Source organism: Colias croceus, chromosome Z, assembly GCF_905220415.1.
Source record: "Colias croceus chromosome Z, ilColCroc2.1".
In the NCBI taxonomy this organism is placed as follows: domain Eukaryota; kingdom Metazoa; phylum Arthropoda; class Insecta; order Lepidoptera; family Pieridae; genus Colias; species Colias croceus.
Window position 1 is genome coordinate 6,777,742 of NC_059568.1, and position 126,121 is coordinate 6,903,862.

A 126,121-nucleotide genomic window follows, 5' to 3' on the forward strand; every position below is an offset into this window, starting at 1 on the left:
TCCTACGTACTCTTGAACAATTTGTCATGTTTACCATTGGCATTTTTGAAGTGAAACTTCTTAATCGGGGTTGGAAACAAAATTTAGTGTAACATTTTTTCGTTACGCGTGACATTTTTCCATTACGCGCCATCTTTTTCTTATCCCTATCACGCGTAATTCGACGTATTTCTATAACGTTGCATAAAGTAAATTATTTATTGAAAAATAAGGTCATAAAGAAGTTTCACTTTTTACGTGTGTACACGCACACATTTTTTTTTTATATTTATCTTTAAACTTTCAAGATTCTGTATAAACCTAGTATTTTAAAGGCGGTGTAGATCTACAAGTGTAGGTATTTTCTACGAAAAACTTTTTGTAAAGAAGAAATAAGAACTGTAGGCCGCAGGCTAAATACAAGAGAGGTACGCGTAACATTGAGTTTCAAGCTTATTTCAAGCTGCATGCGACAACTTATTAAAAATTTTATTTGTTTATAAAAACAATCTTCATCACTAATTCACTAGGTACATAATATAAAACAAAGTCGCTTCCCTGTCCCTATGTCCCTTTGTATACTTAGATCTTTAGAACTACGCAACGGATTTTGATGCGGTTTTTTTTAAAAGATAGAGTGATTCAAGAGGAAGTATTTAGTATAAAATTATTAGGTTTTAGACAAAGCGGGCGAAGCCGCGGGCGGTAAGCTAGTTTATTATAAAATTATACCTAGCATCCGTCCAAATATTTCATTGTAATAATTTAAAATATCAACTAGATACCTAGTTAAGCAATTTATCTTAGAATACATACTATAAACATACTACAAACTCAGTAAAATCCGTGTCTTTTTACTGTTTAGTTGGCCTAACGATTCATGAAATGTCTCATGTCACCACAGATCACAGAATGCATGTCACCATTTGCCTAAGTAAAGATACGTACATCATACATGTCTACATACTAAGATATATTAAATACTAGCTTTCCACCCGCAGCTTCGCCCGCGCAGTCAAAGAAAAACCCGCATAGTTCCCGTTCCCGTGGGATTTCTGGGATAAAACCTATCCTATTTCCCGGGGTAAAAAGTAGCCTATGTCCTTTCTCGGGTATCAAAATATCTCTATACCAAATTTCATGAAAATTGGTTCAGTAGTTAAGGCGTGATTGAGTAACAGACAGACAGACAGAGAGAGTTACTTTCGCATTTATAATATTAGTATGGATATTGCCGACCGTGGGTGTAATAAAAAAGCGATCTGATTGGCAAATTTCAGTAGATCTCATGTAGGCAGTAAAGGTGCGATTCGTGGGGCGCTTCCTTCGTTACGTACTTCTTACGGTAAAGGTTTTGTAGATGCGGGGGCAAAGTGATTGAAGTTTGTCCGTGAGACCCAACGCGGCATGGTAGCAGGCACGATTCATAAACTCCGGCGTGTTTGTTCTATCTAATTATTTCCGATGCGCATCCACAATTGATTAGGATTATTTTGAGTCTTCATTATAACTTCTTTGGTAATTTTATTTTTGACCGTTTCAATTGTTTTTGCTCACAAACTCATAATATGAGGGACCCTTTAATTGTTTTGTATTTTATTTAGTATCTAATCTTTGTTGAATGTAACGTGATCTAAGTACATAGACACATAGTATAAAACCGATAACACAAAAATTTATACGGTCTACGTTGTAGGTACATACACTGTATATTAAAACATTATTATTTATTTTATAAAGGCTCATAATATAAATTAATGTCTGATCAATAAACAGATATTATAACGAATAAGATAGGTACTTCCGCTTTGAAAGTTACCCTATAGGTAAGTTGTAAACTCAGAATATAAACTATAAAGCTTTATTTTATCATTTTTAATTTATTAATTATTATAATTGACTAAGATAATTTAAATCATTTCTTCAAGATTAAATTAATTTGTTGAATTAAGTGTTCAAATATAGAATTAAAGCTCTATAAAGGTTATTTTGTCAATACCTTAATCCTATGACTTGCGAAGAGAACTAAATGGTGCTTTATCCAGGCTGCCGAGCCATTTGATCCATTTCATAAATTTGTTTCATAAACTTTTCTCTCTGCCTCTTATTTACTGAATATGTTACGTTAAAATATTGTTTTAAATGCTGCTTCTTATTAGGTACATCGTGTTTAAGTTAAAGCTCTTACAGCGATGGCATTAAGAGTGTTTCTGAATAATAACTAATAAGTACAGACAATATCGTAAATGGTACCTACATATTATACATAATATTATCCTATTACAAACTTTCATTTTGTATGAATTTTAAAGATAAATTCTCTATATAAATTCAAGTTATAACCGCGACCAAAGCAATTTTAATTGATTTTCGATGTTTGCTACTGCCCACTATATCATGGCAGGAAAATTTTCACGCTTTATTTACCATGGTTACGTGGTCTCTTTACAGGTATTAAACGTACCACGCATTATGTAGGTATTAGATTTATACACAATCAATATTAATTTTGTTCATGGTACAGACGCAAACATTTCTAAATAGGTATGTAATAGGTATATGAGTTGCAAAATTAAAACGACGAATGCATCATTTTTAAGGTTTATTTCATAGAGATCTTCTGTGATCTGTGGTTTATTTGGATGAAATTCTAAATAGTTAGCTCGGTCTGCAATATCTAAAGCAGGCAGGTTACAGCAACTCTCGAAACATACCTATTGTATAATTACGACTAGCTTCCGCCCGCGACTCCGTCCGCGCGGAAAAAATTAAGAAAAATTAAGATTTATTTTTGTTCTACGTATTTTTCCGGGATAAAAAGTATCCTATTTTACGCCCAGGATAATAAGGTATAATTATACCAAGTTTCATCGAAATCGAACCGTTAGTTTTCACGTGATGCCTGAACATACAGACAGACAGACAGACAGACAGACAGACAGACAGACAGACAGACAAAAATTGTTTTAATCACATATTTGGGCTTGGTATCGATCCAGTAACACCCCCTGCTATTTATTTTTTCAATATTTTCAATGTACAGAATTGACCCTTCTACAGATTTATTATATTTATATGTATAGATAATAATTGTTTTTAATTATGTATGCCATATTATGTTTGTTTGCAAATACCTATAGCACGAGTATGGAACGTGTTATAAAATTTATAAATTGTTTATGTAAAATAATACTATTGAATCGTCACGTACTCAGATTATCCACATCCAGTAGTGCATTAACATTGTGCCGCACCTACAATCAACTTCAACGCATCAATACAATTAGATTCAGTTGTAACCAAAGTGTAGTATAATATCTACTCCGCTAAACGCAACATTAGTTTCATTTTGATAACAAAATAATAAATAAATAAACGCGATGGATAATTTCGCTTTCGTGATGGACGAATTGGATGTGATCCGACACCAGAGCTATGCAGTGTATGAAATGAACTTTGAAAATAATCCTGGATATGAAATGTAAGTAAATAATTATAATATAATATAAAAAAAAACAAAACCTTTCCTTCTACCTTAGTTAGGCAAGCTCACTGCTGTCTACTATACCTCTTGCACTGGATTAACACTACTAGTCAGGTACTAACCTAACCTAAATATGTATCGATTCTAATAATTGATTCTAATATTATAAAGTTGAAGACTTTGTTTGTTTTTTTTGAAATCGCACTAATCTCAGGAACTACTGGTCCGATTTGAAAAGTTTCGGTGTCAGATTTCGGTGTCAGATAGATCATTCAATGAGGAAGGCTATATATAGGCTATAATAATTATATCATCATGCCAAGACCGACGCGACAGAACCTGAGCCACGCGGGTGAAACCGCGGAGCGCAGCTAGTTATACATATAGGTACCTTTTATTATATATGGTATTATACATATAAGTATTAAGCTATAGAAATGGTGTATTTAATAATTAGTTTAAAAATACACCGGCCAAATTGATAATCTTCTCCTTTTTTTTAAGTCGGTTGGTACTACCTAGGTAGGTACAACTGTTTCATTCTTAATTTAATAAAAAAAAAATATTTTTCCTAGGGTCATTGCGCCTGTTCGCGTCCACCTGCCTATTCGCGTCCATTTTGCGGATATCTTTTAGAAAATTCACGAAAATAAGTATAGTATGGTTCTCAAATATTTATTACGCAATTTGTAGGACAATATGTCTGTTGGATTATATAAACATTAACTAAGTGAAAACAAAAAAATCAGCTTGTTAGTAATCATTTATGATGACCTCGTTATCGATACACTTTGGAAAGGGGGACTCTTTGAACCAACCATAGATTTTGTAGGACAAATATTTTATCGAATAATTTAGGTAATTATCTTGAGATTGAACAAAAAAAAATTCAGTTAGTAATAAATATTTGAGAACCATCAAATCAAAAATTTTTATCCTTGTTATCTCTGTTAGCTACCACAATCGAGACTTTCGTACACGAAATTATTGGGCGTCTCATCAAAATAAAGCTACAAACGGAAAATTAGCTTGATAGTAGTCACTTGCAAAAATGGGCGATGTATCCTGAACTATACTTTATGTAAAATTGTAATAAGAAAAATTTCCGATAATACCTCAATGTATAAGAGACATGCACACTTATTCAAAATATGCCTGCGCACTGCCTATCCTATTTAAAAAAAATATTTAATTTTGGCTATTAAACGAGAGAGCTAAAACGCGCGGGATTTTGAAAAAAAAAATAGTGCGCAGCGTCGCGTTTGACGGTAAGTATCTTATTGTTATATGTGAATTTTTGAATATGTAACTGTTTCTTTACTTTGCTAACAAAACATGGAATAGTATGGATTATAAATCAGCTTATTTCTTTTACAATTAATAGCTAAGTAAAATAAGGTGGACGCGAATTACTACACCGAATTTGTACAACTTCCATTTTGCGTCCAAGGTGGGCGCAAACTATACCTATAGTGCATAACAATAGAACATATTGCGTCCACATTGTTTTTCATTACGTAGCAATGAATTGTTTGTTAAAATATGTAATTTATAATAGATTGTAAATTTTTTACTAAGACCACAAGATGATAATTTAAATTTTCATTCAAATTAGCAAATTTGTATGATATTTTTTCATTTTAAAATGGGTATTCCAAGAATGAGACTAGTATCTTTGAGAATGAGAGTCAATAAGTTTGTGGTTAAGAAAATAATATAAACAAAAAAGAAATTTAATTCATTAGAAACTAAAAAATAGGGTAGAGGTGTAGGTGTAATCTTAATAGAACTGATTATTATTTATTTACATAACGTAACGTTGTTTTTTGTTAATTTTTAGTTCTATTTATGATGAAAAGATAAATATAAATAAGTTTTTCAGTTTCCTTACAGTGAATTATATTAATAATAATGTTGATTTTAGGGTTCCGAACCTCAAAAGGAAAAACCGGAATCCTTGTAGGATCACTTTGATATCCGTCCGTCTGTATGTCCGTCTGCCGGTCTGTCTTTCTGTCAAGACGCTTTTTCTCAGTAACGCGTTCAGGTATAAAGCTGAAATTTATATTGAATACTCAAGTCAACGGTCCCTTGAAGCAGTGAAAAAATCAAACTTATAAGCCAAAGAATTCAAAAGATACAGCCGTTTATGCTGCAAATTTTCGCAAATTTCGACATTCGCAAGGGAATCAAAACCTACAGGGTACTTTACGTGAACACAGACACTTGAAGTTTGGTACGAAGCAACGTCTTATAGCACGAATAAGGGAGATATTGAAAAAATAATCATTTACAGTTAAAACATATGAAAAAAAAACAGGTTAATACGGAACCCTCGTTGTGCGAGTTCCACTCGAATTTGGCCGGTTTTTATTAAATAACTATATTCGTATTCGTAAATAAATAATTTATTAAAATCTAATTTTTATTTGCATTTATCTGATAAAATATCACCCAATACACTCTTAATTCTTTTTCTAAGCTGGTGGACGCGAACTGGTCCACGGGTGGACGCAAACTGGAATTTTTGGATGCGAACTGGGTAAAACGCCTAATTCTGCTATTTATCTAGATAAATAAAAACCACATGATATTTCCAACACAATTGAAAGTAAATCTTATAATAGACTATGTAATGAACACGTTTCATAAATTTTGCGTTGAAATTTGTTCTGGAACATTTTTATTTTCTCCTTCAAACTTTCCAACTGCACTAAGTGGACGCGAACTGGCGCAATGACCCTATATTTTAATACCTAGTTAATTAATTATTATTAACTGTAAATAAATAGCTTCCTGTTTCGATGTATCATTTAGTTTAACCACCTAATTCTACCATTAAAATTTAATTTGGTTTTAAATATTCGACGTTATTATAGTATAACGATACCGTGTTCAAATTGAAATAATAATTTATTATAATAATATGGTCCCGAGGAGTTATTTATAAAAAAAAACCGCCTGTTTTTACGTTAAAGTTGAACATACAGACAAAAATATTTGTTTTGTCGTATATTAATTAATTTATTAGTATGAAGTCAACTAAACAAATAGGTACCTATAACCTAATATTCTTCTCTTTATTTTTTTACCCGACTACGGCGAAGCAAAAGGAGGAGAAGACATACACTCCTGTTCTTCCTGTTTAACAAAATATCTTTCAGCGGAAACTATTTTCTTGTTTCGTATTTTTATAGTGTGATGGGTAAAACTTTATTTTTATAATAGAATTTACAGAAATGAACTCTGCTATAGGTTTTTTTTATAATATTATGTAAGGTACCTTACAAAATATGGAACCTGTTATCCTGAGACGTGTATCAAGTAATATTTTGCTTCACGACATCTGTTGGTATTTTGGAAAAATAATTTATGGTCACTTGCATTGGCCTTAGTACTTGCAAGTATTCAGAGATGTCGCTTGTATAGAGTCCTATTGAAAAAGATTCGCGCCACGAAAGAAGTCTCTTAGAATATTTCCAGTATTACTCTATTCAAATACCCCTATGGCAAAGGCACAACAGGGCATAGGCAATAAAGTGGTTCTGTGGCAATAAATTTCAGACACGTCATGTAGGTATGAGAAAAAGCCAAGGAAAAAGCCATACCAAAAGATTTAAAAAAAACGTGTTTGCGTACCAACCAAGAAGCTTATATATATTCCTTTATCCCTTTCACACCAACTCGCCAAGTTAGGTGTGAAAGGGACAAAAAACAACCAGGCGTCATTCAAGGTCATACCTTCCCGTGACAAGTCAACGTTCATAGTGCAATCTCCAGTGTATTAGATATAAGCTGGAAATAAAATATTATTTATTATTATTTAAACTTGATATTATTTTAAATAAATTTGATAAAAATTAATAAACCTATCGTATTTTATAACTCTAAACTGTCTTCTACAATCATACTATCGTGTTTTGATTAAACGTGTAGCAAGTATGTATAAGCAACGTTCAACAACATCTAACAACGTTTATGGGTAAAAAATAACTGGCAATCTAGCAACATTTTAAAAACTAGCAACTGTGTAAATCTAGCAGTTGGCAGCACTGAAATTTTCTTTTTTCTGAGCCACTCCACTCGCTTTGGAGCACTAGTGACTAGAAGGGGTGTGTTGGTCGCTGCACCGGTACCTACTTTATGTAAATATTCATTTTCAAGTTTTATTAAATTGTGCATTAAAAAACATAATTAACATCTTTGTTTGGGTGAGTAAATATTTAAATATAAAATTTATTTTACTGATTAATGAGCTCGTTGCGGTCAGTTTAAATACGTTAAATTTGTGCATCCAAACTTTTTGAAAACTTTTTTACCACCCGCATTTTTTTAATTATTTGCTGTGTTAAAATTTTACGAGATATTTAAATAACGGAACATTTTTAAGATTACATTATTAAATAAAATGCATCTGAATCTATTTCTTTTTATTTTTAGAAAAACGGTGAAGCAAGATTTTAACTACCAAAATGTATACTTGTAAGGATGAGTTTATCGCAGACTGGTAAGTTTTATTAGTTTTTTAGATTTAAAAATAATAGAACATTTAATAATTAATTTACAAAAACGAATAACGATTTGTTCGGAATAAATAAAACAAATTTATCAAAATACTGAAGGTAAATAATTCATATTTGCACGTGCGGACCGCGTGGTCATTGCAAGTTTCGGTTGCAATTCGATTTGTTTGTAATATTAATTATAAATTATTATTATAAATTTTTCAATGTGTACCCCAAAAAAAGGAAGAAAGCTTACCTTCACTCGTCAAAAAAATCTGTGATACAGTTGGGTTTCAAATTCAAGAAAATAATATTTACTCGGTCAGAAGAGTGGCCAAACTTAATCCGACTTCACCGCGTCCTAGAAGTATAATCTTGACTTTACAGAGTGAGCGCGACCGAGATATGCTGTTGTCTGCTTATAAAAGGTTCAATAAAGGAAAGAACATATGTGATACTCTTAATTCAAACCATCTAATGATCCCAGGAGAGAAGCATCGTATCTACTTGTCTGAGCACTCATCTCCAACGTGTAAAATGTTGCATGCGGAGGCCAGAAAGCTCTCAAAACAATTTAAATATAAATATGTCTGGGTTCGTAATGATAAAGTTTATATGAGGAAGGATGACAATGCAATAGCGATATACATTAAAGACACGAGCAGTTTTGATAAGCTAAATAAGACGACAACTTAATTTAATAGAAAACGGTACATACTTAACACATAGGTAAATTTACACTCTAAATTATGGATATCTTCTACCAAAATGTTAATAGAATTCGGTCAAAAACTAATGAAATATATATGAACATACTTAACTCTAATTTTGATATAATATGTCTCACTGAAACCAATTTAAATGATAGCGTTTTTGATAGTGAACTCGTAGACAGTAGATACAGTATATACCGAAGGGATCGTCAATCCTCTTGCTCGGTTAAAAGGGATGGGGGGGGAGTACTTGTTGCTATTAATAAAAATATTAACGTCAATAGACTTTACTCATGGGAAACAAAGTTTGAGGACATTTGGCTTAAAATTGAATATAATAAAACATCAAAATTAAAATTCTATTTATGTGTCTGTTACCTTCCCCCACACCTTACTTGTGAGGACTTGAGTGCGTTTTACGACCATATTCAATTAATAACGCTAAATAAAATAAATAACGATCACGTTTTGGTTGTAGGAGACTTCAATACTCCCAGTCTTACCTGGTCCCACTCACCTAGTCGATCCCACATCTTAACACCTTCTTTGCCTACTGACCTGAAATCGAAATTGCTAACTGAACATATCTCTCTCTGCAATATGAACCAGTTCAATCATGTTCTTAATAAATCAGATAGACTGCTTGATCTAGTACTAGGAACATTCGACGCCGTAAGTGTTACAGAAACTAACCCCATATCTCGTCTGGATCTATACCATCCATCCTTATGCATAAAATTAAATGTTGACCATCAATGTTCTAAAAGACTCAAGCGATCAATAACCAAGCGACTGAACTATAATAAATGTGACTACCAGAAAATAAAATCGCACCTTCACCAAATAGACTGGGTTGCAGAATTATCAAAATCTGTGAATGTTGATGTAGCAGTGGAAAAATTTTACAACACTTTGCTTGAGGTAATTAAAAAGTATACCCCCCTTACTTCTATCTCTAAAAGTAATCATCCCGTATGGTTTTCTCCTGCTCTCATAAATTGCCTTAGAGAAAAGTATAAGTACCATAAGCTATTTAAAAAATACGCCAATCCGCGCGATTACGATACTTTTGCCTTACTGCGGACGAGAGCTAAATCTCTAATGAAAATTTGCTACACTGCCTTTGTTACATCCATAGAGAACGAGATAGGTTCTAACATAAAAGCCTTCTGGAGGTTTGTGAATTCAAAGAAGGATACTACTACGTACCCTAACATTATGAAATTCCAGGATCTGATGGCATCTGGCAGTCAAGAAATATGTGATCTTCTGGCCAAGTATTTTAGCTCTGTGTACGAGGAGTCGGAGACAAATATCGACACAAATTTAGGTACCAGTGTTACTACAGATTGTCTTCAGGAGATCACACTGACAGATAACGAAGTCAGATTAAAATTGAAACAGTTAGATCCTAACAAAGGCATGGGCCCAGATGGTATTCCTGCAAAACTATTTAAAACGTGTGCAGTGGAACTTTGTAAACCTCTCCGAATAATATACAACATGTCATTGAAGACTGGAATTTTCCCTAATGAATGGAAAAAAGCGCATGTGGTTCCTATACATAAGTCGGGTGATCGCTCTGACTGTGCAAATTACCGACCTATCAGTCTTTTATCGACAACAGCCAAGGTGTTTGAATCACTTGTCTACGACCAAATCTATAGTCATATAAAATCTCTAATTTCCGATAATCAACACGGATTTGTTAGGGGGAGATCGACCATCAGTAATCTCCTTATTTTCAAAAACTACATTTGCTCCTCATTTGCTAAACGCGGTCAAGTCGACTGCATCTATACCGACTTTAAAAAGGCATTTGATAAGGTCCATCACGAAGTTCTTTGCAACAAAATATCTTCATTTGGCATACACGGAAACCTTTTTCGCTGGATAAAGTCGTACTTAACGAAACGAAGTCAGATAGTTGTGATTGGTGGTCATAAATCCTCACCTTTTTTTGCCTATTCTGGAGTACCGCAAGGTTCTCATTTAGGTCCCTTATTTTTCATAATGTTTATTAACGACCTTGCTCAAACCCTCAACTGTCCTTGCTTACTTTATGCTGATGACCTAAAGATTTTTAACACTATTGTATCTACAGATGACTGTCATAAACTACAAACGGACCTCAATACTTTACTGCAATGGTGCAAGAACAATAGAATGTTTCTCAACCTTGATAAATGTTTTAGTATATCTTTCACCAATAAAAGTAAAAATATTATGAATTTTCAATACAAATTAAATGATCATGTTTTACAAAATAAATGCGTTGCTAAAGATTTAGGTATACTTTTTGACCAAAAACTGTCATTCCGTGACCACTATGATCAGATGATTGGAAAAGCGCTCCGTATATTGGGTTTTATTTCTAGATTTTCAAAGGAATTTCTCAGACCATCTACATTTATTTACCTTTATAATACTCTGGTACGCACGAATCTGGAATATGGGTCAATCATTTGGTCACCTTACTACCACATTCATAATGACCGTATCGAGAGAGTACAGAAAAAAGCACTTCGATTGGTAAACTACAGATTTAACGCAGGAGACAAAATATCCTATGAAGATAAATTGGAGATGTTTAAGGTCACGAAACTTTCAACGCGCCGACAGTACCAGGATCTTATATTTCTTCATCATATTATACACTTTCATATTGACTGTCCAACTCTGCTCTCACTTCTTAATTTTAACATAAAACCTAATCCCAGACACCCTTCTCTCTTCTGCATAAATGTTTTAAAAAATAATACTTCTTTCTATAATCCCATGGTCCGTATGTGTCGCCTGTATAATGATTTGACTTCGCGTAAGCCTAACACAGAACTTGACGTATTTGATCCAAAACTGGGTAAATTTAAAAATCAAGTCAAAACCGTGCTCAAGTTCTATGATAATTTAAAATTTAAAATTTAACTTTCATAGTTCTGTTTATTAGACATAATTTATTGTTATTTAACTACTGTGATGAAATGTAATGAACTTTATGTGATTGTACTATGTAATGTAGGTATTTATTGACTTAACTGTATTTTATATTTTATGTGACTGAATGTAATGTAGGTATTTATTGAATTAACTGTATTTTATGTGATTGAATGTAATGTAGGTACTTATTGACTTAACTATATTTTATGTGATTGTATGTAATGTAGGTATTTATTGACTTAACTGTATTTTATGTGATTGAATGTAACGTAGGTATTTGAAATGAAATGAAATGAAATGAATCTATGAATTGTGCTAAATAATATAATTTTTAATATATTTTTTTTTTTAACCTCAATTGTGCTGTGTACACACAATTTGGCTGGCATTTTACCGCAACATGATTGTGATTAAACTTGTGTATAATTAGTCAAAATTGTCAGCTGTGATGTGTACCTATTTAAATAAATAAATAAATAAATAAATAAATATAAATATATTTTTAATATTTCATATTATATTGATGTATCGCAAGATCCGGAGCGTCATAAATCGGTAAATGTGATTGACTCAATATTATGACGTACATTTATTTTTGTATTAGGTACCTATAGTAGAGCCATTTTAATAGGCAACATTTGACAGTTCAACAAAATTCAACAACGTAACCTAGTAACGACGACATAGAATAACATGATAATTCGTTTTGTTAGAACTGCACATTTGCTTATCTTTTTTCAATTACGATTACATATTATTTATAATAATAATGACCAATACAAGTAATTTTAAGATTTCATTTTACTGATAAACCATTCTAAACATAATTAACAATTTCTGAATTGAAGAACTGACGTCGCTACAATTTTGTGTCAATAAACCTTTTTTCTTTTTAAATACCAGAGATGTTACTCTAAAAATCGAAATCTGACATCTAGAATCGAATGCATTGATTACTTGTGAATAAAAATCATCACAAATTAATAAATTCGATTGACAAATGTTTCAAATCCGTATCGATTAATTCACATTAATCGATGTTTTTATACAAGTTACATCTCTTCGAAGATAAAATTGATAGACGTCAAATGTTGCCTATTAAATTGGCTCGACTATAGTTAGTATCTTATTTTCAAATAATTAACACTTATTTACTTTATAAAACTTTTAAAAATTTTGTTATCCTCACAAGGGTACGCTGTAGAATTTTATATTCTTACTTTTAAATTTTAGCCGGTTGACAAACCACGTGCTTGGTTATAGCCTAAAATTTATAGTAATTTTATTATTATTCTACAAATGTGTAAGTGTGTCCCCTGATCCTTAATTTGCGTTATACGATCGTGTTTACAAATTACGCGTTTTCTATTATTAAATAATTAATCTTATAGGTACAATAATTGGGCACAGGCCACAGTTCTCATATTATAGGTAGGTAGGTAATCGAAGTTGATTCTTTTTTTACGAATTTCGTTATTTCGATCAAAGGGCTATAGGTAGGCATAACAATTATGTGGCAATATCATTCTCAAAGAAACTCTTGATGAAAGTTTGGAATACTGAGCTGTGTAGGTAATATCATTGCCGACGCGGCACAAAAATAGTTTCATGCGTACCTATGCCTAGATCCTAGACAGCAAAAGGACCCCGTTTGTCTGCTCTGATAGTATTTTACAGCTTTATTCTCTGGGAAGGCATGCCTTTATAGCTTTTGTAATATTCATAAGTACAACCTACTAGTTTGTCTTTTCACGGTAAAGCGTTGCAATGCACAGCAGTAGTCGATTTATTAGCTCAGTTTATACATGTAAAAATATAAATTATTGTTAAAACGAGAAGAATACTTTTGGGTATTAAATACATTTATTCAAAGATACTAACCATTATCTTTAATTGTAAAATTATACAATGTAATGAGTATACTACTTAGCCCCTTGACATAAAATTAAAAATAGCGGGTGACTCCTCACTCCAGTGTTCTACAGTGAATGGAGATTTATTCGCAAGTCGCAACTAGACGAGCGCCCCAGCTGCTCCTCCCGGGTACTGGTTACTGGTTAGGCCTGTTATTTATCGTAACAAAATATGTAGTAGGTAACTTACCTTTCAATTTAGATAAAACTGCACTTTAAACACAGTTTAACTAATTAGGTATATATAATATTTTTTTTTGTATAATTATAATTATTAAAGGAAGTTAAAACTATTTTAACGCTATAGGTAACTAACGTGTTTATTAGTTCCTTGCAATACTAATTGAAATTTTCGTTTGTTTAGAAATGTTTGATTATTAAATAAATATTATTTCGGTTCTACTTTTAGCTGTTATGTTTGAGCTGTTTGTTATAAGTTTGTCCAATACAACGTTTGTAGGTTATTTTTCTTTAATTAAAATATATTCTTGGTTCTTATTTACATATTTAACTGTTGTCCAAAGATTTCATCTTCATTAATTTATAACGATACTAGCGGTCCGCCCCGGCTTCGCCCGTGGTACATATTTCGCAATTAAAAGTAGCCTATGTCCTTTCTCGGGTATCGAAATATCTCTATACCAAATTTCATGCAAATTGGTTTAGTAGTTTAGGCGTGATTGAGTAACAGACAGACAGACAGAGTTACTTTCGCATAAAAATTTATAATATAAGTATAAGTTTTTTCATTTTACGTTGTAGGTATTTTATTTAGTTTTTTTTGTACATAATTTAGGCGTGTGTTCGTGTGTCTGTGTTTATGTTACGGGCAATTTGATAAGTCCGGGCACTATTAATAAAGGCCGGTCTGCATTCATAATGCTTGTCAGTACCTACCTACATTTATTTAAATCAAAATATTGAACATTACATGGAGCAAGTGCCTTAGAGCATTCCTAATTATGGCCGATTAAAGTGATAAATTAATTACATTGCCCTTGCCTCTCGAGCATTATTAATACTGGCCAGTGGCCGGTCTACTTGTATATACTATTTCCTAATACGGTAATTTTTACACACATTTGTGGATCTAGAAAATTCCAATTAATCTTGTCCATACTAAAAACACGAACATGATACGGAATTATAAACGCTGCATAACATTACCATGTTCGTTTTTGCTAGCGCGTTATGATTGTTATATTGATCTATAACGAAACTGTTGCCAAGTATAATGTTACTTTTCCAACTTTAGATAGAAGAGTTTGTTTGTTTGTTTGAACGCGCTAATCTCAGAAACTACTGGTCTGATTTGAAAAATTCGTTTGGTGATAGATATACCATTTATCGAGGAAGGCTATTATAGTAAGGTAAAATTGAAATGTCTGTAAATTCAAAGTACCTAGTAATTGTTTTCTCGAGTGTTTGTTTTTGAGTGAAACTTCTATATGCGCGTTGACAGTAAAATTTCAAGGTCGCGTCATGCCAATACCGTCACGTCATGGAGTAAGTTTCACTTTTGACACATGTGCTCGGCACACTATTTTACATACTATCATGATATATGAACAAACTTTTGAACACATTCATTTATCTTACTGTACTAGTTCAGGATACATCGCCCATTTTTGCAAGTGACTACTATCAAGCTAATTATCAAGATTGAACAAAAAAAATATCAGTTAGTAATAAATATTTGAGAACCATCAAATCAAAAATTTTTATCCTTGTTATCTCTGTTAGCTACCACAATCGAGAGTTTCGTACACGAAATTATTCGGTGTCTCATCAAAATAAAGCTACAAACGGAAAATCAGCTTGATAGTAGTCACTTGCAAAAATGGGCGATGTATCCTGAACTATACTTACAGATTAGATTATTAAGGCGACTACACCACCGAAACTAGCGCCCCCCCAACATTTTATTTTTTTACTCCTAAACCAGATCAAATTTAAAAAATCTAGCTCGGTACTTTGCTAGTATATTACTTGTAGTATTTTTGGTATTACTTTTCATTATTTTGCATTCGGTAAATTAGGAGAACTTTTGATTACCGCCAAAAGTGGCCACTTTTAATCAAAAGTTCTCTAGAATAATGAACAGTTAGAATAGAGAAAAGTAATACCAAAAATACTACAAGTAATATAGTAGCAAAGTACCGAGCTAGATTTTTTAAATTTGATCTGGTTAAGGAGTAAAAAAATAAAATGTTCGGTGGCGCTAGTTTCGGTGGTGTAGGCCTCTTAAAGCATCTTCATAACTTATTACATTTCTGTATTTATGTCTGTCTGTTTCGTAATCAGGCTTGTTCCACAGAATGGTATGGATGTATATTGTGGCACTGAAAATATCTGATTCTTTATTTTCAAATCATAATATGTAACCTTTGTACCATTTATCGAAATTATTTGTCAAACCCAACCCACGTTCTTCGATGAAATCTAAACTTTAAATTATTTTCGTTTCATAGTATTGGCATAATAATATGACATAAGTAGATACATGTACCGAGAAGTAGGTTTCCCTTGAATTTTTCCCAGAATATTAGATTTCATTTTCTTTTGTATTATTAAGAAGAATATTCCATTATATAATAAATAATAATGCATCTTGCATATGAATGGTTTTGCAAGGTAGATTAGATTAAAGAAACATATTAATATCTACATATAATAATTTGAAATTAAGTGGTTTATATTTTATAAATTCTAGCTTCATTTCTCTGGACTTTACAAAGGTGGCATAGTTGACATTGGGTGCGATGATATTGTTTTGAAATAGTTTGTGGGATGTTAGAACAATAAAGACAAGAATAAATATGGTAAATGAATAATTTTAGTTTAAAGATATCTAAGAATGCATTGCTACATATCGAAAAACCTATTTTTTTTTAAACTGTACCACCCTGAGATATCGCGTAAGGTTCAATCAAAGCTTTGAAAAAAATGTTCAAAGGTTCAGACTAAATAGAATTGTTTGAGATGCATTGTACAATTAGGGGTATTTAAAAGTGCATTATCGTGCGTGCCCTGCTCGCTTCTGCTCGCTCGTTCGCAAATTGGAGGTACTTCGCTTGCTCACGTCCTGGCCTTTTGCCAAGAAACCCGGTCGATGCGAACCGAACGTAAAGCGGGCCACCAGACTGACACTACTCTTTGCTACATACCCTCAATGTTCTATATATTATATACGCTTAGTTACACGTCGGCAATACAAAAATCTTTAAACTTCTGATTTTTAGGCTTCCGTACCGAAGTGGTAAACTGAAGCTTATTACTTCTTAGTAATCCTCATTGTCTGTCTGTCCGTCCGTCTGTCAACAAACTGTATCCGATGTATCGTGATTGTTAGACTTTTGAAATTTTCAGAAATTATGTATCAAATACAAAAAAATAAGAATCCCACCAAAAACATTTTCATGTAAAATGTTGCCAAGACGAGCCCATATGACTCGCACTGTCAAAAAGTTATCAGATCTCATGTAGAGCCAAGCTTCTAACACTACACGCCCTAACTCTACAAGGCCTAACTTCACAAACTCTACACCTTAGTCAAAATATGTGGCTTGGCCGTTCGTTACTACAAGAACTATTGTATAACACACTGCACTCAACAGCAGTGTTAGCGTTCCTTATAAATACGCTCAAATTAGTTGCGTATCATTTGAATCTATCTTTTGTTATTCCATAGGAAATAACATTACGTTTCTGTTAACAGGCGAGACATCCCTAAAATTCGTCGCTTCTGCTACCGTCCGTGTTTTGAGTTCCGGATAAACACTAATTTTGGAAGAATTCTTGTTGCTATCCAAGGAAACACACAAAAACCCGCAATCGTTACCTACCACGATATTGGCTTTAACTGTAAGTATAAATATCATATCTTATAACATGCTTTCGAAAGTTATATTTCAAGGTATCTTGTTAATATATACGGAATAAAAGCTTCAAAGGTGGAACTTTGATTATCTTTCCAACTAAATTTGCCAACAGAGCTGTAGCTTTGAACAAGTTTGTTTTTAATATTGTAAGATTGCAGTAACAGTTTATTATTGGATCCAATATGAATCAAACGGCCAGTATTCAATAAAATGTACTGTACTTATCCGTATCGTTTATAACATTTTTTTATGCTCGTTAGTAAGTATTCACATACCTATTGTATAAATCTTTGGTATCGTGATAAACGCGCGTTTTATCGCGTAGAACCCTATTTACATGATGCCATTTTGTTGTACTAGGTAATGACTTATGACTGAATGCAATACTTTAAAACGCATCTTCTTCACGGCGCATTTTCTGGTCTATTACATATATTATTAAAGAAATAAACGACTTGCGTAGTCTAATGTTACAATATAAATTTGTACAAGTTTTGATTTGAAGCTTTTCTCAGTGCAACAAGCACAAGCTATAATGGTACATGCACATACAAGCTGGTGTAGACAAGTCGAAAGTTCTTTAAATTATATGTATTATTATTGCATTGGGGTAAAATCAAAGGCACATTTGCAATTATTTTATGTCAAGACTTGCATACAATAACTGTTTTTTTTTTTCGCCTATTATGTGCAATTAAATTTATCAGGCAGGATCACAAGTGGCCGAGAGGCTAGGCGTCACCCCGAAATGACAGAAAGACGCGGGTTCGAATCCCGACACCGTGATCAATTTCTTTATATTCTTAAAAAAATCGCAATACAAATTTGTCCAAGAATCTACATCGTGTGGTAACATCGTGGCTCTGTGATTGACGCCCTAATTGCATTCAACGCGCGTTATGTTAGAATGCAGAGGCCGAGACGCAATTCACCAATTTCTTTAGTGCTTAAATCTCACCTCAATCCTCATATTATGTTTGCTATAAACATTAATGATCCTTTACAGAAAAATAGGTCACTTAGTTGCGAAATAAATTGCACGTATGTATACAGAGTGCACTTAGGTCAAGTGACATACAATTTGAAACGACGCAGAGATATAAAGAAAATGTAACAAGAAATACACATTCAAAGATGCTTCTATAAACTAGTTATTCCTTGAATATCGTGCGAGTGAATATTTGAGGTGCATGCAGCATGTTAAGCTCATGGTTCATTTCTCTAACGAACGTCAGCTTTGATATGGCTTTGATTAATAAATATATTAGCCTTAGGTATATTCTTAAAATTGCTTTTGACTTTTGAGCTTTCGTTTAGATATCTATAGGTAGCTAATATCCTTTCATTCATTTTCTGATAATATCTTTTGGTCGCCTCTTACGATACCTATGGTAGGAGTGGAGAAGGTACTATTATTTACCCGAAAGTTGGAACCCTCTCCGTATTTAGTATAGTTGGTCTTTAAATATTGTAGTTTATTCATTATATTATAACTACATTTTTTAGAATTTTATTTGAAATTAATTTAAATTCATCAAATAAAGTAACTATAAAGTATTTGAATATATTAATTTAATTAATGATATGCATTTTAATGACATTTTTATGTATCACAGTTTTTAATTACTTAAGGCGCTACATCAGCTTGTATAGTAGGTAAGGGAGTTTTGTCGCCTACGCAATTCAAGCAATGTATTCTATTTCGGGATACATTTTCCATTTGTGTAAAATTGTGACTTAACTTTTCATACGGTGGTATTTGTAAATGAAACGTTTAAGCAATTTTTAAACTTTAACTAGAAACATTTATTTGTTCAACGTATTTATAACTACTCGTGGCTGTTATTTAGAAAAGAATAGTGAATAAGTACTTACCTTGTCCCTTTTTTCTTTTATTTTTCTTTAAAAGTACAAAATAAAAAAAATTGAGGGCGCGCTTAGTAAATACTAAATAGTAAGCCGTGCACGTGAATATTACCTGTACTCGCCGAAATCGGTACCAACTACCATATCACATTACATATTTGGTATGTTCTTATAAAATGCTTGAAAGTAAGAATACTATTATTTATTACTAGGTTTACATTAGTTACTAGGTTTCCGCCCGTGGCTTCGCCCGCGCAGTCAAAGAAAAACCCGCATAGTTCTCGTTCCCGTCGGATTTCCGGAATAACGTCATTTTCCTGGGATAAAAAATAGCCTATGTCCTTTCTCGGGTATCAAAATATCTCCATACCCAATTTATGAAAATTGGTTCAGTAGTTTAGGCGTGATTGAGTAACAGACAGACAGACAGAGTTACTTTCTCATTTATAATATTAGTATGGATTATTCTGTGATATCACTGACAATAATTACAACTGACAAATGAACATTGACCAATATGTTTGTTTGTTTGTATGTTTGAGCGCACTAATCTCGGGAACGACTGGTCCGATTTGAAAAATTCTTTCGATCTTAGATAGCCCATTTATCTAGGAAGGTTTTAGGCTATATCATCACGCTAAGACCAACAGGAGCGGAACCACGCCAATGAAACCGCGCGGCACAGCTAGTAAGAAATAAGTACGCTAATGGGCAATTATCAACTTTTTTTTTTTTTTTTTTTTTTTTTTTTTATAATCGATAGGCAGACGTTTGACCACTATCCCACCTGATGGAAAGCGGCGATGTGGTCTACTTGGGTGCACGTCTGCCTAGGAGGAGCCTATTCACCCTAGCTTTGAAGAGGTCCAGGTTGTATTGCTCAGGAAAAATAGTGGTAGGGAGTGAATTCCATTGCTTGGCTGTTTTAATTATGAAAGAAGACTCGAAGCGGCGAGTTCGAATGTTAGGAATATCCACAACGAAAGGATGAAACCCCTCAGCACGCCTCGAAGTACGATTGAGGAATGGAGATGAAGGAATTAAGTTGTGTAAACCTAGCGCACACTCGCCGAAGTGCAACCTGTAGAACACCGAAAGACATGCCACCTCACGACGGTGCTCAAGACTCAAGAGTCGAGCATCAACTAAGGGGGAGTTGTTAATAATACGTTTGGCACGTCTTTCTATTGAATCCAAAGCCCCAAGGTGGCATCTAGCCGCGCCTGCCCACAAGTGACTACAATACTCCACACACGAACGGACTTGAGCTTGGTAAAGATTAAGAAGCTGTCCCGGTGTGAAGTATTGCTTGACCTTGTTCAGAATACCGAGCTTTTTGGCGGCCAGATGGGCCTTGGATTCAATAAACTGACCGAAGTTGAGTGTAGAAGATAAAGTGACACCAAGCAACTCTAGACAGTCGGCTATTGCTAGAGGCACATCTCGGAAGATCGGAGTGGATGTTATAGAACTCCGTTTTGCGGAAAACAGACACGCTTGAGTTTTGGATGCGTTAAACCCTACAAGATTGGCATCGCCCCAATCGGACACAGCCTGAAGAGTGAGGTTCAAGCGAACAACCATGTCCTCCCGAAGAGATTCGGTCTCAACCTTTGAAGTGCGGGCACTGGACTTGTATCTTTCGACAATAGTGCTGTCATCTGCATAACTAAACATATTCGGAGCAATCATGTCGTCTATGTGCAGAAGAAACAGTGTTGCCGAAAGAACGGACCCCTGCGGAACGCCGGCATTGATCGGCATTGGCTCTGACGAGCAACCATCGACAACAACTCGTATGGACCTGTCCCGCAGAAAGTCAGCAATCCAAGTGCAAAGGTCTCTTGGAATTCCATAAGATGGGAGCTTGTTTAGAAGACTATCGTGCCAGACCCTATCGAAAGCCTTTGAGATATCCAAAGAGACTGCAAGGGCCTCTCCGAATTCCTCAACGGCTTCTCCTACAAGATGTGTCACATGCACTAAGAGGTCGCCAGTAGATCTATTACGCCTAAAACCGTACTGGTGGTCATTCAAAAGGTCGTTGGCTTCTAGGTGCATGAGGAGCCGATTGTTCAATATACGCTCCATAGTCTTACAGAGTATGGAGGTTATTGAAATCGGACGATAGTTAGTAGGGTCTGACCGACTGCCCTTCTTTGGAACGGGTTGAACGTTGGCAAGCTTCCAACTTTTAGGGACAACTCCAGTCTTCAACGAGAGGCGAAACAAACGTGTTAGGATAGGGGAAAGTTCAGGAGCACAAGTTTTCAAGACAACAGCAGGTATTCCATCCGGTCCATTGGCTTTATTCTCGTCGAGGTTGCGAAGTGTTTTAAGGACTTCCTTGTTCGTAATGCGGATGTTAGGCATATGAACGCCACGGTGTTGAATAGTGGGTGGAGCAATATTTTTAGGAGGATCCAGACGAGAATTATTGGCAAACAGTAGGGCAAATATATCTGCCTTATCCCTCGCACTATGGGCCAGTGAACCATCGGGTCTCAGCAACGGTGGTAGAGTGGGACGGCAAAAGTTGGACTCGACCGCTTTGGCTAAGGACCAAAAAGCTTTGCTTCCTGCGGGGTAGGAAGCAAGCTTACTTCCGATACTCCGCACATGGGCAAAACGAGCTCTCCTTTGAATTTTCTTGCAGGTTTTGGAAGCTTTGTTGAAGGCTTTCTTTTTCTCGCGAATATCATGAGCTTTACGGATTCGAGCGTCGACCCAGGCTTGGAAAGCAGCTTGCTTATTAGCCAATGCAGCTTTACATTGTACATTGAACCAAGGTCTAGCTTTGTCGTTGATGCGAATGTCAGAAAAAGGTATAAAATATTCCATAGCCTGTTGAATCACACCAACAACTTTATCCGCACAGCTCGATGGGTCTGCGGTAGAGAAGCACAATTCCCGCCAAGGATAGGATGCAAAAAAGTGCCGCATTTCGTCCCAGTCCGCGGTTTTGTATCGCCATACTCTCCTTGTTCCCTTCAACGAAGGATCTGGAGGGGTGTATGATGACACAGACTTCACCAGACAGTGATCAGATGTCCCAAGTGGAGCGGAAACTGAGACCACGTGACGGTCTGGCTCAGAGGTCATCATAAGGTCGAGACAGTTGGCAGTATGGCCGTCAATGTCTGGAACACGAGTTGCAACGTCTACCAGCTGAGAAAGGTTTAAAGAAGTCGCTAAATTAAAGGCCTCTTTCCCAGCATGGTCCGTCTTTTGGAACGGGAATAACCATTCTGCATGACAGGCATTAAAATCCCCCAGAAAGACAAGTTCAGCGCTCGGATATCTAGCTTGTACCACATCAGCCACTTCACTGAGATAATTAAATAGCCTTGTAGTCTCCTGATCACCTTTGTGCGAACGGTATACACAAGCATAAACTATTTTGTCAAAACCTGTATCAGCCATGATCCACAACACAGAGAAACTGGGCTCTTCAAGGTCACGGAGTCGCAGAGTGCAGATGTCATCACGAATATATACACAGGTACCAGCTTTCGGCTGGAAATTGTGTTCAAGCATGTAACCAGGGTACCCGAGATATGACGTGTCATCAGGACATCGGATTTGCGTCTCTGTAAGGAATAATAGGTGCGGCTTTTCGGTCTCAAGATGATGGTGGACCGGTGTGAGATTAGAGTGCAAGCCTCGGATATTGGAGAGGTGCACTTGAAGAGAGAGGAAGTGCAGCCGCTGTGAATACCGTATTCCTTTGTGCAACTTTTTCATATTTGTTTTTTGTTTGGAGAGTGATTAGACGGGGAGCAAAATAGAAGTTGAACGAGGCAATGCATATGAAACCACCTATCGCCTGCATGCCAACGCCCAAAAATAATAATCCTAGCCTGGAGACTGCGGGGACGCCCGAAACCCCCTGTATTTCGCCAACGGGTCCTCTCATCCGATCGCCAATCGGCACGTTGGAGCCAATCCAGGATTATGCACAGGCGGCGGGGCAGCCTTTCACGAGTGGCTAATTCGTTACTTGGGCCCCCTACAACCTGCGGTCGGCCAGCGGTGAACCGTTTCTTCGGATCCCGCTACCCTCCAAGACTAGGAAATTCAGGACAATAACACCCAGGCGGCAGATTCGGTTCTCTAATGCAAAGCAACTGTACATACCTATTTTGCTCGTTCAAATGGGCTTCATCTGCCATCATCCCGGAACACGACGAGCGTTTGGCGGCATGGCTTTGACAGATGGGTGGTGACTAGCCGGGACAAATTGTCTCCCACCAGAATAATTCGGTTACTCATTTGGCACTACCCGGGGAGCACGTGTAGGGTCTCTAGAGTTAAAGCCTACGGACGCGAGTAACGTTGCCCCCCAAAAACTAACTACAAACTACCATCGGATAGGGTTCTAGGGCTCATAGTATCTACAACAATGTTGCAAGGCTCCTTAAATATCATAAGCTTTTAGCATGGCAGTTTTTAATGAAATAGGGAAACATTGTATTGCTTGAAATACTGAGTTATGTTATTCACTGCTAATCATATCTACAATGCATGCAATTTTGTTTTATGATAAATAATAATAAATTCATAAGATATTTGTGTATGTTAGTTATGTTCACTGATAATAATCATGCAAATAGTTACGTTAAGCATTTTAGCCTAATTTAGTACATTTCATGGATAACAATGGAATTGTAATTAAAGGCATAGCAGCGTGCTCTATAACCAACCCTGTTTAAAATTCATAAATGCTCGCTTGGCATTCAATGAAATTTCAGTACAAACACGATAAATCAATGCTAGGATTCCACACGAGCACCTAAAATCTAGTCCAAATGGATCTGTTTCTGCATTTATGCGTACCGCTGCGCCGCGTCAAAATTTTAGAAATAAAAAAAAAATTATCTTATTCTTTGGTTATCGACTTAAGTAATAAATGTATTTTTAATACCTACTGGCTATAACGATACCTAATGTACAAAATATCATTTAAAGACACCTATATTAACTTATTTTTATAGGTACTCTGTCTGTAACGCCGGCATGGAAATAAAATATAGAACAATTGTTCCAAATGTAATATTGAACTAGTAACATTTTCCTAAAATCGGATAAATAATTTAAGTGCCACTTGTATACGTAGTATATTATTATTAGTCTGTGGTGACACACACGCAAAACCACGCGCACATTTTAACAAACATGCAAACAGTCAAATCTTTCATCTTTATAATTCGAGTCGACGAGTGTACGTTCGAAAATGAAATTGGAGGTTAAAAATAAGTCTAATTAGTATTCATTAACGTAACAGCGTCTGAATAAAACTCGAATGTTACGTAAATTCAGTTTTTCATTCAGTAATTTGCAGTTGTAGGTACGTCGCTACGAATTTAGTACGCTGCCCCTTTCCCGTCGCGTTTAGTTTTCATGAAAATCCAAGACGTAGATAGTTATGTAACATTCCAGTGACCTTTGTTGCCCATTAAAATTATTAACTTTTTATATGATAGATAGTAGATACCTAGCATGGTAGCATTAAATTCTTTCAAACATAACTGCGTGAGTATTTTATGCTTTTTTACACTCGACCACGCACTATTGGTTTAATTTGTCAGGAACACGAATAGATTAAGTTTATTATATAGGCAAAAAACTTATTTAGATTTAATTTGCAATTTATATTGCACGAAAAATATTGAAGTCTTGAACGTTGTATATGAAACGGACAATGTTGTTGTATTTACTTTTAATTTGGATGAAAAATGGGTTTTACGTTATTATCTTTTTTCATCTTGAATTGTGATGATTTTGTCATTACTGACAGGTTGGAAGGCAATTGTGTACATATTAACGTTTTTTAATTTGATGTCAGTCGTAATTGGCAATAGTAGTACCTAGATAAACACCTGTGATAAACACAGACCGTGCTGCTTCGCGCTGCAATTGCTTGGAATCGCCATATTTGATTTTTATAAATTAAGGTTTCTTTATTTTTTCCCAATCCGTTTCTCATGGTCAATTTGTCTATCTTTACTTGGGAGGAGAGAAGGAAAGACATTAAGTAGTGATTAAAAAATTGAAGTTATCATAACTTCAATTTTTGTGAATTCCATGTTAAAAGAAAAAAGAAAATACGTACGCGACGTTCCCATTCACAGCGGACCTACATGACAACATTGAACATGAAATTTCATACTACATTTCACGATGTTGTGGCGCGGAAAAGTAACAGGCATCCTTATAAATATGAGACACCAAGCTTGTTTAAAACAGTAAACAGACTGGGTCGATGATATATTATTAAGAATGCCTGTGTCCTCAGGGGCAGAAAATGATGTGCCTTTTGGAATGCGTCTTCATTTTCTATAATAAAGATTCCGTGGTTCAAGATAATATTATGGCAGAAAGATCTGCAATATTAATATCACAATCTGCAATATGAGTTATCTAACATTTTAACCTGAACGATTGGCAATTGTGAAGATGTTTAATCCAAATGAATAAAGCTCTAACATGGTGTAATATTAATAGCATTTAAACCGCATGGAATACTTCGATTTTATTTATTTATGAAGAATGCAATTAATACCAATAATCTAGAAGTCTATAGCGACGTTGTAATGTTAGCGTCTGCCGTCTTCTCATTCAAACATTAATGGAACAGAAAGTATATAAGAATGCTTGCAGTCTGCGCGATCTTTTATTGTTCGTTGCAATGGACTTTAGCGATCCAAAGGGGTTTTAAGCTGTTTTTACAATCTAGATTTTACAACAATGCTGACCCATTTTCACATGTTTCATATGCATTCATTATGCAAAATCTATCGATTTTCAGCCTTCCGACGTTAACGTTAGCCTGTTTTATATCAACAATCTAATTCATTTTCATTTCTTGACCTTTTTAGACAAGAGATTATTTTTAGTTGTTAATATTTTTCTTTATTTATCTGATATTGACAAAAATAATCCCACCAAAAACATTTTCATGTTAAATGTTGCCAGACTCGCTCTGTCAAAAAGTTATCAGATCTCATGTAGAGCCAAGCTTCTAACACTACACGCCCCTAACTCTACAAGGCCTAACTTCACAAACTCTACACCTTAGTCAAAATATGTGGCTTGGCCATTTCGCTACATTCACATCGGCGTAAGATGAAAAATTAATTCACTGTTCATTACTTTTGTGTTATACAATAGTTCTTGTAGTAACGAACGGTTTGTCTGATTTATATACATTTTACAGAAATTAAAAAACTGCGGTTTTGCCCTCATAAATAATATGCACACGACTATTTTAGTATAATTTTCTTCGAGATACGGAACCGATACCCTATACAAGCAAAATTTTGATTAAGTTTACCAGCTTGTTAGCATATTATTATATTTGTTTTTGTATTTTTCGAGAGGCTGTTTCGAGACACCTGAAACTTAGCGGTATTCGAACATGTTCACCAAAAATTGCATCACATAATGTGTTGTTGTGTTCCAAATAAACAATTTTGATTTTTGATTTGATAATTTCTAACACCCATTTGAATACGGAATTCTATTAACTTTCCGATATTTTCCTTTATATATTTTTAAATCGCATTGAACTCAAACTGAAATATCATAATATATATAATATTTAATTTAATTTATTATAAACAACCAAATTGCAGAATGAATGCTCCTTTAAAAAGATTTTGGGTCACACGGGCAAATTTTATTATCACGGTGAACGTTGAGATTTGTTTTAATTGGAATGGAAGACTCTTGTTCTAGAAGAGCGTCCTCTTTATAAAAGTGAAGTTAGATAATTGCACTGTCTACACATTTACGGTGACACAGTTTAAAAAGCATAATATTGAACTTATTTTGTAGACTGTCATTCATCGTGAAACCGTGATGAAACTCAAATATCTTGCAAAGGAAAAGTTGTTTACGTTGTATATTGTTAATATATTATGTAGGTATGTAAGAATCTATACATATAATAAATCTGTAGAAGGGTCAATTCTGTACATTGAAAATATTGAAAAAATAAATAGCAGGGGGTGTTACTGGATCGATACCAAACCCAAATATGTGATTAAAAAATTTTTTGTCTGTCTGTCTGTCTGTCTGTCTGTCTGTCTGTCTGTCTGTATGTGAAGGCATCACGTGAAAACTAGCGGTTCGATTTCGATGAAACTTGGTATAATTATACCTTATTATCCTGGGCGTAAAATAGGATACTTTTTATCCTGGAAAAATACGTAGAAAAAAATTAATCTTAATTTTTCAGTTTTATCCATAGACGTTGTTCCGTAGAACCGCGAACACACGTTGCGTATTATTATAGGCCTAGCCGTATTTGGGAATTGGGTCCAATAGATATTTATAAGATTTTATTGTCAGAGGTACCTACTCAAAATGGAGAAATAAACCATCCACGCGAAGACCGACATCCGCGCGGACGGAGTCGCGGGCGGAAGCTAGTAAAAAAATAATTATAAATAAATAATGTACCTATAGGTAATTTGAATTCTCATAATTTTACGGATTCTATACTTATCATGATCAATTTTCCAATGAATATCGATCAATTTAAAGCCTTATTATGAACAAGCTACTTTTTTCCGCTTTCCGTTATTTCAAATGAGGGGAGGGTCCCTATTTACTTTCATCCCTTTGTATGTGTAACCTTTGATGGTGTCCTATTCGCTTTGTATGAAGTAATATTTTTCTTTTAAATGTCATACTTTTTATGTGAATGAAACAAATAATGTTTAGATACATATACATAAAATGTTTTTTCACATGATGCTTGGAATAATTTATTTTGTATGTCTTTCTCGGCGGGTCACCCAATTTTCATAGACATGCTTCTATTATCATCGCATTTATAAGCAATTTCTTAAAAACCGCGCCCCATAGGGAACTTCGACCAGTGTAATCGATATTGTTTCGATTAAACGTATTAGCGTCAGACCCGCAGTCTCGTTTGAAGATACCTACACTTTTATTCAACTCGATTTTAATATAACAAAATAAAAATTATAACAGCGGACATCATAGAAGTAGCTCGCGTTTTAAACTGATACTAATTGGATATTTTTATTACTATTTTTATAGTATTTTTGGTATTTTATAGTAATTGTCGATATTGGAATTTTAGGGGATACGGGAATAATGTTCTTATCTATACGAATATAAAGCTGAGGAGTTTGTTTGTTTGTTTGAACGCGCTAATCTCGGGAACTATAGGTCCGATTTGAAAAATTATTTCGGTGTTAGATAGCCCATTCCATTTTTGCAGAAAGGGACTATAGGCTATAATCATCACGCTAAGACCAACAGGAGTGGAACACTACGGGTAAAACCGCAGGGCACAGCTAGTTATAAAAATAAAATGACAAACGCAAATTTTTGTCTGTCGTCTAGTCATAATAAAATAGAAATTTTCATTGAATGACTACACAAACTAAATGTATTACAAAAATTGCTTTCTGAACGTAATCAACCTCAAACGAGCTGTGTCAATTCAATTACTTAATCCACTTTTCCACAAACAACATCTGTCTATATTTTTTAAACAAATTAAACATTTTATAAAGCGAACGAAGTTATTAATACATCAGCTAAACCATTGAGTATTATTTATAAGGTAAAAGTCAACGGAAAAGCGTTATATAGTTATTTTTATTTTATACATATAAATCACACCTTTAAAATACTATCACGTAGGGACATAAATGTGAAATGAAGTACTTTGGAAACAAACATTAAAAAATATAGATAATAATAAATGTAGTATGGTTTTTAATTTTAGAGCGAGATAGTTTAAATAACTAATTATTTCAAACAAATATGGGTTGTAACTTGTAAATGATAAAACGTTGACTACAGGGTGACTGGAAATTCGACGTGATCCTTCAAAGGGGTTATACTAGAAATCATTTGCAACAAATTAAGTCCAGTTAACCAGGGGTCAAAAATGGATGGTTATTGAGCTAAAACCTGAACGTTAAAAAGAAAAGGTGATGCAAGTTTTGAAGGATCACGTCGAATTTCCAGTCACCCTGTATATTGTGAAGATTATACCTACCTACGTTTATAAGATTGGAAATAAGAAATTGTTATAGCCTACAACTATTACCTCATATTCATTTAACATGTTTTGCAATCCGAATTGAAAAATAACACAAACTAAAATCAAATTGTTATATAAACATATTATACTACGCGAATTCTAATATAAAATTGAAAAGTATTCTGCGAACTTGTATGTTTGCTTAGCAAATGCATCTTCAGATTGGAATCTGGTTTTCAAAGAGACATGCTTTGCGAAATATGAAAATATTATTGTGATTTGCACTTACCATAATATGAGGTGTGCTTTGCGAAATTGTTCAGTGCATCGTGATAAATTAAATTTGTCATCGTTATTCAGTGAAATAATAGGATGCAACGCAGCGTAATATGAGAGTTGTTATTATGTTTACAAATTCCGAGATATATATACATTATAAAATGGAATCATTTCGAAATGAAATAATTTTAATGTTTTATTACGCGACTATTTGTTAATTGAAAATTTTTTATCAGTCATTAGTAGGTTGATATAAATATGAATATTTGTTCACAGATTTGAGTTTCGAAGGTTTTTTCAACAATAGCCGCATGCAAGATGTTCTGGACAATTTCTGCGTGTACCACATGAACGCGCTCGGCCAGGAGGAAGGCGCCGCTGCTTTGCCGCAATTGTAAGTCATTTTCTTTATATTCCATTAAACAAACACAGTAACTAGGTAGATTTCAATCAGTTTTGATTCTATTATATTCTTACATATCTAGGATTGATTGAAGAAACTGATCACAATTCATATATTATAATATTATATATTACATACTAGCCACCCGCCCCGGCTTCGCACGGGTGCAATGGCGGCGGTATTCATTTAACTACTGTATTGGTTAAAATCGCTTCGAAAATTAGCCATTATTTGTCGTAAAAGTAAATGACAAAAAAAAGTTATTGTGGGTTATCCATAAGTGATAAGAGATAGACGTATACCATCACGGACTTTTCTGTAGACCTTTTCAATGTGTACAATACTTAGTACATTATTTTGATAAAACTCGTAGGGTTCAGCCTGCGTTTGCAATGTAAGCGGAAAAAATGTAATTATTTACGACATCACATTAGAAACCTCAAAAATAACAGTACTTCTCCACTATTTAATGGATGTTATTATACATATAAACCTTCCTCTTGAATCACTCTATCTATTAAAAAAAACCGCACCACAATCCGTTGCGTAGTTTCAAAGATTTAAGCATACAAAGGGACATAGGGACAGAGAAAGCGACATTTGGTTTATACTATGACGTAGTGATGAGTAATGCAGTAGCATTGTATGTATGGAGACAAACATCTACAGAAAGACCTAGAAAATTATATAATTCAAAAGCGACGTAGGTTCTAAGTTTTCCTATACAACAATCCTTTACAAAAGTATACGTATAAAGTCAATAAGTTGTCAAAGCGTCGAGTTATACTGTAGAAATTCTATTCATGCAACTAATTCCCAGCACTTGGTATTTCAATAATATGAAAGAGTGATATGCATGGAGTGTAGATAGAATGTGCATTGATATTAAAAACGCGGAAGTAACATGTTCTGTCTGCGAACTTTGCCGGAAATTCGGTGAACCGCTTTAAATAGCATTTGGTATGGAGATGAATTGGTCCTGGAGCCGAACGGGACCCTGTGTTTCAAATATGAACTATACGCGGGCGATTCGTTGTGAAATTGGCAGCTTTTTCAATTTATGAGTTTAAATGAAAATGGTACATGTAGGTATGTTTTTTACGATGTGTACGTACATATGTCACAGTCGGATTGCACAAAGCGTCGTTTACAGCCACAAAGCACGTTACGGCTAGCATTTTCCAAAAATACGTTTTTTTCCGTTGTGTATCATTGACTATTCCAAATCACAATTTTTTGTTTGGCGAGGTTGGTACTTTCGCATTAATATTAGTAGGGATTTTCAACCTGTTATGACTTCCTTGTTACTATTGTAATTTGTAGGTACTTATGTCTCGTATATGTACCTAAAGGGATACACGATTACGATGTTTGAGTGAGAGTTTGCTCGAGCAAATGTATTCTTTGATCTTTGACACAGAAATATGTTCTGTGATCTTTGATCTATTTACACAATTTGTGAGAGTTTATATTAAAATAAACCGAATATAAAATTGTGAAAGTCGTTTTTCTTAACAAATACGTTTATGAACCCTGGCATATTTCAGTATAATTAATTACATTGTACCTATATGCAGTTTAATTTATACTTACTTATAATTACTTATCGCGAATAAGGTATTTCTCTTAACAATAAAACTGAATTGAAATCATGTTTCGCTTCCAGTCGATTAGTCATAACAGCTCATAAGTTCATTTTAAAGTCGGTTGAAAAGAGATTTCAGATCTCAAATATCATAGACATCGCAATGGATAATGATGCACAGCGCTGAAATAGATCATAAGATTAAGCTCCATTTTCAATGTACCTTCAAGTTTAAAGCTACTTCTTTTTCCACTTTAATAACTTTCCAGATTAATATCAGACTTCTAACCATTTATCGAATATTAATACCGTCCGTACCGTAAGATTAGCGAGACTAAGAACACGCTCTTACTAATAAAGAAAAAGTTCATCCCGCCCTTCTCTTTTGTTTGCTTTCAACGATAATAGCTTCTATAAGAAAATTTCTTAATTAAAATTGTATTGCCTTCCTTTTTATAATTATGTTAAATATTCAGGTTGAAATTTCAAACGATTCTAGTTCAATATAAGGATTATGTTTTATATCCATGACCATATTGTGATGTCAAGAAAAGGTCGAGATGATATCTTTACCTAATACGAAACGTACTGTGAGAAACATCTGTGAATAATAAAGAAATTTTGATTGGAAAAAGAAATCTTAAAGGAAAATATTTGTGATCGCAGGAAATTGTTCGATAAAGGGTGCGGATATCAATACATACATGATAATATAATCGTCTACAATATTACGATTGTGACGTAGGCACGACGCTACGCGTTTGAATTTTTAATATTTTCACTCATATTGTTCACTGTGCCACTTTATAATTCTTTTGTTGACGTAGAACGTTTCAACGGCGATGCAATCTACATATAGGCCAAAGGAAATGGGGCTTTTGTGCTTTGTATTGTGCAACGAGGAAATATCACAATATTTTCTATTTAATAATATGCAAAGAGAAAAGTGTTTAGATGAGGTACAATTATTCGTAATAGGTAATTACCTATACATGTATTTATTTACATATATATACCTACAATCGTAATATTTAAAATGACGTGACAGTATTGCCATGACGCGACCTTGAAATTTTATTCTCAACGTACCTACAAAAGTTTCATTTCAAAAATTATGTGTTCCACATAAATGTAATAATTGATATTAAAATGTGGTATCATATGCAAGTTAACTCCGCTCGGTGTAAAGTTATTACCTAATGCAGGCTAAGATTTATGTTGTGGCTAAGATTTATCTTTGAATAAGCATCGCATCAATGAGATGCAATCGCCCGAGGGAAAAGCTCCATCGTCGGTAGCCGGCCTGTTTATCTGTATTGAAAGCTATATAATTAATCTAAGCAGTGTACGGCGTACCTACTTTCCTCCGACGATATTTATTTTCAATGGTTTTATTGAGATGTTTTACTTTTTATTCCCTTAATCTGCTTCTTACATAAAAACGTATAATTCATATTGTTGGCATACCAACAATATGAAGACAGTCTTTGATTGTTTGAATTGCACACAATAGACAAATAAATCCAAATCAACAATTTATACCAACTAAACAAAGGTTCAAAAGATTTCGGAACTAGTAAGTTGTAATAGAATGCAACTAACTTTTTATTTTATTAACTTTTTTAGTTATTTTAATTGTTCATATATGTTATTAAGTTATTGTTCAAATATGTGTTATGATTGGATATAAAAAGATCAATTAAATTTCATTTCTTCGCATTAAAATATTAAGAAGTAAGACACATTTTGACACAGTCATATTTACTTCTATTGAACAACACATCGATAAACGGTTAATCCAGGTACCTACGTAGCAATACAATAAAATCTCTTTGTCGTTTCATCGTTCTTTTTTATAATTATCCGCCGGACGACATGTTTGCACTCTGTACACAAATCGGCAATGTTGTTGAGTATTTCATATTATATTTAGTGCACATAAAAAATAATAAATAAGAGCCTTTATTTCTCAATTCACCATGGTCTTACATGTAAAATTGTATAGATAAATTAACTTAATTGTTATTATATAACTAAACTTATAAACTTTAGTGCACATAGTTCTAATCTCTTTATTATTTATTTAACTCATGAAATAGGTATGAACTGGAAAATTGTAAATTGTTTTTACCTTGTTGGATTGTTTTCATCTGGATTAGGATAATAAGTCTTTAAATTTTGGAAATAGTCCTATGGGATTGGAGCTGGGGCGAGTAGTTTTCCGTTAGTTTTCGTTTATGAATTTTTGATGTCATGTCAAACTTGCGTACATATTTCACCGCGTAACTATTTTGAGAAAATAATATTTAATGGCCGTTAAGTCAATTATTTTAACCGCTTAAAGTTCGCGGTATTACTTTCATAAATCATTTTCCTGGAACTGTTTCGGTTCGTCGCTTCACTGAGCATTTTCGTATACAGTGCGCGTTAAACGTAAGCTCGTAGATGGCTCGTAGGCTGCCTACCGGACAGCACGTGTTGGAAATAAAAACTATTACCGTCGGAAGTTTTGGGTTAACAAAATGATATTATACGGTACGGATTTTTTGGGGCAACGTAATTCCTATCCGCTTATCGAGTGTAGAATGTTATCCCGGGTGTTGTGAGATGCTATTCCCGGATATTGCTGTAACACTACGACTTCTTAGGGGCTCTAGTAGACTTGACTCTTTTACATCTAATTGTTATTAATTAATTTATTTGGGTATAGGCAACTGCTTCGAAAATAAGAACCGTTTATTGAAGAATTTACCTACTATTATCAATTTTCTTATCTATCTTATATAATCATATTTCATGTAATGACTGAAAGGGAATTAATGCCTATAATATCACTTAAGATCTCAATCAATCTTAAATATTAAACACACGAGAAGCACTCCTCTTAATTGTTTATTAAAGCAAAGCTCAGTCTTAGTTCAAGTGGGCGGTTGGATGAGATACTTGAATACACGAATACTTGCAAGATATTAATATGTAGTTTTCTCTTTTTCATTAAGTTATAGTCTAAGTTAAATGTGACTTGCAAAACAGTATCTGTTTATTGATATTCATTTTTCAGTTATTCTATTATAGAAACATTAAAAACTTTTTTTTGGTTAGGTAATATGAAACTACCATAATATTTTGTTGTTTTTTTTTGTCTAGTCCATACGTTTAATAAAACAGTAATTGAGTTATACAATATGTATATTGTATAATGTTTTATATTAAACAAAATGCTTAATCTGTTCTTGTAATTGAGGGCTAAAAAGCGTGACTATTTATTAAAATTGAAATATTTTTTTTATTTCTTGCATCTAATTAAAAATGTATACCTACATTATAACTCAAAGGTCTTTCAAAGAAGCAAAAGCACAGGCTGCGTCTGCTATTCCTGTCTAAAACAGCGCTGTTTTCAGACGCCCTTTATAATAAGGTACAACTTAATATTATATTTATTAAATGAGCCTTTTGAAAATGAAATTCAATTAATCATGTTTTACTAATAAATATTTGACGACGTATATAAAATCTTAAGTTGTAAAAAATGTTTTTCTTCTTCTTCAAATCAAAGTTTCGTAATCCACGCAAATGAATCGCGGGCCGAAAGCTAGTTCTTAATAAGTATTTGTTATTATTATTATGTTGGCCTTCGGGCACATGAAATCAAGGCTTGCAACAAGCTAAAAATATTTTATCATAAATAAAGAGAATATCAATCTCTCCACAAAATAATGTATCTTCTTTTTGAGCGCTTACTTGAAAACAGACAAATGAATTCCTAGTTCAGTCGTTAATTTACACGACAAAATTATTATGCAAAAGCCTTTTGCATTATTTCTCAGGACATTTCTCTCCAATACATTTTAAATTCAAATCTTTGTTTACGTCACTATACTACACTATAGTCGAGCCAATTTAATAGGCAACATTTGACGTCTATCAATTTTATCTTCGAAGAGATGTAACTTGTATAAAAACATCGATTAAAGTGAATTAATCGATACGGATTTGTAACATTTGTCAATCGAATTTATTAATTTATGATGATTTTTATTCACAAGTAATCGATTGCATTCGATTCTAGATGTCAGATTTCGATTTTTAGAGTAACATCTCTGGTATTTAAAAAGAAAAAAGGTTTATTGACACAAAATTGTAGCGACGTCAGTTCTTCAATTCAGAAATTGTTTATTATGTTTAGGATGGTTTATCAGTAAAATGAAATATTAAAATTACTTGTATTGGTCATTATTATTATAAATATGTAATCTAATTGAAAAAAGTTAAGCAAATGTGCAGTTCTAACAAAACGAATTATCATGTTATTCTATGTCGTCTTTACTAGGTTACGTTGTTGAATTTTGTTGAACTGTCAAATGTTGCCTATTAAAATGGCTCTACTATAAGACTACACTATACTATTTGAATGTTATCTGTAGGTGTATACTGTAAATGTAAAAATACGTACGTACTACCCATACTTTTGCTAATAATAATGTTTCAGGCATTTTACCTTCAGACAACGTTCGTTCTTTCTATCTACAGCGTACGAATATGTACAGAAAATTCATTCTGAATCTCTTGAATTATGCAGGGACTTTCCTCATGTTTTGTAAAATTTCAAGAACGCTAGCAAAATGAACGCCACCGATGCAACTTGCAGAATTCCTAAAATGTGTGTAATATATGAAAGTTTAATACGTGCAATCCTTGAAAATTGTGAGGATGTTTGAATCGAATTGCGATATGCTTACCTACTGAAAAAAGCATTTGATTGTTTGCGTCGTCGGTCTCTTATGCCTACTAAGAGGTAGTCGCTGTTGATGTCCAAACCCTTCCCTGCGGACCCTGCGGACGTTTGCAGAAAGCAAACATTCCACGGCTAGTGTCTTCGGCTTTGCAGGGGCCATTTTGGTATAATCTCCCTGCGTCTGATTGGATCGCGTTATACCGTTACATTTTCCAATAATCGCTTTAATGAAACAGTTACCTAGGTATCGGAATGAAAATCGATGTCTGCAACTGTGGGGAATAGTTAATGAATTGGTACGGTTCTTGAAATGGCTTATTTGATTTGTAAAACGAGTTTTATTAAATTACAAAAATAAAAAATAAAATTCAAGTGCAATCTCGGTAAAACCGACATTTAGTACTTTGTAAAGCACTTCCGGAAATATTTTAACGACAAATTGTCATCTGTCAAATGAAAATGTTACTTAATAAACGAAACTTTTTGAAACGACAGAAATTTGCGATGGGATTATCAACACTTTCTTGTGTGTCAGATTCGTCGTATATTGTGATTTGTGACTACGATAGGTACGTGCCGAGGCTCAAATATCAGCACATTTCAATATTTTAGAATATCGAAGCATAGCATGGGCCCATATTATTATATTAGATCCCATATTATAATACTTTTCTTCTGCGAACGAATTGAATAATTTTGTGAATATTACAACGAGTAATCATTTGTGTTGTTTTTAATGTCTTCACAAAAACTATAAGACTGATCAGAATTATTCTTTCATCAGCAGGTAGACTACATTTTCCTGAGACACGCGTATCAACAAAAAAATATGCATTATGTATACTTTATTGAACCGGTATTTGCTAGCTTAAAATATATTTCCTCCATTTTGCGAGGGTTTGATTCCTTTAATCTGTGCTTTATGAGACAGTATTCAAGAGAGGCCGTGTACGCGGTCCGTGCGCTGTTTGGCTCAAATATGTGATTTTTCAAACCAGATTGTCCATCAACCACTTATCTTACAAACATACGAATTACTAATAATTTTAGGAAATTTTATTGTCTATATAGTTAGTTAAGAGTTTTTTTCAATTAATACAGTAAGTATTTGTGAATACCATCAAGATAACTGAGCCGATGATTACTTGATTTCGCTTTTAGTGTCAATTTCGAAGCTAAAAATATCTGAAATCACTGACAGATCTAACACACAATTTTTATTAACTAACTGCAAAAATCCTTATTAAAATAGTTAGTTAAAAGATTTTTTTATTTTGGACTCCTAACTTACGAAATTAAAATCCGAACAATGTGAATTTTTTTAGAAATTATAGTCGACAAAATGATTATTTTCACCAAGATATTTGACTTAGTTTAATATTATTTTTACATATTGCAATAAAAGAACGTCTTACTTATAAGATAAAATTTAAAAAATCAACTAAGGTACCTCTTTTATTTTTCTACAATTTTTTTTAAAGTACTATAAAACACTGCGCGCGACCCGATTAAAATCAGTCGGCAGCGAGCCTTTCCAGAGAGAGGACATGTTGCTCGGCGCTCTCCTGTGGACTTATGCTGTTCATAGTAAAAGGATAGCGCAAGCCGCGATCTATCGTAATAGATCGCGGAGATTTTGACTTGCGTTAAATTGAATAAGCCCTCTTAATACAGAGCAAAATTTCCGATGAAGCGGATAAAATAGCCAATATTAAAAGTGAATACGTGACTGACATGCTTTTCTTAGATTTGAAAATTAATATTCAATTATTGTTCTAGTGGAAAAACATTAATTTTATTATCGTTAATCGAGTTTTATCTACATGAACTAGGTATCCTAATAAATGCTTTATTATTTAATCCAATTATGATTTTGAAAAGCATAGATGGGAAAATTATGATATAAATAATTTTTGTTATTTTCTCTCGATTTTAAAGCATTTATTTGTTTAAATAATATTTTTAAATACATAATTAATTAGATTGGATATTTTCATTCGAAATTAACACACAGCAGTAGGTGCAGTAGCAGTAGCTAAACTCTATACATGTAATACAATAATTATTATACATATTACCTAACGCTTGAATTAATAAAGAGTTTCTGGGTCACCTGGTCACCGAATAAAGATTATGCCTGTCATAGAATTTCCTGGGCCATAGGGTGGAACGTAAAAAAGCATGGTCATTCCCACGGTCTATTTTTATTCATTCTGCAATCAATCAAATGAATATCAATTAAATAGAACCAATTTGGTATTTATCGAACATTTATAATTGGAACTCTTTTTTGCCGACTTTTTTCGGTAACAACAGACAAACAAAAATTGTTGAAATTTTTAAATATGGAATACTGGCGGTCCGCCCCGGCTTCTGCCGTGGTCAATATTTCGCAATAAAAGCACAAGGTAGCTTATGTTCTTTTTCAGGGTCTAAAGATTGTCTGAGCCAAATTTCATCAAAATCGGTTGAGAGGTTTAAGCGGGAAAGCGTAGCAGACAGACAGACAGAGTTACTTTCGCATTTATAATATTAGTAGGGATTAATTGTTTGTGTTGTCGCTCGGAATGTTAGTAATTGGAATGCTATGAAATGTATGAAAGAGACCAGTGAAAAGAATTTGTTCATCGCTATAACGACAAAAAACTGAATACGAATATGATAGAAATTTCTATAGTATTTATATTGGTTTATTTTGTACTAGCGGTCCACCCCGGCTTCGACCGTGGTACATATTTCGCAATAAAAAGTAGCCTATGTCCTTTCTCGGGTATCAAAATATCTCCATACCAAATTTCATGCAAATTGGTTCAGTAGTTAAGGCGTGATTGAGTAACAGACAGACATACAGAGATACTTTCGCATTTATAATATTGGTATGGAATATGGATTGAACCTTCCATTGAGATATGGAACATGGATTATGTTTAAAAGCTAATTAATTACTGTATCTGATATTCATTATAGACTTCAGGCGTAAAATGTTATTTATAAAATACATATCCCACCAAAAACATTTTCATGTAAAATGTTGCCAAGACGAGCCCATATGACTCGCACTGTCAAAAAGTTATCAGATCTCATGTAGAGCCAAGCTTCTATCACTACACGCCCTAACTCTACAAGGCCTAACTTCACAAACTCTACACCTTAGTCAAAATATGTGGCTTGGCCATTTCGCTACATTCACATCGGCGTAAGGTGAAAAATTAATTCACTGTTCATTACTCTTGTGTTATACAATAGTTCTTGTCGTAACGAACGGCCAAGCCACATATTTTGACTAAGGTGTAGAGTTTGTGAAGTTAGGCCTTGTAGAGTTAGGGCGTGTAGTGTTAGAAGCTTGGCTCTACATGAGATCTGATAACTTTTTGACAGTGCGAGTCATATGGGCTCGTCTTGGCAACATTTTACATGAAAATGTTTTTGGTGGGATTTCATTTCTTTTTGTAAGTTGTTTGTAACTTTTTAACAAGGAGTACCTATATATATCTAGGGGAACCAAGTTTTAGATTATTAGATTAGACCTTTAGCGTCATCAAAATTTAATTTAAAATTACAGGTCTCATACAAACTCCCATCCCTTAGTTTAAGGGGTTGGGGGATGAAAGTTACAAGTTTTATAATTTTTTTGTTGTTTGTGTGCTAATACTAGCTTACATACAAAACTTAAGCTTTCTAAGATATTAGGAAATACCTTAAGAATTTTGATGATCATCAGTGAGTCAGTGACGAAATTAGCGTTTTTTAGATATAAATAAAATCTGAAGTATAAAAGCTAATGTAATTAAAACTTAATATGTTCAATAAGTCCGCTATTGACAATATATCCCGAAAATTTTGTTGATCTAGCATAATCTAAACCCAAGTTATGAGGGTTCAAAAAAACGTCGAAGCGCTTCGAGAAAAGGTAGGTAGTGCCCGTGCGCTTCGCTTCTTCGCTTGGCTCGTCTTGGCGGGGGCACTACCGTGACCCCAGATTATAATTACTTTGCTGACACGCAACCTAATAAAAGGGAACGAGTTCATTTTGTTGGGAAATTAAAATACTGACGCAATATGGTCAATTTGTAGGTTTGCTTGTGTATTGGTAAAACTTTATTCTAATAAGTAATGTTAATGTTTAGATATTTATAAAATAATTTAATTACATATTGCAATTTTATGTATAGCGCCCGGCAAACTTTTTGGCCAAAAAGTAGCGTGGTGCGGGAAGCTTGCACTTATAAAAATGTAGGTACTAAAAATTGATGCTATTATAAGTATCATGTGTTACCATTAGGTACCTTGTTAATGTCCCAAAGTATTTCCGGATACTTACATCACAGGTAATTAGTTGTTTACACAAGATATGTTGTGTGTAACTCGTATCTCCTTGGGTCAAATGGGAGTAGTTATGATCAGGCCAGGTACAACTAATTTATGTTGCTTAGTTTCGAAACGATTCGACATAACAATGTTCACATGTGTTTACATTCTGTCTGCTTCCAATTGATATAAATTTAGGCTGTGTCATAGAACTGGTTTAAATTTTTTGCCTATATTGTAACATTTTTATTAGGCATTTTCTAATACGATATTTAGGTACTATGCTATACTATACCTATTTTAGTTTCAGTAATCTAAATAGTTATTTATGATTTATCGAGTGGAACGATGTCATGACTGGCTTTACCAGCTGCATAAGAAATGAAATAAATTGTATATAAATACCGTGTAATAAGCTTCACTATTCGGCCAGTGTCCTTGTAAGCGCGAGTGAATCGGGGCGTGCGAGTTGTATTGATTTTTTTGAAAGGTACGCGGCACCGACACCGACTAAAGTACCATTTGAATTAGTTGTACTTTAATAACAAGGGCCCAAGGTCTTTTTTATATTTATTTTTGCGCCGAATTAAAAAAAAAAATGCGATAGAATTTCACTCGAAGACCAAATAATTATGTCAGATTGCTTCAACACGTCCTATTACATTTTTGAAAGGCAAGTAAAACGAAACAGATGAAACCTTTACCTCGTTGTTTGAAATAATGTAACATGATCTTCAAAAGTTGTGACGTTCAAAGGCAAATTCTTTTATATTTTTTACCCTTATCTGTAAAGGTGAAAGTTGATAACAATGTTTGAATTCTTTCAAAACAATGTGTTTTTTAAAGAATTGCGAAATTTTGAAAGTTTTCCGAAAAACATAAGTTCCAATCAAAATTGGCCGTAGTAATGAATAATAATATGTAATAATACAATGTGCGACCTTGTACTTCATGTATATGTAGCGTCCATCCATTATAAACTATACGTACGTATGTAGAAAGCATAGAGTATGTATATAATATATTAATAACTAATAAGCAAGTAAAAAGGTATATTTGAAATGATTAAAAAATAAATTTTCTTAACTATTTTAAATACACTTCGTTAAAATAGACACTCAAATTATTTGAATATCTGTCAGTTATGTTTTAGGTTGATAATTAGAACATTCTAAATTATAACTTTTTATCGCTTTTCAATAGATAGGGCCAACACAGTAAAATATTTGGGAATCTGGTTAGATGCTTGCCTATCGTGGAAACAACACCTTGATGCAATCTCCTCGCGCATAAGGAAATTAATCTTTGTCTTCAAAAAATTACGTATTGCCGCAAATAAAGGTGTTTTAAAAATAGTATACTCCGCACTGTGTGAATCAATTATTAGTTACTGTATCACGGCCTGGGGTGGTGCCTCAAAAAACACTATTTTACAAGCGGAACGAGCACAAAGAGCTGTGATCAAAGCACTCCTTAACAAACCATTCAGGTACCCAACGATACAACTTTACACTGATTTTAATGTATTCACAGTGCGCAAAATGTACATATTTCGGACAATAATGAGCAAGCACAAAACTCTTCCTGCAAATAAAAGTAATATGTCAGATACGAGTAAGAGGCGGCCCCCGCCAATATGCCCAGTCGTATATACAAGGACTGCGTTTGCTAAGAGACATTACGACTATCTAAGTACGCTCTTATATAATAAACTACACAAATCACTTAATATTCACAATATGAATACAATGCAACTAAAGTCTAAAATAAACAACTTCCTTCTTACTCTCAATTACGATGAATGCGAACACCTGATAGACCATAAACTTATTTAGGTAACTTAAAACTTACATAAATCACACAACACACAAACACACACACACACACACTCACACTCACACACACACACACAATCAATACACTTCCTTTCTTTAATATTTATACCTCTATCCATCTTCTATCAACGATATTTACAATGTTTTCTTACTTATATATATATTTTTATTTTAGTTATTGAATATTTACCATGTTTTTGATACCGTTATAAATTTTAGAAAACTTGCATAGTCCTAGTAATAAATCCTTACGTAAATTGTAACAAAGGACGGATGAATGTCTCCTATAACACAGGTTTTTTTCCTAGCATAGGAGACATTGTTCAAAATGTCACAATAAATGTACCACATATTATAGTTATTACATTATGTAAGTTGTCTGTTGTGTTGTAACCATGTTTGATTGCAAATAAATGATTTGATTTGATTTGAATAATGTTTACAATCAATAGATTCAAAGTAACCTCTATGTAGCACCAATCAATAAATTAATTGTTTTATTTCTATACCTGTTTAGTATTTAGGAAAGTTGATGACATTAAATGACTATATAATAAAAATACGTTAACATTATTCAATAAGTATTAAGTATAGCAGTATGAGTTATGTACAATAATTAAAACAAGTGAAAACAAGCTTAGTCACGTTCTTCCTTGACTCGACCGACACTAATTAGGCAATGGAAGCAATCATTATGTACATCATACCTATGTCATCATACCTATGTCATCATACCTAATCATAATACCTATGTCGCCATCATCTGGTGGAATCTGCTATTTGTCATCATTCAATGAACGCGCTAGTCATACAATCAAATAGCAGATTCAATCAGTTGCAGACGACAAATATATCGGTTGAGTCTTTGATTGATGTGTAAGCTGTAGAATAATTTTGTATGTATCTAATTGAATAACAAAAAATATATATGAAGCGTGTTTTTAATTCAAACTTGTCAAACTGAACACTCCACAACAATTCAAATAGATTGTATTGTCCGATATTTGTAAGGAGGTGTGGTCACTCCTACCTGTGCTAATAGTGTTGATGGCTATTCCATTTGTTTGGCTGAAAGACTATAACATCGCCAATACGTATTTTTGCATTTCATTACTATTTACTTTACTTTACGTCAGTACTCAGTAGTCAGTATACCTAAATCGTGTACTTATATGGTGGTGGACTTAGTGGATAATAATGAAGTAGGAATTATTATAATTATTAATACATAATAGGAGATAAATTTTTCATTTGAAATATTGTTAGCATAATTAAGGTTTTACAAAAGAGCTTTAATTTTAATTTTATGTCCCCGTTTAAATGGAAAGAGTTATCTACGTCTGATATAAAAGTAATAAAATTATAATTTAACGTAGGTATAGGTATATATGCAATATAATAAAAAGGAGTAATTTTTATCCAGGAAGGAAACTAAAATAAAGATTAAATTATGTTACGCTTGTTTAAAATTTGTCACTTAGGATCCAGAACTCTTTTAAAAGTAAGACAAATTGATAATCAATAAATACATCAATAAATCCAACTTTAAAAAATGGAGCTTTACTCTTTTAATATTAGTTATCACTTTGTGTTGATCTTATAAATTCATGTTACGCTTGTGTATAAGCCGTGGTCACAATGTAACCAGTTGTGCATACGCCAACTTATATTAATTATAAAATTGTATTTAGCCTTAGTACACATGTAACGACATTTTGTGATCCTCAAATAAAGAAAATAGAAAATACTGTTCCACCGCAAACAATGATAGTATTTCAAAGAACGTCCCTCGAAGATTAGAATAGGTATATACCTATAGGGAATGTTACAGGTAGGTACATAAAAGTATCCATTAGCGTTCGATAGTTAACCGCAACATGCAATGAATACATTTAGACACAAAACCCTACAGGGAGACTAGATAATGCGGGGGGATGGGGAAAGACCGTGGGTAATGAAATTGGATTTAAAGTTCAAACATCACTCGAGTCATTCATGTTTTTAAATGTCAACTATAATTGAAATTTATTTCAGGCAAAGTGTAGTTGGTACAGTTAAAAGATCTTAAATAACTTAAAATGAAGGCCTATGTAAACTATCATTTCAAGGAAAGTAGCATATGTATGATCGGGCAAAATGGCGATAGAATGAAGTACGGTAATGACAAATATTCTGCCATATTTACCGTGGGAATTAATATGAATATAGGTGAAGTTTATTTAGTGGCACAATGAGCTCCGTCTGGTCAGCTTCAGCATAGATCTCACAAATTAGTGCTCGGTAACGCCGTTCGTTATCCAAGATATAGCCCCGGTTTATTGTCCACCCTCGCTATTGTTACTACAAAATAACTCTACTTAAATTTCATTGCAGAGGCGGTGGATAATGGAAAAGCATTTAATTTGTTCCACCCCGTTATTTATTGTAGAAATGCTATACCGACATTAGCCTATATTTCAAACTATGAATGTGACCTGAATGACTAGGGTACCTGTACCTCTGATGTGACTGCTCCTTACTTTGGAATTTGGAATAGTAATTAAAGTGTATGTACGTGTATGTTACAACTGTTTTTTGTTGCTATGTTTAACATATAAATGCTATTTATCACCAATATTTCTTCTACATATTATAATGAAGTATACCATAGTCACAAAATGCCTACCTAACACTAGTAGGTTTAGATAGATCGCGGATAAAAGTAGTTTTCATCACTTTAGCCTCATAACTATCTCCGGATACAAACATCATAACATAAATTCGCACCGTAGCGCCGTGCTAGAAAGACAAACAAACCAACACACTCACATTTTTAATATACCTATTACTTAAATAAGAAAGATGTTATAAAAAATAATTACTAAGAGATCCACACTACTTACAACAATGACTTACAAGCTATAGATAATATATCGTTATTTATTTGTTACTAGCTTTCCGCCCGCGGCGCCCGCGTTTTCAAAGAAAAGCCCGTTCCCGTAGGATTTCCGGGATAAAACCTATCCTACCTTGAGTAACAGACAGACAGACAGAGTTACTTTCGCATTTGTAATATTAGTATGGATTGATTAAAAAATGTATAAAATGTATATAAATAATGTATAAAATGTATAAAAAATGTATATTATTGTGTAGGTAGGTACTCGTATAAACTCTTAAATGGTTCGCTAAATTTCCCCGAGGAGAAACCGCAATTATTTAAAGACTACCATTCAGTACCAATCAATTATGATTGTGTAGTAAGTAATGCTAATGTATTGGTTAATAATAAAAAGAACTACCCTTCAGTAAATAGTTTCGAAATTTAGATATTTTCTATAATTTGTTTCCTAAGTACATATATTGAAATCCCAATAAAAAGAAAATAGTTGAATATTCGTTTATTGTGTAAAAAATTAAATGGGCTTTGTTGACAGTGTTGGTTGCTAAGCGACTGAAGTTAAATGTTTCATAAGAACACTGCAGTATTTGTATGTTGATGCGTGAATAATTATTTTGAAATGTAGCCTAGAAGGAGAAATATATTATGCGTTTATAGAATTATCGTATAAAAATGTGTTGGTATTTCTTCTCAAATGAAATGTTTAGCGCTTCAGCTTTCTCATAAAAAAATCATTCGGGTTCGGAAAGTTACCTTTAATGTTATAGTATCTAACTAATAACTTGTAGATTGTAATGGCACGTTCAGCGTAAAGCGTATTTCGATTAACACAAAGAGCTGGAGATTTTCAAGATTGTGGGAGGCAGCTTTCCTTTCCCAAGGTCTTAGCGCTACTCTCGAGAGGATCAGATAACAAAAACAGGGAGAATTCAATTTGTGCTTATAGACTATAGTGTTTTATAAATATAAACTTTTTTTTTTTAATCTAGATTACACAAAACACAAGTTCGATAAAAAATCTGCGGTTACGGACAAGCGGGAAAATCAGACCATCTAAATCTTAATATATATAAATCTCGTGTCACAATGTTTGTCCTCAATGGACGCCTAAACCACTTAACCGATTATAATAAAATTCGCACACCATGTGCAGTTCGATCCAACTTGAGAGATAGGATAGTTTAAATCTCAAATCGTTTTAGAGAAAGCGGGCGAAGCCGCGGGCGGTAAGCTAGTTGTATAATAGTAATTTAAATTGATGAAATGGATATACATAATTATCAAAATCAAAATTATGCTATTGATATCATCTTTTCAATTTACAGGTATCGTACCTATATAATTATTTGGCATAAAAACTTCCTAATAAAGATTGTTTTGTAGAACAACACAACATATTTTATTTGTAAAAATACTTAGTTAAAATATTTATTGTTCTAAATGTGAACTATATAATGACTCGGATATCTTTTTATTATTCTTTGAAAACCTTAGATCATTAAGTAAGTAGATCATTATTAATGATCTAAGTTGAAGACAGATAAAATAGTAAAACTACTTAATTTTGCACATCAAATATGTGTTAGACTTAGATACCTACCATTTTAAAATAACATAAAACGAAAAAGACGCACCCAATTTTGTAAAAGGAAATAAAATTAAATTAGAAAGTGCACACTACTTGATAGAACTAAGTGGATTTTCAGTAGTAGATAACAATTCGGAATTGTGTATTTTTAAATACCTACTTTATTGTTATAAAAACTAATTAGTTTTATATCCCTTTTGAAACTATGAATGTACACTCGCATGTTAGGTATATTGTTTACGTAAATAGTAAATACGTCAGTTGCTTGGTTTCTTTTGAAGCTTTAGTTAATTATATGCCGTTGTGTTATCCGTATTCCGTATTTACAATCCCGCTTAATTTTCCTGGGGATGAATAACGAACTTTCGTAGACGCTCAATATCCGATACTCCCATTTTTTCGTGAATTTGTACTGATCGAATTTGATCAACTCAAACAATGGAATACATAATAATCGAATTTAATCAGAGGGCCATTTATTTTCTAATTTTATCCGCATGAATTAATATTATTAATGTATTTAAGCATAGTTGTCATAAATAATTCTTTAAATGATTATTATTTATTCATTTGTTGATTAGGTACCAATGCTGAAACTCTTCACGAATACCTTATTCGAATGCCCTACAATACTACATTTTCGCCCGTGAATCGATAATGATATTAAATTCTTAATGAAGCTGGAGTGATTGACGCGTCAGGTCTTTCATTTGTCCGGTGGCTTCAATACAAATTTATTTAAGTAATGAAATGATTTAGTATCATATTTGTTTTTCGAATACTTGTGGCTCGATCGACATATTTTAGCTATTTTATACATATCATATCATATACGTCATTCAATGTAACAAAATCCATTGATGAGCTTATCTAAATCATATATTACATAGCTAATGTTAGAACCTTGCTCCTTATTTTTGAGAGGAGTAGTAACACTCAATCCCATATTTGTCATAGGGGATAGGTGAATAAACTGCATTAATAGGCCGACGTCGCGACTGCCTGGCGCCTCTTGGGTTGAACGGGGGACGTTTGACTAGGGCTTAAATTGAATGATATTTGCTAGCCTAAATAAGTATACTTGTTATCCTGTGTAAAATCAAATACAATGTAACCTAACTTCCAATTTTGTTGGTCTTGATATTCCACTCCGATGACAAGATACATTATTACAACTTCCCGTTTGACAACCTTACTAGTTGTAGACATGCGGTCTGTAGTGCTACATGAGTAAATATCTTGTAGAGTTGGAATTTTATGTGAGAAATTTACGTCTATTACTATAGGGTTGACACCTGTAAGGCTCGGAAATTTAAGGTAAATGTTGTTGTGATTATGGTTACATTTTTCCTTTATACAATGACACACACTGTTTTATTATAAAGTAGTGTTCCGCCACGGCTTACGTTTTGTTTCCATTAGCACCATCCTCGTATTATGAAAAAAAATTACGAAATTCAGCGATGTTCAGCCGTTCTCGAGTTTTGTGCTTATCGACACTAACTCTTAACAACTCATTGTTAATTTCTCTTTTGTAAAGCTGAAGAGTTTGTTTATTTGAAAGCGTATCTCGGGATCTACTGAATCGGTTGGTAGGTAACTTTTTCAAAACATTGTCAAGATTAGATCGTATTATAAAATCTTTTTATTTATTGAGTTGATTACGTATTATAAATATAATTAATGTATTTGATTAATCAAAAGTCAGTATTATATTAAGTTCGAATAATTTTTCTAAAATCTATAACTTCTAAATAATTATATGTATTTGTCTATATTAATATTAAATGCTCAATGGTTAGTAGCATTTAAATGGTAATGTACTTGTACAAACTCTTGAAATACTATACCTACAATCTACATATAATATACATTCTTAGTACCTATAACGTTATCTATGTATAGATGGGAAAATAGGTTTACGATAGAAAATGCAATGTACAAATATGTTAACAAAGAGTAGGTACGTTGTTTGTCCACTGGCTCTTCATTGAAGAACATTTAAAGTACAGACCTCCGCGCCGTGTGTGGTTCTCGCTTAGCATTCAACAACCGTACCTTTTTCATGTATGTATGGTTGAAGGGTTGTGAGGGATGTTTCACATAATTACACATTACGTATATTGTATCAATTTAAATAAAAAACGTGAATATCCAATTAACTTCTGTTGAAACTACAGAAAATATTTTGTCACCAAGGTGTTCTAATACAAAGACAATAGGAGATTGTATATATTTAAGTAAATCCTATTCATAACTAGAGTTAAGATATAGGGAATTTGTTATTCACTTCCGAATAATACCACAATAATACTGCTAGTTTCACAGGCCGATTAAATTCGGATGTATTCAATAAACGCTGCAAGAGACTAAACTCCTCTATTCATAATTTCACAAAGTTAAGCCAAGTTAGACTGGCTTCGATTAGACTGATCGCGCTCTTTAATTAAATCCCTCGAACTGTTGTGCAGTTATAGCAGTTTTATTGCCCTTATTAACGTGATGCTGACGACGTCACTTTTTGGTGTTTGCTTGGGTGTTTAAGTACAAAATTCGATTGCTACGAGTCCACTTTAACTCGTAGCAATCAATTTTGTTTGAAATAAAATTATTAGATATCGCACATTACTAGAACCTTTTCGAAATCATTTAAAAAAACTGACCTAAATACATATGAATGGAACTATGAAAGCTTAGAAAAATGAAGAGAACATTCATATCCTAAATCAATAAACGTTCCGTATAGCCTTTGTACCCTTGGCATTGATAAGCAATTGGTATGCGTTTTAATGAAGTTCTATTATTGGAAGTTGGTAATAGGGTGGTTCGTGTTTGGTACCGCAGTGTTATGTAACGCTCGATATAGCTGGTGGTGCTTCACTGAGTTACGAACTACGTGCAGACTTCCGACATGCTGTGCTCCCTGCGCGCTAAACTTTTGCACGATTTTTTTCATCAACTGCTGTAGTTGTTGCGCATCTTGTCCATTATATATACCTTCCTTTCCATCGATTTTCATATTCATCGTTGATAGTTGATGCTAATATAATTAGCAAATGACGGTGGGTTTATTATACATAGTTCGTTCTATTGAGAAGTAGATTGCCTACTCCATGTCAATATTGCAGGAAAATGGAATAGTTTCAGAGAATCAGAGAGTTTAGAATATCTATAGAACATTCTAGTGCTTTTAAAGTTCTCGAGTATTGAGCTTGTCAGTAATTAACGTCCATTACATGGGAGTTTATTGTTGTAAGATATCAGGGCGACATCTTTGTGAGTGAAACGAATTGGGTTATCGTGAGAGCTATGTACAGTACGTAGGTAAGCTTCGTTTGCTGCCGCAGTCTTACGTAACACTTGTCGTTCGAATGGTAAAATCAAATCGGGATTCGTTAAATTCATTAATAAATTCATGCCTTATTTTAATACTTACTAAAAAAAATTGCGGTAATAATATAAATTGACTACGTAATCATAAACGCTATTAAATTTTAGTATAGGTACGTTACGGGTAATCTCGGACTGATATTTATTTTTGTTTCGGGATTTTATTGTTTATACTTATATCAATGTTAACTAAGGATGCAATGCTATTGAAATTTAACAAGGAAGGAACACATATGTATATGTGTTCACATAATAAATACATAAATAAAGGATTCATAACATTCGGCTAAAGGTCTATATTCAATAACTATTGAAGGGGTATAACGTTTTGTGCCCACGCTGGCTGCATGTGCTCCCGAATTAACGCGTAAACATCACGCTACTTCATGCCAGTGAGCGAGTGCCTCTCGACAATTATTATGTTGATGGCATGTGCCAACTGCCGTTGCAGTCTCTCTGCTTTCATTATTTCAATGAACCGCTGGAATTAAACTAAACATTTTTTAATTATATTACTAACTACATTTATTTAGAACTTTAAAAATCTGTTCGGTTTTTATTAAAGTGTATAAACATGTGATTTTATCGATATTAAAGCGCGTCACACGCGGTGAAGATAATGTAAAATATATATAATATATTATCTTAGAGCATATTTCCGATTATCGCTCGCCATACAAATCCTATGAGCCATAACACACGACGGTACACAAACTTCTAGTACATTTTTTTCTAGGAGCCAGCCACCGTTTCTAGGAAAAATCTATGTTTTCATTTATTATTCGCAAAAAAAATTCCAATCATCAGAACAACAGGAAATTTTAATATTTTATTTTTAAGTGTGTTTTTCACAATTTTGTTAAATTGCGACTGGATGATTTGTTTGTGGTCGTCTTCGTCGTTGGTAGGGTGAACAAATCCTTAGCGAACAATTGACAATTAAAATAAATGACAATCAGTATCGCTAGCGTATCTTAATCGTGAGTGATACCTTACGATACTATAATATTTTATATTCGGCTTCGCCCGTGGTACCTACATGTTTACGTTTTTTTTCATAAAAACTATCCTATCTCTCAAGTTGGATCGAATTGTACATGGTGTGCGAATTTTATTATGATCGGTTAACTGGTTTAGGAGTCCATTGAGGACAAACATTGTGACACGAGATTTATATATATTATAAGACTAGCTTACCGCCCGCGGCTTCGCCCGCTTTCTCAACGATTTGAGATTTAAACTATCCTATCTCTCAAGTTGGATCGAACTGCACATGGTGTGCGAATTTTATTATAATCGGTTAAGTGGTTCTGGAGTCCATTGAGGACAAACATTGTGACACGAGATTTATATATATTAAGATTATAGTATATTCACCGTGTGTGACGCGCATAATTCGTATATTCATCCCATATCCATAGCATTGATAGCATATCACCAGATACTATTTATTTGCGGCATCGATAATTAAAAGACATAGAAATCGTCGGTTTCAGAGCACTAATTACGGGTGGTATTTTATATTACCTAAGCCTACATAATACTATGGTTTGGCGTATGCCGTAAATAAATAAATAGATATTAGTCGTATAATATAATCGTATATATTTCAGATTTTCTCAAGCTGTTTTTAGGGAGACGATGAAAGTCATTAAGTGATCCATAAATCATTTCATATTTTTAAGCGATTGCTTTAATATGAGTCCCACTCCAACTACACGGTAAATGCGAACCTATATTATCTACATAATATGATAGATTTTGATTTCATAGTCCTGTCGTAGGATTTCTGGATTTCTTCCCTAGAGTTTAAAAAATGTGTGCTTTATAGTAAGGTATCTATTCGAATTTATACTGCATATAAAACTTTTATTCCCTTAAAAATGCATTTATCATATACTGGCATTTGCATAAGAGAGAGATCCCGCCAGAACTTTCTTATTTTATAACGGATTTGTCCTTTGGGACATCAAGTACGTTGTATGTTTATACGTCTTGTATTCATGCCCGCATACATGCTAGTTTGGTTGAAATCTTAGTTGAAATGCATCATTACTATGGTAAATTGAATATACACAAATATACAGTTAGCTTGAATTAAGTTCTTCTGGTTATTTTTTATGCATACCTATTCATTTAAACATTATATTTATACAATATAGTATTGCATACTGCCAGACTTTCCATATCTTCCCCCATAAGCAGTAAGCTTCCAAAAATAATTGATATTTTACTCATAGTACTTAAATGTGTGGATTTTTAGGGTTCCGAACCTCAAAAGGAAAAGATGGAACCCTTATCTATAGGATCACTGTGTTATCCGTCTGTGTGTCTGTCTGTCTGTCAAAACCCTTTTTCTCAGAAACGTGTGGAGTTATCAAGCTGAAATTTATATAAAATTCTCAAATCTACATTCTCTTTAAGCTGTGAAAAAATCAAACTTATAAGCCAATGCAATCAAAAGATACAGCCGTTTATGCTGCAAATTATCTCAAATTTTGACATTTCGCAAGGGAATCAAAACCTACATTGTATTTCCCGTGAATATAATCATGTAATTTGGATAAAAGCAATATCATATAGCACTGATAAAGGTAAAATTGCTAAAGGTGGGTTCCCACGGCATGATTGCTTCACAGATCCGACCGCGCCACACCACACCACATGCCGTGGGAATCGGCGCGCTTGTGGTCGTCTGCCGACGCCCGTGCTATCCATCGGAAGTCGGTAAGATCAAAGGTGCGGCGTGGCGCGGTGCGACGGCGTGCGTCGATGTCCGTCGGGGCCTGCCGTCTGTAGCGCGTCATTGTTCGGAACCGTACGATAATTATCGTACAAATACGATAATTTTGTGCCTACGTACGATGTACGATAGCATCTACGATAATTTTGTGCCTACGTAGCTGATGGAGTGGACGAACGAACTTATTTTCGAGTTTTTAACTCTGTACGAAAATGAACCAGCCAGGAATTGTTCAAAACCTCAATATAAAAATAGAAATGATGTTATTAATGATGCCTGGTTACGAATAAAAACCCACTTAACACATGGAAATATACCTATCGTTGAATTAAAAAAAAAAGAAAATTTATTAGGTATAGTAGGAATGACCGTCCACCGGCCTCGCCAGTGCTCGCCAGACGCACATATGCCGTGGGAACGCTCAGTTCAGATGGCGACAGGCGCCTGTCGTCTGCCAATGCCTGTGAAGCAATCATGCCGTGGGAACCCACCTTTAAACATACATTTTAGAGTTACAACATAATAAAAAGTAGGTTTGTTCGGAGCACTCAGTGCGCGAGTACAACTCGCACTTGGTCGGATTTATTTTTTTGTAAACTCTGTGCCTGTGTCTGGCAAATGCTACGATTGGTCTGACACTGTGCTTTTGGATCATACTTTTGTTTGAAATGTTGAAGCCAAACATACCTTGCCAATTAGTTTATAAAACAAGAGATTGAGCATTTACAAAAATAACTTAGGTATTCCTGAATTTATATTTTTGTGGTTTTTATGGCATTCAAATGCTTTATAAATAATTATAAATTTATAAAGAATAGAAAAAATTCGATCACGAGGCGGGACTCGAACCCGCATCCTTCGCGCCATTCCGGGGCGGATGCCTAACCAACTCAGCCACTCGTGACCCGCCTGAGCAATCGAATTTATTCTATTCTTTCAGTTTTATGTGTCTTAAGGGACACACCGCGCGCCATCTATTGAGATGATTTAACATCCATCCAACCATCGTTACAATATTGTATTCACTGAAAAGTGCTTCATATTGGTTGAGATGGTTGTTAAATCATCTCAATAGATGGCGCGCGGTGTGTCCCTTAAGACACATAAAACTGAAAGAATAGAATAAATTCGATTGCTCAGGCGGGTCACGAGTGGCTGAGTTGGTTAGGCATCCGCCCCGGAATGGCGCGAAGGATGCGGGTTCGAGTCCCGCCTCGTGATCGAATTTTTTCTATTCTTTATAAATTTATATTTATAAAGCATTTGAATGCCATAAAAACCACAAAAATATAAATTCAAGAAAAGGTCGTGTTCCATCGTTACAATATTGTATTCACTGAAAAGTGCTTCATATTGGTTGAGATGGTTGTTAAATCATCTCAATAGATGGCGCGCGGTGTGTCCCTTAAGACACATAAAACTGAAAGAATAGAATAAATTCGATTGCTCAGGCGGGTCACGAGTGGCTGAGTTGGTTAGGCATCCGCCCCGGAATGGCGCGAAGGATGCGGGTTCGAGTCCCGCCTCGTGATCGAATTTTTTCTATTCTTTATAAATTTATATTTAGGTATTCCTTCTCCATTTTGAATGACATCCTGTATTAAATTATCCGTGGTTGTACTATAACCTTGCAATTTAACATTATATACATAAACTCATAAAATAAACCTTAAAATTTAAAATTATCCGTAATGATAGGTATAGTATAGTCTATTCAGTTGAGTGGTCTATAATCGCCTATCAGCCCACACTCAATTTACGTTCTACGTGCAGAGTCCCGTTTCAATTAAGCTTAAATGTTATTTTTCAATCGATTGATATACTACCAACTAACTTTAACTTGTTTCAGCTTTACCTACCCAACTCTCGATGAACTGGCCAGCCAAATCAAGATTGTCCAGGACAAATTCGGATTTAGAACTTTCATCGGCCTGGGAGTCGGTGCTGGCGCAAATATCCTTGCCAGATTTGCTATTAAAGAGCCATCAAAGGTGGGTCTATGTCATAGTATGCTTTAAATTGGTATTATATATGTTTGGTGTTTTTTTTTATTGCATTTTGTAACAGAAGCCGTACGATACGATGTTTTATTGAATCTTAAAGATTTTATTTTGGCACCACACAGGCGATTAATTTTAAATTATCACTATTAAATTATTTAACCCAGTATGTATATATGTATTATTTATAAAAAAAAACTTCGTATAGTATATATATATATAGATTTACCTATGAATGTTAAAACACAATTTATTCAGTGCTCATACGTGTTACGAAGATTGGGGTCAAAGTGTAGTAGTCGGCTCTAGTTGTCACGTACAGGCTCGATTTACAAAAAGTGATCACCACAAGAGATCGATTTTGTTACATGAAGTATCTATAGCACTTGAACGTTATGTGCTTGCGAAATTAAAAACATGAACGATAAGAAAATGTTTTCCTAAAAATATTCTAAAGCTCGTATGAGAGTATTAAGCTCAGCTTAAATCGTTATTATCAAACCTATACTTGCATGAAAATTGCATCACAGATTTATGTAGATAATTGATGTATTTTTATAAATGCTCAATCTATAGATAATTTTTACGAAAGATTACGTAACACTTGTTTATTCCTGGTTTTATAATTCACTATTTTTCGACTTTGCTTATACCTTCTCTACCCCATAACTAAACGATAGGTACTAAAATAAATTATTTTCATGCACGGGGCACGGCCGTCGCTGTCCGGTGTAGCGTAAATCAAGAATATTAATTCTTATTCGTAGGTAGAGGCATTGATGCTAATTAACTGCACGGCGACGGCTCCGGGCTGGTGTGACTTTGGGTGGTTCAAGATAGCGAGCAGGAGAATGCGCAACCGCAACATATGCGAGCCCGGCTTGGATCTGATAATGTGGCATCACTTCAACCGCGTAAGTGTCCTTACACTGTGAGATATTTAGAGTGATTTTATAAATTAGCTGCCCCGCCAGTCTGCTCTATTGCGCCTTTTACATTTCTTCTCTCTCTAAGAACGGCTATCCAAGTGCATTAATAAAAAAAATCTCCGTGGGATAGGCTTTCCGAATCGGTGGTCAATGTTAAAACTATGTTACGACGATTCTGAAGTGCTTCTAGAAGAAGTATGATTGAACAAAAAAGTGTTTGCTTTACAGCTCAAAGATGACCTCCCAAAATTTGCGCCGATTGACAGAGAGATGTACAGGGAGGTGCTCGCTAAGTACCGACACCTGATCGCGACCCTGAACCAACCTGTGAACCTCGCGTTGTACATGGAGGCGTTCGGCAAGCGGACGACCCTTCCCTTGTCGCGCGAGCGCCGACCTCCGCGAACGCTGCAGATGCCCGTGCTCAACATCGTGGGCTCTGGGTCGCCGTACGTGCAAGATTCGGTTAGATTCAACACCATGCTCGACCCTGCCAAGTCGGCTTGGATGAAGGTATGGTTTAATGCCTTCGTTGCTATTTGGAATCTAGAACTTTCATGATATACGTCTTTACACAATATGTCACTTTTTTGTAAAGTCCCGTGTCCCTTGTGGATTATGGGGCCGATGTAATATGCGTACATCTGTATCACCGATCGATTTTATTTAGGGACAAGTAGGTGATCAACCTCATGTCATCACATGATGACATGAGGTTGATCACCTACAGAACACATGTTCTGCCAGACCAAGCCATTTTCTTTCTTCGTCTGGTAATCGAACCCAGGACCCCTCGGTTTTATAACCACACGTTAATGACTGTACCAAGAAGGCAATAACACGTGTCACTTACGATTTCGATAATTCCATTGTTGGTTGGGTTCTGCGGGGCTAAAATGGTCAAAAATGGATTTGACCGACGATGAGTTTTGACTGTAACATAATAATTGTTTTCAGATATCTTGCTGTTCTCTAATTTTGGAGGAAGAGCCCAGCAAGGTGGCCGAAGCATTCCGCCTCTTTTTACAAGGCCAGGGCTACGGTAAGTTACCTAATTTACTTGCACACACGCTTCTTTTATTTTCAATTATACCACTTAAACCATATATGTATTTTAAAACTTCACATGGTTTTATTTCTTAATATTGTTGATATTTAATTCTTCAACTTAGTAGCTAGTTTGCCAAGTTATTCTTGTAATATGCACGCACACAAATATTCTTTTTATACGATTTTATATTTTTATTAGAAAATATTATTATTTTTTCAATTAAAGCAGACATATACATTTGCACTGTAGTGCTGTTTTTATTTGCATAGCTTCTTGCATGTTGTAATTGTATTTTTTTGTTCTGAGCAGTTAAGCTTCGCAAAGCAAAAGCTAGTGCAACTTGCAAATCTGTTGTTGAATCCGAGGAGTTATGAAAATTAGGTAAGTGAGCTTGCTGTAAAGGGCATATTTGTCATTTTGTAGGTTATTTTCTTATAAAAAAAAAACTTTCTGTAAATAACTTAAAACCTACAACATTTTCAAATAATTAATGTACTGCTTTATAAATAAAAGTTAACTGTAAGTTTCCTTTCTAGATTATGTAATAGTGAAACATGAAACCAATTAAGCATGATCGTAAGCTTGAAAATATTATAGAGGTACAGGTTTTCTATGAAACGTATTTATTCCTTCACAACTAACTAAGGATTTTATTAATATATATAGCCATAGCTTTTCTTACCCATCTAATTAATTTTTATTTTGAAATGCTCCTAATTTTAACATTGTAACATTGAATTAAACAAAACAAAGGTTGCTATAAAAAATAAACAGACACGTTCCAGCCTTTTTCACCGTTGACAAGTTATGAGAATTTTTTAGTGAATAGAAAATTTCACGAGGCGGGATTAGAACCCGTGTCTTTCAGCTAAACCAATGCAATAGAACTAAAATATTAAATTTAAAAATTATCCTAGCCACATAATTATCCGCTTTAAAATGAGAGGGAAACAGTTTTAAGATGTATTGAGATTTGATTTACGCTACACCATGTTGTGTCCAGGCCGTGCCCCGGCCGGGGCTCGATTATAGTATACTTTTGGTATAAACTGATTAACGCCTGAGCGTGGCACGGATGGGGCACGGCCGCGGCGTTGAAATTTCTATGGATATTGTTTCATTTGTTTCCCGGCTCCGGCATTTCCCCCTGTCTCCGGCACGGTATATCGTGAATTATGCATTAGATATTTGTTTATTCCAGTGTCACCAATTGCTAAGAAGAAGTTGATATCGGGAAGCGAGAGCCTCCGGTCAGGCGAGCGCTCGTGCCGTCAGTCGCCCGTCATCCGTATCACTGAGAATCCCATCTCAGAAGCGGTCGCGTGCTAAACGCACTACAACGCAAACGAATATTATATTGAAATAACAGCACTTTAAATTAACGTAGTGGGATCGCATATTTAAATTTTAAATATTTGTGACTTAGTAGGAATTATTTGAATGGACATATTTTTTATTTATCTTTATAATAATAATTGTAAGGTAGTTAGTATGTTATACGGGTAGGTTGGATTAAACACATAATAATATTAACATCGACCTTCACCGATCTGTTTAATGGATAAAAATGATTTGATAGGTAAGGTATACGTAACTATTATATTATGTATATTGTTTAATTAAAATGATAAAAAATAAGAGTTGCCTTATAAAATCTTGACCAGGCTATAATTAATAAAAAATTGAAAAATGATTTTTTTTAAATTTCACCATGAGTTTAATATCGAAAAAATTTAACACTAACGGTAATTATTACACAACCTATAGAAAATGCAAACCGAGAGTTGCCTATTCTTTTCCTAGCATAACGTTCGGGTTGCCACTTGCCAGGTGTAAACAGGTATTTTGATTGTAGTTATTTTCACCTATTTGTTTATTGTATTAACTAAATATAAAAATAAAAGCTGTTTTATTGTGAATACGATGATATAGGGTTGCCCGTAAAAAGTCTGTCCTGAATTACGGTTGCCGAATTTCAAAAAGTTAACTTTAGATGCGAGTGGCAAAGCGCGCATGTTACTAGTTCGTCCAATAGAAAAGAACAGCGATAGACTTGTTATATTTTTTTATATCTTATTTACGTATTACTACATTATCTGTAGTATTTGAATTATAATGACATTTTATTATTATCCTCAAAATTACGAAATTATAACGTTAATCAAATTTCTTATAATTCTTCTTTCTATCTTTTCTTATATTTCTGTCTTTCTCTTCTTTCTATATATTAGTTGACGCAAAATATTACTGTGTACAAGTCTATCGCTATTATTTTCTATTGCACAAACTAGCAACATAGCTCTTTGTCACTTTCTACAGCCACGCCGCGGGCATATAAGCTAACCTGTGTCCTTGCCTACTACACGAAATACTTGAGTCGAACCTCTTTGCACGTCCCTAGTCGCATTAAAAGTTAACTTTTGAAATTCGGTAACCGTAATTCAGGATAGACTTTTTACGGGCAACCCTATATCATCGTATTCACAAAACAGCGCTTATTTTTACATTTCGTTAATACATTAAACAAATAGGTAGGTGAAAATAACTACGAGAAAAATACCTGTTTACACCAGCTGGCAACCCAAACGTTATGTTAGAAAAGAATAGGCAACTCTTGATTTGCATATTCTACAGGCTGTGTAGGTACTTACCGTTTAGTGTTTAATTTTTTCGTTAAACTCAATGGTGAAATAAAAATATTTTATTTTTTATTTTTTATTAATTATAGCCTGGCCAGGATTTTATCAGGCAACCAGTATTTTTTATCATTTAATAAACTTAATTAACTACCTATCAAATAATTTTTATCCATTAAACAGATCGGTTAAGGTCGATGTTATATGGGATCTTAGACTATATTACGTTATTGTAGAAAAGTCGTAAGTATTTATGTTATATATTTTCAGTTTACACTGAACTGTTAAATATTCGAAGATTCCATTTTTCTTGTTTTTATCAATTTATTAAAACAAAGAATCAATTGTACTTAAACGTCTTCTCGTTATAATATTATGTGTTTAATTCAATTTAAAATGAAATTTTAATATAAATTCCCCGTCTAGTTACCAAAGAAAGGAGGGTACATATCGGATGAACATCTTAGATAGAATATTGCAAAGGAGTGTTTGGATAAATAGCACTGTTCAAAAATTGGTAATAGAATGTTTTATATTGTTAAAATTGCAGTTTTATATTATTGCTGTTATGGTGTTTATCACGGTAATAATCGTTACAGCGAAGTAATATTAAGTAGGAATGTTGCAATGAAAAGTTATAGAATAATTAAAATGTAGAATTTTTATTTATTGACTGGATTAGGGCACAGGTATTTGTACTTTTAACGTCCCTAATAATGCGTTAGAAACTTAAGGGGTTTATAGAAAACATATTTGTGAATGACAAAAATAAAGTAAATGCTGCTAATTTACTCTTAATTTACTCATAGTGTTTAAATATATATTGTATTTAAATATCGATTGCCATAATCAGTGTTAGTAATGAAGTATGGAGTACAACGTCGGGCAATATATTAGTAGCTGATAGTAGATCTGAGTAGAACTGTTCGTTTAGCCTAATGTTTTCTGTCCGACACAAAGGCAATGCACATTTCAAGTTCCATAATCATAATAAACGGTTTTTTAATTAATTCGTGTTTTATTTTAAACTCTTCTCTACATTTCTGGATATTATACCTACTTCCTTATTCCTATACGTATAATAATGTGGTCAACATTGTAAATAACAGTTTCAATAGTAAAATCTTTGTATTTTTTATACATGGATATTAAAACCTCGTCTGTCGGAAAACAGATCTGTGCCAAATCATCGCCGGTTGGATATGAGCTCATTGTAATTCAGATATAGTTTAAATCTGCCTAAACGACTATTGAGTTGTTAGCTTATGAATAGTCTTTCAAATCTAAATCTTTTAAAGCCCATCAATTAATAATTTGACCCATATATTAGAAATATAACAGTAATTATTATGTCATTATTTCATGTGTTTGCGGATAGTTGAAAAATGATACTTAAGTAGGTATGTATTTATTGCTCTTCTTATTATTATTTACTATATACCCTAATATTTATGTGCCGAAAAAATTATTTACAATTTAACCATAAATAATGGTGACAAATATGTATCTACCATTTAACAGTATGTTGCTTAAATGCTTAGTTTTTACCCCTGGTTAATCGTTCTTCTATTTTCAACAAGTAAAAATTACTGTTATTTTCTATCTAGTTTTGATTAAAAAAAAAAATTTTTTTGGAACACCTGTAAAGTCTGGTTCGGAACGGGGATCGTGTCCACTTATGTTCATGTGTAAACGATGATATTCATACTCAACTTACTCGATTTTTTATATAATAAACCTATTATAATATGTTTTTGTTGCGTTCCCTCAAAAGATTGTGTATTTTAGTATGAAAACACAAAAATAAAAATCTAAAATACCTTGTTATTATTTTTTTATGAGTATTTTTCTTTACAATGTGATATTTTTTCAAAATGTGTGGGAAAAAATGCTTCTAGTAGATAAAATAACCATGCCAGGGCCCAGGTAGTAAGTAAGGTGATTAGTATACAGGGTGTAATCGTTAGGCGATTATTCCGTAACTATTACTGATATCAAAAAACTTTTAACTGATATCGAAAGTACTTAACCTAGTGAGTAAAATGGCCATAATAAATTTTTAAAAATAAATCGAGAAATATCCAAAAAATTAACTTGAAGCCCTCCCATACATTTAGTATGAGATACGAATATGAATTACATATTACATGGGTTGATCCAAAAGTAATGATAATCAATATTAAACAAGGTCATTACAGTTATAATAATTATTAAGTTCTCTAGATAGTCTTCTAACTAGAAAATATACTTCAATATTTTTTTTCCTAAACTTAAAAAAAAAAAACTTTGACTTCATCCACAAAAACCCCTCCACGCAAAAACCCTTCCACGCGGCCCTGTCTTTAAATAATTTATTGCTAAGAAAGTGTTTCTTGTGCCGAGGAAAGAGATAAAAGTAAATAGGAGCTAGATCTAAAAAATAGGGTAGGTGTTCAAGCATTTGGAAGGCCGATTTTTGAATGGCAGCCATCGCAACTGACGCTTTGTGATCTGGTGCGTTGCTTGGTGAAACAGCGTTCAGGTACGCAGTTTGCCATGTCTCTTTTCCTTACTAACCTACCGCAATCTTTTAATTTGGTCTGTTTAGTAAGAGCCCAATAAAGTGGCTACCTTTTTAAAATATTCCACCATAATTATTCCTTCAGCGTCCCAAAAAACTACCGCTATAATCTAACCTACTGATTTTCACTTTGAATTTCTTCATCGTCACTTTGGAAGCTCGCATCCAGGACATTGATTGTTTTTTGGTTTCAGCATAAACATGGTGAACTCGGGTAACGTCCATGATCACAAAACGTGACAAAAAATTAATCTGATATCATTAAAAATTTAGAAATTTACCCTCTACATGTCGAATCGTTGTTTCTTCTTTTCGTCGGGAAACATTCTGGCACGCACGGTTCACATTCAAATTAATGTAAATAATTGGAAACGTGGCCTGTTGATATGATTTTTTTGTGATTCGGTACTTAGTGAATACATGAGCAAGCAAAAAACATTTATTTTATATTTTTATGTGCACAGGAAATACCCAATTATCAACTTTTGGATCAACCTAGTACATTTAATATGAAAGATTTTAGCTTTTTCTTTCTTTTTTTGGTATTCTGCTTTAATTACTTCGCAAAGAAGGGAAGTTCATTTAGAAACTGTAAATAGAGCTCCTCATTGTATAATGTATTGCTCAATGAGGATATCACTTCGAAAATCTGCTATGAATACAAAATGTATGGGAAGTAAAATGTATGGGAGCGTTTAATGTAACATTTTTGGATATTTCTCGTTTTATTTTTAAAAATTTATTATGGCCATTTTACTCATTAGGTTAAGTACTTTCGATATCAGTTTAAAGTTTTTTGGTATCTGCAATAGTTACGGAATAATCGCTTGTGCACACTTAACGATTACACCCTGTACAGTTTGGCACAAATTTTGATATCGAAAAAAAATCGGTACATCAGCGCCGACCGCTGGGATTTTTCCGACAAACAACATTTTAAATTTATTTTTCACTCTTAAATCTTTTCTTAAATTACCTGTTCATGCAAAAAAACTCTTTAGATACAGTGTGAATCTTAATGTAATCGGAGGTATGTTTTTTATGTACGCGTTAACATGGCCATCGCGGCTTGGAGAAAACAAATTAAACTGCTAATTTTGGGATAAATATATTTTATTTAAATCAAAAAATATGGACCGCGTTGTACGCTCTAATGTCATACAAATTACGAATAAGCTATAATAATATTATAATCTCTAATCAGTTAATTCCGATCTGGGGCCGTATTATGACCTCTTATTTCCAGACAGTTGACGCCGTGAATTGAACTGACTGGCAAATTACCAAATAACCAGTCATGTCTATTGCTATCATAATTTTAATTTGCCAGTCAGTTCAATCCATGGCGTCTAGAATCTAGAACTGTCTAGAATTAAGAGGCCCTGCTACAACCCTGCAATCTTAAAATAACTACGTAAAATAAATAATTATAAATACACAATACACATTTTAGACGAATTTCTTCATCTTAATTACATGTGAAAACAAATTTAATTATACACGGAAATATAAATAATTCAAGCAAGCATTTCTTTTTCGGTATCCAAATTTTTAGGAATAAACTTGGTTTGTCAAAGTTTGTCCAACGCCGGTTAAATTTACGACTAGATCCTATATTCCTTATTAAATAATCCTCGAATATTTATCTTGATATCATTACCATAGGTGTAATTTTCTATAATAATCATGATTAAGATTTATTGTTAGAATATAGAAACCATTCGTAAATAATGCCAAATAAGTGCCAACTGTTGGATAATATATACTTTATTAAATTGCATTTAATTAAAATTAATTAATAATGCCTAAACAATTAATACATGAAATAAACAGTCTTCTTTTTTATAGTCATACAGAGTGTCCCAGATATATAGATGAGTACTTCTCGATTCTGCTATACGCATATTATAGTATAATAAAAAATAAAAATAAAACAAACTGCTGATTTTAATAAGAACGATAAACAAAAAAAAGGATGATTATAGGATAAAATGTATTTTTTTGCCTTATTAAAAACACTCTGTATTAACAATATTAATACATAATAAAATACCAAGGTAAATACCACAATAGATGTGTAGCTATGAATAATATAATACTGGAAACTTAAACCAGTATAAATAATTAAAAAAATAAAATTTAACAATACAAAATACAATAACAGAGATTAAAATAATATACTAATAAATCCAAATTAATATTAATTTCATTACTTTTAACGAATCTATAATTTTGATTATAAAAAACGTACGACAGCTACAATTCGCCATTGATTTGTTGCTTATAATCTAACATTAAATATGTAATGTTTTTGAGAAGCACATTCACTGCCAGTATGAGTTCATGCTTGCAAAAACGATAAATAAATATTAGTTCAAATTTTTCACGCTTTTGCAATCATAAAATAAATTTAAAATAAAAAGCTTATGCATATACACAACGATTAACTATATAATAAATATAGTTGATTATTATTATTATAATAATTATATACACTTAGAAATAACAAATCCGTTAATATATTAAGTATATTCTGGCCTTAGATTACAAAATAAAAGACAGATGGAGCGTTGCCGAACTAAACCGAATGATTCATCGTCATTTTCAATAAAGCTATGTGTGCTGTCATTTCGCCGCTGCACTGTACGTACACGGTGCTTCTGTGTGCGTGTAATGTTGCCAGTTATTGAAAAATTTCCCAAATTTTTCCCCGACTACGGAAAAAAGAGGGTTATGTTTTTCGAGTTTATGGATGTATGTATAATATTTCTTTGACACGCCCTGCAGTATAAACCGTTGTACCGATTTTGAGTTGTGAGGTTTCATTGCAATGATCTGAATTATTATGTTAGTGGCGGTAGTGACGTAGGCTATATACATAAATGAGAAGTCAAGTTTTAATTTTTATTTAAATTCTTTTATTACATAAAGTACCTGCCTACTAAAGTTATATATGGACAAAATAATTGTATTCAATTTTTTATTAAATAAATTACATAAAAAAAGTTTTAATATTAACTATGATAATTATATTATTTTTTATTTTTCATAATATATGAATACGAATAGCGATAGTTTTTAGTCGAGAATACGGGACATTTTATTTTCATCATATCCATCATGGAGTTCACATAAATTAAATCGCTAGCGAAAACGACTATGACGTTTTTAAGCTTTATAAAAGTAACAAAATAATGTATTATGCTTATTAAAATAATCTAATAATTATCATGAACCTTTAGTGCACTATACAAATAATCACATTCACGATCGAAAAATCCAACAGCATTACCCTGAAGATCTTTTAACCATTTTACCGTTTTACCAATAAAAATGGCAAATTCATTTTCAAAATACTGGCAACATACGTTGAAGTTTTGTATTCCTTCATATCTGTAAAATTATTATTCGTATTAAAGAAATAAATCAGCCAAATAATCTACAGAAAACCTGTGAAACGATGTTTTATCTTTTTTTTTGTTTTCGGGAACAAATTTTACAGCGTTTTATTATCACAAGACGGCATTTTTTTACTAAAATTGCAAACCCTTTTTGACGTATTGCATGACACTATATGCGCTATAGCACTGGTGCAGCGACGTATTTGTTTTTGATTTCGTATTTTCTTTGACAAGGGCGACGGGCGGTTGTCATGCTCCATCTGTACTTTATTTTGTAATCTAAGATTCTGGCATTACATCTTGCAATATCGGTCAACTATTTAAATACAAAACTACAAATGTAATTCCCATTATAATTAGTTTTCAGTAGTTAGTCTTAACATGGTTGCACAAGGAAACTATACATTTTTTTTCTGAGATTAAAAAAATAAAATAAATTGATTTTATTAATAGAAAATATTTAAAAGTTCTAAAGTAATAATGTCATAATCAGTGAACCTTAATATTATGTTAACATTGCGGCAACTTACATATTATTAATGTGGGCGTTTTAATTGTGGAAAATAATGATCAATATAATAGAAATGATTACAATTAATATAAGCGCCAAGTAAACTTTCTTCTTCCGCAGCTTATTCTGCAAAGACAATACCAACAAATGAACAAAATATATTGCCAACCGTGTATTACTAAAGAAATTATTATAATAAATATATTAAAAAGATCTTTTCAAACAAGATTTTCTAGTGATTTTATCAGCTTGATTGATATCAGTTGCATTTATGAACTCAGTATTTATATATCAACAAGTAGATGATTCTATTCTTGGCTTAAAATTCGGAACAATCTTTATTTATATAAAGCGCTGCGGAATAGACAATCCTTCTGAGACAAAATGGTTCGAAAATTAAGCAATATAAAGTGCAATATATTACATATCGTCTTCGGATGCTCCGGCAATATGACAGTTGCCGAACAGTGACGAAGATTTCTATGCGCATTATCACTTTTGGAGTACTGTCATTCGACTGTATTTTTTGAGCTAGTGCCTTAAAGTCGGTCCCATTCTGCCTATATGAAAGCATTATAGTTTTCCAGTTCTATTAAAAAATAATGAATTATTAAAAGGTTATTATTATACCAAAAGCGTACCTTGTAATTAGCAGCTTGATGCAACTCCTGCACTCCGCTCTCAACGTTCTGTGAAGCGTATTCCACATTGGATTCTATGGAATCCACGACCGCGCCTTGGTCGTGGATCATCGCACCGAGCTCTTTGAATATCTGGTTCACGTCCATGATGTCACTCTGAAATCGATATAATATAGTATCTTAATTTTATTTGACGACATGTGACATCCCGTGTCCCAGTAGTGGGAACGTATATGGGCTGATGACAGGCGCGTAGCTACCGCCGTATCTGCCGTATCAATTATACGGGGCCCCCGCGCTAAGGTGGCCTCCAACGTGCGTAAGCAAAAATTACTAAAAACTTCCCAATTTTTTTTTTTCAGAAAGGATAAAAGTCGAAATAAACAATTTTGTGGCCTCCTGTGTGTATATTTAATTTGAATTGTTTGTAAAAATTTTGGAATACGTGACAGATAGATAATTATGATGAATAAATATTTCTTTTAATTTTATGCAAACATTTCTTTTTTCTTTTGTGAGAAATCTTTACCCTTCCTGAAGGCCCCCAAACAAATTTTTATACGGGGCCCCGCCAAGGCACGCTACGCTTCTGGCTGATGATGAGGATATTTAAATAAATAACAAAAAAAATCCACCGTTGGATGCAAATATTGATGTACCACAGGCTAAGCCATAGCTAATCGCAAGTATATAATTATACAACAATCTATTACCTAAGTTACAAGCGTACCTCAAGTTGTTTGATATCCTTCTCACGTTGTTCGAGCTCGAGCATTTCTCGCTCCGACTGCATGGTGAGCTGTTCTTGCTTCCTCACATTTGTGTCACCCATCTCCACCAACTCTCTGTTGCTACCTAATTATACAGAAATAATAATTTTATATAATTAATTTTAAATAATTTTATATAACAAGAAAAACATAATTGTATTTGTAATAATTTTATATAGTGATTTGACCGCCTTCTTGATACAGTAGTAAATGCGTGAGCGTGGAACCGGTCCTGAGTTTGGTGGCGACGGAGAAAAAAATGTCTCGGTCTGGCAGCACAGAAGGTGATCACCTACATGTCTCTAAAGAAAATCGATCAGTGAAACAGATGCATACATAATGCATCTGCCTCTTACCTCTTACCGCATTTTATATAGTAGTGTTTCAATTGGTGTTAACAAGAAAAATATAATTGTATTTGTAATAATTATTATTTGAAGTACATAATATTATTTATATTATAATGTCAATACAAAAACAAAAGAAAAGATAGAAAAAAGTGAAAGATAGGTAAAGAAAATACAACAAAGTCATTAATTTTGTTGAATTGGAAAAGACAATTTTATTAATAGATGGTGGTCATTTAAACAATGCTAAAACAGCAAAAACATTGCTTTTCTATATAATTGTTTGGATCTAAAAAAATATTTATTGATGTTGATAAACAACATTTCATGAATCCACCTCTATATCTTACAAGAAATATAAACAACTCAGTGTAGTATAACTTAGTGTGAACACAGGCACCTGAAAAACAGTTTATAAATATAATATTAGAGCCCGGGTCAATAAATTTATGTAACATATTATAATGGTGCAGAATAAATGATTTTTCTATTTATTATCACTACATAGTATAAAACAAAGTCGCTTTCTCTGTCCCTATGTCCCTTTGTATGCTTAAATCTTTAAAACTACGCAACGGATTTTGATGCGGATTTTTTAAATAGATAGATTGATTCAAGAGGAAGATTTTAGTATATAATTTATGAGGTTTGAGACAAAGCGGGCGAAGCCGCGGGCAGTTAGCTGATTACTGAATAAAGTAAAATTTGATGTAAATTTGTCAAGTTGTCTGGAACAATATATGTTCAAATACACTCAACCATTTAACGGTAATAATAAAAGTAATAAGTAAGTGATAGAATAATTGATACACGTCATATAAATCTGAAGAGTTGGGTCACTTCTTAGAAATTGCTTGGTTGGTTAATAATATATTACCAATATCATGAATCATTGACTTTTAACTATTACAGATGAATTTATGATTCATGATGATACTGGTCACAATAATTATAATGAGAAGAGAATTTTCATAACCAGTTTCAATTCTATTCGAAATATTCTATTTAGTTCATATACAATTATGTGGAAACTATAATGTAGGACAAAATGTTTTGATCAGGCTGTCAGAGAAATAATCAGCAAGTTGTGAAACTGGCCCTTGATGTTATAATTGAAGAAAATGTTGTATAAACAAAATGAATAATGATATACATCACTACATAGTATAAAACAAAGTCGCTTTCTCTGTCCCTATGTCCCTTTGTCTGCTTAAATCTTTAAAACTACGCAACGGATTTCGATGCGGTTTTTTTTAATAGATAGAGTGATTCAAGAGGAAGGTTTAAGTGACATATCACACTAGCGGATTGCGAGCGGTTTCAAAGCGGAGCGGGTGCGCAACGAACACGCCGCGGATGCGCAGCGAACACGCCGCGGATGCGCAGCGAATTCGTTGCGGACGCGTGGCAGATGCGCAACGTTTACGTCGCGGTCATGTACTCATTAACAAAATGGAATCCGTGCTGGTTGTTTCTTATAACTTGTTATAGTATAATAATTATGAGATCATTATTTTTTACGAGTTTCATAACATGTTAATGTTTAGGGTATTGTTTTATCTATTAAATCTTGGTCGAAATGCAATCAGATAACTTAATTGCTCATTATGAAAGTTCACTAGTGAAATAAATTTTAAAGCTCCTTAACTTAAACAGGGCTATCTTATTATTAGATAAATAACAGTGAATAGAAAATTTTATCAAGCAACCAGCAACTCACTATCACTTTGCTCATAATTAGGTTCACAAAATCTCTTTATAAAATACGTTGCTATGGGAGAGATTATACTGGTCAAGTGGTCAGTCGTTACATACTTTTGGAATGTATGTTACATTCTAAAGTCCTAGTAATTCAATTTTATAGCACCTTTTACAACAACTTCAGTTGTTATTACATATTTAGTTAAGTAAGTGCATTTCCACAGTACGGTTAAAAAATGGAGTGCTACAGAAACGATGGAAATATTGAATGGAAGTTAGGCAAGGGCTGGCTTTTGTGCGAGAGTATACAAAATGACGTTGACGCTTCTATTCGCAGCGAAACCGTTGCGCGTCCGCGGCGTGTTCGCTGCGCATCCGCGGCGTGTTCGTTGCGCACCCGCTCCGCTTTGAAACCGCTCGCAATCCGCTAGTGTGATATGGCACTAAGTATATCATTTATTAGGTTTTATACAAAGCGGACAAAGCCGCGGGCGGAAAGCTAGTATTATATACTTTAATCACATATTTTATTTCCCTAAAATGTTTCAAAAAATATTCCAATTAAGATAAAGTTAATGATGTTAAAATTTAATATAAACATTTTTTATCACATTCATTATATCACATTGTTCTGTAATAATCACACTAAATAATTATCAGTATTTAAAAAAAAAAGAAATCATGTTGAATGAATGAAGGAATGAAATACTCTTTATTGAACATACACAGTAATAAATTTTGTTACATAGTTAAGATAGCTTATAATAGAGATGTACAAAGAGCGGCTTTATCGCTCGTGAGCGATTTCTTCCAAGCAACTCGATGTTGATGATTTCCTGAACAACAATAAATATTTAAACTTGGTGTTTTATTTTTTATTTTATTTGATATAAATATATAAAAATGCTATCAAATAATACCTAATTTGAATTAGATTGTGACGTCAAAATAATTCTAATGTTTATAAAAATATATGTAAATGTTTTCTACGCATCTGGTTTTTTAGGTGTTAAAATAATAATAATGTCTGTCAGAACACAGAGCACTGAGAAACCTACTTTTCTCTAAAGGAAATGGAGGGGACACAACATTTGACATAAATAAGGTTAAGGTTTCCGAAATGAGTATTTCAGAAACCAACCTTAGATGTTATCTCTTATTATGTTTATATACTATGTTTATTCAGTAGTGATGTTCAAAATATCTCATACCATTATTTAAAATACTGCTTAATCATTTTAAAGGGACGTAAGCTTTCTCAACCTTAATCAAATCAATTCTCAATTCAGGAACCAGCATATCCTGAACTTTATATCTTTAAAATAAAGAGAACAAAGTAAAATGCAAAAACATATTCTATATGATATCATATTTCACAAGATAGATAATAAAAAAGTATTATCTTTGTCTACATATACATAAGTATATTTTTGAAGACAAAGAATTGTTTAACAGCATTTCGTAAATGGAAAAAAAATGAATAAATTGAATGTTTAAAATGGATATATTTACCTGTAGCAAATGGAGCACCAATGTTTATATTTTGTGCCTTCACTTTTCTGACATCTTCTTTTGTCTTCTGCGCTGCTGCTCTTTGTGTTGCCTGTAAATTAATTACTTATCATGATACCTGTTCCCTTGCTTTTTTAGACATTTTATTCTAAAAATGCTACAATGTTCTTGCAAAAACCACATGTTAGCAAATATTAGCCCATAATATTAGTAGCATTATACAATCAAAAACAAAGAATGGTGGATATAAAGTACAACAAACCTGGAACGCATTGAGAGTAGCCATGTACTCATCGCTGAGTCTGTCTCTAGTCAACTTGTTAGCTGGCTGGTCCGTCTGCATCTTCATCAAGTCCATTATCATGGACGATGTGTCCTTTGCCAGTTTCTGAGTGTAGTTTTGTATCTGGCGACTATAATACAACAATAGATGTGAATGATGAATCAATGTGAAGAATGTGTTATTCTATAGGCATTGTAAAGAAAGATCATTTGGCAATTAAGAACTGATGAAACAATTGCTTAAAATTAGAAAGTTAGGAGATAATTACAAGCAAAACATTTTTTTTTTAACAAAAACCACTTTTGTAAAATATTCTTATTACAAAGATACTAACAGCTGTTTCCTGAGCTCCTGTGAATCTTGAGGAGTTTGCAGCTGGTTGACCATCTTGGACATTGAAGACACTGTAGATACACAAAAATATGTTTCAATTATCACAAAGTTTATAACATTTTTTAACAACAAACAACTTCATATAAATAAATAGCATTAAAACATACCATTATGCGATATCTTCTTGATATTACTTGCAATTGTTTGCGACAAACTCTGAAAATTATCATTGACGTCGTCGATCACACCTCCTTGGTATGAAGTTTCCATTTTGATCTGTTTAAATCTGCAACCAAGTTAATATATGACCTTACTAACATTGACACTGTACCCCAGTAGCCACAACACAATGCACTAACCTTAATCAAATTACAACAGATTTTATTTGATTAACTTAGTAGTTATGACGTTCTCTGTTTCATATACGTAAGTGTGCGATGTATGAATTTTTTTTGATCTTAATACAATAGATATAAGAAAATTTAATAGTGTAATAGAAACGTATATTTTCAGAAACACATCATAAATATAAAAACAAAGTATAGAAGACACTCAACGAGCTCATTAACCCATTGACCACCGAGCGCCCCGATCGGGGCACGACAACAATAGATTTCTATTGTGTCTGAGATTCTAGGGATTGATGGATATCACTTTTCACGATATAGCGCACTATCATCAAAAATCTGAAATCGGAGTTCTGAATCACAAATAACAATTTACATTAAAATTTACAAATGACAAAACGTCGACACCTCTATATTTGACGTTTCCAGTTTCCACCCATAGAGGCATAGGCCATAGAGTAAGTTACCCAAGTTACCACTTTTTAAACCCGTGAGTTATTATTGCCAGCAGTCAAAGCATAAAAAAATTGAATATAAAATACTAATAAATAAAAATATGTTATCTTATAATAATTTTAAAACAAAATGTAATTATATGCAAAACTATTCGTTTTTTCACTGGATTTTTAATTTAAACAACTAAACGATTGATTTAATTATTATGAAATCATTATACAGTACCTTGTACAGTACGTATGTGTTTGTATTTATGAAATGTGATTTATAGATATAGGAATCTATTAATTACGAGCGTCGAACGTTAGTGTATATGTTTTATTATTATATTCTTAGATTATATTATTCTAGGTGTTTTATTGTGTTGTTGTGTGCGCGCTCCAGAAATCAATAACCAACGTTTTGATAATTGAACTATAGAGTATAGACTATAGACTCGATAGCATATCTCTATAAAATAGTCTATAGCTTTTCATGTATGTCTTCGTGTCCCTGTGCACTGTTATTTTTTTTACACAATATATACCTACCATCAATACCTACCTACCTGTCGATAGGATATATTTTGTGTGATAAATTACAAAACTTATTGATTTTCATGAATTTTTAATTAGTCACCCAGCTCTCCTCTCTGTCGTTACAATGAATTTAAGCACGTATTTGAGTTTAAATGAATTTTAATATTGTGTTCTGAGACCAAGGCGCAGATATTAGGATCTCCAAAATGAACGAGTGCTTCATTGTTTCGTGGTATTTATGAATACCTTCATTTCGATAACTTATTTGAAAAGAGAATAATTCTGTTCAAAGCAGGTAGGTGTGTAATCTTTGGCCCCGGCGTAATCAGCGTATAGTTGAAATGTTATTTTATAATAATTCTTATCCTTTTTTCTTTCTCTTTCCCAGTACAGTGAGATTTCACAGGAAAATGGATCCTCCAATTTATTTACAGTACACTCCTCCAAATGCGCTGCCCCAAGAATCGAAACTCGTTACTTACATGGTAGGATTTTTTTTTAATTTAGTTAATTATTATATTTTGTTTTAGATCTGTCTTTAATTAATGTGATTCTTCTTTTCAGAATCGAAATACATCTACGCCAACGAGAGCATTGAATCAGGCACTAGGAAAATTAAGTCTTGAACCTTCTCCTCCTGTTGTAAGGAAAGTAAGTAGCAGTATATAAGTACCTATTCCATTTCTAAACTATATATTTTTATTTCAATGGAACTTTCTTTAAAATTGGTATATTTCACAGGTTTTTATTGGAGAATTTATGCCTGTGAGTTATTATACTCCTGTAGCAATCCTCCCAGAGTCACCAGCAAGCTCCCCGCCGACTGCACTTTCTTCTATATCGGCTGCATCTCAAGTACATCAGGTGAATAAATTATCTTTGATTTGGTGCTAAATTTAATTTCATTAGATCAATATATTTATTGCTAAATTTGTAACAGGAAAATGTTGGAGGCACTACCTACTTCTATTCAACGAATGATAGTCTTAACTCATCTGGTGGACTAAATTCATCAACATCAATGGGTTTGTATACAATGTGCACGTGTAGCTTCATAAACTTTAAATGAGCTGCTAGTTTCATATTCAATTTAAGATTGACTCTTAAAGATGTATATAAACTAAATTCTAATAATAAAATCAATGAAAAGGCATGCCAAATCCCAGAATTCCATTATAAAGAATTAATATGGTAAATCATCTGATAAATATTGCAATCTTTGGAAACAAACAGTTTTATTAGTGATTATTTAAATAAATTATAAACAATTAATATTTTTACAAAATAAAACTAAATCAACATATATATAAAGAATCAGTTTGCTATAACAACTTTGTAACTTACCCAATAATCCTGCTAGCATTCAATTTAGGTTTTTGAGAAAATTTGGACATTCTGATTTATTAGAATTGCATCAACATTAACAATTTTGTATTCATAGGGGGAACAGAATGCATGGGTGTGCCGTCAGTTCAATATCCACCACCAATGTATACAACACCACCTCAGCACATGGGACCCATGTCGTCCAAACAGGCTGGTAAGTACAACTTTTAATATTTAAAATTTGTTTTATATGTCCAAGGGACTCAACATAATGACAAATTGTTATGACTTTCCAATTTCAACTTTTATAATATTTATGTTGTTCAAAATATCCAGAATTTTATAAATAGTAGCATCCAGTCATCATGAATACATTGCCAATGAAGAGGACGCTCAATCTGCAAACATTTCATTTACATTATTTTTTATTTCACAGCAGCTATTTAAAGAATTGTCAGACAAAATCACTTATGGTCACGTGTAAGCTATAAAGTCGAAACATTTATCACGATCACATTCTGCCTTGTGCTTTTTCCGCAAAAAGTTATAATAATTATTTCAGATTAACTATTTTATTGAATCAATGACGTATGAAATAATAAGAATACGAATTTGCTTTTAATAATATGACAATGTTATGTTACAAATGTTTTATAAAATTTTCGGCTTTAAGGGCCATACTACGCTGAAGATCCCCGCCTTTGGCAATCACAATGTGCGGGGATCGATTCTGGAACATACTACGCTCCTTGGAGCTACTTAACATCTCCAGGTTACAATTGCAAATCATTATTATTCGTGATGTTCTTTTTGTAAATTATGTATAACGTTACTTTCGGTGATGATAGCTATGAGTAAATTGTTATGGCATGAAATGGATTTATTTTTTGCAAACAATTGACTTGACTAGTGATACACCTGACTGTTGAAATTTTTTTCACCGTGAGTTTACTCTCGAGTTTATTTATTTTAAATAATAGCTTCACAAAATAAGTCAAAAAATAACGGTACCTGTCTCAACTTTTAGCAAAGTGTTTTTTCTGTTCATTAAGGTGATCCCTAGCTAGTCTGCAATAGGAGAAATTGGCATTTTTGTAACATTTGTTTTGCATATTTCAAAACCTTACCATTAACCTTTAGTACTATTACATTATTTACTTGTAATTTGTTTGCATGGCTGCTATTATTATACATAGTTTGATGTGTAATTGAATGTTGCGTATTAGCGAATGCATTAGCAGATTTAGACAATAGCCAGTAATTTGTAAGATTCTATGTTATATTCATAATGTATTTCTATGAATCTTTAATTTTTAACTAAATTGATTCTGCTGTAAAATTACATAAATTAACCTTATCTTTTTATCGCCTGGTGGTTGATTGGTAGTGGTGGGAGGTGGTGGGTCTCAATAAAATGAAAACCTTTATAAGTGTTTATAGATTTTTAGATAAATATATAAAAAAGAACTGGCCAATTATAAATTCAGTCTGTTACTTTTTTATTTATTTATTGATAATAATAATTAATAATCAACTAGCATCAAATCACCGCATAAATAGAGCGTATTACATTACTATTCTACATCATACAACTATAAATACATTTAGTTATAAATATTTTTTACATTAATTATTAAATAATCATAAACACATTTAAACAAGAAAAAAAAAATCACATGAGGGTATAGACATACCCTTGTAGACTCAAAAGATAAACCCACATATTGTGATTTTTTGTAAATTACGGCATTATATAAAATTGTTTTTCAGGGTCAAAAATTAAATTGGATATTGATGAAAAGTAATAAACACGTTTTATAAATTAGTATTATATACGATCTAGCTGATAATGGCCGTACGGTATTATAGAATCTACTAAAATATTGTAGGCATTTGCAGCTGTAGAAACCATTTTTTAATACGTGAAGTGTTACTTAGTTTTATGATAAATATAAGTACCTACGTATCAAAATATTTATTTTTTATCATGAAATAAATAAAAATGAAACACTCAAATCTTCGTACGCGCATAACTTCCAAACGACTACACTAAAGTGGATAAATATTTATTTTATGTGTCTGTAAATAAAATAGTAAAAAACGTAAAAGAAAATTTCAACCTAAGCAGTGCTGTGGGTACTTATCATACAAAAATGTTTTACCGCAATCAAAACAAGCAGGCTGAAAGAAAAAAGATAATACTTTTTGAAAATCGTAAAGAGCCATTAACTACCTACTTATTTATCAAGAGATTAGAGAACCATTGTAACGCAAGGTTTATCGTATTAAATTTTTGAAATGAAACTGCAGTAATTAGTTTACATTACATATCTTTAAGACGTTTTAAGTGTTGATTTATGAATACTTTTGTCTCAGTCAAGGAACCTAAGGAACGAGAGTGATCTTCTTAGCACAATAAAAACGCCATATACATTTTATGTGTACTTTCTTATACTTTTTTTGTTCATATCATATGTATGACATTATTTGATATCATGCGAAAATTATTTTATTATTAAGTTTAGAAATATTGGAGAAAAATTAAATGATTCTTATTACCATCTTTTATGTTATCAAATTGAGCAATCTTGTCCTATATATGAAAAATTTGTATATTAATACATGTATGTATATTACAAATTTGCTGTATCTTGTATGGTGATGATGTTAAAGTTATATAATACATACATATATGCATACTAGCTTCAATGTCATAGATCGATATCAATGTAATAAGATAGATCATAGATCGATATCAAGTACGTGATATACATTGTTATGCCGATGATAGCACGGGCGACGCCGCATATACTGGTCTTTCAAATCTCTCTCAGGACCAAGTGGATGAGCATCGGAAACAACTTGTGTCTAAAATTGAGAAATCTCTTGAAGAAGTCTCAATGTGGGGTCAAAACAATCTTGTCCAGTTTAACCCCTCAAAGACGCAAGTTTGCGTATTCTCGGCTAAAAAGAGGTCTTTTGCAGTGTCACCTACATTCCAGAGCACTCCTCTCAAAGCCACGCCTTGTATCGGAATTCTCGGTATCGACATTGCGAGTGACGTACAATTCCGCGGTCATCTGGAAGACAAGGCTAAATTAGCCTCAAAGAAACTTGGGGTGCTCGCTAGAGCGAGACAGTACTTCCCGCCAGCTCATCGCCTACTACTCTACAAGGCCCAAGTTCGGCCACACATGGAGTACTGCTCTCACCTATGGGCTGGAGCACCCCAGTATCAGTTACTTCCTTTTGACCGCCTTCAGCGTCGTGCCTGCCGCATTGTCGATCTACCTGAGCTCACCGATCGGCTGGATCCTCTGGCTTTGAGGCGTGATGTTGCGTCTCTGTGCGTATTTTATCGCATATACAACGGGGAGTGTTCTGAGGAATTATTTGCCTTAATACCACCTGCACAATTCCACCACCGTACTGCCAGACACAAGCAAAAATATCATCCACACCACCTGGATGCATGGCGCTCGACAACCGTGCGTTTCGCACGTCATTTCCTGCCCCGAGCTACACTCTTGTGGAACACCTTACCACCTTCCGTGTTCCCCAACCAATACGACATGGGAACCTTCAAGCAAAGAGCCTACACCTTCCTAAAACACCAACTTCCACCTTAAAACCGGCAATACGATCGCAGTGTCCCCAACGTTGTGGTCGTCATGGGCGGCGTCTATCACCTACCATCAAGTGAGTCGCCTGCCCTATTGCTAGGGTTACTATAAAAAAAAAAAAAAAAAAAAGAAAAAAAAATCAATAGATTTATATACGAATATTTATGTCGAATTCTTGATGAAACGTTGTCCACCATATTCCATTTGTTTAATATTTTTAGGCTTGGCACCGATGTTTTACATGCCCGATACGATTCGCTCCGAGATGTACCAAAGGAACGAGGATCTCTACATGCAGCCGGATAGTCGTCAATATCCAGGTATACAAACTTGATGCATAACTCATAATGCAAATGAGGTATGTATTAAACATTTTGTAAAAAGCACTATGTATCACTGCCACTTAAAATGATCGGGCAGAACTGTCTAAGACGAACAAATACAATACACAAATCTAATATTACCACGTTTATATCTTTTTACATTTAATATAACATCTACTTTCCATAGATTTGCCAGAAAATCTAGAGGTTTACTCGGAGCTGATGCCCCTCGAAGGGTTGACACCACACTCGATAGCGACGTCGTTCCGCGCGACTCATCGTCAAAATGGCGATCATTATGCTCTTCGCCGTTTGCATTCTTACGGCACGGTGCCTTCCAAGAGATTCGAGTCGTGGAAACAAATCGATCATCCAAACATCATTCGTCTTAACGAATGCTTCACTACCAAAGCGTTTGGTGATCATTGTGAGTATGACCATAATGATTAATAGTCATAATTTTGTGTTATTACAGTATAAGAAATGTTAAATTCTTAAACAGCCATGATGTTGGTATACGACTACCACCCGGCGGCTGTGACGCTGATGAACAAGTATCTAGCTGGGGCGAACAATGGTAACGCAGCGGAGGCTAACGGGTCCTACCACGACCCGTTCTCGTCGGACCCTGATGCTCCCCGCCCGTACACACACCAGGTGAGATAAAGTTAAATGAGATGCTTATAGGTTTCCAACATTTCTATGGAAATTTACTGTTAAATTATTAGGTTTTTACTGAAATAGAGCGGAAAGTGAGAAATTTCGATTGGTTTCCTGGTATGGTTATTTTTTGGCTTTACTGGCACTTTCTAGAAAGTCGTCGCCGCCCATGAGCGTTCGCATTGTCGGGTTATCTATGAATTCTATGTTTTGTTGGGCTTAAATTTATAGGCTTTCTTGTTGAAGGTGCCTATGTCATAGTAGGTAGTTAGGAAACACTGAGGCAGGTAGCTTTGTCGAAAGGTGTCTCGTGAGTCACATCCAGGTGAATGGTACTTTGGTTTGTGACGTGGGTACACTTTCATTTGGTAAATGTTGTGTGCAAATACATGTTTTATGAATTATTTATAATTGATAATAGAAAAACGCGATGCTTCGTGCGGTGGCGTGCGGTGCGTTGCTGCCGGAGCAGGTGCTCTGGAGCATCCTCGTGCAACTGACGGCCGGATTGCGGGCCATACACGCGGCTGGGTTGGCTTGCAGGTAATGTATGCAAGTAATATATTATTGTTCTGAACAATGCAGTTTCAGGAATTTACGTCATTTATGGTTTATAGAATGTTAATTTGGATTGGGGTAAAATCTGGAAAGTCTTGTTTGTATAGGATCTTAAGCAGTGGAAAGGGACAATACAAAAACCAACAAGTCTAGCTTCAGTTGTAGTATACAAGTGGTAACTGCTTATAATATTTTATTTTATACTGCTTCTCAGCTTCTATACATTCAAAAGTCAAAACTATTTCACGAATTAAGGGCTCAGTGTCAAAATGATACTTACATTCAATGTTTATACAAATATTATGTATTAATTGTTTTATACAAGAAGCTTATATCTAATACACTGGAGATTGCACTATGAACGTTGACAAGTCACGGGAAGGTATGACCTTGAATGACGCCTGGTTGTTCCTACATCCCTTTCACACCAACTTGTCAAGTCAGGTGTGAAAGGGACAAAAAACAACCAGGCGTCATTCAAGGTCATACCTTCCCGTGACAAGTCAACGTTCATAGTGCAATCTCCAGTGTATTAGATATAAGTTTCTTGGTTTTATAACTAGTCAATTGTTTTCACTTGAATCAATGACAATTTTCATGATTTATGAACGTCATTTAAAGACTACTTAGATGGATGATTATAAATCATGGAACACATAAATGTAGTTCTTTTTAGTCCTGCCTCAGAATTACTTTTTCAAAATATTCTACGATACATTTCTATATATTTTATGCTATGGAAGTGACAACAATAGTTTTAATTTAACTCAATAATTGTTGCTGAATTAATCGCATTTTTCTAGAACCCTCGACCCGACTAAAGTAGTGATGACTGGATGCCGAATTCGCATCGCATGGTGCGGCGTGGCTGATGCGTTGCATGCCAACGAGATTGATATAAACCAAGTACGTAAAATACTATTATTGACAAGTTGTTTTAATTAATCACTACATAGTATAAAACAAAGTCACTTTCTCTGTCCCTATGTCCCTTTGTATGCTTAAATCTATCAAACTACGCAACGGATTTTGATGCGGTTTTTTTTAATAGATAGAGTGATTCAAGAGGAAGGTATATAATTTATTAGGAATTAAGCCAAAGCGGGCGAAGCCGCGGGCGGTAAGCTAACTTAACACTATAAGATATAGATTTACCCTTGGGTTTTACTAGCCAATGTAAGGCCACCATTTTTGTCACTTTTTTATCAATTAGTGGTATGAAAAATAGATCATAATATATTCTCAGGCATTAAAATTGGCATACCAACCACGATTGTGGCAATTAACGCAGTGACCCGAGAATTTTGTATACGTAAACATAAGATTAGATATTTTCTTTTAATTATTAACCACTGTACCAAGGAGGATCATTAATGTAGTATCATTTTTTTTAAGTTTTAGACAGCGCGCGTCGGTTAAGCGGGTATGAACTTGCTAGAGCCCAGATATATTTGAAAGAAAGAAAATACATAAATAAATAATTTCTTTTATAATAAAAAATTATACTAAATTTATTTAAATTTTTATCGTTATCTACACTAATAATATAAAGAGGAAAACTTTGTTTGTTTGTTTGTTTGATTGTAATGAATAGGCTCAAAAACTACTGGACCGATTTTGATGAAATTTGGCACAGACAATCTTTAGACCCTCAGAAAGAACATAGGCTACTTTTTATTGCGAAATATGTACTTACCATGGGCGAAGCCGGGGCGGACCGCTAGTGTCAAATATAGTTGAATATATTATGTTTTTGCAGGCTCAACAAGACGACCTGACCGCCCTAGGCCGATTGGCGCTGTCGCTGGCTTGCCGCACCATACACTGCGACAATCTCGCCGCGTCCATGGACCTCGTCACCAGATCGTACTCGCCGGACCTCAAGAATCTGATCTTGTATGTATCTTTGTGATTTTTGACGCAAAAAATTAAAAAAAAAAGAAAAAAAAATTTTTTTGCTAAGCGAAATATTAATAGCGAAATATTGGAACTATTGTGTAAAATTTAAATGATGCGTATAAACTGGAAATTGTATTGATTTGTAGAATCGTTTAATACTTATGGTGACTACATTTTATTAATAAAGCTAATCTTGATTTTTTTACTGATAATAAATAAGTTATTATCAGTGAAAAAATACTCTTAGGGATTTTAAATTCAACCTAGAAAGGTTTTATTCCTTACAAAATAAATTTATATGTCTACCTTCGACAATAAAATGAAACCTTCGACAATAATTAATCGACTCAAAATAATAATTAACACAACTAAGCGAGAGACCAACGTTACGTCCGAGAGACCAACAAAAAGTGTGTCAAATCCGCTGTTCAGCTCATTTTTATAACCACCCACTCGGTTGGGGTTACCAGTTGGGAATTAATTTATAAAAATACATTAAAGCTATGAATATATCACAATATGTCCTTTTAGTATCAATGTCAGGCGAATGTGCATTTATAAACTAATTTACATTTCTTGACGCAATGCTACTTGTTGCTATTATTGAATAATATATTTAATGGTTTTCTTTGCAATTTAATATGGCGAATTTATGCGCAATAAAAATGCTGATGGCAACAAAAAATAATATTCTGACTTGCATACATCCACATTCCACATGTTATAAAATAAAGTCCTCCCCAGCGTCTGTTTATCTGTCTGTCCGCGACAAACACAAAAACTGCTCCACCGATTTTCATTGTTTTCATAAATTGAAGGTTTTGCTTTTTGTATATAACTTGTATATCATCATCAAAAGTATATCATCAAGTTAACTGATGCGAAGTAATATAATATGTAAATAATTATATATGTACTAGCTGTGCCCCGCTTTATACACGCATTGCTCCGCTCCTGTTGGTCTTAACGTGTTGATTTATAGCCAATAAATAGCCTTCCTCGATAAATGGGCTATCTAACAATGAAAGAATTTTTCAAATCAGACCAGTAGTTCCTGAGATTAGCGCGTTCAAACAAACTCTTCAGCTTTAAAATATTAGTATAGATTTATTTGTGTTTATTTGCAATGCACTATATTTGTATTATTATTGGTTTTAAAGTTTAAGTATAGATAAATTGAATTTTATTTGCTAACATTTATTTGACTTTTTACAAAGAATATGCGTCCTATAAAATATTTTTTCTATTGATTTAATAAGACATTATATTATTTGCTATGCTTTAGAGATTATGAACCTAAATGGTAAAAGTTTACCTAAGGAATTTTTGAATGAAACTTAGAGTTGCTATTACATGTGACAAGATAACTCAATAAAAAATATTACTGAATAAACACAATCTCTGTGCATACATACATAATTGACTGCTATTTTACTTATATGATGTTAATTGCAGTGCAATTTATATATGTATTTGTATATAAAGCGAATTATTTTATAATGTGAATGTATTATATTTATGGTATTTAATTTTGATGTTCGAATATTCGTGTATATTATGAATAATTTTATTTGTCGTTAGTTACTTGCTGTCGGGTCAGCGACGCTCCGTCACAGATCTCATGCCGATGATTGGAGCCAGATTCTATACGCAGGTATGCTATTATTTAACTAGCTTTTTCCCGCGGTTTCACCCGCATTGCTGCGCTCCTGTTGGTCTTAGCATAATGATATATTATAGCATATAGCCTTCCTCGATAAATGGGCTATCTAACACCGAAAGATTTTTTCAAATCGGACCAGTTAGTTCCTGAGATTAACGCGTTCAAACAAACAAACTCTTCAGCTTTATAATATACTAATATTATAAACTATATATAGGTCTATACTAATAGATGTCAATTATCATACAATCAAATGGTTGAAATAAAAATATTGGGTATTATTTTATCATCATATGTTGTAAGAGATTGCATTAGACTACAAGTCTGGATAAGCACGATTTTTATCCTTATTCCACGCGATTGAAGCCGTGTGCTCTAGCCAGTTCTGTTTCTAAAACAGAAGGTAATCCTATCCTACTAGTCCCTTTTTATTGGCGTTGAGGAAATTTTCGAAGATACTATGTCTTTTGAGAAAATACCTGTTGAATTGAGAACTTCCTTTTTTTGAAGTCGGTTAAATCCATACTATCAATCAATACTATAACATTATAAATGCGAAAGTAACTCTGTCTGTCTGTCTGTTACTCAATCATGCCTAAACTACTGAACCAATTTGCATGAAATTTGGTATGGAGATATTTTGATACCCGAGAAAGGACATAGTCTACTTTTTACCCCGGGACATAGGATAGGTTTTATTCCGGAAATCCCACGGGAACGGGTACTATGCGGGTTTTTCTTTGACTGCGCGGGCGATGCCGCGGGTGGAAAGCTAGTAAATATTATTTTATATATCAGGTGGAAGCGTTGGAGCGACGTGCAGATGTATTTGAGAATCAACTCGCTCGGGAATTGGACAATGGCCGCCTGCTGCGTATTCTGCTCAAATTGTCCTTCATCAATGAGCGCCCTGAGTAAGTGTGCTTTTATTTAACATGACATAAAATGTCATATATAATTATTTTTGAACCTTTTAATTGGCGTATCTTGTTATCAATTAATTTATAAATAGCTGTAAAGTACCATATTATAAATTCATATAAAAAACAATAAAAATAAATAAAAATCATTTATTGAACAATTTGTGGGTTATGTTAAATCATGTCACATTTGGACCCCAAACTAGGACGGCCTGTATTTTGGAGTCCACCTTCCTTAATGACACAATAATAACAGAACTATAGCATAATATTAATATATGTACTTGAAAAACGAAAAAGTCGAAAAACAATGGTTATTGTCAATTGTGATTTTATTAATTTATAAAAGTGTACTGAATACTCGCTACTGAATTGTTTATCGGTTTTATTCCTAAGAATCTGGTGCTACCTAATTGCTGTTTAAAAAATTATTCACAACAAAGTAGTATAAAACCAAGTCGCTTTCCGTTCATTGTTATAGGGTATTTTTAATTGATAGAGGAAGGTTGAGTATATAATAAGTAATGTCCATAGATTTGAGTATTGTGCTTATATAAATTGAGTGGCATACATATGAAGGTATGAATAAATAAATATTTTTATTGTTGACTTATTTGACTTGACTTGATTTATTGTTTATTATTATTATCTATAATCTATAATATAAAAATGAATCCCAAAATGTGTTGGTAAGCGCATAACTTGAGAACGGCTGAACCGATTTCGTTAATTCTTTTTTTATTATATTCCTTGAAGTACGAGGCCATCCTCGCAACCTCGTAAGAACCATTTCTTATGTAGAGAAAACGTAAATATGTACCACGGGCGAAGCCGGGGCGGACTGCTAGTTTATAATAATTTAATATAAAATTCTGCACATAAATCATTATCTGTAATTTAACAGATTGAACATGGACACGAAATGGTCGGAAACGGGCGACAGGTACCTGCTGAAGCTGTTCCGCGACTATATGTTCCACTCTGTGACGCAAGATGGCCGCCCGTGGCTCGACCAAGCGCACGTGTCGCACTGCCTCAATCAGCTGGACGGCGGCAGTAATAATAGGGTAAGGAAAATTTATCTAAATTACGGACTGCTTCAAGCAGTTTAGCCCAACGGCTTGAAGCCGCGACCGCGCGGTGAACTATAGCCATTCATTCACTGCCGTACACGGATAGCTCGAGCAGTCAACGACCGACTGCTCCGAGCAGTCCGTGTTCGTCGCTCAGCCGTCAACTGTTCGAGCCGCCCGTGTACGCAGGCCGCTCTAAGTGTACACAGGCGATTATATTTCGTAACTATCACAAAGCTTAAGGATGCTTTTCCAGAGATGGGCAAGGATGCGTTGCGAGGGGTGTTTTTGTAATGAGGGAATAGTATTGCCTCCACTGTAGCTGTGCTGATTTAAGCGATCGTATATAAATAAGAATATATTTAGGAAATAATGCGACAGGATTGCGGTTCTTTATAAATATATCCCTCGCTACGCATCGATCGAGAAATATCCAGAAAAATTACAATAAACACTCCCATACATTTAGTATGAGATAGTAGAAGAGTATTTGTGGAGTCTTAGGCACGATTTTTCAATCTTTGGTTTAAACTTATTCTAAAAAAAACAACTTTCAAAAAAACAATTTCAGAAATAAGATACCCATTTCCCGCCTATTAAGTTGTTACGGGTGTCATTTTCATATTATTGTCTAATGACTTTGGATATAGGATTTAAAAACGCTCCTTAGTAATAATGTTTAAGATAGATGTAGTTTTATATATGTTTGTATCAACTATAAACAGCTAACAATAATGCACAGGTGCAGCTAATGACGCGTGACGAGCAAAGCGTGCTCCTGGTGACGTTCGCTGAACTGAAGCACTGCCTCGAGCAAGCGTTCGACGAGCTCACACAAGCCGCGACGCCTAGCCCCTAGCCCTACGTCTACCCGTGCTACGTGTGCCAGCAGATCAGTGGCATGCACTGCGGGTACTAGGCTGGACAATACACGTAGCCCTACACCGACTTCAAAAAAAGAAGTCAATTTGGTGGATTTTTTTATCTATACTCCCCGATTTTGCCAACTGCCCTACGTCTACCCGTGCTCCGTGAGCGTGCTCAGTGGCATGCACTGCGGGTACTAGACTGGACAATACACGTGGCCCTTTGACCGACATCAAAAATTTGTTGGATTTTTTATGCGTTTTTCCCGATCTTGTATGGCCTGGACCAAATTCGAAAATTCTTGTTTTGTTAAGTGTAGTACCTCTCAATTGGTCCCATGATCATCAGGCCAGGATCTGATCAGGGAATCCTGGAAAATCTAAGGAACTCTTCATTTATTTGAAAGTTTATGTAACTTATATATATTTATGTATTTATAACAGCTATTGTTCTTACAGAGACGAAATTATTAAAATGACAGCTTTTAAGAACGCGCCGCGCGAACCGCGCCGTACACATTTTTTGAATCTGTGGTACTGCACTAATAGAAAATAATGATGAATGATGTATATTATTATTTTGTTACACATAACTTTCTATTTAAATTTTGAAGGGGAGTATCTAATAACTATACTGCCAAGTGTAAGATCCAAATTCATTGATACAAATTAAATCATAATGTTTCTGATATGTTCTTGATGAATTTGGATCTTTGGATTCCAGAACAGTCATTATTGTTATTCTCAACCGAGTTAATACTTAGAACTAAATAATGAAATGACCGGATCCACACGTGTATTGGACAGCCTACGCTACACATTAAAATTATATTTTTATTTTTATATAAGCACAAAATTCCGCCATTGTGCATTCCCTTGAAGGATTGCGAGGTTTTTTCTGTAAATCTCTTTATGTGTAAGACTTTTTATGTGCTGTCGTTTGGCACGATATGTTCTTTTTAGTTTTTTTTCCTACAAATCTGTTAATATATTTTTTATGTGCAATCTAAGGCACAGCGTTTTTCTTTATTTAAATTTTTGATATATCCACAATGGATTAACTATTTATTTAAATGTTTAAAAAAATACACACACCTTGCGTAGGGTTGTTCATTGAACAAAATTAAAATATAGACATCACTATAGAACACAACTGAAGTAACTCGATCTCATTTAGGATATGCAGACGAAAATATATGGTTTGTGTATGAAATGACACTAAAGATTTCTGTGTGTCAACAGCCGCCTGAACAAATGCCACAAACATTCCAGTCCCATATTAAAACACAGTGTTTGAATACATCTGTGTATTCGTATGAAATAGTGTTTAAATGTTGAAGTACGTAGAGTTTCATATTTCCTATATGTGTTGTGGTTTACATTTATTGAACAATTTATATTATGTGTCCTAATATGATTACCATAGAACTAAGTGCTGCCAACGAGAAGCGATGCTTGGGAGAGCTCATAAGTCCGTTCAGTTGAGTCACCGAGGTATTATCCTGGAATGAATAAAGGCTTATTGCTAACATTCCAGGCAGGGACAATTTAACAACGAGGTGACTAAAGTATTTCCTGCTTATGACCTATTACCATTTAATTGTGGAGAATTGGTTTCTGAAGATTTGATGAAGGCAATAGGAGTTGTGAATAAGAAAGATTTGCCGCTTTGAAAACAAAATAATTTACACTAATAAATTTGACACTGGTACTGGGAAAAAATGATATTATTTTTTGGAACTTTTTTTTTTTGTAATAAACATTTAAATGAGCGCTAATTATGGATTTTTTTTTATATTTATTCGCCAACAGGCTTCGGTGTAAAGTTATTTGAATTCAAAGCGATTGTAAAGAAGGAAACGTTAAAGGTGTTGTAATGAGATGTGATTGATTATTATATGGAATGAAGTTTATGTTCGCTTTTCGTTGGACGATTGATTTGAAAATTTATTAGTGTACTCTATATTTGTACGTAATTAAAAACTCGGTGTTATCAGTACTTAGTAATATTTAGATCTGAAATAATCAACTTACACATTTATCTATTTTATTCGATACTTATATAGTGGAAATATTAATAAGGCTACCATTAAACTATTTATTTCATTTATTGGATAATTATGAATAAGTATTACCAAAACTCAAAATAGTAATCGTATTTTGATAAAACATTATCATAAGATTAAATATCGTGAAATGTAGGTTCATGTAATATGAAGTGTTTGTGAACTTCTATTTACTCATATAATTTACATTTGTGGATTCGACTGTTTGGAGAAAAATATCAAAAATCATACCTACCATAGTTATAGAATACATTTAAATGTATTATTAGGATATTAAGTACATATTTAAGGTATATCTACATTTTACAATTCAAATCATGTCTCATTATATTGTCTTTACTTTTCTAATCGTAATGTAGTGTTTAAAAAGTATTTATTAAAATACATACATTCGATTTTGCCATAATATTACAATATAATAATGAAATATTATAAATTGCAAATGTACTCAGTAACATACATAAATGTTGTGTCTACATAGAAAACTATTTAATCACCAAGTACCTACTACTGTATGTGTAAAATTACACTTTTGGTAACAAAATCGTACTTTATTTAAATGACTGATTTTAAGTTTAATCAAATTCCGATCTATGTATACCTACTTTACAGTTTAAACCGTTCTCGGCAGAAATATTTTGAGATGTCTAATTATAAGTGTATATTTCTTTTTTCTATAAATAAAGATTGAAATCACAATCGCGCCTTTCATTTTTATGAACTTGAATTTAGCAATATAATAAGTAAATAATTGAGGAGAGTTCTCTCTGTGGAAGTCTCTTCTCCTATCCATCCTATCGCTGTAAAAAAAATATAGTAGTATTTAAATAAGTGACTGAAGTTCTAGGTCACCAATATAATTAATTGAGGTTATAGAATTACTAAGTAGACTGCGACCCATGAAAAATTAAAACGACGACTAGTAAACACTGAGTAAAATACAAAATGAGCAGCTTCATTATGTTTCGAACAGAAATATCACCGAATATAGTGAGCAGAGTAGGTGCCTGAATAAACTATAAATTTTAGATAAATATTTCTATACTATTAAATCGAAGAGCCAAGTGATCTTTTTGTTTCTTATCTTTAATCTGGACTGGTTGCCTGGAAGATATAACTTCTAAGTGATAAGGCCGCTAAATAATATGTAAGTACTCTTTTTTTTCCAAGTATTTGTATATTACTACTTGGACTAGATTACTGGGACTAGATTAATTACTTATTGTACAATGTACATGTCTAGACTCTAGAGCAAAGAGCTCTAGAGTATTCTCAGTGTTTAAGCCACCTAGTTTTGGCATGTACTTAATAGGAATAACACGATGCTATTTATAATCTGTATTTAATACATATAATCACAAATGTAAATTTCACTTTCTGAAATAAAATGTCACAGTAAAATTTTATTTAAAAAAATCCTGAGGAAATATTAGTATAGTCTATATTTATTAGCATAAATAATAATTATCTCATCCAACCTTGCATCCAACAATGCTTCTGAATGACGTTGTTGGCAATTTATCAACCACAGTAACATACTCATGTACAACCTTTTTCACAGAATATTACAGCATACGTGGCAATACCAAGTTAGGTGTGAAAGTGATAAAACACAACAACTGGGCAATATTTTCTTGTTACACGTCAAATGTTCATACCGAAATCTCCAGTGTATAAGATATAAGATATAAGCTTCTTGGTACATACAGTTAGGAAACTATTTTAATGCCACAATATACAGATACATACAGTAAGGAAACTTCATACAAAAACAAAACGTCCGAAATGGCTCACGCACACAAGCAAGCGTGTTTACGAGTATCCTATCAGCCGTACAAATTAAAACTTGCTTATTCAAACCTTATATGATTTGAATAAATAAAGAATAAGGATGTCATAATTTCTTACAAATAGGAATAACGTCGATGTAACTATGCTCATGTAATAGGCGCGAAGCGGCAACGTAGCAATTCATTCATTAAATTATGAAAAACATTGAAATTGTCTATGGTTAAGCCTTGGTGCTGTCCAAGAAGCTTATATCTAATACACTGGAGATTTCGGTATGAACATTGACGTGTAACAAGAAAATATTGCCCAGTTCATGTTTTTTATCACTTTCACACCTAACTTGGTATTGCCACTGTTAATACGAAGTTTTCCCAAGGCTACTATGTATGCTGTAATATTCTGTGCAAAAGGTTAGTTTTTGTACATGAGTTTGTTGATAAATTGCCAACAACGTCATTCAGAAGCATTGTTGGATGAGACAATTATTATTTATGCTAAATAAACTAAGTATCTGAACCAATTATTAAAAAGCGATACTCCCTGATTATGGGTAGTCACCATAATAAAATTGTAGCAACTCTCACTTTGTCAATATGGCATGTGTGTCAAAAAAATTGCGTCGCTTCGAATATTTAAGTTAATATTGTTGCTTATTTAATGAATATTTTCCGAATATAAAGAATGCATTGTATTGTGCAAAATTGCAGAAGTGTTTGGACACCAAATTCTGGCATAGAATTTCACAGGCAAGTGTATATTTACGTTATTTACAATATTCCTCAATACTCCTGCATTTACCTATTTAGAATCATTTCAATGGCAAAAATTGTCTAATTTAGCATCATTTTAGTAAGCAGTCATGTTAAATTTGTTATTTCCCTAATACTTTATCATTTTTCAACAAGTTTTCAATAAACAGATTTAACAAGTAAGGTAACCATGATGACGAGTTTTTATGGATAGCGAAGAGAATATATTGTAATAACAATATTATGATGAAAATTTAGAACACCATTTTAAAGATTGTTACTAGTAATGAAACAACACATGACATCGGTATTGCACTCACATGTAGTTATAAGATTGTTCGTTTTTACTTTGAAATTTATACTTTTTTAACTTACCTCATATTTTTTTGTTTTACGTATTTCAGCTTTCCAAAAAGTAAAATAAAAAGAAATATATGTGCCCATCAAGGTTACTGAGGATTACGACCCAGAAAAAAATACCTTTTGAAAAATAAACTTTGTAAAGTTAGCTGAAATTTGTGCAAGGCTGCTATAAACAGTTTTTCTTTGATGATTCTGGCTTGAAATTGACCCGTCGAAGCAACGCGTTTAAAAAGAAGATCTGAGTAGCTAACAATTTGGTAAACAGCATCTGATGCAAAACACAACTTTCCTCTATTTACAAAGGATGTTAATGCTATATATCGGTTCATATCCAAGCTTTGTAGCCAAAAGTTATTTAAAACTATCATTCTATACCAATTAAAATTGTATGTACCTACCTATAAAGTATGACCATAATATTATAATATAAATACTGTTAAAAATATATGTCGTTATTATTTATAGACCATGATTTTTAGTTTTTTCTATTTTGAAAAATCCTGAATTTACAAACCAGAGTGGTCACTCGACAGAAAGAGACAAATAACATGACTGACGTCATTGAATGTCATAGTTTCTTGTTTCAAGTTAATGGTCATAGTGCAATCTCCAGTGTATTAGAGGATATAAGCTTCTTGGTGCTGTCCAAGAAGCTTATATTTGGTGCTGTCATTTTGAGTAATTTGGGTTTTGACCGTGTTTTGACGCTCGTTTGACTTCGTCGAATTTGTTGTGAAGTTTCATCTTAATATTACGAAGTTCTCTTTACCTATTTATTTTTTAAATATTTATTGGAAATAATTTAAATAACTATATGTAATAAATATTTCATTAAATATGCAATCAAATGAAAGAGAACGCTATCCAATAACTGGAAAACAGAAGATAGGTAAACCCACCTTGATATAGAGAGTTGCCAAATAACTGGTACTCAAAACATACAACTCCAGGCTTAGAAGATTTAATATTTTCAACGAAAGTTTATATTACTGTGATAAGTTTAGAAATAAGTTTTACGTATGTATGGTTTGGCGCATGCCGTGAATAAAAAAATCATTATAAATATCAAAAGGGTTTTTCATAATTTCGTAGTCGTTTTGATATTTCATACAAAATTTTCCATTTCAATACTTAATGAAATTATTAATTTTCTCAACTTAATCTACTTCTCGTATTACTCTCATTGCCATTACCTAAAATTTAGATTGAAAATTGCTTCTTAAACTTGTAAAACACAGCACAATGTACTAAAAGATAGCTTATTACTCGGTATGGTGGTAGCCGGAATAAGGAGGAAATAGCATTAGTATGAATACTTATTACGACGTTATACTAGGTTTCATTTATTACATGTTTATTTGTATGATTTTTCCTTATTATTAGTTTATTATTTTCATAAAATGTTTTATCTCGTTTATTTGTACGCTGTGTTTATACGGCTGTGAGGGGGATCGATAGTAGCGGGTGACACATCCACAGATTTTGAATGACAAAGATCTGTGACAAAGATACATAGTATAGAAAAAAGTTTGTAAAGTGATGTCGAGGATACACTTCACATTAAATAAATATCGATTGTTTCAGTTGTAGCCATTTTAATAAATATAAATACCGTATCTGACTACAAGTTAAAAAGAGACTATTTTATAATTTCTATAGATATGGCAGCATAAATTTTAAATTATGTTGACATATTTTCTACCAAAATGATAGCTACAAATAGTCACTATTAGGAGACCAGTCTGTTTAAAGATCGCATATATTTTTTACGCAATCTAGAAGAGCACAATAATAAAAAAAATGAAAACCCTAAAAGAATCTTGTTTAACCCTTAATAGGGCAAAGGCCAATTGGTTACCACCTCAGTTTATTGACCATAAACCAAGGATCGTTTTATGCATGATTTCATAAAGTCATCTTTTGGAAGGTGTAAATAGCGTATAAACTTTTATTAGACCTGGCAATAACGTAACTGAAAAAGTTTACAAACTACAAACAATTAAAAAAAAAGTATCGAAAAAATTTGAAAATTAGTTATAATTTTGTTCTAATAAGATTCCGGTAAGTGGTTTTGTGATATTTGGTAGCATTATTGAATATGTTTAGCTGCATGACTGTTATAGTAATTTTTGAAATGAAGTTTGTACTATTCAGAAAATCATTGTAAACTCGGTGGTAAAACTTATACCATTGCCTGGTTACACCGACATAATGTAGTGTTTGGTGGTTATATATAGGTAAACCAGAATCTGATGGCAATTAGGGAAATCAAAATTTTGAGTGTGCAACCCTAGGGAAAATGGACTGAACGATCTTGATACTGGTTATTTTTTATTTTGTCCTCAATATCATTAGTCACATTACATAAGTGGACAATACTGTACTTAATAATGAGATATCCATTTAATATTATGTAGGTACATACTTACATATACAATTAGACATATTACTTGTATACAGGTAATACATATTATTATTTACACATACCTATATTTGTATATTCATTACCAGTATGCCATGATAATATAGATCAAAACTGCTTATAATTATTTATAAAATAAAATAAAAATAAAATAAAACTATGTTTATTGTCGTAAGTATTAACAGAAACACACATTATAAAATTGACTTGGACAGCTTGGACTTGAAGAATAGCCGTATTGGAAACTCCTGTAATAAGTTTTCATAAAATTATATTCTAATCAACAAACAATATTATAGTTACCTACATATAATATTTTTTTAATTTAAAGTATCAAAACGGGTAAGTCCAATTTACCAATAAAATCTTCAAAATTGAAAATTGTGATGTGTTTGGCCCTTCTTCTTCGAATGTTTTTCTATACACATTATAAACTACACATATTGCTTGTGATCACAGCGGCTTTTTCGACATTTTCGAAGATTTTTTAGACAAAATCCTAAAAATTATTCATCAACTGCAAAAAAGACAAATAATTTACAACCAATTTGATAGTTGTCAAATAAGTTGCCACATGAAAATCTTTTATTTCTTAAATATAAATATGCCATCAGATTCTGGTAGACCTATAGTTACCATTACCCTTCTCGCAATTGCTATTTCAGAAAATGTCGAATACTAACATCAAGAAAAAGAAGCTTTCGGACACTGCAATCGAGAGAATTTTAGAAGGAAATCTCTCCGATATTGAAAGCAGTGATGAAAGTATCTCGGAAGAACCACTTTGGGGCACTAACAAAATTGGTCAGATAAGATTCTAAGGCATAGCATACCAAAGTGCTAACTGTAAATATATGCTCGGAGTCTAATAGATGGATTCACATGCAAAAAAAGAACAACAAGTATTATTTTCAAGAATAAAAAAGGTGGGAATTTCGGAGTACCCGCTGAAATCAGACGCTCTTCTGTACCACACTACCCAGAAAAGCAGGAAAAATTTACTAGATGTCGAATATGTAGCACGAAAAGCATTCAAAAACGATTGAGAATTATTTGTAACATCTGCAAAGTAGCTTTATGTGCTACACCATGCTTCAAAAGCTTTCATATTGCTCCAGAAGAAGGAGAAACTAGGGACTGTAGCAGCTCTAGCTCTTGTACCTTGACGGGCTAAGGTCAAATAATTACCACCCAATTTTCGCGTACTTATGATTATATATTCTTAGATTTTCTTGAATATGATTAAAATAGGTCCTAATATACGAATAAATAATAACACAAAAGCTGTTTTTTAATATTTTTTACCTCCGCCCTATTAAGGGTTAAATTTATGTGCATAATTACGTACATATTAGGGAAGAAAATGATAGATACATATTATAATTATTGTATTTTTATCTTTCTTTATTGTCTCCACTTTGTCAAGCACTAAGCCTGTCAAACTATTTTCTTTTACATCTTAAAATTATTGTTGTTATTTACAAATAACTCGCAAAAAATTCACCAACGGGCACTCAATATTTACATGTCTCTGGATATTTTTTAGTGTTTTTTCTGGTGGTTTTAAAGACCGATTACTTTAGTGGATTTCTGGTGGGCCACGAGGCTCCAATATGTGGGTTCGGAAAAAAAAAGTTGGCAACACTGTCATTTGGTTTGGAAATGTCAAACAAACAAAATAGTGTACCTACAGAATTGAATTGTGTGTACCTATGTAATATGTATTATGTATCAAACACGGGTACGAATATACTTTATGTTTATTCGGTAAAGTAAAGTAGTTCGTTTATAACCATATTTATAAAAGTAACCCATGTAGTCACAGTTGAGCCGTGGTCTCATGAAGTTGTAGCTGGTCGATATTATAGGAAGTGCAATGAATTCAGTCTGTTACAACGGGGGCAATGATAGACTTATCCATGAAGCAGATCAACTAATTTCTTACATAGAACGTGGATCATCAGTCGTTAAATTCTTTCCTCGGAAACGTCCCGAGCGCCGCACTTTATTAGTGCGTCGCGAAACTCATCAAGTAATTTGGTGTAGAAATGGATCTACTCAAAGACATGCTTACGAAGGAGCTTTGGATATTCGAGACATCAAAGAAGTGAGACTGGGGAAATTATCGAAGGATTTTGATAGATGGCCTGAGGAAAGCAAAAGACTAGAAAGTTCCAAATGTTTTGCCATTTTTTATGGAACCGAGTTTAAATTGCGGTCGGCATCATTTGCAGGTAATTAAATTATATTTAACTTAATAATTGTTGAAACAGAAATATTAACATAAATCCTTATAAATCATAATCATAAATAGCTCCATTTGTTACAATAGCTTATAGCACAATGTTAAAACTAAAAATTTAATAAGATGTATCTTACATCAATTCATAAAAAGAAAACAAAACAGTGCATATTTAGCATTTCAAAATTAGCTACTGGAACAATAAGAACTCGGTGTGTAGGTATACTTGGCATGTTATGTAAATATCTAGTATTTTTATGACTGTGTTGGTGTGAACCGTTTCATATTTTGCATGGTCAAGGCTATGAATGCAACTGTTTGAGTTGCTCTTGATGTAAATACTGTTTTGAAATTTAAATTAGAATTTGTTTGAATTCATTTACATTTTAGCCCAGACCGACAAAGAAGTTGAGGCTTGGGTCAAAGGCATAAGGTTTCTAATAGAAGAGGCTGTGAATGCATCTTATCCATTACAAATTGAGAGGTGGTTGAGGAAAGAATTTTATGCAATAGAGAACACTCAGGAAAAGTAAGTGAAATTTTGAATTTAACTGTATGTGTTGTTTGCATTACACATCCATTGTTTAATCCATTATTTTTAAACAGGATTACGTTGAAAGAAGTAAAGGCATTTTTACCAAAAATTAATTGTAAAATATCAACAAGTAAACTTAGGGATATATTCCAAGAAGTAGACACCAGCAAGAAAGGGGAGATTGGTTTTGATGATTTTTCTATTCTATACCACAAATTAATATTTGACGAGAATGTGAGTTTCCATATTATGTTTTGTTTTTTCCTTTATAGTTTTTATATTTAATTTAGCTGAATGGCTTCAAAGCAATTTTTTTATATCACTATATTTTATATAGCTGTTATATTTAATTAATAAGAATATCATAGCCTGTATTGCAGGGATGGATTGAATTGAAATCAGTTTACTATATTACACTATTTTTTCAGAGTAGAAATATAAAGTAATAAAAATGTTTAAGAATTTATTATCATTTAAACTTTTGATAATAAATCATTTCAATACAAACATAAAATTAAAATGAATGCAACCACAACATTTTTAAAATTGTTTAGAATATCCACTATGAGTTAAGGTTTTATTTTGTAAGTCTGTGAAAAAAACCAAATAAAATGAAACATTGTGTATTTTTTTTTAAAAATTCATATTTATTGTAATATTCCAAATATCCATGCAACAATCCTTGACCTGCATACATGCGCAAATGTTTTACATCTTCAATGTGAACTGAGACATACATGTCATTTTATAAATTGGTTATTATTATATGTATTATTTTTTTATGTGATGCTTCTGAAAAACTTGCTTATTGTAAACATACTAAAATTATATGAAATATTTGAATATTTGCATAGTGCAATCTAATAATACCGAAATCTTTTGCAGAATGTGCATGATATTTTTGACAAGCATTCATTATATTGTGCTAATGGCACTACAATAACACTCCACGAATTCCAAAGATTTCTGATTAAGGAGCAACATGATAGGTTGGGTGAAGACGAAGCATCAGCTTCACAGTTTATAAGAGACTATCTACGTGATCCTCAAAGAGATATATATGAACCCTATTTCACACTTAACGAAGTAAGTGTAGAGTCAAACAGTTTTATTCACAGATATGCATAGTTCACACAGCAGTTAGGTCGTCATTACAAATGCAAGTCATTTAAAAACATTTCAATTCATTGCTTCACTTTAAAAGTGCTTTGAAATATTATGTAATTCTAATATAAAGTAAAACTATTTTTGTCACGTAAAGGGAGTAAAGTAAAACATTAATAAGATTTTTAATTGAAAATAATATTATGACATTATTTGTTAGTTTCTAATATTTTGGGAAGGTACAGTTTTAGGTCCAATTACCATCTTGTCTACTGGTTTAGCAAGTTTTGTTTTATTACAGTTTGTTGAAATGCTGTTTTCCAAACAAAACACGATATGGGACAGTAGACATGATTATGTGACTCAGGACATGACAAGACCTTTAGCTCACTATTGGATTTCTTCCTCACACAATACGTAAGTTTGTTCTGTTTTTACATTTATATTTAATATATATTCTCATAATAATAATTTTAATAATGGAATATTCTTCAGTTATCTCACAGGTGATCAGTTTTCAAGTGAATCATCTATTGAAGCTTATGTTCGTTGTCTGAGGTCGGGTTGTCGTTGCATTGAGCTGGATTGCTGGGACGGGCCTGATGGAACACCATTCATTTATCACGGCCATACTTTAACAACTAAAATTCGATTTATGGATGTGTTGCGCACAATAAAAGAACACGCGTTCGTTACTTCCGACTATCCGCTAATTCTGTCAATAGAAGATAACTGCTCTTTACCGCAACAAAGAAGAATGGCCAACGCGTTTCAAGATGTTTTCGGAGATATGCTGATCGTTCAGCCGTGTGAAAAGAATGAGACTTGCCTGCCGTCTCCTCATGATTTGCGTAAAAAGATCATATTGAAGCATAAGAAACTTCCAGAAGGAGCAGAGGAGAATTCGTTCGCATTTCGCCAAGAGGAAGGAAAGGATCTCGATCTCAGGAATACAATTAAAAATGGAATTCTGTTATTAGAGGATCCTGTCGATAAAGAGTGGAATCCGCACGCATTTGTATTGACTGAGAATAAGCTATATTATACAGAACATTATAGCACGCAAACTGAAACAGATATAGATAGTGACGGTGAACAAGAGGGGGACACGGCGAGCATACCTCCTGATGAATTGCATTTTGGAGAGTGCTGGTTTCACGGGAAGTTGGCCGGTAATAGACAAGAAGCAGAGGATCTCCTTAGAGCTCACTCCCACTTGGGTGATGGAACATTCCTTGTCAGGGAAAGCGTGACCTTCGTAGGGGATTATTGTCTATCATTTTGGCGTCAAGGGAAAGTCAACCATTGCCGTATTAAATTGAAGCAGGAGAGGGGCGTGACGAAATACTATTTGATCGATACAGTCTGCTTCGATAGCTTGTATAGCTTGATCACGCATTATAGACAGCATCCGTTGCGCAGTCAGGTATGTTATGCTTCCTTTGTCGTTTCACTTTTGCACGCTTAATTTTATTATGTTGGGCTTCTTGAATAATTATGATAACATTTTCATTAATTAATAAATTATCATTACATTTTTTTAAATATATTTTTATTTTTTAGGAATTTTTAATAACATTGAAAGAGCCTGTACCTCAGCCGAATAAGCATGAGGGCAAAGAGTGGTATCACCCATACTGTACTCGCGCTCAAGCGGAGGAACTGCTGAGGAAGGCCAACATGGATGGAGCCTTTTTGGTGCGACCGAGCGAGAAGGAACAAGGCTCTTATGCTATTAGTTTCAGGTTTGTATCATATTAAATATAATTACATAGTGTGTCAAGCTAGTTCAGTTTAACTGAATGGATGAAGAATGCTTTTTTTGTCTTCAAAATCGAAAAATCCGAGCACTTTTTGGAATTTTCTTAAGCTTTAGAATATTAACATAAAGATGAATTTTGGTAAAGTTGGTCGACTTAGGAACTCAAATTATAGGCAATATCCATCGTATTCAATGTCCGTCATCAATGACCATCTTACTTTTATAATTTCTTGAATTTTGCCTGTTTACTATTCCAAAACGCTATGAAAATTTATTCATTTCAGGTCTGAAAGGGAAATTAAACATTGTAGGATAAAACAGGAAGGTAGATTGTATACTATAGGGACGGTAAAGTATGAGAGCCTTGTTGAACTCATATCGTTTTATGAGAAACATCCTCTGTACAAGAAAATTAGATTGTGGTATCCCATCAGTGAAGAGGTCGTGAGAAGATTAATAACGGTAAGTTAAGATGTTTATAAAAAAAATTCTCTTTTTATAAAATAAATTTGTCTGTGTGTTTAAGCGCAAACCGTGCAATATATTTATGAATATTTAGCAAACAAGTTACTGTGTGTATTTTTTGTTAATTTTACACTATCCCTTTCAATTTCATGACTTTTTATTCAAAGTGCGTTTTTTTAACTTATCTAATTGTATTCAGGAACCTGATGATAGCTCCGTTTATGGAACTCCAGGCTACATGGACCCGACATCGTTCACATCGAAGGTATAAATATTTTTTATTAGGTACCTACTTGAATATTTTTCAATTGTGTCTTTTATTGTTTTTATGTATACTAACTCTCTTTTAATTAACACTATCATCAATTATTCCTTTAGTGACAAAACACAAAGGGTGTGACGGCATTGCGTCGCATTTTTTGTGTCTGGTGAGAAGTTTACAAGTCGTAGTTTGAAGGTTTTTGCTATTCAGCTTAGTTCTTTAGAGGCCCTTTAAATAATAGGCTGCGTTGGACGAGTACATGCAATCATGATAGTGTAAAGGGCTAAATGTCTGTGATCGGCAGTCATTCATAATCGCCGTATTTGCGGCAAGCATCGACGATCATTAGTTGAGCCAACGCTGCCCATTGTGAAATGGGCCCATCAGATGTACGGCCTTATAAATAGAAACGACTTAATATTTGACATAAGCTTAGAAGCTTTAGAATAATTATTATGCTCTTTCAATACAGAATGCAAATCAAATTTTGGCATAAGCTAATCATATTTGCCTATTCTTATTTGCCTACATATAACCTATAAACCGAGTGTAAAGATATTATTATTTATTTAAACTTTTCGTATTCAAAATTATAATTAAGGAAACTAAAGCATTGACATTAAACTAAGCTTAAACTAGAGGCCGTTTAAGTAGATAGTTTGAGAGTTAACCTATGCATAAGTTCTTTCGTGTTTTTTGCTATTTTGAGGCTATACTCTGTATTAAATTTTATACCATACCGCGTTTATTTGTAAGGCTCATAGTATTTTTAGTGCCATAGAAGTCATGTGACGTAGTTATCTATGTTCTTTGCTACCCATGCCATAAATGCAGTTTTGAGTAAATAGTTCAGTAAATAAAAAATATTATGCCTAGCCTTTGATTAAATCTCATTTTTTTAAACCAAGAATGAATTTAATATTCGAAATGTTGATATTACTTAAAAGAACTGAAAAAAAAACGCAAATTCAAAAGTAAATAATAAATAAAAAAATCCTTATATTGTACGAGAAACTTATACTTTGTATAAAATGGTTGTTTATGTTAAGAAATATGAATGGATTCGTGATTCTTATTTTTTTTGTAGACTTCAGAACGTTTAGACCTCCGTATCTCATAATCTGAATTATGCGTACCTACTGTATGCATAAATATAAATTTTGCGTTTTTTTATTAGTAGGTACGTTGCAGCTCCAATAACTTTTTTGAATACCCGACAATATACAGTATTATTCCTGTGCCAATGAGATGCATATTGCATAATCAGTGTATAATACAGGTAACGGTGAAAGCTCTGTACGACTACAGAGCTAGGCAGGACGACGAGCTGTCGTTCTGCAAGCACGCGATAATCACGAACGTGGACAAGCCGGACGAGGGCTGGTGGCGCGGAGACTACGGAGGCAAGAGACACCATTGGTTCCCCGCCAACTACGTGCAAGAGATCGAAGTGCCGCACATGCCCAACATTGTGAGTTCTAACCACCCTCCCATACGGACATTCTCAATTCCTTGTGAAATTTTATGTTCTCTTAAAACTTATCTAAATCCCAATAGCTCCCAATTCGAAAGAATAAGTAAGTAATTTTCATTTGTAGTGTTTTTCCTTCTTTTTTGTTAAACTTTGAATTGCTTTTTGGTTTTATTTCAACAGACGTTTTATTTTATTTCGCATTTCGCATATTCGTAGACGAAATTTTGTATGTTATTATAATTACCATTCTTGCACCACTAACTTTGTTATTTTTGTGTAGGCTTGTCTAGAGAACGAATCAGCAGCGTTGGGATCATTGCAGAAAGGTGTAGTTGATGTGTTGGGGGCGGTAGTGGAGCTAGTGGTGGGTGAGGAGAGTGGCTCGGCCCGCTGGATCGTGCGCATCCAGAGCCCATCCATGTGTGCGCCCTTTGACATGGCCGCTCCCACCAGGGAGAACGCCTTAGAGTGGCTCTCGGCCATCAAAGAAGCGGCCCACAGTGCGAGCGCAAGATCTCTGCAACACAGAAAAATGGAACGCACGTGGCGTATCGCCAAAGAAATGTCGGATCTCATCGTATATTGCCGCTCTGTCGCATTCAACCTGGAAAGAATACGCGCCAAAGGATTCATCTTCAACGAGATGTCGTCGTTCCCAGAGACGAAAGCCGAACGGCTCATGTGCCAACAGGATACGGCCTTTTTCATGAGATATCACGCTATCCAATTGAGCCGTATCTACCCAAAAGGACAAAGGATCGACTCCTCGAATTACAACCCGATATCTTTCTGGAACGCGGGCTCGCAAATGGTCGCGCTCAACTATCAGACTCCAGATAAACCGATGCAGATAAATATGGGGAAGTTTAAAGAAAACGGTGGATGCGGTTATATCTTGAAGCCAGAATTCATGTTCGACGAGCACTATAACCCATATGATAAGAAGTCCATCGAGCATAAATTGAAGTCGATAACTGTGAGACTGCGCGTGATAGGAGCGAGACACTTGTGTAAGATGGGTCGTGGCACTGCGAGTCCATTCGTTGAAGTAGAAATCATTGGAGCAGAATACGACAGCGGTGTGAAACTCGTCACGAAGACTGTTGGTGAGTTACTTACATACAACTACAGTATTAAAGGTCTTACTTGTAAAAACATGAAATATTTTCATATTTTTTTTAAACTATGATTTTAAATTTTAACAATATATAAAAAGTTATTCAGTAGATTTAGATGATAACAACGGAAATTGGCGTCAAATTATAAATAGGAAGACTAGAGGTATAATAGTCTAAATTTAAACCATTTTTAACATGATTTCAATCTTTTGCAGCATTGTACGATGCAAAAATTTTGCAGTATCGAATCTGTACATTACATCAATTGATTTAATCTTGATCCTTTGAAAAAAACATTTATCAGTCCTAGTTGAAAGCGACATTGTTATGACTTAATCCAGAAAAACATTTGAATTACACAAAGTGACATTGGCATTGTACTTCGAGTAGGTTAAAGAAAAAATATTATCGTTTATTTTGTTATGCAAAATTTTCAGCTGACAATGGAATAAATCCAATATGGAATGACATATGCGAGTTCGAGGTTCAGAATCCAGATTTAGCGCTGATAAGGTTCCTCGTTCAGGACGAAGATGTGTTCGGTGACCCGAATTTTATAGGACAGGCCGTTTATCCGCTCAAATGTCTCCGTACGGGGTATCGCAGCGTCGTCCTTACTAATGGATATTCAGAAGAACTGGAGCTATCCTCGCTCCTCATTCATATATCACTCTCCCCACATTAGAGTATTGTTAGTACCTAACTCAGACAAAAATAGTTTATCCTCAACTATCTCGATTATTTTTTATGTAATGGCATCTTTTTTTTATGTATACAGTTGTTACAGCTATTTGCGGTTTCATGAGTTCTTTTAAGCAATATAGAAAGTGCTACTTATATGGATATGCAATCATGTTTATTTATCATGGCTGACTATGTTTATTATACTATTATTTTTAGTCCATGCAATATTTTAGTGTCGATAAATATTGTTATAAATTTGAATTCGGTAGCTAAATGTTTTTGAAAATATATCTATGTAGATTGATTATTATGTATGCATTGTGATGAATTGAGATATTATATATGTGGGGTATATAATGACTATGTATTTTATGAAATATATTTATATTGGTATAAAAATATATGTATTCTTGATAGCGTGTAATTGACTACTAGTGATGAATCTATAAAAAGCCACAATATGTGACTATTGTACTGAAATATATTTATAGCCTAATATTATAATGAGCTATATTCATGAACATAACATAATTGGTCAGTCCATTCAGATAATGAAAATATTATATTATTTCTTTAAAATTTAAATAATTCTATTTATAGCTGAATAGAGTATTCATATACATACATATAATATTTATATACATATACTTCCTATTTTCTATTTTTCTTCCATACGATTTAATTTTTTTTCTATAATTTTTTTCAATAAAATATTTTTTATATTTACCTATACATGAGTGTGCATTTATAATATATTTAACAATCATTGCATTTAAAACTTACAAAGATGTATAGAATAAATGAATTTTATGAACTTATTATATTGGGTCATAATACCGATGCAATGCCTCTTATTTTTAATACTTGAAGTATACTATGAAGATTTATTTAGCAGGATTTCTATAGTTGCGCATTAGTTAAAAACTTCAAATTTGCTTATGAAGATTTAACGATAATGCAAAAAATAAATTCTTTCTTCAATATTTAATGTAGATTAAAATTTTTCTTCTGCGTTCCTAACTGCATATCGAGGCTAAAACATTAGAAATTGCTATCAATTAAATTTATTTTTACATCTCTTATTCATTTTTACATCATATTTTCATTCATACAAGTACAAATAAAAAAAATTGTCTACTGTTTTAAGATACCTACATTAAAGAAAAACAATATTTATAATTATTTTAATAGCACTATCTGATTATCACCAATAGGTACTTTCATACATTCGTTTTTATTGATATTACCAATGATTTTTTAAACAAGAATTGGATGAATATTGAATGTATAAATGTTAAATGTTAAATTATATCCTTTTAAGTGCCCTTACACACTAGCGGTTAACCGCGGGGGCGGCTAACTGCGCGGTTAGCCGCTTTCCCATTTTAATATGCAACCGCATATGATTGTACGCACTAATCATAAAAGCGGTTGCATATTAAAATGGGAAAGCGGCTAACCGCGCGGTTAGCCGCCCCCGCGGTTAACCGCTAGTGCGTAAGGGCACTAATAGTGTCTAAAACGTATATGTAATCAAAATTCAATTATGAAAGTATTTTTAAATGTTAATTGCAGTAAGTATACTATTATTAGGTGTCTAGTAATGTTAAAAAAAAATAAATAATAAAATCATTTATTGAACAATTTGTGGGTTAGTTACAAACATGTAACATTTGGACTCCAAACTAGGACAGCCTGTATTTTGGGGTCCACCTTCCTTAATGACACAATAATAACAGAACTATAGCATAATATTAACTTAAAATATAATGATTTAGGTAATTTAGCTAATTTTATACTAAATAATAGAAAATAAAATTTAAATTATACATTTAAACTCAAGTCAATGTGAAGGATTATTATGAAGTTTAAATTTATGCATAATTTTTAGTAGTGTCAATTTATTATATTCATGTAAGTAATCCCTTGTAATCTCAATTGATTGTTCAAGACTTGGTATAAAGATCTTATTTTACAAAACGTATTAGATTTAAATATTGAGAGTTATACTTAAATGCATAATGTTTCGGTTTTGATGGATTTTTGTGAAATGTTTATTATTTGTATATACAATGTTTAAAAATATAATAATCAATGAACTATTGGGGTAATATGGTGGATTCAGTAATCATGAAAGCCTATATAGATTTTCTGTAACTATTTTTAAGTTTTTTTTTATTTTTTATTATTATATCCAGACAGAATATAAAGTCGTCGTCAAATAAAAGTTTAAAATTTTTGTTAGTATTGTATTCTTTATGAATATTTTAAGTAGTTTCCTTATCACTTGGTTATTAACATTTGAATATATTGTGTAAAAATATCTGATGTGTCAATTGTTATAAAGCATAATAAATTATATTTAAAATAATTATTGTGTGTTGTTTCATTTTTCTATTTACCAAAGATACTTAATATCTTATGACTATTTTCATAAATATAGAAACTAATTCATTAAGGGATATTAAACCTTTGATTGAAATAAAGCCCAATACGATAATCGTTGAATGTTCATTGATATCACGAATCATTTCCTATATAAAAATCTCTTTCTGGGTAAGTACCTACTCTACTAATATTGAAGTAATCTGAAAATTTCTTGAAACGGACCCTCATCATAATCGACAACGTTGGCCCAATAAATGATCCGACAATGTTTGTCGCCAAGATCGGGGGTTCTTCTTCACAATCGACGTAAAGATACGTACACACAGCATACAATATATTATTAAAGATTTTGAAAACTTAAGTAAAGTTGGCTTACACATCTTTGGTACAGTGGTTAACGCGTAAGCATAGACGCGAGGGCTCCCCGGTTCGATTCTCAGTAAGGAAAAACAAAGTCAAGGGAACACGGGAATTCAATTGGGTTGCGAATCTCAGAAGGAAAAAAATTAGAAACGCCAGTATCACGTTGTTGCCCGTCTGTGTGTCTGTCGAAGGTCTGTCAAGACCCTTTTCTGAAAAACGCGTGGAAGTATCTCGCTGTAATTTTTAGCAAGTCTAAAAAACTTATATAAGCCAACGCAATCAAGATATATAGCCGTTGATGCTAACAACATTCGCAAGGGAATCAAAACCTACAGGGTACCCGTGAACCAGAGTTCATTTCAAGATTCTGAAATCTTGAAAATTTGTACGAAACAACGTCATAAAGAACACATATAAAGGAAAAATAATTGTGAGACGTATATTTATTAATATATAGTACCTAAGGTACCTAGGTAGTTAACATAATATAAAAAAACGGTTTTTAGGGAACTCTTGGTGCGGAAGCCCGACTTGCTTTGGCCGGTTTCTTTCGGTTGGCGGGGCGTAGATTCTGTGTTTTGGTCACATTTTGGTGAAGATAAAATATAGATATAGGTATACGAATGGTTTGCCGTGGCCAGAACAAATCAAGGAAGTGTCAAGGAACAAATCCATCTATATAGCACTTATTTGATTTTGAATACCTAATTCTAAGACCTAATTATATTTAAGCTAATATTAAGACGGTTGCACGGACTTACGTCCGTCGAAATAAAATCTAGATTTTTTTTTTCTATGCTGCAACTTAGCCATCTGTTTATGTAAACAATAATCTAATATGGTTTCTGATTTTCATCTGTAAATATGTTTATACACTGAGATTTGCATCCAGTGATGCAAAGCTCATCATTTGTCTGCGAATCTTATCGCAAGATCGGGTATGCTATTTCTCTTCAGGCGAGAAAATCTCACAGTGCCCCCTCCCTTCAGTTCAGCAGCTAATTTATTTATATGGTGTCCCAATCTGCCTTGATATTTCTTGCTGTTTAGTTCAATTTCTTGCTTCACTGTGTGCAGGTTGAGATCTAAAGATCTAAAATCTAGATAGAATTCTTTACTTTTTCGGGTAAAAAGCAGATCCGACGACACCACTAGGCTTCTGTGGTAAATAATAAGGCATAAATTTAAGGAAATATGTGTATAATGAACTGCTACTCTCGCTACTCTGTTATTTTCCGTCTAACTTTTAGCTACGGAACCATCAGAAAATATAACTAATGCAAATGTACGCATAATATATTCATTATTCATATCGACTTAAACCTGTGGTTCATCAATCAAAAAACATTATATTTTTCGTGATTTTTCTTGTTTTTACTCAATACCAAGCTCATTCCGCTAGGATTATAGACAATAAACTGTACGAACATTTTGAATCTGGCAATTTTAGCTTTTATTTTAATTCTATATAATCTGCGACGTGTTCACTCACGCGAAGTTATTTATCTATCTACCGGAGGAGCTTTATTTTACAATATTACATTGATTTTCTATTGTCTGTTTTATTGATAGAACTTTTGTTCATGTATTCAATTCTAAAATAAAGCAATAATTAATTCATTAGTTGGTTAAGTAAACTACCACAAAATGTTAGTTGCTTCTTTTGGAATATACCAATGGCCGTATAGTTTTAGTGTTATTGAGTGTTTGTCTGTGCGGGAACTATAAATCGAAATGTTTCTATTCAAGAATGTGATTATGGACACTTTACATTGGAGAAAATGGTTTCTTTTTCTAGTCATAGCCTTAAGTCGAAGGCTAGATTTGGTAAATGGTGAGTATTCATAGTAGGTACTATGAAGATAGTATTTATGGATACCTATGTATGACATTAGGTCCTAAATCGACACTAGTTTATCTAATGTTGAGTTAGGTACTCTAAACTACCTATTCTATCATACATTCAAGTGTTTCAATCAGATACAAACAGGTCAAAGTTTCATAGTAGTTGTTATGTGTTTCTAGACTTTTGTGTTACAAATAGGTTCAAAATATACATTGTATGCGGAAATATTTTCCATTGGTCTTCAAGGATGCTGTAATAAGTAGCTAAACAACTACGAAACTTTGGTGCAAGAGAATCATCAAATGTAAATGATTTATTGTTTTAATTTTTACTCATTTGCATAATATTTCCATGCAAAACCTGTTTTGTACATCATTTTATATTTATGACATGACTATACATATATATACATACAAATTGGTAATATAAACTCTTCTTATAAAATATATCTTTATTTCATATATATTTGTAATTTTTGAACATATGAAATTCCAATATGAATCCTTGTTCTCAATAGAAATAACAAAGTACCCAATTCATAGTCTACTCTGATGTAACCCATACCTTAAACATCACTTATTCCTAATTAGTAAGTATAGTTTCTGTTCTAGAGGATTCTTCTTGTCTGTAAAATTCCTCTCCTTTACTCAAGTTTGGTCATAGTCATTTCTAGAGTATCCTAATAAAGGAAAAATATTTAATTTAGCTATTCTGGCAGTGGTAATAAGTTTAATTATTATTCCATTGAAACATATAATGCTAATGTTGATTTGAATTATTAATTTTAGGCTTGAAGTGTTACTGCAATATTGAAAGTTCCAGCTGCCCCAATTCAACATGTGAAACAGATGGTTTTTGCTATGCTTCTACAACAATTGACAATGGGGTGCAAAAGTACACCTACCAGTGAGTATTTGTTTTATACAATATAGTTCTAAATAGTTTCCAAAATTGGGGCACACATTCACTGGCTGTACCTTCTACAAACTGACTTTGGTACTTACTTAGTTTCTGTTCATTTAAATGTAATTTATATATGGAAATAATAACAAAATAATTGTTTGTATAAAGCGCAGTGCAGATTGTTACTCTAGGGGTTTAAAGGTACATATTTTAGTAAAACAGTAAATTATAATTGTTTTAGTTTCTTTAACTGGTTTATTAAAATTTTCTGTAATTGTTACAATTGGCAAAATATCAACACAAATCTCATTGCGTTTGAGTCTTTAATAGAATCACATTTTAATCAATTTTATCAAATCATTGACATGTGTAGTGAGGTGGCCTTAAGCTGTTTGAAAAGCAAAGCTTTCCCTCCTGTGTATCCAATGATATGCAGACAACCAAGAAATTATTGCTGTACAAACGATTTCTGCAATACTGATGAGGTATACCGAGAAAAAATTTCAAAACTACTTCATGCCTCAACAATGGGTAAGATATTCTACGCACTTGTGGGCGTGTGATACCTTCTTTGAAGACACAAATTTTGAGTTGTTTGTTGTACTCTTAGATATATGATTGCATAATTGCCTTGACATATATTACCCATAAGTTTTGTGTTGAGATGCCAATATTCTAACAAATACGCTTATGATTTAGTGATTTGAATATGTACCTACTAAGCAAGAAGATTATGTCTGGCCCATAAGTTGAAAGTTAATTAGTATGTTTTGAATGATGTGTAATGTTAACAAATACTATTATTTTTTGAGTGTGCATTGGTTTTGCTTTAACATACTAAACATTATGTATGGTGGTTCCACTCGCGGCGCAGTTGTATCGAGCTGAAAGCTTTGATACCCATCGAGCACCCGTTCAGTTGCTCCACTACGAGAACTCGAAACGAATCGGTGGTGATAGAGTGTTGTAAGTCACATGATATGTGCAATCGGGAGCTGCGCCTGGAGATTCAGTCGAAGCCGCCAGGTAGGAGCCGCGCGGAAGGTAGTGCCCTCGATGTGATGCTAACTTGCAAACTAGCTTGCCGCTCTTGCCACTGGACACCTTATTAATACCAAATGCGTAGCACCAATGTTTTTGTCAACGTTAAACTTATTTATAGACGGGTTGAACTACCTATCCTTTCGGCTCTTAATTTACTTATTACATATTGATGAGAAAGTATAAGCTCAAATGGACATTTTTGTTACGCTTTTGTTTTATTAATATACACTTCTTCTAGCTCCCAAATGAACGCGGCTAGCCTACAGCTTGGTATTGGCCGCGAAACAGCATGGCTGTGTGTGTTTTTTTTTTATGATTTGACTAATTTCTTTCTCCTTCTTAGTTGACCGGCATTGATCACCGTGTAGGGTTTAAATTATATGCACTAATTCAATAATTTATGGTATAGATGTTGGAACCAAGACACGATATTTCCTCCCGGAGATAGACCTATATGGTGTCGCGAGGACGAATCTCCCGATTTATTTTGCTGCGCAACGGACTTCTGTAATAGCGACTTCTTTCCAGGTATGGAAATTGCTAGAAATGTGTCGTCCGGGCGTCTATCTGGGGTAGCTTTGTAATGTTATGTCCTCGTCAGCATTTGTTGGTGCCGTCATGATAAATGACATAGTAAATTATTAGATACCATAACTCCATTATATTTGTATACTTTCATTTCAAAAGGAGCCAATTTACCGCATGAAGGAAAAAAAAGCGTAGAATGTATTTGCCGTCTGGGACCATTATAGTCAGCATTTATGTCTTAATGTTGTTTTTTCGCAGCTCTTCGTTTTTTATTGAATGTGGCTTGATGCCATGTTACAAATAATACAATATGTTTTCAAATACAATTTAAAAATATGGGAAATCATTTTGAAGGTAATGTATAAATAAAAAATTATACGTTTACTTAAACAATGGAGCAGAGAGTGGTCGCCTCTATGCAGCGATTTCGTATGTCTTGCGTGCATAGTTCATTTATGATATGAGGAATGTTTTAGTTGTTCTACCAATGGGAATTAATAATATCGTGAGTGATCATAAGCCGGTTTATTAATTTTAGCATGTTTTTCATTTCTTTACTAACAATAAGTTAACTCAGAATGTTCTTTTTTGATGCTTTTTTAGTTTAAGTTTAGAGCATGTTTTAACTAATTTATGCTGCATAGCAATCGAATTATGGACTAACAAGCTATTTTAAATTAAATTAATAATAGCGTAATATAAACCTTCCCAATCATATTAATAATAAAAATTAATGGACATAACATCAAGTTCTTAGAAATGTTATTTTCATTAGATATTTCTCTTTTGTTTACTGTATTCTCTATTTCTAATTACTTTTAATACCACGCCTGTAAATATTATAAGTCTCGCTTTCATAATTACTGGTTAAAACCGTTTGTGTATATGATCTTTTTCAATATAACGTTATTAATTTAATCTACACTTTGATCTTAGGAAAATTCTCGCCAACGCTCATATTCACTCAATGTTTTTTTTGCTTTTTTAAAATTAATCAAGTTAATTGCTTTTTCTGTACCTAATATATATAAAATTCTTCAAGAGTCCTTGTGTAGTTTAAGAGTTTACATACTGGTGACAAACATAAAACAAACAAACAAACATACGAGATTTAAATACTTGTTAGTTTTTTTAAATGTGTAGTAAATGTGGTGACGTGTTCGTGGTGATGGGCTAATTTGTATTTATATAATTCAGATATGTTTTGTTTAAGAGTAAATAGTCAATTTCAATCAACACCCAGTATCAATTTATTTTCTTTGTTTCGAGTTTATCGGAATTCCTTGTACCATTAAAGTCCTTTATCCGGTCTGTGCAATTTAAACGCACTGTATGTCAATGTTTTGTTTATCATCGATATTCGCATTTGTATACCAAGGACTCCACGCGACTGTTCACGGATATGCCATCTGAATATGTAGTGGCATTGAATATGTAGTGAACACAGTTCGTACTTCGTAGCTCGTACCTACTCCGGGATGTGCGAGATAAGGTTGCGAATTTATCGTTGGTAATATATCGATAAAGGAAAATATATATTTTGCCATGCAATTGTTGATATTGATCATCAAAGATTTTCTTGTTTTATTTTAAAAGATTTTGTACAGTTCTGTATCGATTTTTGACAAAATGTTTAACACCAAAGCGACGGGCTCGTCAGCAACGGCATGGCAAGTAGTGCCTTGGATTATGGGTTTGATGGTGCTGGGAGTATGCGCAGCGATCAGTATTTGGTTGATCAAGAGGCCTGGCCGGAAGGGCCACTCCCTACCGCCATACGCACCGGAGGACTCTCTCTGCGAAACCCGACATCCTATGATCAAGACGACGATTCGTGATATGATCGAACTTACTACCTCTGGATCGGGGTCTGGTGAGTAGACTTCAATATACTAATGGTCCGGGAGCCAGAAGCAGATTTTACGACCAAGTTCCTCTCAAGCGGTAATTAGTAAAATGCATCAAAGTATAGTATTATGAAGCCTCGTGAACGTCAGCTGGAGCTCGGTTGGGGGGATGAGCGGTTGTAGCCTCCCACGCACGTAAGAAAAAAAAGTATATTCATTCATTTCCTCTCAGCTAAAAATTTGTCAAATTGTAGCTAACCCAATATCTCAACGAAAAATAATAATCAGCTGGTTACAGCATGGTGTATTATACGTCAGCTGGTGTCTCGAATATAATGAGACATTAACAAAATCATCGAGATACGTGGAATTCCATCAACATAAGTCCCTGTAAAAGATAAGTAATAACTATATTAATTATATATTATACTACTATATTTTTTAACTAATGTTTTAGTGGGTTATTTCATATTTGTTACACTTTTAGGTAGTTATGTGAATTTGATGATATGATAGTTATTTTTAAATGCAGTTTATAATATTTGTAAAAACATGTTTGCCGATGTGGCTGAATGTACGTAGTACCCCGATCATGCGCACAACTAACCACCTCCAAGTACCTTATTACTGTCTATATTATGCTAGCGTGTGTTGCTTGAATTTTTAAAAATAACGATAATAATTAAAGATACGTCATTTCATCTCAGATGAAAATTTGTGAGCTGATTGTTAATATACTGATGCGATAAATAAAAAAAATCAGCTAGCAATAATTCGAGGAAAACCTAGTCAGTTGATGCATATAAATTGGCAATAGATGCTTCTGTCTAACTCCTATTTAATAACTTTCAAAGTATCAGCTGACGGTTTTTCCACCAAGATACAGCCAGCTGACCTATATATATATCCACAGTTACATATAAGCTATCATCAGGTAAATTTTTGTTTGAGAGGAAATCACGGAAAATAATTTTATTTTTTTCATGTTCGAGACACCAGCTGACGTATAATACACCATGTTGTAACCAGCTGATTATTTTTTTTCGTTGATATATTGGGTTAGCTACAATTTGACAAATTTTTAGCTGAGAGGAAATGAATGAATGTATTTTTTTTTCCTACGTGCGTGGGAGGGTACTACCGCTCACCCCCCCAACCGAGCGCCAGCTGACGTTCACGAGGCTTTATAATACTATACTCTGATGCGTCTGACGAATTATCTCTTGAGAGGAAATAATTAACCAAATTTGCACCTGGCTCCCTAACCATAATCAATACTCACGTTAAATATTTCCTAACACGTGCTGCTGTTCAAATTTATTTTATGGAAATTATGTCCCGGTTTTCTTTTGCAAGGTTGCTAGGATAGAATTCGCAGAAATACTTGTTTTTATGTAACTTGTTTACAGTGTTTACGTTTTGTTATCAAATGATATTGTATAAAGTATACACTTTTTATCGATTCTAAATATTATCATAGGTAATTTGTATATAGATTGACAACTTTAAAGTTAAAAGTCAAGGAGAGGTAAATTAAGATAAGATAATATCATTATGCAATCTAGATACAAAGTACATAATATGCACCTAACTAGTGTATCAACTATCAACTCAACGAAACACGAACGCTGCTATCGATTGCTTTCCTATAATGTATTACTTGGAATATTTTTACCCTTTATTTTATTATTCCATTACTTAGTATTCAAGGGTCAAACGATTTGCCAAAAATCATTTCAATCAATTAAACGTTTTAGGTGTGTACTAAATATTACACAAACATTTGCAGTTTGTATATATGTACTACCATTTTATCGGCGAATTCTCAAAGAGGGTTTCCTTTTTTTAGGATTGCCGTTGTTAGTTCAACGTTCCATTGCAAGGCAGATTCAGCTGATGGATATCATTGGTAAAGGCCGTTTCGGTGAAGTGTGGCGCGGTCGATGGCGTGGCGAGAACGTTGCCGTGAAAATATTCTCCTCTCGCGAAGAGTGCTCTTGGTTCCGCGAAGCAGAAATATATCAAACGGTCATGTTGCGTCATGAAAATATATTGGGTTTCATCGCTGCTGATAATAAAGGTGCGGCAGTTGGTTGTAGTGGAATATATGGGAGTACAGAGGGCAAGACAGTTTAGCATTCAGGAATTTTTTGTTCGCCATCTGCTCCACCTTGCGAACAAACAAATTGAAAATAGAAACGAAGAAAGCGCAATGTTTGAGCAATTCCTGCACGCAAAACTGTTAATGCACTTCTTTATACCTGTTCCTTACATTTTTGTTCAGTTCGTATCTCTTGATAAGTTAACGGTTCTTATGTACTTAGTTTAAGCTTCCTTCTCTTCTCAGATAACGGTACCTGGACACAGCTATGGCTAATCACCGACTACCATGAGAATGGATCTCTCTTCGACTTCTTGACCACTCGCACTATTGACTCCAATACGCTCGTCACTATGGCGTTGTCCATTGCTACTGGCCTGGCTCATTTACATATGGATATTGTGGGCACTAAAGGTAATTGTAATGATAAAGGTGGTTGTAACATCTATATTCCCTGAGAATATGGACGTATTTTCAAATACAGTGTTTGTAAAAAAAAAAACCTTCTTTAAACAGTAAAAACACATTTAACATAAAATTAGCTGGTGTTATTTTATATTACAATAAATATTTTCGTCACTGATGTATTATATTAGTTTTATATTTTTCAAAATTTCAGGTAAACCAGCGATCGCTCATCGCGATCTGAAGTCGAAGAATATTCTTGTGAAGAGCAATTTGACTTGCGTTATTGGTGATTTGGGTTTGGCGGTGCGACATAACGTGGCGAGTGATTCCGTCGATGTGCCTTCTACTAACCGTGTCGGTACAAAGCGATACATGGCGCCCGAGGTGGGTTTTAAAGATACACTATTGAGCTTTGGGAGAATTGTTTCATTATAGCGCGAAATAAGAAATAGTTATTGCACAAATAAATATCTGTATCTGTATTTAAGATTAATTTGGGGCAAGCCTCTTCTCAATTATAATTCACTCTCCATTATTTTCCAATTCTTTCCCAGTTTTGATAATGTCAACGTTCATAGTATTTAGATAAAGTCTATAAATTCCAGTTTTTATTACCAAATCTATAATTAAAACCTTATCATCGGATATAGTTCATTGGGGGGTGTTATCGTGTTATTTCATCTATAATAAATACAAATATCTTTGGTGAACGAGATAGCGCCAGTGACGTCACAAACTGACATCGACGAATATTGAAGTAAGCGGTAATAACGAGCCGATAATTTGCAGGTGTTGGACGAAAGCATGGATTCGAGGCAATTTGATCCCTACAAGCGTTCGGATGTGTATTCGTTTGGGTTGGTCTTGTGGGAGATGGCCCGTCGGTGCGGGAGTATGCCTGATGAGTACCAGCCCCCGTACTATGACTGTGTGCCGCCGGACCCGGCTCTGGAGGACATGAGACGGGTCGTTTGCACCGAGAAGAGACGGCCCAATGTGCCCAATAGATGGCACTCGGATCCGGTAAGTTTTGGAAGTTCTGCTTGCGAATGTATTAAACATGTCTAAATGTGCGAACGCAAATACTTCATTAACTAAGACTTTCTTTGCTCAGTTCGACATTAAAACTCTCAGTAATGACATAAAATGCTAATAAATTGATGTGTTACATTGCAATGGCGATTTTTTCATTGAGCTTATCGTTCGTCCAGGTGCTATCGGCTATATCGAAAGTGATGAAGGAGTGTTGGTACCAGAACCCGGCGGCTCGGCTAACGGCGCTGCGGATAAAGAAGACGCTCGCCAATATCGGCACGGCGGATCAGATTAAATTGTAAAATGTGATTTAAGCCAAGTTTCCAAGTCTTCTGTCCCTTTCTATTGCTAAGGAACTCCCTACGTTAAAACGGGACAAATGTAGTTTTCGCACACTACACTCGCGACATTTCTAAGCGATAGAAAGAGATGGAAAATTTCGAATTCAGTCCGTAAATGGGGCTTGGCTCTTAGGCCCTTAGTGAGGAGAGTTCTTCGCCTTTTTTGATAAACTCTAAAGTGGTTCATTATGTGGATTATTATACATGTTTAACTTTGCCTCGAAGGAAACTCTCCTCTTGTAAACCGGCCTCAGGTTGGGAATATATTTTGTGGCCGTTTTTGTGACCGTCCGCCGGATCGAATTGGATTATTTTTACTCAGATTTATCATTTACGCTTTTTTTAGCACGCATTAAGCATTGATTTATTTTTTTATAATTAAGAACGTCTTAGATTGTAATCGCTTTGACTTTGTATTAAGAAAATTTTTATTTTTGATCATTATTTTTTCTTGAAGATCTTATTTTTGTGTTATTATTATTTTTATAAATTATAATATACTTATTAGATAACGTTCCGACAAATATTGTAGAGAATCGGATTCGGACCGGATAGGTAGTTTTATTTGATTTATATTCCCAGCCTCAGTACCTTCAATAATACTAGCCATTATTTATGTATCTTTTTCTAGACATTCTAAGCAATATATTGTAGTAGAGTTTTAGTGGCTTTTGCTTAGTGTAGTTCACGGCTAGAAGCGTAGTTGGCAATTTACTAATTTGACATTTAATGACTGTAAATCATATTTAAATTACAGCTAGTACGATTCTTCTACGAGCCTTACCTGTAGTTATATATTTGCTATTGTACGAACGTCTCTTTTGCTTTTGGCGCGAACGCGAAAGCTAGGTTTTTAGTGCTTAAGTATTTGTAAATAAAATGATAGGTGCTTTTGTTGATATTGGTTTTACAATTTTTAATATTGTTAAATTATGATGATGGTTACAATGTATTATTGGAGGTGACTTAAATGGAATAATTAGCCGCGAACGCGGAGTCCACGCTGCCACACTAATAAAAATAATAAAAGTAGTTAAATACTATATCAAAGCAGTTATTAGACGAAAATTAATATACTCACTCACACGAAGTTAGAGTTATCAATTACTAACAGGGTATATTGTAAGGTAAAATCTACGTTGCAACATAAAAAGTTCAAATGTTAACAAGAGTTGTGATAAGTTACTTGATAGAAATTGTTAGTGTTTCGATGATAACATTTAAATGAGTATGTAAGCGGGAAGCGTGGGCTCGGCGCGAGCTCGAGTGGTCCGCCTAGTCTTCTCTCCTGATCCTACCTCTTAGATTATAATCGACTAATGTTGGGCTCCCGTTTGATGTCAATGCTTTCCTCGTACACTGGTGCATATTTTGCGAACTATAATCTTTTCTTTTTGCTCTGTTTCCTCGTACACATTTTGCAAAGTTTTGTAGTTTAAGTTTAAAGTTTTGTAACAACTCGTATAATGGTATACATCTAGCCATGTTTTGTAACAACTCGTAAAATGGTATAAATTTTGCAAAGTTTTGTAGAAACTCGTAAAATGGTATAAATTTTGCAAAATTTTGTAAAAACTCGTAAAATGGTATACATCTAGTGACGTTTTGTAACAACTCGTATAATGGTATACATTTAGCGACGTTTTGTAACAGCTCGTATAATGGTATACATCTAGCGACGTTTTGTAACAGCTCGTATAATGGTATACATCTAGTGACGTTTTGTAACAACTCGTATAATGGTATACATCTAGCGACGTTTTGTAACAACTCGTATAATGGTATACATCTAGCGACGTTTTGTAACAACTCGTATAATGGTATACATCTAGCGACGTTTTGTAACAACTCGTGCAATGATAAACATTTTGCCAAGTTTTATAACAACAGTTTGTCTGAGTAATTTTTAAATTTCACTTTACCTACAACAATAACGGTATTTTTTAAATTTTCCTTTCAATAAATTACAAATAAGTGTAATCGATAATAATGTTCTGTTTCTCTGTGACGAAGAGCTCACATCGAACGGGCCCAAAGGAGCATTTATTGTACTAACATGTTATATTATGGACTTTGAGTTGTAGTGATATTTTTCGTTACCAAGTATGTAGTTATTAAAGTTTTGTTGAGGGCCCCTGATTCCGTTTATTTATATTATTATAGCGCATAATTATATAAAAGTGTGGTTATTAAATTACGTAACATCTGTTATAAACAATATTCTGTGATAGACGGTAAATCGCAGCTATCGGATTAAGTTGACTATTTATTTGCATATAGGTACGTATTATTTAATAAGTTTATATTATGTATCTTGATCGTCTATTGAACTAAAATAATATATATTGCACATAGTTGTTTTGGCCCTGTATATTTATAAATAAGATTTATTAATTAGCGTTGTTCCATAAGTAACGATTTTGTGGTGTACATATTTTACAATTTGTTACGATTTTTACTTTTCACTAACATTAGTGGCTAAGTACGAATAGTTATATCGCTATGTTCGAATATGTTCGCTAGGAGCGTTGCACGAATCGAGTTTCATTTAAATAACATAATTATAAAGAGATATTTAATTGATTAGTATCGTAATTTATTTATAAGGTGAAATTGAATTCACTAAATCGATGTTCGTCACGTAATTGGTACTAAGCAGTTCTCTGTATTTAGAATAAGTCGATAGGCGTAGGCCTCGAGAAGAGTTCTTGTACCTTTTTTATTGTTAATTTATGATATCTTTTTGGAAAATCGCTTGAAATTGTTCAAATTTTATAAATACGTAAGCAGTCATGGATTTACGAAGGAAATTACGTTTTATAAAAAAAATAAGTAAACAGTGATGAGTTTACGAAGGAAAATACAGTGGTGTTAATGAGTTTTTTGGATTAATGCTATTGTTTATTATGCTTTATTAAACTAACTGGTGGGCTGATTAACGAAATAATTAATTCAGGAAACAAAATAATGTATATAATATGATATATCTTCTATTATATAAAAATAAATCCCTATTTTCTCTGGTCATGGCTTCACGTGTGAACAGCTGAACCGATTTTTGTAATTCTTTTTTTTATTTATGTTATATGTATGTTTTAGCAGTAGCATCTTCCTTGTGCTAAAAATAATAAAAAATTGAAACCATCATGGCTATTTAAATGTGTTTGTCAATTCGCGCGAAGAAAGGAAGGTCTGTCGGTCAGCCAGTTTAAAATAATATTTAGTTAAAGATATGGATAATTTACATTCCAACCTGTACTTAACTTTGAAAAGTTTTAAATTATTATATCCTTTCAGACCTTCTCAGATTAACCTGAAAAGCATTATAATTAACCATGATTAATGTTAATTAAAGAGTAGGTACTTACTTCAAATAACAATATTAATCAATTTCTTTCGTGAAGTCATGAATGACTTTTAACGTAAATTAAATAACAATATGGTGTGTAGAACTAAGCAAAAGAAGTAAAATTATAAATGGCATCTATTGTATTTGACTTTATAATAATTTGGGCGTGGTCTCCTTGAGACGTGGTTTAAAAATATTCGGAGTTTGTATATAAGGAGATATAAGTACCTATATTTATAAGAGTAAATTTTAATCGTTTAGATTTCATACATTTCGAGTAACTAGGATTACTTAAGGGATAATAAGCGAGTCAAAGTAAACCTCGTTTTACAATATTCTTTATATTTTCACATGTATAATTTAAATGCACATTGACATAGAATTTACGTTATATAGTTATTTCCGCTGGCATTGAATTACTCTTCCGTGTAATCAGTAGGGCATTACCATCCAAGTCTGTATCCATACTGATGTTTTAAAGTTATACTGTATTAGTCTGATACGTTATATATATTATTGTGAATTTGTACGTAATTTATGTTTTCATTATTTTTCTTTTACTATAATATCTATCATATTGTTTTTAATTTATAACTGATTTTTGTTAATTTCCTTTCATATTTGCATATTTTATTTGCAAATAGGTGTGTATATATTTTCTCTAAATAGGAACATAATTCATACAAGATATTTTACTAAACCTGTATAACTAGTATATCAATGTTCCATACTTATACATACATATAAACAATAATAGACTGAAGTATATTTTAGAATGTTCAACTACAGTTAATAAACCGACGCCAACAAAGGGCATCCATCAGCAGCAAATATAAACAAGACAATAGTAAATTATAATAATATTTAAAAACACTAAAATCTGATACTATTTATTAGTAAATAATAATTATGGAAGTATTGCTGTATGTACAATAACAGATGCTCTTTGGTGGCGTCGTGCGTGTGTCAACCGTGTTTTATATAAATTTGTATTTACAATATCCCTACTGATGATAATCTCGCTTAGTGATGTATCCTCGCTGAAATATATTAACAAATCTTCCAAATAAAGACTGTCAAATATACAGACAAGGAAAAATATTTAAATTGGAAATGTTTTATAGATACACGCTTAATATAGCGCTTAATTTAATATTTAATATTTTTATAATGAAGTTAAGAAATGTACCTAAATTTTATAACTTAAAATTCTACCTGATGATAAAGCAATAGGACACCGTGTGTCCATTTCAGACTTGAATTCATAGTCTTACATTAAATATACAAATATTTTTATCATATTTTTAGTACTAGTGTAGGCTGTAGTATTTATAATCAGTACCTACAATGTTACTTGCTTTCAAGACAATCATTGATTAAATATCCTACTTACGATATTACGACTATATATTTTTACACGTTCGTTCACTAGTTGTATTTATTTAAAAATCTTGGAAAAATTAACGCATTGGATGTCAATGCGATATTCGAAAAGGTAACTTTTTTAATACGTTCATAATCCGAACCTTGAAGATCCGGTACTGTAAGATTAAAATTTAAGTCCTCGTCTATGGATAATGGAAAACATAATATCAATGGTCGTAACCAGTTATAAATTATTTCAGTACCTACCAATAAATTTGTACTGTTCAATTATCAAAAATATCTAAAAATGTTCGATCACATACTGTTTGAAAACGTAGAAACCGGACTTGCATTTTGGGAATCTTTCGTTCTAGTCTGATTAAAATCACAGTCTCTTTGTAATGTACTAACTAGTAAGATTCTATTGGAAGGAGCGGTTATGTTCATTATAATTTTTATAAATAATACAGTCGGCGAAGTGTTTGGGATTTGTTGAAACATTGCATTGTTTGTTGATACATCATTTATAATAGTATCGATGTTGTAAATTAAGAAATTCAAAAATGGTCAGCAAAAATAAATACTGTTGTAATATATCTTACTTGAATGTAAACTAACTAACTAACGTAACGTCGACTGTGCTTTATTTATTTAAGACAAATTTTTATTGTTAAGTACGTAAGTACCTAAAAAATCTAAATAGATTCGAAAGAAAATCACGTTCTAAATATCTAATACCGTAATATTATGTTTACGTGATTATTGCTTTTCTTTTATAACTAATGTGCGTACTCCATTATCGAGGATAAGGTAATAATATCATTGCCAATTTCTAACAACATTCAACTATTCAACAACATTCTTAAACACAATTTGCCATTAAGGCAGTAGCGACTTTGGACTAGATTAAACACGTGTTCTTTTATTAAATTAATATTAGGTAGGTATGTACCTAAGTTGTTTTTTCTAAAATCGGATTTTATGATTTTAGTATATTTATAGGTAAGGATTTATAAAACTTAAGCAATTATTTCATACCTAAGCTTAAAAGAGACCATTTAAATGCTTTTTTTTAATTTAATGTGACGATATTTTTGTATCATTTCTGCTTTTGCTTCTTTATGTCAAACACTCGAAAAATAAGTTAATATTAAGTAAGATTTAATGAGAAGATATATTTTAAAACACAGTAAGATTGCGATCGTGGTTCAGTAAAGCATTGAATTGTTACAAAATACATTTTGATTGCATCTGACGAGCAATACCGAGAAAGTACAACACACCAGCAATAAATATGTATGGACAAATTTTGCATCATATCACATGTTCATATGAATCCATTGATTCCAGATGAGTGATACTATAATCTGTACATAATATTATTTAATATCCCTTTTATGTAAGTTTTATTAATTGTTTATGGAGTGGTTTTAATTTAATAGAACAAGTGTTTTTATAAATGGTGTTTTTTATTTTATCCCCTCTTTCATCTTTGCTTTCGAATCAATTGTTTTGTGGGTTACTTATACCTACTTACCTAATGGGAATTAGAAAAATGTTAATAACTTCAACATGAAGCTAACAAAACAGTTCTGTGTGAGCATACATATTATTTTGCAATATTTGTACAACGAATTGAAGTTTGGCGACTTGACATGCATGTTATTCAGAATTGAGAAATTTTATTCAGTTCTACTTATGTTTAAGTTTTTTTCAGCAGATAATGGATATCCGCTTTTACTATATTTTTAATGGTGTAGCGAAACGTTTCATTCATTCACCCCAAAAATAAAAGTAAGGTAGTCTACTAGCGGCGCAGCTCCTATTGGTATTAGTGTGATGTCTTCTTCGGCTATCCTATCTTACATTGGAATAATTTTTCAAATCGGATCCAGTTCCTGAGATTAACGCGTTGTAACAAATTAACTCTTCAGCTCTATATAAGTATATACTACAGATGTCAGATATATGTAATATGAATGAAACTACTTATTTTATTTATACAGTACTAGCTTTCCACCCACAGCTTCGCCAGCGCAGTCAAAGAAAAACCCGCATAGTTCCCGTTCCCGTGGGATTTCCGGGATAAAACATATCCTTTTTGCCGGGGTAAAAAATAGCCTATGTCCTTTCTCGGCTATCAAAATATCTCTATACCAAATTTCATGCAAATTGGTTCAGTAGTTATAGCGTGAATGAGTAACAGACAGACAGACAGAGTTAATTTCGCATTTATAATATTAGTATGGACTAGCTTTACACCCACAGCTTCGCCCGCGCAGTCAAAGAAAAACCCGCATAGTTTCCGTTCCCGTGGGATTTCCGGGATAAAACATATCCTATTTGCCGGGGTAAAAAATAGCCTATGTCCTTTATCGGCTATCAAAATATCTCTATACCAAATTTCATGCAAATTGGTTCAGTAGTTGCACAAGTTGAGTAACAGACAGACAGACAGTTACTTTCGCATCTATAATATTAGTATGGATTTAATATTTATCTATGTCCTCATGCACCTTATTGGTCGAGAATAATGTTGATGGAATCTATTAATTATATAACTTAGCTGCCTGTAAGGTGTCATATCTATAACTTTATACAATACTAGGTTTCCGCCCGCGCAGTCTAAGAAATCCCGCATACCTAGTTCCTGTTCCCGTGGGATTTTCGGGATTACGTCATTTTCCCGGGATAAAAAGTAGCCTATGTCCTTTCTCGGGCATCAAAATATCTCCATAACAAATTTAATGAAAATTGGTTCAGTAGCTTAGGCGTGATTGAGTAACAGACAGACAGACAGAGTTACTTTCGCATTTATAATATGTATTAAGTATGGATTTAACTAATTAAGAATATAAAAATGTAGTATCCGTCACATCCAAAAATTGATCCTGACTCCAATTTACCAATGGTGAATTGGGAAATAAGAAACAAAGTTAAATTTGTAAAATTTTATTATAAAAATTCTTAATTAAATATATTGCTTGCGTGTTTACAAACAAATATAAAATATAAACACAAATACATCAAAAATAAAGTTCATTAGTAGAAAAACATTCTTATCTATTTTCAGTGGTAGATTTACAAATTTGCTATGAATTTAAACTATTACATTTTTTTTTGTGAGAGAAGTATAACCAAATAGATAGAAAGAAAGAAAAGCATAGTAGAATGCCGATTATCCAAGAGCCTATTAGGCCAGTTGCCAATTTTGTAAAACTGGTCTTAAGTGTATATATATTTTATAAAATAAAATAAGCATATATATATTAGATAAAGTTGTGCGACACTTTGTTTCTCTTCATTATCACATTTTCAATAATCCAAATGGACCCCCCTAATTTATTTTGGATAATCAGGAAAAAATAAATCTGCATGATTGCAGTTATAAGTTTCAGCCTACTTGTAAATCCACTACCGTCTTATTATATCTTAATTATTATTATTATAAAAAGTCTGGACGGATTAATTAAGATCATTATCAGAGAAATATAATAAGCCAAACTAGTTTCTATGCATAAGACACTTTCTGCTCATAAGCTTCTTCCTCATCATTCCCATATGGTTCGTCACTGAATGTTGTATGACGCAGCTTGCACCACTGCGCTCCATACCTTAGCATCAGGATAATGACAATTAAAACAAACAGGGAAAGGACTGCCACAGCTGGGTACAACATGAGAAATGCCATTTTTATATATCGCTTTCTCTCTTATGTAGTTCAAGATATTCCTGTGATGAAGTTATAGGTTGTCTTGATTTAGACGCGGCAACTTCGAAGTGTTTCTGGATTACTTCATATGCTTGTGGGTAAGTATTCAAATCGGCTTTTATGGAAATGGTATCAAGCTCAACTATGTCCAGTGGGGGCTGCTTGTGGGGTGTCGCTGACCAAATTGATACTATCCAACGATTTCCTGAAAAATAAATATAATTAGTCGTTTTTGTTTTTCGATTTAATTCACGATATTACTGCAGAACTAGGTTGCATACCAGTATGTCTATCAAGCCAATAATCGGAGTATCTTGAGCCACAGCAAACGAAGTTCAGGATAATTATTGATCCGAGAATAACAGAACAAATTGCTATCGTGATATAAAATGGTGTAAAATCACCGACTTTCGACCACGACTGTTGTGGGTAGGAAGCGAAAGTCTCGTTTCCTGTAAAGTAAGTTTCAGTTTCATATGCAGACATCTTATTACTAGGTACCTGCCGAAGAGAAAAATTTAGATTTAACCTTTTATTAAAAGGTTTTTACTATCAAAATGAAGTAAACAAAAAATTAATATTTTAGGGCGTGGTAAACAGTTACTTAGAACATGAGTGTAAGCTCCAAAGAAAGGTTAATTAAATGAATATGTAAAAAAAATAATAAGATATAGTTTTTTCACCTGAGCACGATGTAATTAAGGTCAATAAATTGGTTTTAAATTCTCATCTAATAACGACTATCGACAGAGTTGCTACCACAGCTAGTTCAGTTGGTTCAGACTTCAGAAATCAGAATGCAAAATGCAAACTGTTAATAAAGTCAAGCGTCAGGGCTGCCAACTGTATCAACAGCTCACACAACAGCTAAACTCCGTCACAGATTATAATATGTAGTCTATGGTTGGTATAAAAACATTTTTTTTAAATATACATGTATAAATAACACATTAATAATAATAATTTGTGATAGTATGCCCAATAGACTTGCCATTTATTAGTTGATTCTCATCTTAGAGTAGGTATATAATATTACAATAGTATAGAGCGCATATTGTATTGGCCGATTAAGAAGAGCTGGAACGTAAACATATTTACACATTGCACATATTGTGTAGTGTCTATAAGACGCGCGCGGTGTGACGTCATACTGCATACCTTGCTGCATACGCATCATGAAAAGTCTGCCCATCTCTCTCGCGCGCAGATTAGCTTAAATCTGAGTGAAGGGGACAATTATTGTTTTTATTTTGCAATTGTTTATAAATACAGGGTGATGTAATTTCGACGAGATAATTATGTACTTCGCGACACGCGGATTAGAAATTTTTTTTTCTTAACCTAGGTTAAATTATGTAACAATTTTAATTAGTTTTGTAAACTAAATGTAAACGCAGTAAGTTAAAATTTTCATACATAGCTGAACAATACAACTTTTATTGTAATGTAGCCTTATCTCTTACCGTCTTACGTGCTAAGGTTTCGCTTATTAGGTATTGGGAGTGAGCGCATGTGTTATTTGTATTGTTTATATCGTTATTTTGAATATGACATGAAATTTAATTATTATTTTATAATTGAATGATTATCAATACTATAATACAATAAAATTGATTAGGTATGAGAATAAATAATTAAGTTAATCGATTGAGTTACTTTTAAATTGTTATTTTAAATGAGAGCTTTCATATTATCTACAACGCACCCATTTTACAATTCAAGTCTAGGTACACTAGAATCGCATTTATTTTTGAACATACTGTATAGTAAAATTGCATAAGTGTGAGTACTGTGAACATGCCAGCTTTCCTTAATCGACCAGTATATAAGCACAATATACAGTGTGATACAGATACATACAGTAAGGAAACTTCATACAAAATGTTCGAAATGGC

General features: G+C 33.3%; 7 protein-coding genes across 16 annotated transcripts; 4 read left to right on the forward strand and 3 right to left on the reverse strand.

The window, feature by feature from the left end:
* Window positions 1-3,239: 3,239 nt before the first annotated feature.
* Window positions 3,240-60,678, forward strand: LOC123705191 (protein NDRG3). 4 transcript variants are annotated; one of them, XM_045653871.1, is made up of 9 exons: window positions 3,240-3,460; window positions 17,250-17,395; window positions 29,861-29,978; window positions 54,902-55,043; window positions 55,820-55,966; window positions 56,210-56,494; window positions 56,939-57,023; window positions 57,342-57,413; window positions 58,234-58,367. In XM_045653871.1, exons 1-8 carry the CDS (start codon window positions 3,360-3,362, stop codon window positions 57,404-57,406), a joined length of 1,089 nt encoding a protein of 362 aa, XP_045509827.1. In that variant the 5' UTR covers window positions 3,240-3,359; the 3' UTR covers window positions 57,407-57,413; window positions 58,234-58,367. The 4 variants fall into 4 exon arrangements, with proteins under 4 accessions (XP_045509827.1, XP_045509826.1, XP_045509830.1 ...); XM_045653874.1 differs by lacking the exons at window positions 3,240-3,460; window positions 57,342-57,413 and adding exons at window positions 7,535-7,608; window positions 7,904-7,970 and having other exon boundaries at window positions 58,234-60,678; XM_045653873.1 differs by lacking the exons at window positions 3,240-3,460; window positions 57,342-57,413 and adding exons at window positions 7,547-7,674; window positions 7,904-7,970 and having other exon boundaries at window positions 58,234-60,678.
* A 5,379-nt stretch (window positions 60,679-66,057) lies between these two features.
* LOC123705180 (syntaxin-7) lies at window positions 66,058-72,289 on the reverse strand. Its single transcript, XM_045653847.1, has 8 exons — window positions 72,087-72,289; window positions 71,895-72,013; window positions 71,729-71,798; window positions 71,374-71,524; window positions 71,112-71,202; window positions 67,512-67,636; window positions 66,782-66,937; window positions 66,058-66,266 (listed from the first exon to the last, which is right to left on the reverse strand). The coding sequence occupies exons 2-8, from the start codon at window positions 71,995-71,997 to the stop codon at window positions 66,180-66,182; spliced, it is 783 nt and encodes a 260-aa protein (XP_045509803.1). The 5' UTR covers window positions 71,998-72,013; window positions 72,087-72,289; the 3' UTR covers window positions 66,058-66,179.
* A 783-nt stretch (window positions 72,290-73,072) lies between these two features.
* On the forward strand, window positions 73,073-88,724 carry LOC123705176 (PAN2-PAN3 deadenylation complex subunit PAN3). 3 transcript variants are annotated; one of them, XM_045653840.1, is made up of 17 exons: window positions 73,073-73,347; window positions 73,437-73,533; window positions 73,613-73,699; window positions 73,790-73,912; window positions 73,989-74,073; window positions 74,490-74,588; window positions 75,048-75,146; window positions 78,219-78,317; window positions 78,508-78,747; window positions 78,823-78,977; window positions 79,402-79,523; window positions 80,342-80,444; window positions 81,298-81,434; window positions 83,019-83,091; window positions 83,899-84,014; window positions 84,925-85,087; window positions 85,836-88,724. In XM_045653840.1, exons 2-17 carry the CDS (start codon window positions 73,459-73,461, stop codon window positions 85,950-85,952), a joined length of 1,893 nt encoding a protein of 630 aa, XP_045509796.1. In that variant the 5' UTR covers window positions 73,073-73,347; window positions 73,437-73,458; the 3' UTR covers window positions 85,953-88,724. The 3 variants fall into 3 exon arrangements, with proteins under 3 accessions (XP_045509796.1, XP_045509795.1, XP_045509797.1); XM_045653839.1 differs by having other exon boundaries at window positions 73,073-73,343; XM_045653841.1 differs by lacking the exon at window positions 75,048-75,146 and having other exon boundaries at window positions 73,073-73,343.
* Window positions 88,725-94,866: 6,142 nt separating this feature from the next.
* Window positions 94,867-103,659, forward strand: LOC123705175 (1-phosphatidylinositol 4,5-bisphosphate phosphodiesterase gamma-1). Its single transcript, XM_045653838.1, has 12 exons — window positions 94,867-95,584; window positions 95,983-96,121; window positions 96,199-96,361; window positions 97,013-97,213; window positions 97,533-97,648; window positions 97,727-98,657; window positions 98,795-98,976; window positions 99,278-99,455; window positions 99,658-99,723; window positions 101,000-101,191; window positions 101,475-102,300; window positions 102,750-103,659. The coding sequence occupies exons 1-12, from the start codon at window positions 95,227-95,229 to the stop codon at window positions 102,995-102,997; spliced, it is 3,600 nt and encodes a 1,199-aa protein (XP_045509794.1). The 5' UTR covers window positions 94,867-95,226; the 3' UTR covers window positions 102,998-103,659.
* A 3,576-nt stretch (window positions 103,660-107,235) lies between these two features.
* Window positions 107,236-121,974, forward strand: LOC123705177 (TGF-beta receptor type-1). 5 transcript variants are annotated; one of them, XM_045653842.1, is made up of 9 exons: window positions 107,236-107,581; window positions 108,382-108,499; window positions 109,371-109,540; window positions 111,714-111,941; window positions 113,765-113,995; window positions 114,263-114,430; window positions 114,636-114,808; window positions 115,214-115,447; window positions 115,636-121,974. In XM_045653842.1, exons 1-9 carry the CDS (start codon window positions 107,482-107,484, stop codon window positions 115,759-115,761), a joined length of 1,548 nt encoding a protein of 515 aa, XP_045509798.1. In that variant the 5' UTR covers window positions 107,236-107,481; the 3' UTR covers window positions 115,762-121,974. The 5 variants fall into 5 exon arrangements, with proteins under 5 accessions (XP_045509798.1, XP_045509799.1, XP_045509800.1 ...); XM_045653843.1 differs by having other exon boundaries at window positions 109,371-109,522; XM_045653844.1 differs by lacking the exon at window positions 109,371-109,540 and adding an exon at window positions 109,950-110,068.
* A 1,476-nt stretch (window positions 121,975-123,450) lies between these two features.
* LOC123705383 lies at window positions 123,451-124,205 on the reverse strand. Its single transcript, XM_045654130.1, has one exon. It carries the CDS (start codon window positions 124,203-124,205, stop codon window positions 124,026-124,028), a length of 180 nt encoding a protein of 59 aa, XP_045510086.1. The 3' UTR covers window positions 123,451-124,025.
* A 2-nt stretch (window positions 124,206-124,207) lies between these two features.
* LOC123705382 lies at window positions 124,208-125,049 on the reverse strand. The gene is made up of 3 exons (XM_045654129.1): window positions 124,910-125,049; window positions 124,508-124,727; window positions 124,208-124,431 (listed from the first exon to the last, which is right to left on the reverse strand). The coding sequence occupies exons 2-3, from the start codon at window positions 124,710-124,712 to the stop codon at window positions 124,208-124,210; spliced, it is 429 nt and encodes a 142-aa protein (XP_045510085.1). The 5' UTR covers window positions 124,713-124,727; window positions 124,910-125,049.
* Window positions 125,050-126,121: the final 1,072 nt, after the last annotated feature.

Coding starts and splice junctions, on each gene's coding strand:
- LOC123705191 (XM_045653870.1), top strand. CDS start 3,360: ATGGATAATTTCGCTTTCGTGATGGACGAATTGGATGTGATCCGACAC. Junction 17,396..29,860: donor CCACGATATTGGCTTTAACT/GTAAGTATAAAT, acceptor ATTTGTTCACAG/ATTTGAGTTTCGAAGGTTTT. Junction 56,495..56,938: donor CCAAGTCGGCTTGGATGAAG/GTATGGTTTAAT, acceptor AATTGTTTTCAG/ATATCTTGCTGTTCTCTAAT.
- LOC123705180 (XM_045653847.1), bottom strand. CDS start 71,997: ATGGAAACTTCATACCAAGGAGGTGTGATCGACGACGTCAATGATAAT. Junction 71,525..71,728: donor CAGGAGCTCAGGAAACAGCT/GTTAGTATCTTT, acceptor GTTGTATTATAG/TCGCCAGATACAAAACTACA. Junction 67,637..71,111: donor TGGTGCTCCATTTGCTACAG/GTAAATATATCC, acceptor CTGTATAATTAG/GTAGCAACAGAGAGTTGGTG.
- LOC123705176 (XM_045653840.1), top strand. CDS start 73,459: ATGGATCCTCCAATTTATTTACAGTACACTCCTCCAAATGCGCTGCCC. Junction 73,700..73,789: donor CTCCTCCTGTTGTAAGGAAA/GTAAGTAGCAGT, acceptor TATATTTCACAG/GTTTTTATTGGAGAATTTAT. Junction 85,088..85,835: donor ACGGCGGCAGTAATAATAGG/GTAAGGAAAATT, acceptor AATAATGCACAG/GTGCAGCTAATGACGCGTGA.
- LOC123705175 (XM_045653838.1), top strand. CDS start 95,227: ATGAATTCAGTCTGTTACAACGGGGGCAATGATAGACTTATCCATGAA. Junction 96,122..96,198: donor ATAGAGAACACTCAGGAAAA/GTAAGTGAAATT, acceptor ATTTTTAAACAG/GATTACGTTGAAAGAAGTAA. Junction 98,658..98,794: donor AGCATCCGTTGCGCAGTCAG/GTATGTTATGCT, acceptor TTTATTTTTTAG/GAATTTTTAATAACATTGAA.
- LOC123705177 (XM_045653842.1), top strand. CDS start 107,482: ATGTTTCTATTCAAGAATGTGATTATGGACACTTTACATTGGAGAAAA. Junction 107,582..108,381: donor AAGGCTAGATTTGGTAAATG/GTGAGTATTCAT, acceptor TATTAATTTTAG/GCTTGAAGTGTTACTGCAAT. Junction 113,996..114,262: donor CATCGCTGCTGATAATAAAG/GTGCGGCAGTTG, acceptor TTCTCTTCTCAG/ATAACGGTACCTGGACACAG.
- LOC123705383 (XM_045654130.1), bottom strand. CDS start 124,205: ATGGCATTTCTCATGTTGTACCCAGCTGTGGCAGTCCTTTCCCTGTTT.
- LOC123705382 (XM_045654129.1), bottom strand. CDS start 124,712: ATGTCTGCATATGAAACTGAAACTTACTTTACAGGAAACGAGACTTTC. Junction 124,432..124,507: donor TTGGCTTGATAGACATACTG/GTATGCAACCTA, acceptor TTTATTTTTCAG/GAAATCGTTGGATAGTATCA.